Source organism: Salvelinus alpinus, chromosome 1 (genome assembly GCF_045679555.1).
Source record: "Salvelinus alpinus chromosome 1, SLU_Salpinus.1, whole genome shotgun sequence".
Lineage (NCBI taxonomy): Eukaryota > Metazoa > Chordata > Actinopteri > Salmoniformes > Salmonidae > Salvelinus > Salvelinus alpinus.
In genome coordinates, this window is record NC_092086.1 from 93673776 (window position 1) to 93817954 (window position 144179).

The window sequence follows — 144179 nt, forward strand, 5'->3', positions numbered from 1 at the left end:
GGATTGAGAAGGCAGGTAGAAGGCTTAAATTGTGATGTCACTTTCCGGAGCATGTCTGTGTCAACCAGGGGAAATAAATCCATCATGCCTTTGCATGGTAGCTAGGGCGCATATCATCAAACTTCTCATGAGGTCTTACTTGACTGACACCCAGCGTAATGTTGGTTATCTTATCTCTGAAATATGCCGCAAACTCATCACATTTAGAGGTGGAGGAAAGTTCACATAGGTTTGCTGGGGTAGGATTTATCAGGCCATCAATGGTCGACAGAGCACTCTCTAATTATTCTGATTAAGAGTGATCAAGAGAGCCCGTCTGGCATTTCTAATTGTGTAGTGTGCGTTAAGTGTGCGTTAAGACCACCCCTACACTCTTTAAAAAGGGGTTCAAAAAGGGTTATTCGGGTGTCCCTATAGGATAACCCTTTTTGGTTTCAGGTAAAACTATTTTGGGTTCCATGTACAACCCTCTGTGGAAAGGGTTCTACCTGATAACCAAAATGGTTCTACTTGGAACCAAAAGGGTTCCACCTGGAACCAAAGATGGATCTTCAAAGCGTTCTCCTATAGGGACAGCCGAAGAACCATTTAGGTTATAGATATCACCTTTTTTTCTAAGAGTGTAACATACAGATCGCTGAGTGATGTCATGAGGGGGTGAAGGTCGAGAGTCGGCCCTTTTCATGTCACAGGAAGTGGTTATTTTTCGTTCCAGTCGTAGCACAAACATTCATGATATGTATGAGAATTCACAGTGATGGGGAGATCAAACACTCCGTCATACAGGAGAGAGGGGGGAACTACTTTCCTCATGACATTAAAATGCACTTCAGAGTGTCTGCAACATAAACTTCCCCAGAAAAGTAATTTCACTGTGAATTTGAGCACCAGTATGACAGCATAAGCCAGATAATCAGAATTTGTGGGCAGAGTGTTATCTCTGCAGGCAGTGTCAGGAAATTTACCTCTGAAAACATTCAGTGGTAATACATTTGTTGCTTATGGTCATTCCTAAAAGAGTGTTTCTTAATAAAACTGGCCTTCTTTAAACTAGTTGAGGATCTGGAGCATCAGCATTTGTGGGTTCGATTACAGGCTCAAAATGGCAAGAAACAAAGAGCTTTCTTCTGAAACTTATCAGTCTATTCTTGTTCTGAGAAATGAAGGCTATGCCATGTGAGAAATTTCCAAGAAACTGAAGATCTCGTACAAAGCTGTGTACTATTCCCTTCACAGAACAGCGCAAACTGGCTCTAACCAGAATAGAAAGAAGAGTGGGAGACCCCGGTGCACAACTGGGCAAGAGGACAAGTACATTAGAGTGTCTAGTTTGAGAAACAGACGCCTCACAAGTACTCAACTGGCAGCTTCATTAAATAGTTACCGCAAAACACCAGTATCAACGTCATCAGTGAAGAGGCGACTCCGGGATGCAGGCCTTCTATGCAGAGTTGCAAAGAAAAAGCCATATCTCAGACTGGCCAATAAAAATAAAAGATTAAGATGGGCAAAAGAACATAGACACTGGACAGAGGAAGATTGGAAAAAAGTGTTATGGACAGACAAATCTAAGTTTGAGGTGTTCAGATCACAAAGAAGAACATTCGTGAGATGCAGAAAAAATGTAAAGATGCTGGAGGAGTGCTTGACGCCATCATTAAAGCATGGTGGAGGCAATGTGATGGTCTGGGGTGCTTTGGTGGTGGTAAAGTGGGAGATTTGTACAGGGATTTCAAGGGATCTTGAAGAAGGAAGGCTATCACTCCATTTTGCAACGCCATACCCTGTGGACGGCTCTTAAATCGAGCCAATTTCCTCCTAGAAAAGAACAATGACCAAAAGCACAATTCCAAACTATGCAAGAGTTATTTAGGGAAGAAGCAGTCAGCTGGTATTCTGTCTATAATGGAGTGGCCAGCTTGACCGTATGGTATGTAAGAAGTGCCCATCAAGCTAATCCAACTTGTGGAAGGTGCTTCAGGAAGCATGGGGTGAAATCTCTTCAGATTACCTCAACAAATTGACAACTAGAGTGCCAAAGGTCTGCAAGGCTGTAATTGCAGAAAATGGAGGATTCTTTGACGAAAGCAAAGTTTGAAGGACACCATTATTATTTCAATTAAAAATCATTATTTATAACCTTGTTAACGTCTTGAATATATTTCCAAATCATTTTGCAACTCATTTCATGTATATTTTCATGGAAAACACGGACATTTCTAAGTGACCCCAAACTCCTTGCTCTCACACACTTTTTCAGTTCTGCCCACACATTTTCTATAGGATTGAGGTCAGGGCTTTGTGATGGCCACTCCAATACCTTGACTTTGTTATCCTTAAGCCATTTTGCCACAACTTTGGTAGTATGCTTGGGGTCATTGTCCATTTGGAAGACCCATTTGCGACCAAGCTTTAACTTCCTGACTGATGTCTTGAGATGTTGCTTCAATATATCCACATAATTTTCACCCCTCATGATGCCATCTCTTTTGTGAAGAGCACCAGTCCTTCCTGCAGCAAAGCACCCCACAACATGATGCTGCCACCCCAGTGCTTCATGGTTGGGATGGTGTTCTTTGGCTTGCAAGCCTCCATTTTTCCTCCAAAACATAATGATGGTCATTATGGCCAAACAGTTCTATTTTTGTTTTATTAGACCAGAGAACATTTCTCCAAAAAGTACAATCTTTGTCCCCATGTGCAGTTGCAAACCGTAGTCTGGCTTTTTTATGGCTGTTTTGGAGCAGTGACTTCTTCCTTGCTGAGCGGCTTTTCAGGTTATGTCGATATAGGACTCGTTTTACTGTGGATATAGATACGTTTGTACCTGTTTCCTCCAGCATCTTCACAAGGTCCTTTGCTGTTGTTCTGGGATTGATTTGCATTTTCCGCACCAAAGTACGTTCATCTCTAGGAGACAGAACGCGTCTCCTTCCTGAGCGGTATGAAGGCTGTGTGGTCCCATGGTGTTTCTACTTGCGTACTATTGTTTGTACAGATGAACGTGGTACCTTCAGGCCTTTGGAAATTGCTCCCAAGGATGAACCAGACTTGTGGAGGTCTACAAATCTTTTTCGGAGGTCTTGGCTGATTTCTTTTGATTTTCCCATGATGTCAAGCAAAGAGGCACTGAGTTTGAAGTTAGGCCTTGAAATACATCCACAGGTACACCTCCTATTGACTCAAATTATGTCAATTAGCCTATCAGAAGCTTCTAAAGCCATGACATATTTTTCTGGAATTTTCCAAGCTGTTTAAAGGCATAGTCAACTTTGTGTATGTAAACTTCTGACCCAATGGAATTGTGATACAGTGAATTATAAGTAAAATCATCTGTCTGTCAACAATTGTTGGAAAAATTACCTGTTTCATGCACAAAGTAGATGTCCTAACCGACTTGCCAAAACTATAATTTGTTAACAAGAAATTTGTGGAGTGGTTGAAAAACGAGTTTTAATGACTCCAACCTAAGTGTATGTAATCTTTTGACTTCAACTGTATATATTTAAGCAAAAAGGCATAGGGGGGTGTGGTTTATGGCCAATATACCACGGCTAAGGGCTGTTTTTAGGCACAACGCATCGCGCCGTTTCTGGACACAGCCCTTAGCCGTGGTATATTGGCCATATACCACAAATTCCCGAGGTGTCTTATTGCTATTATAAGCTGGTTACCAACATAATTAGAGCAGTAAAAATACATGTTTTGTCATACCTGTGGTATACGATCTGATATACCACAGCTGTTAGCCAATCAGCATTCAGGGCTCTAACCACCCAGTTTCCAAATATGTATATATATATAAATAAAAGTTTTTTCCCGATTGGATCACATTGTTGGTCTTCCTGTGAATCCCTTGGTTGTTGTCTTATTGAGTTTTTCACAGTATTTATTTTCATTTTCAATGACAGCCTAGTAACAGTGCCTTGTTCAGGGGTAGAAGGACAGATTTTTACCTTGTAAGCTTGGGGATTCGATCTTGCAACCTTTCGTTTACAAGTCCAACGCTCTAACAACTAGGCTACCTACCGCCTAGTGTAAGTAAAAGCAGACCAGATTCTCTCAAACGCTAGATAATACATGTCCCTCCTGAGATGTGGCCCTCCTGGATGTGTTTTATAACAGCATAGATCTCTTTATTCTAATTCTCATATTGAAGTGAGGGGTCATGAGAGGTGGAACCCTTTCTCTAATGGGAAGTCTGCTGCCTTACCAGATCACATGGTCCAGCACCACTCTTTAGCTCTGCTGTTCTGTTCCTAGATAAACAAATTAAAGTGTCAGGAAAGAGCGGAAAGTTTCCAAGTTATCAGCGTTAGCATTCACTTTCACTTGAAGGGGTTGCATGAAACGATTTGTCCCTCCAGTTTTCTACACTCCTTAAAGCGCTAAAAGTATATTTTTTAATATTCATGACAAGATATTCGCTGACAGTGGCTCTTATGAAACTTTTGAGACGCCAAAGAAATATGTGCTGAATTTTCACAAACTGAGTGTTAGAAAGAATATGTTTTGGGGGGTGCCTTTGCTGACAACCAGTACCCCTGGTACTGTTTAAGAGGCAATTCAATGCTTCGTACAAACATCTAGCAAACCCTATGAGAGGCAGGATACTATACAATTCAGGTCATATTGTGAAAAGGGAGGAGAAACACTTTTTTTTTTTTCATTCCAATTAATAGCATCAAAAACTTGTGTTTGATTGGATTTCCATTTGAAATGATTATGTTTTAGAATAAAATAATCAGCAATATCTAAATAAATGATCACCTTGGAGAATTTTTTAAAATGCTACCGTATACAGTAGAAATAATTGTTGTGGAAACTGAGGACTTCAGGGAGCTAATAAGGATCACCACAACAACACATGATTTGTTCATTTGGATCAATCTGCAGTTAGGTTGTCAAAAAGCCAGGATTTCAAATGACAGGATGCCTCAGCAGCATAGCTATACATACAGTAGTTAGAGACCAACATGCAAATACACATTCATTACAAGACCTCCTATACTAGCTCCAGCCACGAGAACAATATTTGCTCAATACACGTGTGCTATGCGCTGAAGCTCAGAACAAATGGATAGCATCAACGAAGCAGTTAGTGGAGAGGAAATGTACAATAAAACTCTCTCTTTCACTTTGTCTCTCTCTCATTGGACCTGCGATCAGTGCTGGCTGGAATTGTGTGGAGTACCAGCGTTAGCCTACGTATGCCGGCCAAAGTTCAAAAAGGTTGGAGTAATGGAGAGGACAGTGTTTCGCTATCACAGGTGCGTGATCTTTTAAATCACCAACATTATGTCTACAAGCAATTGTAACTGCAACAGGAAAATAGCTTCAAGAGCTTTGTCCAAATACTGGTGGACTTAAAACTTATTTGGGAACGGGGGGCAGTATTGAGTAGCTTGGATGAATAAGGTGCCCAGAGTAAACTGCCTGTTACTCAGGCCCAGAAGCTAGGATAAGCATATCATTAGTAGATTTGTATAGAAAACACTCTAAAGCTTCCACAACTGTTAAAATAATGTCTGTGAGTATAACAGAACTCATATGGCAGGCAAAAACCTGAGAGAAATCCAACCAGGAAGTGGGAAATCTGAGGCGCATTTGGATTACTGGACTAAACGCGTGAACAAAAAGGAGGAATTTGGACATAAAGATGAACTTTATCGAACAAAACGAACATTTATTGTCTAACATGGAGACCTGGGAGTGCCATCAGATGAAGATCATCAAAGGTAAGTGATTAATTTTAACGCTATTTCTGACTTTTGTGACACCTCCCCTTGGTTGGAAAATGTCTGTATGGTTTTCTGTGGCTAGGCTCTGACCTAGCATGGTGTGCTTTCGCCGTAAAGCTTTTTTGAAATCGGACACAGCGGCTGGATTAACAAGAAGTTTATCTTTAATCCTATGTGTAACACTTGTATCTTTCATCAATGTTTATGATGAGTATTTCTGTAATTTGATGAGGCTCTTTGAAATTTCACCGGATGTTTGTTTGAGACAATGCATTTCTGAACATAACGCGCCAATTTCTAATGAGGTTTTTGGACATAAAGATGAACTTTATCGAACAAACACACATTTATTGTCTAACATGGAGTCCTGGGAGTGCCATCCGGTGAAGATCATCAACAGTTAGTGATTAATTTTAACGCTATTTCTGACTTTTGTGACACCTCTCCTTCTTTGGAAAATGGCTGTATGGTTTTGTATCTTTAAATCTTTAATCTGGTGTATAATACTTGTATGTTTGAGGAATTTTAATTATGAGATTTCTGTTGTTTGAATTTGGCGCACTGCAATTTCACTGGCTGTTGGCGAGGTGGGACGCTAGCGTCCCACATATCCCAGATATGTAACAAAAGAATGGACGATCTGAACAGAGAAGGCCAAGACCTTAGTAACAGTTTGCAGTTCTCCAAGGGAAAGGTGGATGTCATGAAAGAGACTAGCAGCAAGATGGCAAAAAACTGTAAGTCTACATGAGATAACAATAGCACTGTCTGTGAATCATTTTTAGAGATGACTTGTAAAACAGACTAGAGCCCTCAAACTCAACTCTGGACCTCGAAGCCAGTTCCACTGCATTTTTTCATTGTTCCCTTCTAAAAGCATCAGCATGCTTCAGTTCGGCTTGCGGCTAGCCGAGGTCGGCTTGCGGCTAGCCGAGGTCGGCTAGGCGAACATAATGAGTGTTCTCAAATACTCCCTTTAAAGATCTTCACTTGAAAAACGAGAAAAAAGCGGCAATAGTACTGTTTGTCTAGTAGTACTGAGATGCCGTAGCATAGTCAGAATGAATCTAAGATAACTCAAGAAATCTGACATTAATTTTGACATTTCTGCTGAGGAGATCTTAGTCGCTCAATTTTACATCTAACTAAGATGTTTGATGGAGTATTTCTCAATAACAAAATTGCACGAAAATAAGTCTCTCACTGACAACAAAGGCTTTATTGAAGAATCCCTACAGTTGACCAATCACAGGCGAAGGAGCGTAGACTTCGGCCCCCCAACTTTGGCTGGCCTAGAGTAAAAATCTGTGCACGAACAGCCGAAAAAAACTCTTACCAAAGTCAAAAAAACTAACAAAAACGAACAAAATGTTGTCATAATATCTGCATAAACTCTTCCGAACTGTTTCAGCTAGGATGCATGCGGACGCCTTAATCAGGGACTGATTTAGGCCTGGAACACCAGGTGGGTGCAATTAATTATCAGGTAGAATGCAACACCAGCAGGCTCTGGACCCCGTAGGGTAAGAGTTGAATACCCCTGATCTAGAGGGACAATCCAGGAGGAATAACATAATTGTGGATGGCATACCAGAGTCTCCAAATGAGACCTTATGATGGAGATGTCATTCACTGGCCGCAGGTAGCATTTGGTAAGATAACACACCCGCACACACATACTCATCACCCCTCCCTGCTCCATTCAAGTTCACCTAGCGATCTCAGTTCATACATTGCACACATTATTCTTACATCTCTTCAGTAACAGTTTGGTATGGTATAAAGTTCCCAAACCTTTTAGTCCCGTACCCGGTCAAACATTCAACCTCCAGCTGCGTACCCCCTCTAGCACCAGGGTCAGAGCACTCTCAAATGTGTTTTTTTGCCATCATTTTAAGCCTGGCACACACACACTATACGATACATTTATTAAACATAAGAATGAGTGTGAGTTTTTGTCACAACCCGGCTTGTGGGAAGTGATAAAAAGCTCTTATAGGACCAGGGCACAAATAATAATATAATAATAATCAATCATTTTGCTCTTACATATGAAACCTTATTTGTTCATCGACAATTGTGAATAACTCACCACAGGTTAATGAGAAGGGTGTTCTTGAAAGGATGCACATAACTCTGCAATGTTGGGTTGTATTGAAGAGAGGCTCAGTCTTAAATCATTTTCCACACACAGTCTGTGCATGTATTTAGTTTTCATGCTAGCGAGGGCCGAGAATCCACTCTCACATAGGTATGTGGTTGCAAAGGGCATCAGGGTCTTAACAGCGCGATTTGCCAAGGCAAGAAACTCTGAGCGCAGCCCAATCCAGAAATCTGTCAGCTTCTGAATAAATTCAATTTTCACAGAACCGCTTGTTGCAATTTCGATGAGGCTCTCTTCGAAATGCTCTCTCCAGTGCACTTCTGTATGTTGTAAAAGCGTTACATGGTCTCTGCCCATATCATTGCATAGTGCAGAAAATACACGAGAGTTCAGGGGCCTTGCTTTAACAAGTTAACCATTTTCACTGTAGTGTCCAAAACGCCTTTCGAGCTGTCAGGCATTCCCTTGGCAGCAAGAGCCTCTTTGTGGATGCTGCAATGTACGCAAGTGGCGTCGGGAGCAACTGCTTGCACGCGCGTTACCACTCCACTATGTCTCCCTGTCATGGCTTTTGCGCCATCAGTACAGATCCCAACATGAGCAGCAGCTACATTTTGCTGCATACGGACCTTTAGTGGAATTCCCATGAGAGAGTAATGGTTAATTATTTGACTAGGCTACCTGTATTTGACATTGTGTTGTTATTTCACTGAACACTAGATGGTTTAATTGTATTTTTGGCAAAGAAACGAGGCTACTCAAGCGAGAAAGAAACCTCACCCAAATGTATAGCCCCGTTGGAAAATATAAATGGACTGTTTTATAAATTTTTAAAATGTGAATCACATTTTTATTTGGTGTACCCCGAAGGCATTGCTTGTACCCCAGTTGGGGAATACCTGGTATAAAGAATACGCATACAAGCTTTGATGTTTCATTTAGGGATGTTTATTGTACTTATCAATGTTTTGGATGAGCGCTCTGTTTGTTTGTTTCTGTTCCCCTCTCTCCGTCTCTGTAGCTTCCGGGTATGCTGGAATCGGGCTGGCTTTGTAGTGCCTGTCCCTAATTGCTCGTTCATTGTCCACCCTCCCTCCCAAAAGCCCGAGAGGACTGAGAGAGCCAAGCTTCCGGGTCAGTAGCTTCAGCCCAACATCACATATACACACAAAAATACACCAACTGACACTCACAAGCACCTGATTGACTGACTCTATTACTGTAGCTAAACAATGTTTTTATTTGATTTATTCATTTTATATTATGTCTATCTCAGATAAGCTACCCAGGAAAGGGCTAAGAATAACCCATGTTAATATATGTAGCCTAATAAATATGCTTCATAAAATCAATAACTTGCTAACATCGGATAACATTCATATACTGGCCATTTCTAAACTCATTTAGATAATTCCTTTGATAATACAGCAGTAGCAATACAAGGATATAACATCTACAGAAAAGACAGGAATGCCTATGGGGGAGGTGTTGCGGCATACAGCACCTTCAAAAAGTATTCACACCCCTTGACTTTTTTTACATTTTGTGTTAAAGCCTGAATTTAAAATGGATTACATATAAATTGTGTGTCACTGGCCTACAAACAATACCCCATAATGTCAAAGTGGAATTATGTTTTTATAATTTTTTTGAAATTGATAAAAATAAAAAATAAATGTCTTCAACCCCTTTATTATGGCAAGCCTAAATACGTTTAGGAATAAAACAATTCATAAGTCACACAATATGCTGCATGGACTCACTCTGTGTGTAATAATAGTGTTTAACATAATTTTTTTAGGACTACCTCATCTGTCAAGCAGTGAATTTCAGACACAGATTAAACCACAAAGACCAGGGAGGACTTCCAATGGTAACTGGGTAAAAAAAACTGACATTGAATATCCCTTTGAGCATGGTGAAGTTATCAATAACACTTTGGATGGTGCATCAATACACCCAGTCACTATAAAGATACTTCTAACTCAGTTGCCAGAGAGGAAGGAAACCACTCAGGGATTTCACCATGAGGCCAATGGTGACTAAAACAGTTACAGAGTTTAATGGCTGTGATAGGAGAAAATGGAGGACATTGTAGTTACGCCACAATACTAACCTAAATGACAGAATGAAAAGAAGGAAGCCTGTACAGAATACAAATATTTCAATCATTTTGCCACCTGTTCTCTATCATAATCAGTCAAAAGTCACGACTAGGCCGTTAGCATAAAACATGTTTTTTTTTCAAAAATATGTCATTTTTGGGGATTAAAACAGAATTCACAAGAACAACATGTTTTCTAGCCAACCCAATTCATTTAAAATGTTGAAATCATAGTTTAAGTACACTTATCAGATGATAAGAAACATGTTTTGAAATGAGTCATTAGCTAGCTAACAGTTGTTTAGCTGGCTAGCACACCCACAAACTTGTTTTAAACATATTAACCAGCTAGCTAGCACATTATCTTGTCAAACTACTAAATGAGTTGCAAGCCAGGTACATGTGATGTCAAATAACAATATTTAATGTCTTCTACAGTGGGACTTGTGCTGCGACATACAAAATGCAAATGGCGCTGCGCTGAAAACCCAAAAACGTTTAGGGTGATTTTCTCTAAACAGCTCATCAGGGAGACTTCCAATGTAACTAGCTGGCTGCGCTCAATTGTAACAGTTAATACACAAATTATACATCATTTTGAAGCTATGAATCTCCTATTTCCAGTAGTGTATATGACTTCTAATGTGTTTAGGGGTCAATGTGACTGATTATGATAGAGCAAGTCACAAATTATTTGCTACTGGTCTTACACAAAGCTAGAATGACTATGTATCAGATGACTCCACAATCTACATGTCAGCACCCAAAGCCAGTGAGTTTACAGAAATTCTAAATCAGGGAGTTACAGTCAGTATCAGAAAGGGTGATTAATAATAAACTGGTCTAAAACTAAAAGCATTGTATAGTCAGCAAAAAAAGAAATGTTCCTTTCTCAGGACCCTGTCTTTCAAAGATAATTAGTAAAAATCCAAATAACTTCATAGATCTTCATTGTAAATGGTTTAAACACTGTTTCCCATGCTTGATCAATGAACCATAAACAATGAATGAACATGCACCTGTGGAACAGAGGTTAAGACACTAACAGCTTACAGACGGTAGGCAATTAAGGTCACAGTTCTGAAAACTTAGGACACTAAAGAGGCCTTTCTACTGACTCTGAAAAAGACCAAAAGAAAGATGCCCAGGGTCCCTGCTCATCTGCGTGACCGTGTCTTAGGCATGCTGCAAGGAGACATGAGGACTGCAGATGTGGCCAGGGCAATAAATTGCAATGTCCGTACTGTGAGACGCCTAAGACAGCGCTACAGGGAGACAGGACGGACAGCTGATTGTTCTCGCAGTGGCAGACCACGTGTAACAACACCTGCACAGGATCGGTACATCCGAACTAAGACAGGTACAGGATGGCAACAACAACTGCCCGAGTTACACCAGGAACGCACAATCCCTCCATCAGTGCTCAGACTGTCCGCAATAGGCTGAGAGAGGCTGGACTGAGGGCATCACCGGCAACAACGTCGCCTATGGACACAAACCCACCGTCGCCTATGGGCACAAACCCAACGTCGCCGGACCAGAAAAGACTGGGAAAAAGTGTTCTTCACTGACGAGTCGCGGTTTTGTCTCACCAGGGGTGATGGTCAGATTCGCGTTTATCGTCGAAGGAATGAGCGTTACACTGAGGCCTGTACTCTGGAGTGGGATCGATTTGGAGGTGGAGGGTCCTTCATGGTCTGGGGCAGTGTGTCCAGACTCACATTAAGCATCTCCAATCCAAAATTGAATCTAGAATTGGCTTCTTATTTCGCAATAAAGCCTCCTTCACTCATGCTGCCAAACATACCCTCGTAAAACTGACTATCCTACCGATCCTTGACTTCGGCGATGTCATTTACAAAATAGCCTCCAACACTCTACTCAGCAAATTGGATACAGTCTATCACAGTGCCATCCGTTTTGTCACCAAAGCCCCATATACTACCCACCACTGCGACCTGTATGCTCTCGTTGGCTGTTCCTCGCTACATACTCGTCGCCAAACCCACTGGCTCCAGGTCATCTATAAGTCTTTGCTAGGTAAAGCTCCGCCTTATCTCAGCTCACTGGTCACCATAGCAACACCCACCCGTAGCACGCTCTCCAGCAGGTATATTTCACTGGTCATCCCAAAAGCCAACATCTCCTTTGGCCGCCTTTCCCTCCAGTTCTCTGCTGCCAATGACTGGAACGAATTGCAAAAATCAATGAAGTTGGAGACATATCTGTCAGGTTTTGGCCAGGACTGTTTAGGTTTTGTTCACTAGATGTCCCCCTTGCACCTTTTTTGTACCTTTTGTTTTTCTTGCTCCAATTATTGTTTGCACCTGTAAGTCATTCCCTTGTTAGTATTTAAACCCTGTGTGTTCCTTAGTTCCTTGCTCAGTGTTTGTAAGTTAGCACCCAGCCCCAGCCCAAGCCTTGTTTTATATAGACTTTTCTCTTGTTGGATTTTCCAGAGGTTCTCTGGTTTTGTTCTTGTTTATTATTTGAGTAGTCTTTTGAGGTTTGTTTTTCCCTGCTGTTTTTTACCACTTTGTGGATTTTTCGTTGTATTTTGGAGGATATCCATTTTTCATTAAACCACCATCTCTAGTACTGCTGTGTCTGCCTCATCTTCTGGGTTCTGCCAATTATTAAGTGACTGTTTCTCGCACCGGGTCCTGACAGAAACACTGAGCCATTAATATGAACCCAGAGGCAGCCAGTACCCAGGACTTTTTTCCCATGCTGTCCCACCACGAGGGGACTGTCCAACGTCACGAAGCTGCTCTGGTTCAGCAAGAGGCCTTACTGGCTGGACATTCTCAACTTCTGTCGGAGATGATGACTTCCATAAAGCAGATTTCTGATCAACTTTCTCCTGCAACCGCTTCTGCTCCAGTTCATCAGATTCAAGTGCCCGTGGCAGTTAACCCCCTGGCTGAACCTCGTCTGCCGCCTCCCCAACGGTTCTCAGGTGATCCGAGTGTTTGTAAGGGGTTTTTCACCCAATGTTCTCTCTCCTTCGAGCTGCAACCCTCGTCGTTTCCCACCGACCGGTCCAAGATAGCATATATCATCACCCTGCTGTCGGAAAAAGCCCTAGCCTGGGCTACTGCTGTGTGGGATGCCCAAAGTCCCTGCTGTGCCAGCTACTCTACCTTTGCTGAAGAATTCAAGCGAGTGTTTCAAGGTCCTACCAGCGGTCCTGACTCAGCCAAACAGCTCCTGACTCTCCGCCAAGGTCGGCGCAGCGTGACGGACTATGCCATCCAGTTCCACACGGTGGCAGCAGCGAGTGGCTGGAACGACGAGGCGCTCACAGTGTGCTTTTTGAAGGGTCTTTCCGACACCATCCAAGATGAACTGGCCACTCGGGAACCACCAGACAACCTCGAGTCCCTGATCAAGTTGGCTTCACGCATAGACCAGCGTCTGAGAGAGAGAGAGCTCAACCGTAGATCTCTCACCCTAGCTCCTATCGGTCCCAGCTCCGAGTCTCCACCTTTATCCTCGCTGACTCCACCGGAACCCATGCAGGTTGGACGCATCTCCCAGGCTGAGAGAGACCGCCGGATGAGGGAGCGATGCTGTCTATATTGCGGCAAACCGGGCCATTTCCTCTCCACGTGTTCCGGGCTCCAGGGAAAATGCACTCTCCCGTGCAGGCCTGGGAGGACTGTAACGGGAAACATAACCTCCTCCCATCCATCCAACTCCCGCCTGCTCATTCCAGTTACCCTTTCCTGGGACAACCACGAGCTTCCCCTTCAAGCCTTGGTAGACTCTGGAGCCGCAGGGAACTTCATGGATGGTGTCTGGGTGAAGGAGAATGGCGTTCCCTCTGAACCTCTAAGTGACCCCATAAGGGTTACTACGTTGGATGGAAGCCCTTTGGGATCTGGACTTGTCACTCGTGTCACTACCCCCTTGCGACTTTCAGTTTCCCAACACCAGGAAGTGATGAACTTTCATCTGACCTCGTGTTCCGAGTTCCCTCTCGTCCTTGGATACCCCTGGCTTCACAGCCATAACCCTCACATCGACTGGTCTGTGGGCACTATCAAGCAGTGGGGTCCTACGTGCCAAGCCACTTGTATCTTCCCAAGTTCCCCGAGTTCCCCTCCCGAGTCTCTAGAATCCATCGACCTGTCCCGAGTTCCCAAGTGTTACCATGACCTCAAACCGGTATTTAGCAAACAGAGGGCCACCAAACTACCACCCCATAGACCTTACGATTGCCCCATCGACCTGTTTCCGGGCACCTTCCCCCCCAGGGGTCGGATCTTTTCCCTATCTCCTCCCGAACGAGCTGCTATGGATACCTACATCAAGGACTCTCTGGCAGCAGGCCTCATGCGTCCATCCACCTCGCCAGCGGGAGCAGGGTTTTTCTTTGTGGCCAAAAAAGACGGGGGATTACGTCCTTGCATCGACTACCGGGGACTTAATGCCATAACCGTCCGTAACCGCTACCCGCTACCCCTTATGGCCACAGCCTTTGAGCTGCTCCAGGAAGCAGTGGTCTTCACTAAGCTTGACCTGCGGAACGCATACCATCTTGTGCGGATCAAACCCGGTGACGAGTGGAAGACCGCTTTCAACACGCCTACTGGTCACTACGAATACTTGGTGATGCCCTTCGGCCTGACCAACGCCCCGGCTGTGTTCCAAGCGCTCATAAACGATGTGCTTAGGGATATGCTTAACATTTTCGTGTTTGTTTACTTGGATGACATCCTCATCTTTTCGAGCTCCCTTCAAGAACACACCAAGCATGTCAGACAAGTGCTCAAACGCCTCCTAGACAGCCATTTGTACGTTAAGCCGGAAAAGTGTGAATTCCATTCCTCTCGAGTACAATTCCTGGGATTTATAGTGGAACCCGGTCGAGTCCAGATGGACCCCAAGAAAGTAGGGGCGGTAGCGGATTGGCCCACCCCCAAGTCCGTTAAGGAAGTTCAGCGTTTCCTGGGCTTCACCAACTTTTACCGCAAGTTCATCAAGAACTTCAGCTCGGTGGCAGCCCCTCTCTCAGCTGTAACCAAGGGTGGCAACACAAGGTTTCTGTGGGGAAGAGAAGCTGAGACGGCCTTCCAAGGACTCAAGCAGCGCATCCTCTCTGCTCCCATCCTGACACTACCAACGGCGGATGAACCTTTTGTGGTGGAGGTAGACGCATCAGAGGTTGGGGTTGGAGCTGTCCTGTCTCAGAGGGGTGAAGACAAGAAGCTTCATCCTTGCGCCTTCTTCTCTCACCGGCTTACCCCGGCCGAGAGGAATTACGATGTGGGGGATCATGAACTCCTAGCAGTTAAGATGGCATTGAAGGAATGGAGACACTGGCTCGAGGGGGCTTCTCAACCGTTTCAAGTGCTTACGGACCACAAAAATCTGGAGTATATCCAGCAGGCGAAGCGGTTGAACTCCAGACAAGCTCGATGGTCTCTTTTCTTCAGCCGATTTCAGTTTATCCTCACCTATAGACCCGGGTCGAAGAATCTCAAACCGGACGCCTTGTCACGAATCTACTCTCCTGCCATTCGAGAAGATACTGACATGACTGTCCTTCCGGCCGCTAAGATCGTGGCTCCGATCTCGTGGCAAGTGGAGGATACCGTGAAACAAGCTCAAGCCATCGAACCGGGCCCTGGAGGAGGTCCTGCTAATCGGTTGTTTGTTCCCAAGGCAGCAAGATCCCAAGTCCTTCTGTGGGGGCACTCCTCTCGCCTCACCTGTCACCCGGGCGTAGGTCGCACCTTGGAGTTCATTCAGCGTAAGTTCTGGTGGCCCACCATAAAAGAAGACGTTGCCACTTTCGTCAAGGCCTGTCCCGTGTGCTGCCAGGGCAAATCTTCTCACCTCCGCCCTCAAGGACTCCTTCACCCTTTATCTATTCCCCACCGACCCTGGTCCCATATCTCGTTGGACTTTATTACTGGCCTTCCTCCGTCCCATGGTAATACTACTATCCTAGTCATCATCGACAGGTTTTCTAAGGCGGCCAGGTTTGTTCCCTTGACCAAATTACCTTCTGCCAAGGAAACAGCTGAGTTGGTGATTAACCATGTGTTCCGAGTCTTTGGTATCCCGCAAGATATGGTTTCCGACAGAGGTCCCCAGTTCGCCTCAAGGTTTTGGAAGGCCTTCTGCCAACTCATAGGGGCCACGGCCAGTTTATCTTCAGGGTACCATCCGGAGTCCAACGGCCAAACTGAGAGGATGAATCAGGAGCTGGAAACCACCCTCAGATGTATGGTTTCCAACAACCCGTCCACATGGTCATCCTTCATTGTTTGGGCCGAGTACGCGCACAACACCTTGTGCTCCTCCTCCACTGGTATGTCTCCGCATGAGTGTCAGTTTGGCTATGCTCCGCTATTGTTCCCGGACCAGGAGGCAGAAGTCAGAGTGCCTTCAGCCTCGAGGTTCATCAGACGCTGTCGGCTTACGTGGAAGAAGGCCCGTCTTAATCTTCTGCGTTCCTCACAGCAGTACCAGCGACAAGCCAACAGACGTCGCCGTCCCGGTCCTACCCTGTACCCCGGCCAGAGAGTATGGCTCTCAACAAAAGACTTACCGCTAAGGGTGGAGTCTCGCAAGCTGTCCCAGAGATTCATCGGTCCCTTTAAGATTGCCAGGAGAGTCAATCCCGTTACTTTTCGCCTGCACTTACCCAGATCCCTTAAGATCAATCCCACATTTCACATTTCCTTATTAAAACCTGTTGTTTTTTCTCCCCTTATCCCGGCAGGCAGACCTCCCCCTCCGCCCCGTGTCATCGGAGGCCAGTCGGCTTATACCGTCCACCGGATACTGGATTCCCGCCGGGTGCAGCGGTCCTGGCAGTATCTGGTGGACTGGGAAGGCTACGGTCCCGAGGAGCGCTCCTGGGTTCCTGCCAAGGACATACTGGACCCTGACCTCATTCGTCAGTTCAGGGTCCTCCACCCTGAGAAGGCTGGTAGGAACGTCAGGAGCCGTTCCTAGGGGGGGGATTCTGTCAGGTTTTGGCCAGGACTGTTTAGGTTTTGTTCACTAGATGTCCCCCTTGCACCTTTTTTGTACCTTTTGTTTTTCTTGCTCCAATTATTGTTTGCACCTGTAAGTCATTCCCTTGTTAGTATTTAAACCCTGTGTGTTCCTTAGTTCCTTGCTCAGTGTTTGTAAGTTAGCACCCAGCCCCAGCCCAAGCCTTGTTTTATATAGACTTTTCTCTTGTTGGATTTTCCAGAGGTTCTCTGGTTTTGTTCTTGTTTATTATTTGAGTAGTCTTTTGAGGTTTGTTTTTCCCTGCTGTTTTTTACCACTTTGTGGATTTTTCGTTGTATTTTGGAGGATATCCATTTTTCATTAAACCACCATCTCTAGTACTGCTGTGTCTGCCTCATCTTCTGGGTTCTGCCAATTATTAAGTGACTGTTTCTCGCACCGGGTCCTGACAATATCTCCCTCACTAACTTTAAGCATCAGCTGTCAAAACAGCTTACCAATTGCTGCAGCTGTACACAGCCCATCTGTAAATAGCCCATCCAACCAACTACCTACCTCATCCCCATATTTTGTTTTTCTGCTCTTTTGCACACCAGTATCTCTACTTGCACATCCTCATCCGCACATATATCAGTGTAAATTGCTAAATTGTAATTACATTGCCACTAATGGCCTATTTATTGCCTTACCTCCTTACTTCATTTGCACACACTGTATACACATTTTTCTATTGTGTTATTGACTGTACGTTTGTTTATCCCATGTGTAACTCTGTTGTTGTTATTTCTGTCGCACTGCTTTGCTTTATCTTGGCCAGGTCACAGTTGTAAATGAGAGCTTGCTCTCAACTGGCCTACCTGGTTAAATAAAGGTGAAATAAAAATACAATTAAAAACAGCATCATCGGACTGAGCTTGTTGTCATTGCAGGCAATCTCAATGCTGTGCGTTACAGGGAAGACATCCTCCTCCCTCATGTGGTACCCTTCCTGCAGGCTCATTCTGACATGACCCTCCAGCATAACAATGTCACCAGTCATACTGCTCGTTCTGCGCGTGATTTCCTGCAAGACAGGAATGTCAGTGTTCTGCCATGGCCAGCGAAGAGCCTGGATCTCAATCCCATTGAGCACGTCTGGGACCTGTTGGATCGGAGGGTGAGGGCTAGGGCCATTGCCCCCAGAAATGTCTGGGAACTTGCAGGTGCCTTGGTGGAAGAGTGGGGTAACATCTTGCAGCAAGAACTGGCAAATCTGGTGCAGTCCATGAGGAGGAGATGCACTGCAGTACTTAACGCAGATACTGACCGTTACTTTTGACCCCCCCCCCCCCCCCTTAGTTCAGGGACGCATTATTCCATTTCTGTTAGTCACATGTCTGTGGAACTTGTTCAGTTTTTGTCTCAGTTGTTGAATCTTGTTATGTTCCTACAAATATTTACACGTTAGTTTGCTGAAAATAAACGCAGTTGACAGTGAGAGGACATTTCTTTTTTTGCTGAGTTTATTTGGCTCGAAACATTCTCTAAAACCTTAACCTCAATAGGAGTTCTGTATAAAGGGATGAGCAAGTTGAGGAAACTAAACTCCTAGGTATAACACTGGATGGTCAATTATCAAATTCAAATCAAATTGACAAAGTTGTTGTGAAGATGGGAAGGGGTACAGTTGAAGTCGGAAGTTTACATACACCTTAGCCAAATATATGTAAACTCAGTTTTTCACAATTCCTGACATTTAATCCTTGTAATAATTCCCTGTTTTAGGTCATGTAGCATCACCACTTTATTTTAAGAATGTGAAATGTCAGAATAATAGTACAATGATTTATTTCAGCTTTTATTTCTTTCATCACATTCCCAATGGGTAAGAAGTTTACATACACTCAATTAGTATTTGGTAGCATTGCCTTTCAATTGTTTAACTTGGGTCAAACATTTCGTGTAGCCTTCCACAAGTGTCCCACAATAAGTTGGGTAAATTCTGGCCCGTTCCTCCTGACAGAGCTGGAGTAACTGAGTCAGGTTTGTAGGCCTCCTTGCTCGCACATGCTTTTTCAGTTCTGCCCACAAATTTTCTATAGGATTGAGGTCAGGGCTTTGTGATGGCCACTCCAATACCTTGACTTTGTTGTCCTTAAGCCATTTTGCCACAACTTTGTGGCAAGGTCATTGTCCATTTGGAAGACCCATTTGCGACTAAGCTTTAACTTCCTGACTGATGTCTTGAGATGTTGCTTCAATATATCCACATCCTTTTCAACCCTCATGATGCCATCTATTTTGTGAAGTGCACCAGTCTCTCCTGCAGCAAAGCACCCCACAACATGATGCTGCCACCCCAGTGCTTCATGGTTGGGATGGTGTTCTTTGGCTTGCAAGCCTCCCCATTTTTCCTCCAAAACATAATGATGGTCATTATGGCCAAACAGTTCTATTTTTGTTTCATCAGACCAAAAAGTACAACCATGTGCAGTTGCAAACCTTAGTCTGGCTTTTTTATGTCGGTTTTGAAGCAGTGGCTTCTTCCTTGCTGAGCGACCTTTCAGGTTATGTCGATATAGGACTCGTTTTACTGTGGATATAGATACTTTTGTACCTGTTTCCTCCAGCATCTTCACAAGGTACTTTGCTGTTGTTCTGGGATTGATTTGCACTTTTCACACCAAAGTACGTTCATCTCTAGGAGACAGAACGTGTCTCCTTCCTGAGCGGTATGAAGGCTGTCAAGCAAAGAGGCACTGAGTTTGAAGGTAGGCCTTGAAATACATCCACAGGTACACCTCCAATTGACTCAAATTATGTCAATTAGCCTATCAGAAGCTTCTAAAGCCATGACATAATTTTCTGGAATTTTCCAAGCAGTCAACTTAGTGTATGTTAACTTCTGACCCACTAGAATTGTGATACAGTGAATTATAAGTGAAATAATCTGTCTGTCAACAATTGTTGGAAAAATGACTTGTGTCATGCACAAAGTAGATGTCCTAACCGACTGGCCAAAACTATAGTTTGTTATTAACAAGAAATTTGTGAAGTGGTTGAAAAATGAGTTTTAATGACTCCAAACTAAGTGTATGTAAACTTCCGACTTCAACTGTATTTCTGTTATTAAAAGATGTTCTGAGTTTTTTACACAAAAATCAACTGTACTAGTTGACCAGGCTCTGATCTTGTCCCATCTTGATTATTGTCCTGTAATATGGTCAAGTGTAGCAAAGAAAGACCTAGCAAAGCTACAGCTGGCTCAAAACCAAGCAGCACGCCTTGCCCTTAACTGCACATACAGAGCTAACATAAACAACATGCATGCCAGTCTTTCCTGGTTGAGGGTTGAAGAGAGATGAATTGCTTCTGATCTACTTTTTATGAGAAGTATTACTGTAATGAAAATTCCAGATTGTCTGGAATTCATATCCCACAAGACATGCCACCAGGGGCCTCTTCACAGTCCCCAAGTCTAAAACAAATTCATGGCAATACACAGTATTATACAGAGCCACAATCACACGGAACTCCCTTCCACCTCCAATTACTCACGCAAACAGCAAAATTACCTTAAAAAAAGATCCAACAACATCTCATGGAACAGCGGGGACTGTGAGGCGACACACACACAGACACATTAACACACACAATGTTTTGTTGTTTTATTGTTTGTATATAATTATTTATTTATTTTCATATTGTTTGTATATCACGGTATTTAAAGTTTGTTGTACTACCCTTGTCTAACAGTGTATCAGTGTTTAGTTACTTGTCATGTTTTGTGTTTTTTTTGTGGACCGCAGGAAGAATAGATGCTGCCTCTACAAAAGCTAATGGGAATCCAAATAAACAAACTCTCTCTGGGCTTAGTGGCAGATGAGCATATCTTCCCTCAGGCTGTTGCCTATATTGCATTACTCTCAGATAGAGGTTGGGAATCTAATTCCATGCATGCCCTCCAAGTGCCACTCCATGGTTGCAAGATGTCTGGAGTATCTCTCAGAGAACATCCTGAGTTTTTGAATCCCTGGCACAAGGCAAATGACATGCCATATGTGCTTCATATTGGACCCAGTCAAGTATTTACTTAATGTTTTGCATATTAAAGAGGAGAGAAACAGAGGATCTGTGAATCCAGCAGCACTCTCTAAGCCATCTATTTAAAACATAGGCTTCAGATGGAACACCTGTCTTACAGAGACAGATCAAAGTTTTGAATGTAAAATAATGATAAAACAACATTTATTTTGTTCAGCTAAGAAATGTGGCTGTTGAAATATACACTGCATGTACACAATATTAGGAACACCTTCCTAATATTGAGTTGCACCCCCCTTTTCCCTCAGAACAGCCTCAATTCATTAGGGCATGGACTACAAAGTGTTGAAAGCGTTCCACAGGGATGCTGGCCCATGTTGACTCCAATGCTTCCCACAGTTGTGTCAAGTTGGCTGGATGTCCGGTGGGAGATGGACCATTCTTGATACACACAGGAAACTGTTGAGCGTGAAAAACCCAGCAGCATTGCAGTTCTTGACACATTCAAACCAGCACCTACTACCATACCTCGTTCAAAAGCACTTAAATCTTTTGTCTTTCCCACTCACCCTTTGAATGGCACACATACACAATCCATGTCTCAATTGTCTCAAGGCTTAAAAAATAATTCTTTAACATATCTCCTCCTCTTCATCTACACTGATTGAAGTGTATTTAACAGGTGACATCAATAAGGGATCATAGCTTTCACCTGGTCAGTCTGCCAGGTGCTCCTAATGTTTTGTACACACACAGGGGTGCCTTGCGTAAGACACATTCTACTGTGCAGGGTCAATGCACCATATGTTATAGATTTTTTTATAAAAGACGACACCAGATAAATCCATAGGAAAAATTTATTTATCAATATGCAATATCAGGATTTCAAACTTGGCTCATGGAATTTCCATTCCATAGTAACTGGTTATGTTGAACATGGGTGTTGAAGCTGCGTGTGAATGAAAGGCGAAATATATGAACATGGAGCAGACGCAAAAAAACAAATTCACTGGGATTGCATACATGTACATTGAAAATAATACTGAATCATGAACAGAAATAAAACAATGACAATAATGATTTACTGAGGGCAGGGAAAGTGAGCAACCAGTCACACTGAACACGCCATTACTGTTTAAACTGTATTGAGCAGGAAAACCAAACCAAATAATGTAGATATTTTCCTTCTTACTCCTATAGCATGGAGATGGTCACACACTTCAGCTATCAGGTTGCTAAGCACTGCTGTAATATTTTTCAACTATGCGAGTGGCCTGGACACCATACACAGCACAGCAGAGGTGGGCTGAAATTGGCTGTGTGGCTGATAGCTGAGGAAATGTCTGGGGCTTGAGCTGCTTTCTCATTAGAGCGAGCCAGAGATAATATCGTGATAATCTGCGGAGGTCAAGAGAGCGTGTCCATTTCACCTTGAGGGGTGTCGAAGGACTGAGATAGAGCCATGTATGTTGGCCTTATTTATTTCCCAAAGTCGCAAGCTCAGCAGACCTCCTCCAAGCACGATGCTTCTTCTTCACCTTGGACTCTCACGACTAGAGATGGAATTACTGTATCCTTGGTCAGTGAGACCATACAGAGAGTTTAGGGAAACTTGCACGGAAAGATGCCCGGAATAATGTATTGCTCATCTGACTATTTCAGCATGGGTAAAACATTTCATTTTTACCTTTGGAGCATTGTATTATACTCAGACTCATCTTGATCAAAACATCAAGGCATCAAGTATTTACTTGGTTGCTCACCATACCCTGTTTTTAAGATCGCTAACATATCCATGGATTTCAAGAGGTGACTGTGTCACAGAGAAAATCTATCAAATGTATAGGAGAGTATCTGGCCCTTCTCTAGACTCCCAATCCAGTCCCCACCCACCCACAAACAGTCTGTGACAGCAAGAATGTTGTATGTATGTGGTGAACAATGATACAATTTTCTTCTTTCCTTGTAAGGCCTGGCACTTAAAACACCCGCTCTAAGAGATTTGTGTCTATAAAAAAATCAAGATTTATACAAAATGTCTTTCCAGAAACACACCTATTTACAAAATTCTGCATTAAAAAAACACATTTTACGATCATAAATGGGTCTCTATTAAATCTAACTTTAAAATGGTACTTTTTCACATATTTACATTATTTTAGGCCACTGTACTACCAAAAATAAAAAACAAACAATAAACAAGCAGTAAAGGGACATCACATGTTACTTCTAGGACTACAGGGTATTGTGTTACTGTAAATAATTGAAGATCACACAGTGGTGTACACATTATCCTTAAATATTGTGAAGATGATCATTGTGTAATAAACTATACCTTTACCCAATGACAAACAACACACAACAATAAAACAATGCTTGTTCAATATCTAAAGAATTAGGATTCTGTTTGTTACCAGTTGGTCATTGACTTAATTTGAGCTTTATTCTTAACACTTTGATAAAACTTAGATAATTCAGTTCAAAACAAACAAAATATGTTTAAAAAATGTCAAATCATGGTTAGAGTCATATTTGTATATGTTGTAGACATAATTTATTTCTGTAATGTAAGTGATAATGTACAAGACACCGGGAAGGCAAAAGTCAACTTTGAGGCTATTTTTGAGCGAAACAATGTTAATTTATCCAAATAAATCCAGACTGAAAAAAATATATATATAATGTTTCAAAAGAACAGTCAATCTGCTCTAACCCTCAAAGCAAACAAATATGTCAGTCTAGTCACGTCCATCTAAATAACAGTGAATCTGCTCTCTTATCTGAAACAATGCCAACAAACTGGTAGCACATGTCCTGCTCTCGCTGATAAACTTCTTAATAACTTAAAATAATCTCAATGTTATCAACATGAAAAGTATGCCAGAGTAATTCTACTGTAAATACATGACAGTATCTATCTTGTTTCAAAATAAACACACACGACTAGACTATGGGACCCACTTAAGTACATGGAGATAAGATATTGAAACAGAAAACATGTGTGATGATTCATGTTGAAAACAATTTGGTACCAGTGTAATCTTGCCTGGTCTTTGAGGATGCCAGGTGATAGGAATGGTAAGTCATTAGTCCTCCTCCTGAAGACACCAGAGATGTTTTAGCGCCATCCCTTTGCGGTTGTAACAAGGGTAAAACTCTTTAGGAATTAAAAAAACCTTTTTGTGAGTAGGAACAGTTTAAGATAAATATGTACTGTATTGCAATTACGTTTGTACAACAATTTGTAATGTAGCAGAATCATTACTTACTTTAAGTGTCCACTCTGTACCTCTCTTGTCTGCGCTGTGTTTTTTTTTAAAGGTTTGGTTTTCCCATCATCGCACAGTTGAGGAGAATAGGGACTGGAGCTGGTTGCCAAACTCTTTCCATTGTCCTCTAACAAGCTTTTATGGAGATGCACAGCACGTTGGACATTACCTGCATCCCTTCTCATTCTGAGCACACGACTGATCCAGGCACCATGCCTAAGTGGCTATGAATGAATTCAGACTCAAACATGAATGTGGCAAACAATAAAACCATCCTTAGCTACATCCCTAGCATTCCACTGTCTCCGGGCGCAGAACTATCACTACAAATGTCATACCGTTAGGTGAACGCAAATCATTCCCTCCGAAGTCATCCAATTCTTCTGAGAGCACGGCCTTTAGGTGGGAGCAAAAGGCTCTGCTCCTTTGATAACATCTTAATTGCTTCCACACTTTTTTCTGCTCAAACAAATTTGATCTTGTTATTCTTTTTCACAAAGGGGAAAACTCGGAATGAAAACCCTCGAGGCCGCTCAGACACAGAAGTGACCTGTCATTTTGAAACATAACCTTTTCATTTTCTTAAAATGTATTTCAGTCATGATGACCTCTCACCGCAATTGAGTATGAGCTATTTGTCTTTCATTAATTCACATCCAGGGTGAGACATGTTCATTGCTAGTTTTTTCCCACCACAGTTGCATACCTGACTTTGCCTGTTCTGACACGCTTAAAGAAATATAACAGGAGACACATACTGAACACAATTATGGGACCTACATATGTAAGTGTTTTTTTTTATAAACAGAAAGAGTGGACAACCTCAAAATAGCCATTAATGACAGAGATCGTCCTACATGTGACAAAGTATCAGTAAAGGATACATGAAAAATATTAATATTTACCATAATATAGTATGTATTAACTAGATATTCAGTAGAAATATTAATATTTACCATAATATAGCATGTATTAACTAGATATTCAGTAGAAAAGAAACACAATGTTGAAGGAGCAGACACTGGTGAAAAGGAAGCTACTGTAGGTGACTGATAAAAAACAATAGCGCAGGTAAAACACATTTGTTGTGAAAGGGAAGTGTATTTTGCTGTCATCACACTGTGCCTTTTTCTGTCTCTGAGCAAACCATGGAGGCTTCATTACAGGAATGGAGCCCATGAGTGACAGCCCTATTGCAGGGTCCTTTGTTTGTGTAGTATACCCTGTTTGCAACTCGTCTCCATTGTCAGAGTGAAGGCTTCTCTACGCCATAGGCTTTACCATCTTATAGTCTTCTCAGACACACAGCATAGCAAAACTTGGGTGAATTAAAATTTCTAGCTTGAAGCAGGAAGAGAATACGACACAAACTCTTCAAAACCTGCCTTTGGCCTATCCGGAAACATAAAACATGTTTCAACTACTGTGTCCAGGACAACCTTCTTTCATTTCTGTTCTTGTGTCACTATTCTGAACATCAAAAGTGTCTTTCAACATCAGACGGACAAGGTAGTAAAAGGTAGGCCAGAATTCTCCCCTACAGCAAGCATCCTAGACATAGTCGTTGCCTCAGACCTTGTAGTAGATGTTGGCTGGGCTTTGCGCTGGCATCTCTTGGACTATATAAACCGGATGGCCGTATTCCCCGCTCACCTTCTCGTAATGGGGGCAGTAGTTGTTTTCTGTAGTCCGTAGCGGGATGATGATGTCACTGGGTTCGGAGCCGGCGTTCCCAGAGCACTTGGGGCTGGCCAGCGTGCTGAGTGACAGAGCGGTGGTCCGCTGCTGGGTGTGCTTGCGGTTCCTCTTCTTCAGCTTGATCAGCAGGACGATGAGGATGATGATGATCAGGAGGAAGATGACGCATCCCGCCCCGATGACTGCAAACAGCGCTGGCTTGGAGGCAAAGAAACCCTCCGCTGAGTCGGACGAGTCTGACTTGTTGTCCTGGTTCATGGTGTCTGTGGATGGAAGAAAAAAGGAATCAGTTAGCAGCAGGGAAAGAACGAGCAGTGGTCTGCTTGGCAGACTGTCAGACAAAGCTGTACTGTTGCTGATCATGATAGAGGTGGAACCCTGCGAGTGTGCAAATGGGTTCTCAAAGAGAAAAAAGGCTTCTTCCATTATTCCTCTGAATTGAGTGAGTAACTAGGGGCTTCCTGACTGTGTGGCCTTTGTGAGCATGTGGGGGTGTCAGTTTTAGACAGATGATAGCTCATTTCTTCTTGGCATGCATCTTGAGAGCGAGGGGAGGATTAAACTGTGTATGTTTAGCCATATGTTATAACTCCACATGAGGGGGTAAAGGAAGAGAAACTGTTTAAATGTATATTACCGGCTTGAGGGAAAAGAAAACACCAGTCTCTCATTAGACACAGAGGATGAGGACTGAGTCCAATTAGAGTGGCATGCCTATTTCCTGTGTGGTCCTGAAGCCTCCCTCCCTAACCCTCCCTCCCCTTCTTCACTATTTATACTCCGCTGCATCCCAGCTCTGCCTGCCTGGAAGCACAGTTTCCACCGCTGCCTGTCTGTCTGGGAGCATAGCTTCCACTGCTGTCTGGGAGCATCGCTTCCACTGCTGCTTGTCTGCCTGGGAGCATAGCTTCCACTGCTGCCTGTCTGTCTGGGAGCATAGCTTCCACTGCTGCCTGTCTGCCTGGGAACATAGCTTCCACTGCTGCCTGTATGCCTGGGAGCATAGCTTCCACTGCTGCCTGTCTGTCTGGGAGCATAGCTTCCACTGCTGCCTGTCTGCCTGGGAACATAGCTTCCACTGCTGCCTGTATGCCTGGGAGCATAGCTTCCACTGCTGCCTGTCTGCCTGGGAACATAGCTTCCACTGCTGCCTGTCTGCCTGGGAGCATAGCTTCCACTGCTGCCTGTCTGTCTGGGAGCATAGCTTCCACTGCTGCCTGCCTGCCTGGGAGCATCGCTTCCACTGCTGACTGTCTGTCTGGGAGCATAGCTTCCACTGGTGCTTGTATGCCTGGGAGTATAGCTTCCACTGCTGCCTGTCTGTCTAGGAGCATAGCTTCCACTGCTGCCTGCCTGCCTGGGAGCATCGCTTCCACTGCTGCCTGCCTGCCTGGGAGCATCGCTTCCACTGCTGACTGCCTGCCCAATGCTGCTGCCGCACTGTCAAAACGGAGGCTGCTAGCTACAGTGCCTTGCAAAGTATTCATCCCCCTTGCCGTTTTTCCTATTTTGTTGCATTACAACCTGTAATTGAAGTAGATTTTGATTTGGATTTCATGTAATGGACATATACAAAATAGTCCAAATTGGTGAAGTGAAAAAAATTCTAAAAACGACAAGTGGTGCGTGCATATGTATCACTCCCTTTGCTATGAAGCCCCTAAATAAGATCTGGTGCAACCAATTACCCTCAGAAGTCACATAATTAGTTAAATAAAGTCCACCTGTGTGCAATCTAAGTGTCACATGATCTCAGTATATATACAAACCTGTTCCGAAAGGCCCCAGAGTCTGCAACACCACTAAGCAAGGGGCACCACCAAGCAAGCGGAAACATGAAGACCAAGGAGCTCTCCAAACAGGTCAAGGACAAAGTTGTGGAGAAGTACAGATCAGGGTTAGGTTATAAAAAAAATCTGAAACTTTGAACATCCCACGGAGCACCATTAAATCCATTATTAAAAAATTGAAAGAATATAGCACCACAACAAACCTGCCAAGAGAGGGCCGCCACCAAAACTCACGGACCAGGCAAGGAGGGCATTAATCAGAAAGGCAACAAAGAGAACAAAGATAACCCTGAAGGAGCAGCAAAGCTCCACAGCGGAGATTGGAGTATCTGTCCATAGGACCACTTTAAGCCGTACACTCCACAGAGCTGGGCTTTACAGAAGAGTGACCAGAAAAAAGCCATTGCTTAAAGAAAAAAATAATCAAACACGTTTGGTGTTCGCCAAAAGGCATGTGGGAGACTCCACAAACATATGGAAGAAGGTACTCTGGTCAAATGAGACAAAAATGTTGCTTTTTGGCCATCAGGGAAAATACTATGTCTGGCGCAAACCCAACACCTCTCATCACCACGAGAACACCATCCCCACAATGAAGCATGGTGATGGCAGCATCATGCTGTGGGGATGGTTTTTTATCGGCAGGGACTGGGAAACTGGTCAGAAATGAAGGAACGATGGATGGCGCTAAATACAGGGAAATTCTTGAGGGAAACCTGTTTCAGTCTCCCAGAGATTTGCTGGAGGTTCACCTTCCAGCAGGACAATGACCCTAAGCATACTGATAAAGCAACACTTGAGTGGTTTAAGGGGAAACATTTAAATGTCTTGGAATGGCCTAGTCAAAGCCCAGACCTCAATCCAATTGAGAATCTGTGGTATGACTTAAAGATTGCTGTACACCAGAGGAACCCATCCAACTTGAAGGAGCTGGAGCAGTTTTGCCTTAAAGAATGGGCAAAAATCCCAGTGGCTAGATTTGCCAAGCTTATAGAGACATACCCCAAGAGACTTGCAGCTGTAATTGCTGCAAAAGGTGGCTCTACAAAGTATTGACTTTGGGGGGAGGGGGGTGAATTTTTATGCACGCTCAAGTTTTCAGACTTTTTGTTTTATTTCTTGTTTGTTTCACCAAAAAATATTTTGCATCTTCAAAGTGGTAGGCATGTTGTGTAAATCAAATGATACAAACCCCCCCAAAAATCAATTTTAATTCCAGGTTGTAAGGCAACAAAATAGGAAAAATGCCAAGGGGGGTGAATACTTGCGTAAGCCACTGTACGTTTACACTGGGGATGGAGGGATGGATTCCACAGTGAACCAAATCTCAGCTCTTATTATTTGTTCATTTATTTTGCAGGGTAAGATGACCTTGATGAAAGCGGAAGGAAATCCCATTTCAAAGTTGGCAGATGGAAAACAACACACTATTGATCGTACATGAGACCATAGAGCCCAATGTGTGTGTTGAAGGCAATGGAAGTCTGTCGGTCCCCATTGCTTTTATTTTCCTGCTTGTCAAAAATATGTTGAGTGAACAAAAGACAAAAGTTTGTTCTCGCTCACATTAATGAAGACCACCTGCCAGTTAATAAGAGGACGTTATCGTGACACGGAACATTGGCTTTCCTCAAGATCGTCTGAATGATTATGAAACACTAGAATTATTCAAATTACTTCTGGGTGAACAAATTTTCACATTTGCACCTAACTGTAAGCCCATGCCAACACTTCAGAATGTTCTGAATAATTTATAGAAATCTATTCTGGCTATCTCTCTACCCAGTTTAATTTAGATGTTGAGCATGAATGACTGTACAGAACGTGTTATTTATCATGTGTTTTCCTCACATTCTACGGAGACCGCTTCTGCTTCCAAAGAGCTTAATAGCTCAGGAAAAATGTGCATACAAATTAAAGAGGTTTAACCTCTTTGTATTACAGAGAAAACAACATTTTACATTTAAATCGATTGAATGATTGGCAGAAGGAAGCAGTTTCCCTTGTTAAAAGCATTTTTCTGAATGCTTAGTCCCCTCCTGTACTCCCTGTTCACCCACAACTGTGTGGCCGCACACGACTCCAACACCATCCTTAAGTTTGCTGATGACCAGATGGTGGTAGGCCTGATCACCGACGACGATGAGACAGCCTATAGGGAGGAGGTCAGTTACCTGGCAGTGTGGTGCCAGGACAACAACCTCTCCCTCAACGTTAGCAGGGCAAAGGAGCTGATCGTGGACTACAGGAAACGGAGATCAGAGCACGCCCCCATCCACATCAACGGGGCTGTAGTGGAGCGGGTCGAGAGCTTCAAGTTCCTCAGTGTCCACATCATTAAGGAATTAACATGGTCCACACTCACCAACACAGTCGTGGCGGGGCATGACAACGCCTCTACCCCCTCAGGAGGCTGAAAAGATTTGGCATGGGCCCTCAGATCCTCAAAAAGGTGTACAGCTACACCATTGAGAACATCTTGATTGCCTGCATCACCGCTTGGTATGGCAACTGTTTGGCATCTGACCACAAGGCGCTAAAGATGGTGGTGCAGACGGCCCAGTACATCACTAGGGCCGAGCTCCCTGCCGTCCAGGACCTCTATACCAGGCGGTGTCAGAGGAAGGCCCGTAAAATTGTCAAAGACCCCAGCCACCCAAGCCATAGACTGTTCACTCTGCTACAGCACGGCAAGCGGTACCGGAGCGCCAAGTCTGGAACCATAAGTCTGCTGAACATTTAATTAAATGGCCACCGAACTATTACATTGACCCTTTTTTGCAATGACTCTCTTACACTGAATCTATGCACAATCACTGGACTCACACACTCAGACATTATTACACTAACACACACTACATATGCTCACACCCACACACACACACACACACTTTCACACGCTTCACATACACTGCTGCTACTCTGATTATTATCTATCCTGATTGCCTAGTCACTTTTACCCCTACCTACATGTACATATTACCTCAACTACTTCGTACCCCTGCACATTGACTTGTTACATGTACTCCTTGTATAAAGCCTCATTATTTATTACGTTACTATTTCTTACTTTTTAACTGTGCATTGTTGGGAAAGGGCTCGTAAGTAAGCATTTCATGGTAAAGTCTACACCTGTTGTATTTGGTGCATGTGACAAATACAATTTGATTGGAATTACCTATGATATCTGTGCTCCTCTGTCAAACAGGGCGATGCTTCAACACAACAAAGGCAAAGCATTGTAACGAATATCTCACAGTATCTTTTAACTTTATAGCAGAGGGATAAACCTCCCAAAAGTATCCCCAAATGTTTAAATGATGAAGTATTTGTAAGTTGAAACGTATCATTTCGTTCCTGCTGGCAGCTCTGACAATAAACCCATGCATATTGTGTCTGCTGTCCTGATTGGCTTTGGATCAGTTGTGTGCGTTTGGCCGCGTTCAGCTGTGGAGCTGTGCAGACAGGCATGATAAACCATCGACCTTTATTACATTCCTCTTCACCCGAGGTATGAGAGCTCTCGGGTAAGTCAGACTCAACAGGTTGTTATGGCGGCGCTCTTCTTCCTTCTATGCAGTTAAAGGAATAGGACAGAAACAAAAGTTCAAAGAAACACACATCAAGAAAAATGTCTGCCAAACCTTCACATTGAAAGAAAACCGCACTGTGGGAGACTTGGCAGCTGTCCATGATGAGAGGGAAGGCCACTTTTTCCAGAACATCTGATTTTATTTTGTCCTGCAGCAGAGCCAGAACCCTTGGGCCCAAATGACTTTCTAAACCTATATAAACTTCAGCATTTTCTGCTTCCCCGTAAAAAAATACCATTCTGGTGACTGAAACCCTAGCAAAATAAATACAAATGGATCTATCCAATATGCAGAAATCCTGCTCTTTATCTGCAGCTAGATCTCAGCCTAACAGCTAGGATTTTAATTTTTCATTGCCACACTTGAGCACCGTGTCTATCCACATTACTACTCAGCATAATTAAAAAAGTGGATCAGTGTAACTTTCTCAAACCAAAAGGGAAAAATATAATGTGTGTGTGTGTGTGTGTGTGTGTGTGTGTGTGTGTGTGTGTGTGTGTGTGTGTGTGTGTGTGTGTGTGTGTGTGTGTGTGTGTGTGTGTGTGTGTGTGTGTGTGTGTGTGTGTGTGTGTGTGTGTGTGTGTGTGTCCACAAAAATTGTAAACGAACAAAAAATTTGACCAACTGGGGACATTTTGTTAGTCCCCACAAGGTCAAATGCTATTTCTAGTGGGTTTAGGGTTAAGGTTAGAATTAGTGTTAAGCTTAGAATTAGGGTTAGGTGCTAGGGTTAGGTTAAAGGTTAGGGTTAAGGTTAGGTTTTGGGAAAATAGGATTTTGAATGGGACTGAATTGGGTTTCCCAACAAGTTTAGTTATACAATACTGTGTGTGTGTGTGTGTGTGTGTGTGTGTGTGTGTGTGTGTGTGTGTGTGTGTGTGTGTGTGTGTGTGTGTGTGTGTGTGTGTGTGTGTGTGTGTGTGTGTGTGTGTGTGTGTGTGTGTGTGTGTGTGTGTGTGTGTGTGTGTGTGTGGCGGATGTGGGGGAGCATTGTACAGAGAACAATGGTTTCACAGAGTGGGATACAGTATTGGAAGCAAACCATGACCTTTTGGCATTGAAGGTTACAGTCAAATCTTGAACACTGATAATAAGGACTAGAGCACAAAACCGGGAAACAGGGGTCATACTGTGGCAAATACTCCTTTTCCCACAAGTCTGAGCATCCTCACCTTTGTTGCCTGGCTCCACGGCTCCACCCCTGCCCCCCTTATTATTTGGTTTGGTGGTTGTCTCCTTCACAACGTTTTCCTCTTGGCTGGGCTTCTCTGTTATCACTGGGTCCGGTACAACTGTGTTCGGGTCTGCAATTTGGACGAAGAACGTTAACAAAGTTAGATTCCAATGTGAATATTGTAAATGCTGTTGGTCCTTTTAGTATCATTTTCCAATAAAGATTTAAAATGGGGTGCCATAGTAATCAGTTCCTTTGACCCCAATTTTATGTCCTAATTAAAGCCAATGAATATAAAGTCTGAGGCATGCATGACAGTGTCTGCTATAACCTGCCAAATGAAGCTATAAAAAAGGCATTAGTCATTTTTTGCGGTAACACTTTACTTGACACATAGAGTCATAACACGTTATGACACGATCATAACCATGTCATAATATGTCATAATAGCTGACAACCTGTTATAATGTGGTCATAACACTGTCACAACACATATTTAGACCTGTTGTGACATACAGTATATTGTGTTCTTTTATGGCTGGTTATGACGCCTACATAAGAGTGTCAAAACCCCAAAAACCTACCACACAAGGCAAAATATTCCATTACACCATAGCCTACGCGTTAACTGTATAGTTATGTTTGTTTTTTATTGACCATATTAAATTATTATATTAATTGCATACACATTGATGTCAGACACGCACCTACCCCAATGCTCTGTTGCTGATGACTGGGATGAATGCAGGAGCAGATTTCAGGAGCAGGACAAGACACCCTCTTTTTGGCTGATAACTGATATAACGGCATGCACGTGATAGGCCTATCTGGCTTATATGATTATGATGGTCAGAATGCTTCTTGAAAGTGTCATAAAGTGTATTTTCTTAGTCCAAGTAAAGTGACACAGGATGGTCATGTTTTTTGACAGTGTCATAAAGTGTATTTTCTTGGTCCAAATAAAGTGACGAAGGTTGGTCATAATGCTTTATGACAGTGTCATATTTTCTATAAGCTATTTAAAATATGATGGAAAAAAACATGACTGTAAAGAATTCATTACAAACAAAGGATTTTATAAACAAACTTTCAAACAAAAGGAAACTTCTTAGCAGGGAAATCAATTATCTGAACAAATAATTTGAATAAATGTAGGTGTCATAACCAGCCATAAAATAATGTAATATACTGTATGTCATAACAGGTGTAAATATGGGTCATGACAGTGTTATGACCATATTATGACATGTTATGTCAAGTTATGTCAGCTGTTGTGACATATTATGACATGGTTATGAGCGGTGTCAAGTAAAGTGTTACCCTTTTTTCATTGATCCCCTGAGTGTCATCAATGTAGAAGCATAAGGGGAGTAGTCTGAATACACTGGCATTAAGGGAGATTTCATCGACTGGAAAATCATTGAAGTGTACATCAGAGGCTGGTGGTAGGAGTTAAAGGAGGACAGGCTCATTGTAATGGCTGGAATGGAATACATGGAACAGAGTCAATACAATAAATAGAACAGTTTCTATATGCCTGATGTGTTTGATACCGTTCCATTTATTCCATTCTAGTCTTTACAATCAGACTTTACTCCTCCCACCAGCATCCTCTGGTGTACATATGCTGTTTTACTTCCCCTCCTCCCAAGAGAACTATGTGATCTTGGAATTATTTTACTCTAATAGTTTCTAGAAAATATTCTAAACTAAATCAAGGAAACAAGTAGCACTTAAATGTCCAATTGTTCTTTTGTTAGAATGGCATTTTTAAGAGCCCTGCTGGAGGTCTAGCAGGGCCTAAAATAGTGTATAAGAGATCATACAAAAGATTTTGCTGTGACTCATGTGGATGATGTTAAAAATATTTGTTAGTCGGATGTGATTAATAAGGAGCATCCAGATGCTGCACTTGATGAATTTATGAAATTGCTTCTTCCAATTATTGATAAACATGCACCTGTTAAGAAACTGACTGTTAGAACTGTTAAGGCTCCATAGATTGATGAGGAATTGAAAAACTGTATGGTTGAACTGTATGGCTGCACACCTGACTGGCTGACTTACTGCAAATTGATAAATTATGTGACTAAACTCAACAAAAAGAAGAAACTGTATTGTGAAGCCAAGATCAATGATATAAAGAATGATGCAAAAAAAATGGAGTACTTTAAATGAAATTATGGGCAAAAAATGTTTTAATTCCATCTTTCATCGAATCAGATGTCTTATTCATCACAAAACCATTTGATGTTGCTAATTATTTTAATGATTACTTCATTGGGAAAAGTGGAAAAACTTAGGCAGGAAATGCCAACAACAAACTGTGAGCCATCGTACTCACGCATTTATAAAAAAAAAAAAATAATAAATAAATGAAAGAAAAGCATTGCAAGTTTAAATTTGGTAAAGTTAGTGAGGGAGAGGTGGAAAAATTATTGTTATCTAATCAATAATGACAAACCTCCTGGCATTGACAATTTATATGGAAAGCTACAGAGGATGGTAGCTGACTCTAAAGCCACTCCTATCTGTCATATCTTTAATCTGAGCCTAGAGGAAAGTCTTTGTCCTCAAGCCTGGAGGGAAACCAGTCATTCCACTACCCAAGAGTGGTAAAGCGGCCTTTACTGGTTCTAACAGCAGACCTATCAGCTTACTGCCAGATCTAGGCAAACTGTTGGAAAAAATGGTGTTTGACCAAGTACAATGCTATTTCTCTGTAAATAAACGAACAACAGACTTTCAGCATGCTTATAAAAAAGGGCACTCAACATGTACTGCACTGACACAAATGACTCATGATTAGTTGAAAGAAATGAATAAGAAGAAGATTGTGGGAGCTGTACTGTTAGATTTCAGTGCAGTCTTTGATATTATTGATCATAACCTGTTGTTGAGAAAACTTTTGTGTTATGGCTTTTCAACCCCTGCCATATTGTGGATTCAGAGCTATCTATCTAATAGAACTCAGAGGGTTTTCTTTAATGGAAGCTTCTCTAATGTCAAACATGTAAAGTGTGGTGTACCGCAGGGCAGCTCTGTAGGCCATCTACTATTTTTTTAACAAGTTGATGAGACTAAATTACTTGGTGTTACCTTAGATTGTAAACTGTCATGGTCGAAACATATAGATTCAATGGTTGTAAAGGTGGGGAGAGGTTTGTCCATAATAAAGAGATCCTCTGCTTTTTTGACACCACACTCAACAAAGCAAGTCCTGCAGGGCTAATATTAAATACTATGCATGCCAGTCTCTCTTGGCTAAAGGCTAAAAGTTGAGGAAAGACTGACTACGTCACTTCTTGTTTTTATAGAAACATTAATGTGTTGGAAATTCCAAATTGTTTGCATAGTGTCACGACTCCTACCGAAGTTGGCTCCCCTTCCTGTTCGGGTGGCACATATTATGAAATGAAATTATGGGCAAAAAATGTTTTAATTACATCTTTCATCGAATCAGATGTCTTATTCATCACAAAACCATTTGATGTTGCTAATTATTTTAACGATTACTTAATTGGAAAAAGTGAAAAAACTTAGGCAGGAAATGCCAACAACAAACTGTGAGCCATCGTACTCACGCATTTAAAAAAATAAAAATAAAATAAAAAATGAAAGAAAAGCATTGCAAGTTTAAATTTGGTAAAGTTAGTGAGGGAGAGGTGGAAAAATTATTGTTATCTAATCAATAATGACAAACCTCCTGGCATTGACAATTTATATGGAAAGCTACAGAGGATGGTAGCTGACTCTAAAGCCACTCCTATCTGTCATTGTTTTTGTGTACTGTTGTACATGCCTGTAAGTCACGGTTCGTGTACATTGTATTTTCTGAACTGTTTAGTTCCCCTTGTGTGTTGGGGCATTTGTTTTAACTGGGGGAACACTTCTCAGTCACCTCAGGTGAGTAAGCACCAGACTCACCCAGAACCCCCTGTTGGTCACATGTTTGTCTTGATTTCTTTCCTTGATTTTTTCCCCTCTTCCCAGCATAAGGCACTAGTCGACTCAGGTGCAGCTGGGAACTTTATGGATCGCGGACTCGCCATCAAGCTAGGTGTTCCGCTTGTGCCGATAGATTCTCCCTTCCCCGTGCACTCCCTAGATAGCCGGCCATTAGGGTCAGGGTTGGTCAGAGAGGCCACGGTTCCACTGGACATGGTGACGCAGGGGAATCATAGGGAGCGTGTAAGTCTCTACATTATCGATTCGCCTGCGTTTCCAGTGGTGCTGGGGATTCCCTGGCTGACTAGTCACAATCCTAAGATTTCGTGGAAACAGGGGGTTCTCCAGGGGTGGTCAGAGGAGTGTTCTGGAAGGTGTCTGGGAGTTTCCATCGGTGCCACGTCGGTGGAAAGTCCAGACCAGGGTTCCACGGTGCGCATCCCCCCCGAATATGCCGATTTGGCAATCGCTTTCAGTAAAAAGAAAGCGACTAAATTACCACCTCATCGACTGGGAGGGGATTGTGCGATAGATCTCCAGGTAAACGCTGCGCTTCCCAAGAGTCACGTGTACCCATTGTCCCAGGAGGAGACGTTGGCTATGGAGACATATGTCACGGAGTCTCTGGGACAGGGGTACATTCGGCCCTCCATCTCACCCGTCTCCTCGAGTTTCTTTTTTGTAAAGAAAAAGGAGGGAGGTCTACGTCCGTGCATTGATTATAGAGGTCTAAATGCTATCACAGTGGGGTTTAGTTACCCACTACCTCTCATCGCTACGGCGGTGGAAGCCTAGTGGTAGGGTAGCCTAGTGGTTAGAGCGTTGGACTAGTAACCGAAAGGTTGCAAGTTCAAATCCCCGAGCTGACAAGGTACAAATCTGTCGTTCTGCCCCTGAACAGGCAGTTAACTCACTGTTCCTAGGCCGTCATTGAAAATAAGAATTTGTTCTTAACTGACTTGCCTAGTTAAATAAAGGTAAAAAAAAAAAGAAAAAAAAAAAAATTTCACGGAGCACAGTTCTTTACAAAACTGGATCTCAGGAGCGCGTATAGTTTGGTGCGTATTCGGGATGGAGACGAGTGGAAAACCGCGTTTAGTACCACATCGGGCCACTATGAGTACCTCGTCATGCCGTATGGGTTAAAGAATGCTCCAGCCATCTTTCAATCCTTTGTAGACGAGATTCTCAGGGACCTGCACGGGCAGGGCGTGGTGGTTTATATTGATGATATTCTGATCTATTCCGCCACCCGCGACGCGCATGTGTCTCTGGTACGCAAGGTGCTTGGGAGACTGCTGGAGCATGACCTATACGTCAAGGCTGAGAAGTGTGTGTTCTCCAAACGAGCCGTCTCCTTCCGGGGTTATCGCATTTCCACCTCGGGGGTGGTGATGGAGTGTGACCGCATTAAGGCCGTGCGTAATTGGCCGACTCCGACCACGGTGAAGGAGGGTTTGCCAATTACTACCAGAGGTTTATCCGGGGTTTTGGCCAGGTAGCGGCTTCCATTACCTCACTGCTGAAGGGGGGCCCGGTGCGTTTGCGGTGGTCGGCAGGGGCGGACAGAGCCTTCAATAGGTTGAAGGCGCTGTTCACGGATGCACCCGTGTTGGCGCACCCGGACCCCTCTCTAGCATTCATAGTGGAGGTGGACGCGTCCGAGGTTGGGGTGGGTGCCGTGCTATCACAGCGCTCGGGTACGCCACCAAAACTCCGCCCCTGCGCTTTCTTTTCGAGGAAGCTCAGTCCAGCGGAGCGTAACTATGATGTGGGGGACAGGGAGTTGTTAGCGTTGGTCAGGGCTCTGAAGGTGTGGAGACACTGGCTTGAGGGGGCTAAGCACCCTTTTCTCATCTGGACCGACCACCAGAATCTGGAGTATATTCGGGCAGCTAGGAGACTGAATCCATGTCAGGCAAGGTGGGCCACGTTCTTCACCCGATTCCGGTTTACTCTGTCGTATAGACCGGGTTCTCAGAATGTAAAGGCTGACGCACTGTCCCACCTTTATGACATGGAGGATAGGTCCACCGAGCATACTCCCATCCTTCCAGCCTCGAGGCTGATGGCACCAGTGGTATGGGAGGTGGACTCGGACATCGAGCGGGCGTTACGGGCGGAGCCTGCGCCTCCTCAGTGTCCGGCTGGGCGGAAGCACGTGCCGCTTGGTGTTCGGGACCAACTGATTCGGTGGGCTCACACCCTACCCTCCTCGGGTCACCCTGGGGTGGCGAGGACAGTGCGGGGCCACCGGGAGAAGTATTGGTGGCCCACCTTGGCTAGGGATGTTAGGGTTTATGTCTCTTCCTGTTCAGTGTGCGTCCAGAGTAAGGATCCTAGGCACCTTCCTAGAGGGAAGTTACAACCCCTCCCCGTTCCACAACGGCCATGGTCTCACCTATCCGTAGATTTCCTGACCGATCTTCCCCCGTCTCAGGGGAACACTACGGTTTTGGTGATTGTGGATCGGTTCTCTAAGTCCTGCCGTCTCCTCCCATTGCCTGGTCTCCCTACAGCCCTACAGACTGCGGAGGCGTTATTCACCCACGTCTTCCGGCACTACGGGGTGCCGGAGGACATCGTCTCTGATCGGGGTCCCCAGTTCACGTCCCGGGTATGGAGAGCGTTCATGGAGCGTCTGGGGGTCTCGGTCAGCCTGACGTCCGGTTATCACCCCGAGAGTAATGGGCAGGTGGAGAGAGTGAACCAGGAGGTGGGTAGGTTTCTGCGGTCGTATTGCCAGGACCGGCCCAGCGAGTGGGCTAGGTACGTCCCATGGGCGGAGTTGGCCCAAAATTCACTCCGTCACTCCTCGACTAACCTATCTCCGTTCCAGTGTGTGTTGGGCTACCAGCCGGTCCTGGCACCGTGGCATCCGAGTGGGTGCAGCGCTTCAAGGAGACCTGGAGGGCCGTCCAGGAATCCCTCAAACAAGCCAGTGGATGGCAGAAGAGGAGCGCTGACCACCACCGCAGTGAGGCCCCCGTGTTTGTACCGGGGGACAGGGTCTGGCTCTCGACCCGAAACCTACCCCTTCGCTTGCCCTGCCGGAAACTGGGGCCGCAGTGTGTAGGGCCCTTCAAAGTCCTGAGGAGAATAAACGAGGTGTGTTATCGATTACAACTCCCTTCCTATTATCGTATTAACCCCTCGTTTCATGTGTCTCTCCTCAGGCCGGTGGTAGCTGGTCCCCTGCAGGACGGTGAGGTGCCGGAGGTCCCTCTTCCCCCTCTGGACATCGAGGGGTCCCCGGCGTACACGATACGGGCCATTCTGGACTCGAGACGCCGGGTGAGGGGCCTGCAGTACCTCGTGGACTGGGAAGGGTACGGTCCGGAGGAGAGGTGCTGGGTACCGGTGGGGGACATTTTGAATCCGTCAATGTTGAGGGATTTCCATCGCCTCCATCCGGATCGCCCTGCGCCTCGCCCTCCGGGTCGCCCTCGAGGCCGGTGTCGGCGCGCTGCGGGAGCCGCGTGTCAGGGGGGGCGGGTACTGTCACGACTCCTACCGAAGGTGACTCACCTTCCTGTTCGGGTGGCGCACGGCGGTCGTCGTCACCGGCCTACTAGCTGCCACTGATTTTTTCCTCCCCCTCCTTGTTTGTTTATTGGTTACACCTGTTTGTAATTAGGTTGATGAGTTGGGCTTTATTACCCAGCCGGCCCGCCTGCTGGGTGTGCGGGATTGTTTTTGTGTACTGTTGTACATGCCTGTAAGTCACGGTTCGTGTACGTTGTATTTTCGGAACTGTTTAGTTCCCCTTGTGTGTTGGGGCATTTGTTTTAAGTGGCGTCGTTTTCACCTAGGTGGTGATTAAAGTTACGCTACTCTGAACTCTCTGTCTCCTGCGTCTGACTCCTTCCTCCACTACACCCCGGGCATTACACATAGTCAACTTACATTCAGCATTGACACACACACTTACCCCGCCAGACATGCCACCAGGGTTATTTTCACATTCTCCAGGTCCATAACAAATTCAAGGAAACGTACAGTACTATACAGAGCCATGAGTGCATGGAACTTCCTTCTATCTTATATAGCACAAGTGAAAAGCAAACCTGGTTTCAAAAAACAAATATAGCAACACCTCATGGCACAACGCCTCTGCCCCATGTGACCAATTTGTTGTGTGTATGTACCAACATGTATGTGTAATTGATAGATTCACACACACACACTACATGTTACCCCGCATGTAGGTTGGTCCTGCCGTACATACCTACACGTACGCTACGGTCACAAGACGCAGGCCTCCTAATTGTCCCTAGAATTTCTAAGCAAACAGCTGGAGGCAGGGCTTTCTCCTATAGATCTCCATTTTTATGGAATGGTCTGCCTACCCATGTGAGAGACGCAGACTTGGTCTCAACCTTTAAGTCTTTACTGAAGACTTATCTCTTCAGTAGGTCATATGATTGAGTGTAGTCTGGCCCAGGAGTGTGAAGGTGAACGGAAAGGCTCTGGAGCAACGAACCGCCCTTGCTGTCTCTGCCTGGCCGGTTCCCCTCTCTCCACTGGGATTCTCTGCCTCTAACCCTATTACAGGGGCTGAGTCACTGGCTTACTGGTGCTCTTTCATGCCGTCCCTAGGAGGGGTGCGTCACTTGAGTGGGTTGAGTCACTGACGTGATCTTCCTGTCTGGGTTGGCGCCCCCCCTTGGTTTGTGCCGTGGCGGAGATCTTTGTGGGTTATACTCAGCCTTGTCTCATGATTGTAAGTTGGTGGTTGAAGATATCCCTCAAGTGGTGCGGGGGCTGTGCTTTGGCAGAGTGGGTGGGGTTATATCCTTCCTGTTTGGCCCTGTCCGGGGGTATCATCGGATGGGGCCACAGTGTCTCCTGACCCCCCCTGTCTCAGCCTCCAGTGTTTATGCTGCAGTAGTTTATGTGTCGGGGGGCTAGGGTCAGTTTGTTATATCTGGAGTACTTCTCCTGTCTTATCCGGTGTCTTGTGTGAATTTAAGTATGCTCTCTCTAATTCTCTCCTTCTCTCTTTCTTTCTCTCTCTCTCTCGGAGGACCTGAGCCCTAGGACCATGCGTCAGGACTACCGGGCATGATGACTCCTTGCTGTCCCCAGTCCACCTGGCCTTGCTGCTGTTCCAGTTTCAACTGTTCTGCCTGCGGCTATGGAACCCTGACCTGTCCACCGGACGTGCTACCTGTCCCAGACCTGCTGTTTTCAACACTCTAGAGACCGCAGGAGCGGTAGAGATACTCTTAATGATCGGCTATGATAAGCCAACTGACATTTACTCCTGAGGTGCTGACTTGCTACACCCTCGATAACTTCTGTGATTATTATTATTTGACCATGCTGGTCATTTATGAACATTTGAACATCTTGGCCATGTTCTGTTATAATCTCCACCCGGCACAGCCAGAAGAGGACTGGCCACCCCTCATAGCCTGGTTCCTCTCTAGGTTTCTTCCTAGGTTTTGACCTTTCTAGGGAGTTTTTCCTAGCCACCGTGCTTCTACACCTGCATTGCTTGCTGTTTGGGGTTTTAGGCTGGGTTTCTGTACAGCACTTCGAGATATTAGCTGATGTACGAAGGGCTATATAAAATAAATTTGATTTGATGATTTGATGTTCTAGTTTTTAAATGTATGTAAAATGTAAAGTCTTTTGTCTCTAATGTCTTTTTCGTTATGTGTCGGACGCTAGTAAGATTAACTGTCACCATTGGTGTCGGCTAATGGGGATCCTAATAAATTTTAATATAAAAAAGTATATTTAAATGCAAGATGTTCACATTTATTTAACTAGGCAAGTCAGTTAAGAACAAATTCTTATTTACAATGATGGCCTATTTTTTATTTATTTAACTAGGTAAGTCTACTGGGGAACAGTGGGTTAACCGCCTTGTTCAGGGGCAGAACGACAGATTTTACCTTGTCAGCTCGGGGATTCGATCCAGCAATCTTTCCGTTACTGGCCCAATGCTCTAACCACTAGGCTACCTGCTGCCCCAAATTGGTGTGGCACCGTATCTCCACCCCCAAAACAATATCACACATCTTAACATGACAGCCTGTTTAAAAAATAAATGTCACATCCATAGCTATAAATATGACCATAAGGTTGTGTGCCTCTTTGGATGTTAACACAATATTTAAAAAGGCATACTGATATTCATTTAAACAGCTCATTTTAAACCAGTTCATATTGCTGCTACAGTGTGCTATGTTCTCAACTGGTTTTGCCTTGGGACCCAACTTGAACCAGGTTGTCTCAGTCGCAATCCAATATTTGTAGCACCATTTTTTTTCCTAAAATGTAATCTGGAAAACAATTTTTTATACTATATTGATAGTAAATGTACCAATTATATGACAAGGGAACAACAGTCCCAACTTTTTCATTGTCAATAATTCCATTTTGCCCATATTCTTGATGAAGAATGTTAAGCTCTCTGGCTTGAGACCACAAAAATCAACCAAATCTGCGAAATAGCGCTGCTAATAACTATATTGAAAATACTGTGATTGAAGAAAAATTGTTCAGAGGTTAAATTATAAACAAATATAGGTTAATTATAATTTCTACACACTTTCTACCTGGTTTTAGTCGCTACCCATTCAAAACCTAATTTGGGTCGATACCCACCAGTTGCGAATCACTGATCGAAATGGCACCCTCAGTTTTCTCAGTTTGATTACAGTTAAGAGAACTATTGTGCCAGAAGCATTAGTGGTGTGATGTCTGCTACTGCTACTGCTGACTGCTGGTTCCTAATGTGCAGCACAACATATGGGGCTGTCAACAACAACTGAAGAATCTCCACCCCCAAAACAATTTCACACATCTTAAAATGACAGCCTGTTTAAAAAATACATTTCACATACGTAGCTATAAATATCAAAGTGGTCAATTCAGCAGTTTCAAACATCGACAGGCCTTGCTCTTGCTCATTATACTAACATTGTAAAAGTTTTGGTTAGAGATGAGAGAGAGGCCATCAAAGCCATCAGCCTCCATTTAAACTAACCAGCACACGGTGCCACACCATCTAATTTCATGGGTTAATTGTCATCTGATAATTACATAAAATGCAATGTTCATACACAAATCAATAAATTAAATCTCAGTGTGCAGTAATACAAGAGTGACTCAGTATGAGGAAGTGCATCAGCTGATTCTGACACAGTCTGTTGTTACATGGAAAAGTCTAAACGGGATGCTTGAGACATCCCAACTCTGAAGTCATCCCATTGAAGTTGACATTGCAAATGGTTAAGGTAAGGGTTAAAGTTAGGGTTAGGTAAGATATATGGTTAGGGTTAAGGTTAGGTTTATGGTTAGGGTAGGGACGTCTCAAGGATTCCGGATAGCACTAACTGTCGTTACATATTCAGATATTTATTTTTACCAAGGGATTAGTACTGTGCTGTATATCATCTTCTAATAATATGTTGTGTTGTGTTGTTCATTGTTTTGTGTGTTGTTTACAATCATACTTTAGTGACCGTTGTCCTGGATGAGTCAGTGTAATAAAAACAAAGGAACGATACTATTTCCTCATTACTTCATTGTATGTGATTTGTTTCTCTGTGTCCACATTATTTGTGGCAATAGAGTTTCTATGACTCACTGGTTGAAAATAAGACGCGATCCTTCAGCAAACACACAGCTGAATGTACTATGACCTAGCGTCAGTAACGTCATTGCTCCAAATCATAAAGAAATAAACTGTTGCATTCCAACCGTAACAGCCTGCACAAGAAAGCAATGTTAATGGCATAGCCTATATAATCTTTTGACTGTTTCCTAGCTCCTATCATAGTGGTTACCGTGTATTAAACACAGCCTTATGCAAACAAGTCTTGAGAAAGACAAAAGGAATGTCAAGCCAATGATAATAATTATTATCTCAAGTCAGCTATAAAAATAATCCCCAGCCTATGCGGTAACAGCCCATATGTGTAGAATCAGAGTCTTATCGGCCGACCCTCTCTTTGTGGTTTGTTTGTTTTGGATGTGACGGGGACCAGGGCAGGGTCCGACCTTGACACTCCTAGCTTGACGCCAGACCCAGATGAGTGGGCCAATATACCAGTGAGGGGTTAAGGAGAGGGAGAGTGCACGTGATGATTGATGGTATCTATATGGAGACCTCAGTTTTTTCCCCAATTGGTCTCATCTGTTTTACACGGCTGATAGTGCATGCGGTATATGTCTTTATTCCTTCATCACATTGATTTCTGCTGAAATGGTTTGTGTTGGCCTCGTAATCCACTGTCAGCGTGGTAATTTATTGAGACAAATGCGTATACATGTTGCACAGTGTTATTTCTAAAAGCTAGTGGGGGCATGCCATGGCAGATTAGACAGCCCACATCACATCAATGTAGAATGCCTGGGAACTCTTGCCCCACTTATCTCAATGCATTGACATTCTGTTAAGGAGCACTCGGAGACTGCTGCCTCATTTGGATAACAATGTCAACACTTATTTGAGTTTGTGACACTGTGTGAGAGACGAGGTTTGAATAGGTTAAAGAGAGTGACAGTGTGTGAGAAACCTGGACTCTTCAGGCAAAGCAATCTCATTCATGTTAGACCGACAGGCTGTCTAAGTAATAGGACAACAGGTAGCCTGTAACATGCTCTCCGAGAATGTCCTGAATATTTTCCACAGCTTTCATTTTCTCATTGTGTGAGTGAGTTCTTTTGGTATGTGTGAGAAAGTGTTCAGTGTGTCTCTGTCTGTATTTGCACAAGAGCTTTTCTTTTTTTTCATCTTTCCCTTCTCAAAAAGAAAAGTAAAGAATGGAGTGAAATGTGATGTCTGAGGCCCTTATTTTATGAGAGATGAAGTCACTAGACGACTCTCCACACACTGTGAGTAGCGGAGTGGAGTATCCCACTGTAAAAACCAATGCCTGGTTGTCTGACTATATGAACAATAGTTAATGAAATGCTCCTCGTAATGACATTCCCCGTACAAAGCTTTCATTATCATTCATCCATAGTTATATCCTGCCTGGCTCTATTGTGACTGCCTTTTACTGTTTTTCTGGTGTTCCAGCCAGTGCACATAGGCGCTTACTTACCCTGGCCCACTTTCATGACGATCTTCATAGAGAGGGTGTTGCAGACCCCTCCTTCCCTGTTCTCCAGGCCCTCCAGGGTCCCATTGGAAGTGGCTGTGATGAGAGACAGGAAACAGCATTGGAACATAAATAATAATTACAGACACTCAGAATTAATGTACGGCTTGATTGTTCATTCATGAAGAGATCTCTATAAATCTATATATGTGGCTATATCACCGCACACTGATGGATGCAATTATTTAATAGATAATTCAGAAAACTACACAAAGGTTGCTGTCCATGCCTCATAAGATATCATCTAACCACTTGTGCCGAGAAAACACTTTTCTAACCCATAATGTACATACAGGTATAAACCTGTTGATGCTTACAACAGGTTTTCATCTTTTAACTGCACACTGGTAATGTCCGCTCGGGTTGTAGTTTGAGCACCACATAAATACAAGGCTCTTTATACATTCTTCTTGTGTGCGCTGCGTATATCTGTACACGAGGAAGGAAATGGATGATGAAAATGGATGATGAAAAGCCCTTGAGTGGGCTCTCCTCTTACTAAGACATGGCTGTGATAGTAATCTGATCCCAGGGGAATGTGGTGCTTTCAAAACACTGCTGAAATCATACATGTGGAGAGAGGAAGGTGTACACACTGCACAGTCCAACATTTTTATGTGTGGTAATCACATTTTACCCACCTTCCCCCCCTGACTCTCTACCCCTCCTCGCCAAAGCTTAAAGAGGTTTTTGTTCTTTCCTTTTTGCTGAATAAATGTACCAAACATTTGGCAAGGCAAGTTATGCCAGAAGCAATTATGGCGAGCTGCAAATGCCAGGGGCTTAGCTTTCTCTTTCGGCATGCCCTGTAATTAGAGACTGGGTGGCACAGTGGCCTGCAGCCCTTATCTCTGAGGGGCTTTCCTTCAAATCAATACCCACTGAGGGGAGCTGAGGAGGCCAGGGGAAAGGGGAAGCCAATAGGGTCTCTGTCTCCCTGTGTTGCTCCTGTCAGCTCTGCTTCCCAAGGACTTAAGTCACAGAAACGGGGCGCAATTGGAACTCTCTAGTCTAAGTTGGGACAGAAAAGACCAAGGAGTGTGAATATGGATTGGGTTCTGGATAATTCTCTCAGCCCATAGATACAAGGGGGGCGGTTTCCATGCCAGTGAAAGCCGGTGCCCCGCCCTGCCCCGTTTGATTCTTTTCAGACCTGCTCCGTGGGTATTTTCACCTCCAGAAACCTCCGCTTTTTTCTCCATCTGCTCCATTCTCCTCCTCACAAGGCACTAAAGGAACGGCCACCTTATTAGCTGGTCCAGATTCCCCCCTCATTAAGAGTCATGAATGAGTTGCCATGTAGGAGAGTGTTTGACTAATAAGGTCCCTCTCCAGGAGAATCAAAGCCCCTCTCAGTGGAGCCCAGTCACAATGGCGGTGGGCCGGTGAGAATGGGGCATGTGGCGCTGCTCCAGCAGAGGTATCCCACCACACCACTGGCTCAAATCACCAACTGCTCAACAACACAGAATGGGAGGCCTGTGAACCCGATTTCTCTCTTTCTTTCCCACATTTAGTTTTCCATTCTTCAAGGATGCAATTAGAAGACAGAGGACAAACCAAACTGGGTTCATTACAAACATTTTGGATTAGCAAATCATTCTTATGGCGTAGCCAGATAGAACAAAAGGAGAATGAGTTATTTTGTTTTACAGGCAAAGCTTAAAAGGGGCTTACATTGACGCCAATGTACTAATGAGACCCTGAATATATTGGCAGAAACATTATAATGGAAACTGATTCATTAAGGTATGGAGCTTGAGAGGTATAGTGAGAAGACAATCTCATTGACTATTGGCCCATGCAGGGATTAAACGTGGAACCTAGCCTTATCAATCTACAAGCCTTGACCTTAGCTGATTACATTACCTGTCTGTCTCCTTCACATTTCATGCTCTATCATGCAGGGTAATTTCTGTTACTCTCTTTCACTACTACTACCAATTGAGACCTCTCCATCAGCCGAGAGAGGCCCCAGCAAACTAATGTTGGCTTTAAATAAAAGTGACAAGCTAACCTTGAATGGTTTGATGGAGCAAGGGAAGAAAAACCCTAGACAATTCATTAGTCTTTTCTGATTGCATTGACCACGAAGTAGACTCAGCATGTTTCTCAGAAACCAACTGTTTCAGACATCCTATAGTTGTCCTGTATTCCACAAATAGAACCCTTCACTTGATAGATCAACTTTTAAATAAGGTTCAATGGGAATTCTGTCATCGAACATGTGGGACTGTCTTATTAGGTTTAGAGCACTCATGAAGTGAGAACGGATGCGTTAAAAACAGGAGCAATCAATAGCTTACAGCACTTAACCCGAAAAACAAATTGTGTTTTAGTTTACAGAATGGATCCTTAACACTCTGTTAGTGGAAGGTTGAGGCGGTGAGTGGAAGAGAGCCCTGCTGCCTTGAATGATGTCACAACTATTAAGATGCATAGGCCTGGGAGAGGTGCCAGGCTCCGACCGAGTCATCATGCACAGTGTGAGCATGCCACCGTGCCCGCGAGAAGCAGGGCAGAGAGACAGACAACTCTATCCAACAAGGCCTCCAAATATGGCCCACTCTGCTGCCCATCAGAGAAACACTTTGTTAGATTCTAGGAAAGGAAATCACAGCATCACTGAGGAAGGATAAGGGAATTATATAACATGCATTGCAGTAGTCTGCTATTGTTGCAAACACTGTATACTGTTGTTCACCATTGCAATGAGGAAACAATTAGTTGGTTCAAGGACTGTCAAGGCCAACCTTTGAACTGGGAAAACATCATTTAACACAGGATATGAAGCAGGGTGTGGGGACGAGGTCATCAGCAGTCCCATCTCTTCCACAGCTGCTAAAACTGACTTCTGTTTTCAAGTGAACTAGGGGTCACGTTTCAAAACTTATGGGGCTCTGAGATGTTGGAAAGATATCTCTGTCTTGCAACAACACCGGTCTCTATCATTCACCTTCAACAAAGCTACTGCACTCGTGCAATGAAACAGAGTCTGGAAAAATAGTAATAGTCATAAAATAAAAATTCAAGGACAATACTCAAACTCTTCCGTTTTGGGGGTACTAGGAAAATGTCGTTGTTTGTCCCTAACTGTATTGTAGTGTACCAAAAAAATATTGAGGACATCTTGAGATGAAAAGATTAGTTTAGGGACTGGGGACACGTCTTGCCTGACAGCCTGTAGACAAAAAGTTCCCTTCTCATCCAATAGATCAATGGTTTAAGTTTATAAAAACACCTCTTCTCCGTTATCTGTAACATTACTAAATTATTGGTATTTTACCATCTCAAATTATCAGGACAAATGTTTATTTATATGCAAAAAATGTGGATCAAATAGTGCATAGTCCAGATCTGATAATTATTTTAATTCTACTATTATAGCTTGTTCAATTCCATTGAGTGAGCTAATGCAAGAGTACAAAAAAGACAGAAACACCTTTGGTTAGTGAAACTGAAAATAGCATTTGTATTGTATCAGAATGTAAATGTATGTTTATATGACTGAGATGGGACCCTTCGTTAATATATGGCACTGAAGATAAAAAATGAGTTAGGAAAGGGTGGGGTAAACTGAGCCATTGTTTTACATTCAGCATCACTCTGTCAAGGGAAATATAGCATTATTTGGCGAGAGAAAAAAATATCCAAATATATTTCAGGATGTTGTGTATCCCTTGAAATAATCAGAATTCATGTAAATATTACAGTTTTGAAAACAAAGCTTGTCCCAAAAAAATTGCTCTTTTGGCACAACTTACCCTGAGTTAAGCCACCTACAAATGTCTGCACTGAATAAAATATTACCACTACCTTTTAAAAACCATGTCTATCTTTATTTCCCGAACGCAGATCAACACAATCACATTTGCATAGTTAATTGTTGAATCAATTTCACTAATGAATTATCATTTACACACTGTGTCACTTCTTCTTTTGTCTTAGTATGTCTCTATTTTGAAAAAAAATACAACTTTTCCATGACAATAATTATTACTCTCCTCTGACTGAGCATTTTTGCCCGTTGTCACTTTCACCACTAGAGGGCGATCTGTCAATTTCTAGGGTTCTGTACTCCTGAAGTTGTTGTCTGTTTTTGTGATCGCCAGGTACTGTAGCTAGCAGTTCTCTGCTGTTAGCAACCAATGGCTAGCAGTGTCTTACTGGCGATAAAAACGGATGATCGCAATCATTTTTGTTGAGTCATTACTGAATTTTTTATGTAACAAATCAAATATTAAACCTCGTCAACAATTAATGGCAATTCATAGTAACGTCATAACCAATTAATTTAGACGCAGCGTTTATTTGAAAGAGATGTTTATTTGCTGAAATGTGTGCCATTGCCCAGCTATTAAAAGTGACAGGCGTCTATTTGAGACTGGGTTTAATTGTTTTACGGTATATTAGGCCACACAGCTACAAGGATGCACTTTCATGCTAGGTTTAGGACCTCATATTGAAGCTTATAGAGACCCCAACTGATGGATAACACAATCTTAAAATGATCTACTTTGGTTTAGATAGAAGCATCATGAAACCTCTACCACAACAACTTGGTGAAATCAGTTTTTTGGACCCAACTTCCTCACCACTTTTTCCATGTGGTTTCTTCCTTCACAGACTCAATGAAATGATGACCTCTTCCCCACTCTCCCTACTGTATAGCTACCACAAGATAAGGACACAAATTATTAAAAAAATACCCTTCTGTTTGAATCATAGCATGGTTGGCTCCTTACCACTGGGGGATGGAAGCAACTGGCATTAGCACATAATTAATTTGCCAAGAATATGCTCTATATGCTTAAGTGTGTTGCTCCGAGGTAGGCTTCTGTCATGACTGTAAAATAAATGGTGTGCCGTTCTAGGTTTTTTCCTTTAGCACCTCTAATTAACTCCAACATGTTTCCTCTTGAATTATGATTTCTGTCTTCGCTCCGAGGACAAAAAGTCCCAGACAAGCATGCATCATCTAGCAGGCTATCATACAGTACTTGTATGCAACTGCAACAGCACGGATACTGTGCTGCTTGTTTAAACGTAAGCCAATCTGAAGGGAGACTTGTTTACTCATTGTAAGACTGTGGGTGAGGTTATGAAGCAAGACAGTTTGTTATACGGTTGACATTCTCTGTGGTTTATCCTCATTTAGCCAACAAACAACATACTGAGATATCTCCAAGCTTAACTGTCATTTCAGTTTGTATGGATGTTCCTCTGAGTCCAGCCAATACCACATCACCACATATACACCAATGCACGTAATCTTTAGAAGCAAACACGATACGTCCAAAAATGGATCTTCTGTGTGTACTTAGATCAAATAACACCATCCAAAAACAAATAATCATGCAATCCATTTTGAATTCTCAATGTGCTCTGTAGCATGCTTCTATAAAATGCTTAGACAGGCACCTGTACAAGGTCCTGTACAAGTGTTCACTGAGCAAGAACATGTACTCATGCATGCATGAATCAACATGTGGCATACAAGGTCCATCTGTAATGTAATTATTATACATTTGCAAAAATGTAAAAAAATTCTCAATAAACAATGTTTTATTACATATTAATTTAGGGGTATTACATAACTCTCCTGTATACAGGACCACATGCCCATAATGTTTAGGCCACAGCTTCTGTATTATTTCCTGTAACTACTAGTGGCATCTTTGCCCCAAACACCATCTGAGATGTTTGAGCTCTACCCCATCTGACAGAAACACAGTTAATCTGTTCCAGTGGTGACAGGACCTTCACTGACCCACTGCTTTAAAACCTTGGGACAAACGGCCAGGAAAGGCACAGAGAAAACAAAGCAAGCAAACAGTGCAAAGCACCTTTAAAAAGCCTTGATGAGTGATAGGCTTAGTGGATAGAATGGGTCGTTGTAAAGTCAACTCCCAGATGAGCACTGACAACTGTGTTCCAAGGACTACGCCAGGCAGCCACCCTGACAGAAACTGGAGTGGGATTCAGCATTCTGAGACAAGGACACAGCTACTCTGACCCACATCATACAGACACACAGGGGACACTGGAAACATTGGCAGCTAGCTACTCTGTCCATATAGAAAAACATATGAAAATCTGGAAAAGTAAGAAACTGTGGTATGTTATGCAGATTATAATTATAATTATATGCTTGTGAAATGTTGAGAACATTTTGGGCTCACTCTATCTTTAGGGAGAAGCTTGGTTTTGGCCGTGTTTACGGTCAGTAAGATATTAAGATGCTAAAGATTTGGGTTAGGACTGGAAGCAGTTATTTTAGGGCTTCAATGGAGAGTGGCTATTGCCTAAGGCTGTCCCATTAGATCAGGCACAGTTGACCAGCCTGCTGCCAAATTAAGCTGAGGGTCTGGAGGGGAGATTTCAGCGCTGTTGCGAGATTACAGCACACTCAGCTCCGCCAATGATATTAAGGACGACCTTTAAATCCCGGGTGCCAGCTGCACCATGGGAGCTGGGAGTCCCAGACCAGGAAGGGGGAAGAGGGGGAGATCAGCTCCGCCGCCACCACCGTCTCCCTGCCTCACATCAGAATGCGAACACAGGCTCACTACTAGAGATCAGAACCAAAGCAGAGCTTTGAAATAAATTAAGGGAGACACATTTTTTATTTCTCCCGCTGAACCTGTCAGCAGGATCTGTGAGGGTCCCCATGGCTGCTAAGATGGCTGTAGGTGCATAGAGGGCGCCTAAGAGGGTGCCTGTGTTTGAACAGACATTTAATTGTGGGTTATGAGTGTTGTCTTTCAAGCACATCCGGGAGAGACATGTGCTCAATATTTCCACAACAAGGTTCTGTATGGCTATAAACACTCCAGCAAGGTAGCAATAATGAAAAGCCCTCAGATGTGTCTTTTTTCATTTTGACAGCAGTCAAGTGTAAATTGAAAAGTCAACATTTACTTCGGTTCCATGTGACTTCATTTATGTATTGGGTTGGTTGTCTGAGCTTGACAGGGACCAGGGAATGACTAGTTTTGCCCAAATCCCCAGTTTAACGGGCATAGCTGTAATTACACACAGAGCACAGATCAAAGCTGTAACCCATGTTTAAAGATGATGCACAGGCATTGTAATTGTTTACCGTTGGTGAGGCAGCGTTTTTGACAGAAATAGTGAGTTGGAGAGACCCCAAAAGACTTGTTCTGGGTAACTCTCTACCACTGTTCACTGAAACCCGAACTCGGGTGCTGCAGAGTGACAGAGGAGACGATGCCTCGAAGGCTCTTCCTGCAAACTGGGATTATTTGATTTAGCTCGAAGGAAACTACAGAGATAATATACAAGCCTTCAAGAGAAACCAGAAGGGATTCATTTGAAAACTACTGAAAACAAAAATTTGATACTGCTGAATACAGCTTTCAAAGATCCTTTATTCTCAAGGTCATACTAAAATAGGGATTTTACAAGGTTTACAATGGTTGAGAGGGGATGTCATTTTTCATTCTTGTCCAAACTGATTCACGTAGAGTGGGATCAAATAGAATGGGATCAAAACAGTTTCAGAATGCAATTAAAACATAAATCGTGGCGTGAAAAGTAGAACGTAATGGCAACATGTTTACTTAACCTATTATTTTCTGTGCACAGAAAATGCTGCATACTTCCAAACATGATGAAATCCCTCAAATGAAAAATTCAACAAAATATTTTCTTTAAGTAGGCAGAATTTAGGTACACACAAGAACCTTTGACTCGGGTTGTGTTCTCTAGGGACAAAGTTAGATCTTTCTTTCTTTTCTTTTCCTACAGAAATCTTGGCGCAATGTAGGGATGGAAATTGCATATTACTTGAATGGTGTAGCCTCACATATCGCTTTTCTTCCAGTAGAGAGAAGCCTGCCAGCATTTTAACACTGGAACTGAAGTGCTTTAGCGTCTATTCACTCCCTCTCCAACACGCAGATGTGATATTTAGTGTACTGTGGGACTTTGTAGCTAATTTAGTAGAGCATTGCTAGAGCACTGTGCTTGTAACGCCAGGGTTGTGAGTTTGATTCCCGGGACAACCCTTATATAAAATGTATGCTTGCATAACTGTAAGTAGCTTTGGATAAAAGCATCTGCTAAATGCCATATATTATACCTCCAGATGGACTATACACTCTCCGAACTCTTTTTCCATGGGACAACTCAAATATGGGGACAACCCCCATCCTACTGTATATACAGCATAATTGTAGCGCCATGCTTCACCACATCACATCCTGTGAACATACTGCAGTTCATCTTCAGTATAACAGGTGAGACAAACATAAAAAAGCCTTCAGATTTGTGTAGCTTTATGGTACACGTATATAACTTGGTACTACCTCAGTCTAGAACACCTACAATATTTCATATCACACACGCACACAAACACATTTGTTTTACTATCCTTATGGAGACCAAAAGATTGATTCCCATAAAAAATCATATTTTCCATAACCTCTAACCCTAACCTAAACCCTAGCCCCAAACCTAACCCTAATTCTAACCCCAGCCCTAAACCTAAACCCTAAGCCTAAAATAGCCTTTTTCCTTGTGGGGACATTGCAAAATGTCCCCACTTGTCCGAATTTTCCTTGTTTTACTATCCTTGTGAGGATTTCAGGGATATCCGATTGAGTTAAATAAAGGTTCAATAAAATAAATAAAATAAAAAATTCTGGTCGCCACAAGGATAGTAAACCACCCCAAAAACACACTGCTATCCACCGATATGTGGGTTCTTCAAACATGTGTCCTCACTCCTCCTCAACTACTGTGCTGCAGAGTGTTTGTCATTTGATATTTGAACTCAAGCATTGTCTATGATAGGAAACACATAAAAGTGTCATGCAGTCCCCCACCCGGCAGGAGGTTCATTGAATCAAGACTCCACTAATTTCCATAGACAAATCACAGCCTCCCAGGACTGTGGTCCTGACTATATCCTTATCTTTTATTTATGTTAAAGTGATGGATGTTTAAATGAGAAAAATGGCATCTTAACTTGCTCCCTGTAAAGTCGCACCATCCATTCTGTACAGGATTGACAGCCCTGGGACTAAACAGCCCCCTACAATCCAATAGATGTCAGGAGCATTTATGAATCGGTGCAAATGGTGCAATGAGATAGCAGTGGGACAAACCTTATCAGACCCTTATACACTGGACAAGATGGAGCTGCTCCCAAACTGGTATAAGGAATACATGGGGTAGAACTTAGGACATATTACATAGTTTGGTGGTGTGTATATGTACTTGGTTGTGCTTGTTGGGTGGGCGTGGTAGATATGTTTTGTTTCTCTCATTGGGCTTCTCTACTTTTCTTGATGTTTTCTATTTCTAATAAAACAAATGGTCTTTTAAAGGACAAAGTACTTACCACACAAGAGACACTGTAAAAGCAGCTCAACGTGTATTCCCACAGCAGTCTGTACCAGGTCTCTGGATGCAGAAATACCACTTAATATTGATTGTCTAACTGTGTGGGTGGTATACAAGCCACTCCCTATCATACAGCCTGAGAAGCCAGGAAACCTGACATGGCTGGTTTTCCAGCACACAGAACACACAAGGAAATTCATGATGAAGCATATTTTCACAATTATCTCATAGTTATTCTTGTCTGAGTGACTCTGAGGTCTGAGTAAACATATCTCAAATATCTTCTCCAAGGACACGCTATCATCTACTCTACAGGGATATCTAACACTTTGCATTACTGTTCCAAGAGGGACTCCAGTATATTATGATAACGTCAATAGAAACTTCAACTTAAGAAGTTTTACTCATATCAATGATATACAAAACAAATCATGGCTCTTAGCACCAAGTAGTTTTTAAAATATTTCAGTAAAAATGTTTTCTAAACAACTCTGAGAAGTAGATTCATAGAATGAAAGGTGGAATGCCCACTGAGTGTTTGCTTACAGTTCTATCTCAGATGTAATGAGAAAGGAAGACAACATTAATACTTGTAAGGACCTGTGGAGAGGTGTTGGACATTTTCAAATTGAGAGCGACTAGCAATATCCATGTTAGCACATCTATTTGTTTTAGAGCATCAATAGAGAGTTTGCTGAGACATCAAAGACTGGGAGGAAGGCTAGTTAGGAAGATGTTTTGCTTCCACACTCTATTGTTGCTCATAAACAAAGACAAATGACAGTAGATTGGGGCGTGCCTAGTTTTCCTCAATGTGCTCCCTGTCTATGATGGATCTGACAGCACCAGCACTGACCTTTTCATAGTGCCCTTCTGATTTCATCGATTGATGGTTAAAGTCAACAGTGACTTGTGAAACCCTAACACATGAAATACTTTCCACAACAACCGATCCTTTGGCCAGGACTGAGATGGATGGTTTAAAAAGAGGAATTTCACATCCAGCTAGAAATCCCATTAGCAGCAACACTTTTCTCTGATTATGATTGCTCTCATTTATCTTAATGATATATAAGTGAACACAACTACTGCAGTCATTTTCAAATTTCAGATCGTAATGGACTATTATTCAAAATTACATTGTTCCAAAATAGTGAACTGTAGCCTACCATTTATAATCGCGGTGCGTGTTCTAAGGCTTCTCCAAGCAATTTTATTTAAATGTTTTAAAAAATATATCCAGGATTTTTTGACAGTTTGTTGGAACTCTGCAAGCTTGATCTTACACTGTGATCTTTCTGAAAGAGCATTGACTTAATACCCTCTCTCCTCAGCTCCCTAAAAGCAGGAATTGGTGTTAAATTAGCCTTAGTTTTAGCTGTGTATGCACAGGGAGCAGGGGGCGCACTCATTACCCTACATAACACGCATCATCACTACGTCCCATCATGCCTCACTCTATGGCCCCCAAAGGCCAAGGTGACTACCTTAGGGACATCGCTATGGCAACAGGTAGAGGATCTGATCCATGTGGAGGCGCAGATGGTTCAGTGTTTTGAAGAAGCAGAGACTGACCAATAACTGAAAAAACAGCTACTCTCTGAAGAAGCAAAGGTCAACTTTAATCATCTCCACAGCTCCACACAGGAATCTCATAAAAAGCTAAACAAAGCTAGTTCATTCTCATCTATACCCCTACACAAGTGAAATAAGAGAAGAGAGTAAAAGTCTTTCTAAAACAGAACTGCTCTACAGACTAGTAATGTCGAAAGTAGTTTGCTGATTGGGCCCCTTTTAAGAAATTCAAGCTTTCAATGAGGTCAGTTCATAAAAAATAAAAATGATCTAAGATTGGATGTATAGCATGAAAGCAGAGGCTTCTGGAAACAAAAGGAAAGCTTGGCTTATGATCTAGACAGCGCCTATGTTTGCAATTAGATAAAAAATCGAAAGCATATGCTTTGTTGGAACTCCAAAGCCTGCGATCAAATGTGTTGTCTGGAGAGCGAACGATAAATATGCTTCTTCTAACCAAAACGCCCATTACATTCACATCAAGAGAGTAAACAAGTCAAGAACAGGGAAGTGGATAAACCAAAAAAATGCAGATCCGGTAGATATACGTTTCTATTTAACACACAGGATCACACTATTTTATGGGACAACTGACTCCTTTACATTTCATGTGACTGACAACTCTATGACTGATTTCTATTTTCAGTTTAAAAAAAGGTTATTCACTGCACACTGCTTCTGTCTGATATAACTCAAGCCTTTGACACTGTGGGTCACACAGAGATTTAGGAGTTTAGTTACCACCTCTAATCATTTGAATAAACCTCTGAATAGGATGTTCTCAACACTACAACAGCGACCACTATGGAAAGACCCTTGGTTCCCACCTCAGGGAAACTTGACCCCTCTCTCATGGCAGCCACTGTAAAAGAAAACGAACCCGGTAATTCTCATTCTTCATCTGTGGCATATGAAAAATGTTGGCTCGGGCCAGCTCCAAAAGCTGTGGCTGCATAGCGGTACATCAAAGCCAGGGTTATGTCCTCAAAATCAGAATCATCTGTTCTTTATTCCAAAGTGACCGGCTATTCAACTTCCTTATGCATCCCAGTCAGCTTCAGAAGGGCTCTGATCTCACCCTCAAGGTGCAGTCTAGGCCTGCGATAACTATCAATAAATAATCAGAGGCTCTTTTAGAATAAACCAGGCCCTAGATAATTAAACCCTGAGCAAAAGTCCTACACTCCAGCGCCATTGTTGTGACATGTGCAACACAATACACTTAGGCCTTACATTTTTCATTACGCCTACATTTGGATGTATTCCTGATTTTAAAAAAACATTAGGAGTATCCAGGGACCAGTTGAACTAGTGATAAAAAGAGAACCTTTCAAATGTAAATTTCCTGTTCTTCATTTTTCAGTCTTTTCCAGCTTAATACTTCTCTAGAGAGCATGACATTAATGTTTCCAGGATCATGCTTTTCACATTATCTTCTCTCTTAGACAATACCAGACCCTTTTTTTCTCTTTTATTTTTTCTCACATTTACACCTTTCAAAAGTCAAGGGAAAGCCAATTTCATTTGATGCCAAATGACAGTAATTACACTGTATAAGACATGACAATTAACTCCCAAGTTTCGCAAGGAGACATGCATATTCTCCCATGGCCTACAACCTGCACTGCATACATATGAAGAATAAGGGCCCAGTTGTGTATCTCTCGTTGTATCTTGGCCCGTGTGCGATGAGAGACTGTCACTTTAAGGTCTTAAACAGACTGGTAGACAGTGGAGATGTCATGGTGTGTCAGAGGTAAGATGGAGCGCAGCAGATGACATCATTCCTGGGGCTGGGCTGAAGATTAGAGTCAGCTGTCTGAGGGAGCCTCCATGACAAATCTCCCCCTTCCCCTCCTGCATCCACAGTGCTCAGGGGGGAATGGTGCTATATCTGGCCCAATTACACTGTGATTCCCTCTAACTCAGTGACAAGGCTCATGCAGCTCTCTGGCTGCTTCCTGACTAAACTGCTATGAAGGACACCTCCAGAGGGGGTTTACGCCAGGAATGGAAGACCAAGAGGAATCAGGACAATAGACACGAGGCAACATGGGGAATATATGATCGGTGCAGTCTGTCATAAAAATTGAGTAATGCCTGAGCAGCTGTTTTGCTATGTTTATGTTTCACATCCATTTAAATTCCTAGAGGAAGGCTTTTGAGTCAAGCTCAGTTAGCGAGCTGGACCAGTAACAGAGACCAGTTAACTGGATACACAAGTAACATGGCCTTGTGATAGAAACCAGTTCACCAAGCAGCAAGCCACTGAGTCAAATTAACAAGAGACTAGTCAGCCTGTTGAACCAATGACTAAGCATCAGTGATGTTCTGCTTGAATAGCTCATTTCTGTCATCTTTTTCTTGATAGACAGATTTTTTGTGTGTAACGCATTCTAATGCTACAGGTACTATAATCAAGGTTCCCAGTGAGTGTAACATTTTAGAGAAGTTATGTCAGCGAGAGATGACGCTAGCGGAACATGATGAAAGAGTTTAATTGTAATCGGGCCCAGGATTGAAGATCTTCAAAGCTACTGTGAATTCAACAGACACAGAGCTTTATGAACTGAATCGAGAAGAGGCAGATTATGGGAGAAGCAAATGCACTACACATGGTGTGAGAGCCATGGAAGTAACAGGTCCAGAAAGACGCTGCCTCTGAAGGCTTTGTTGTGTTTTTCTGGAACAGCAGGGGCCATATCAAATGACTCGGGAGACATAATGGGGACAACTAGTCTCATTTTAATGTTGAAAATCATTCAAATGGTTTGTTTGCTTGAAATTGTACTCATTCTATTTATGTACTGGTTCAAATCTATGGTTCTCTGAGGAGCTTCAAGCATTTATTTCACAATACCTCTCTTATAAGTGTACTATAGTGCATAAGGTCTTGTTTTTCTTATCTTGTAACATCTCCCTACTCAGCTTTTCTTGCACACATGTCCTCTTCTGCCCCTACAATGCACTGGATGGAAATTCAGGCTGTGGTGCCAATCAGCTCAGTTTCCAGAGACATTTAGTAGATTATGGCCATGTCCTGCCAACAGCCCACCATCCCACCCAGTACACACACACACACTCTCCCACTTACACACACAATTACATATGCACACACGTACGCATGCAGACTCACGTACTATATGTGCACATCCCCACACACACTCACACAAACAACACCACGCACATCTCGGTTTCTCTTTCTCAAACCCACTCATGGGCCTCCAATCCCCCAGCCCAACTGGAGTGGCAGCTGTCACAATGCGTCACCATCAGCCGTGGCGGGTAACAGGGAATCAATCAGTGTGCAGATTAGAAAATAGGTTCTCCCAACAAAAAACCTCCATAGACATACACATTGTTCAAAGTAGGGGATGTGTTGTCTTTTGAAAAGAGCATGAGATGATTAGCATGGAAGAACTCCATGCTAAAATGGATTTTTGTTTGGGGGATTGTTTTTTTCTATCTGGGAGTATAATCACTTCAGTATGTCTGTTTCTTTCTACTGCAGCCCTGTGGTCTGGCCGACTGGCCCTGCTGCCAAATGGTGGTCAGGCTGGAGTTGACATCAGTGGGTTATCACTGACACCCCTCCTGCTGAGACTCGCTGACCCTCTGCACAGGGGCACACAGGGAAAGACCCACCACCACAGGGGGGGAGGGGGGTAGGTGACCACCACAGGCCCATACGGATCATGTCGTATGTTTACTGTGGGGATGAACTATGTGGTGCAGCCAGTGCAAGAACTGACTCCCAACGCACGGCATATGAGAAAGCTATACCAGTGTGCATACAGTCAACAAAGATAATCCTCTCCATGTCTGTGTACACAATGTGAGGGAACTATACCAAAGAGCATATCTTTTCATTCTGAGGTGAGAGTGAGATAAAAAGTTTATGCTAGCCTCCTCCGTGTGCTGCACCCCCCCCCCCATCATTGGAGTAAATTAGAGGCATTATCTCTGGTGTAATGATGTTTACAGAGGAGTATAAAACAATGTGATGAAGCATTATGGCTACTCTGCCACAGAGCCATAACAAGTATGTCATAGAGCAACAGTTATTCTGAGCGACATAGAGTTAAAGTACACACAGAGCTGTAGCAGCTGGGTCACATTGCCTTGAGACATTTATATAAAAGTGCCAAGGAAGTTTAATCTTATCAGCAGAGTGATACCTAATAGAAAAATCGTTATCCCAGAGTTAGATTGAGACGTTTTGGCATACCAATTGAATATAGTGTATGATGAATCTGTTCTGTCTGAGGAGTTTTCATGGTCAGCTGTTTTGAGTCAAAGGAAACAAAGATCTGACCTCAATAGGGAAACTCTTCAAGGTACCTTATTTTCCCTAACGTCATAAGAACTACTTGGGCCCATAAAACAGCTTTATATGCCCTTGGTACAGTCTAAATGTAACCCCTAAGATATCTCACAATTTTCTGGTGAAAGAAAATGCCGATATTTTTCACATTTTTGACTCAATGGTATTTGACAGTATTTTATGTTTTTAAATAATACAAGTTTTCAATATGCATTATGACTAGTAAATTACCCTAGGGTGGCAACAAATACAGTATAAGTGATTTCAATGGGGCCTTCTCTATTCTGACTGTTCTATACTGATCAATCCAACTTAAAGTTTTCATAAATGTCAGCATTTCCTGCACTTTTGTTATCCTTTCCAAACGCAGGGCTCCATGATATGGGAAAACAAATCTAGGCATAGTTAACTGGTGAACTGCTGGAATCATGGAAATAAAATTATTATTCAAATTCTTTAGTTGGAATTAGGGTTGCAAAGCCACCCGTAATTTACCAAAGTTACCAGAATCTTCAGTAATTAACAGACAATCTATGGCAAGCTATCGTAACTTTGGTCATTTATACTTGAATAACTTTTAAAAAATGTATTCATATATACTTTTATTTGTTATATATGTGTCCATATTGTCCGTGAGTTTGTAGTAGATAGACCACATGGTTAAAGAGAAAATAGCCTAATTAATGAAAAAAAGCATCTAATCAACAACAGGATTATTTTCTATTAACTCTTCCAAATATTGACTTTTCTTCACAACTGCCACCAGTTTGACACCAAAACATTGACAAAAAATACATATTGACATAGTAAAATAAATGTGTGTAAACAAAAGGAATGCTGAAACCCTCATATTAAACACTAATTGTATTCACTAAATAGATGGTTTATATTTAGGATAATGTTTTACAGCTTTGTCATTAAATATTTTGTAATTCTCCTCAAAAAATGTATCATCTTACTTAATTATTTTATATATTTTACATGTGATAAGGCCACACAGAGGACCTGAGATATTTAGACAACTGTGATAATCTGAAGCCACTAGATGTCTTGTTATAGATTACATAAAATCCTTAAAAGTAGCAAAATGCTGGTAGTGTACTGATAACTTTGAAAGTTTCCAGTAATATATCCTCCCTTTGTAACCCTAGTTGGAATGTAGTGGGCCGCGCCTTGAATACACTGAGTATGTTTACATGCACACTAATAATTCGATATTAAACTGATTATACCAGTAGGCAAAGTATCATAATAGTAATGTAAACACCTTACTCTGCTTATTTGTTTAACCTTCATTCTATTTTATTTCACATATGAGCCCTGAATACATTAACTACAGAAGATACACACATCAAAATATAAATACAAAATGCAAGCAGAAAGAAAAACATTGTCATAAAAAACAAACACATTCTTCAGTAATAAGGTCCTCAATCAGCTTTCTGAATTGCCCTAGAGGCACCAGAGCATCAAATTTAAGAACATTTTGAAGATTGTTCCACAAATAAGGTGCAAGAAAACTAAAAGCTGATTTACCTAACTCAGTAGAGACCAAAGGAATTTCCAGAGTTAGCCATCCCTGAGACCGGGCTTTTTAAATGAAAACATGGCAATGTATCAACCCACGTGACATCAAAGAGGGACAACCAACTTTCTGCTAGAGAATGCAGTGATGAGTACTAAAATTGTCTCCCGTAATAAAGCGCAATGTGCTATGATAAACTGCATCTAACGGCTTTAATGAAGTGGCAGCTGTGTTCATATACAGTAGATGATGTTGCCATAGTCTAGGACCGTAAACGGAATGATCTGCGTTCTACTATTTAGCGAGAGGCAGGACATATTTCTATAGAAGAAACCCATTTTTATTCTCAGCTTCTTAACTAACTCATCAATATGCTTTTTTAAAGACAGCTTCCATCTATCCAGATGCCCAGATATTTGTAAGCAGCGACACGATCAATATGGACACCATCCAAAGTACACATGCTTAAATCATCATACTTATATTTACATATACTTAGGTTTACCTGCATTCAGAACTAATTTCAGGTCAATAAAGTTTTACTGTAATACAATTATCTTAATCGGTGTAAGGTCAAAGTAAGCACTCGCCAATTAAAACACTTGGTTTTCTGAGCAATCTTTCAAATTATTAGGACATGTAAACTGCTTAATCGGCGTTCCAATGGTGTATTTGATCTGCTCATGTGCAAGCACCGGTAGCGCAAAACTCTCTCTCATGCGCAAGTGAAGTGGGTTTGGATAAACTGAAAGAAATAGAAATAGTTATCCAAACACAAAATCAAATAGGCTTTGCAAAAATAACATGGTCACTGTGGTAGAACGTTTATTTTGATTGGTGATTTTCTACATTTATTTAAGTCCCATCAGGTGGCCTGATTTCAGATATGTCCATGTAAACAGGATTATTAGGAAAATCGTTCTTCTCGCAAAGCATGCAAACATTTTAAACTAAACATTATATTAATCTGACTATCCACAATAATCATATTATTGTGTGCATGTAACCGGGCTCATTGTTGTTTGACATAACAACATAACAACCAAAATTTTTGCCAGTGTTTCCAGGTGACACTAATTAGATGTTACATTAGACGTTTTCTTACCTCATGTAGCTAGCTAACATATACATGCTTCGCCTATTCCTCTCTGATTTAGAAGATACTGCCACAGATAGAACAACGAGACAGATTTTTCTGTCTCGTGTATAAATGTGAAGCATCTGGTTGGCGTTTCCACTCACTACCAAACTAGGTGATGAGAGGAAGCCCAGTGGCCCTTAGTGGGAGAAGATGGAGTGAGATGGATTTTGGCCGACATTCTTCTAATTTTCTCATCGATGAAACATTTGATTTCCATACAGTTTTCTGTTTCCAAAACTATAATCTGTAACAAACAGAGTGGACTGCATTTTTGTAGACTTTACCCGTTGCCAAAGTTTACAAAAACGGTGTTGTTTAGAAGGAGTGCAAAGGCAAATTGAGTTATTGCACACGCGTACTTCACAGAGTAGTGATGGGTCGTTCACGAACGAGTCGGCTCTAAGAGCCAGCTCTTGTAGGTGAACGTTGGAAGCCGGCTCGCATATCAGAAGAGCCGAATATATTTATACAAATATTTTTTAAATTAAGATATGAATAATCAAAAGATTTAAATGAATAGAATTAACTAATTCAAAGAACAAAAAAAGAAATAAAATAATATAGGCCTAAATGCTCAAGCGCACACATTCGTTCAGACTGTCTGCTCAGACTAACAGCCTCACCTGTTGTTCCTGTCAATCAGACACGCAGTGTCAACCAATGAACCAAAGATGCGTGAGGGAGGGCCGAGCCAACTCACTCACAGTCACACACTTAGCAACCGAGGAGAGAGATGAAGGACAGCTGTGAAAACAACAGCTGGAAAATGAGTCGGAAGCACAGTAGCATTTGGATGCATTTTAAGAAAGTAGACAATGTTAGAGCACAGTGTAGAATTTGCCAAAACAAAATCTCATATAAAGCCGGTTCAACGCACAACCTACACCGGCATATGTGAACTGTGCACCCAACTGTGAAGCTAGCTGTAGCGGAGCTTCGAGAAACTAGCGGGCCTGCTAGTGATAGTGGTGGAGCCAGCACCTCCACACGTGGAGATGTATCCACTCAGTCAAGTAGGCCTATTCCGCGACCCACAGCAACACAGTCTTCTATGGACCAGTTTATGCCAAGGTCTATGTCTGTAGCAAAACAAGGCCAAATTGATATTGCATTGGCTTAAAATGATTGCCACCGATTTCCAGCCATTTTCGATCGTGGAGGACAGAGGTTTTAGAATTTATAGCAATAGTCTAAATCCAATGTACATAATTCCAAGCAGGAAAACCAAGCAGAGAGCACACAGGTTTCAGTGCGGGAAAGAGTCCAAAAAGTTGCAGTTTGCCTTACCACTGACTGCTGGACATCAAGGGTAACCACTTCTTACATGTTGGTTACATGTCACTTCATTGAAGATTTTTCGATGGCTAGCTGTCTTCTGGACTGCTTTGAGTTCATCGATAGACACAACTCAGAGAACTTGACAGAGGAACTGTTGAGAGTGGCAAGTAGATGGAAAAGTGTTCTGTTGTGTTAGCGACAATGCAGCTAACATAACCAAAGCCATGAACATTTTAAAATGGACCCATCATCCATGTCTTGCCCACACAATCAGCCTGATTGTAAGAGATGCTCTGAAGGCCACTGTGGACAAAGTGAAAGCAGTTGTGGAATACTTCCACAGGAGCACAGTAGGTGCTGAAAAACTAAAGTCTACACAACGCCAGATGGGGATGCCTGAGCTGAGGCCTAAACAATGGACAATGGTGGAATTCAGCATTTTATATGTTGAAGCGGTTTCTTGAGTCAAAGGATGCCATCATCTCTACCCGGGACATTGGCAATCCACCTGTTGATGCTCTGACCCAAGAGGAATGGGAGGTGGTGGAGGAGGTGTGCAGAGTCCTGGAACCCTTTGAGCAGGTCACTGTGGAGATCAGTGGAGAGAGGTACAGTAAGCAGTTATTACTACATCATTATTTAATCCAGTATTATATATGTAGATGAGCGGTAGATGAGAATGTAGTATCAGTCGACAAAACATGAACCTGAACTAATAAGTTACTGATCTCTCTTTTCAGCTATGCAACAGCTTCAAAAATGATACTCCTGTGTAAGGGTCTGCAGAGAATCAGAGCCAGCCACCAAAGAGAAGCAAATGTAACCACAGGACATGTGACAGAGTTGATGGACACCCTATGTTCATCAATGGACAGAAAGATCCACAGAATGGAATATAATCACGTGCTATCAGAAACCGCTGCACTTGACCCCAGGTTTAAGAAGTTAGCCTTCAGTGATGCCAGAGCGATTGATGAGGCTCTTCAAAGAATAACCTCAGCAGCAGGGAGGGAGAGCCCCAGCAGTCAGCTGGCTCAGGCACCAGGGCAACAGGAAGAAGAGGGATCAGATGGAGCAGAAGCACCAGCAGTAGTGCCACAAACGTCTGCTGTTTGGATGCTGTTTGACGAGAGAGCAACTGGAGATGCAGCACGAAGGGATGCCTCAGCAGATGCCACAATGGAGGTCCGATCCTATTTGGAGGAGCTATTTGGATCTGCAGATCCTCTGAGCTGGTGGAAGAACAAGGCCTCTGTCTACCCATGGCTTACTAAAGTCATGACAGGGAGACTCTGCATAGTGGCCACATCTGTTCACTCTGAGAGGGTCTTCTCGAAAACGGGACAAATAATTACTGAGTGAAGAAACCGCGTCAGCCCCTCGAAAGTGAGGCAGTTTGCATTTCTGAATGCAAATCTCTCATAAAAGCTAAATATGGTCAGCATTTCTGTGTGCTGCTGGTTATAACATAAATAATAAAGAAGAGAGAGAAAAGAGGGACCAGTTTAATGTTTTAAGTTGGATGCTGCAGTTTTACACATTGTTATTTATTTTTCTTTCTGAAATGGTGCAATATTCTATTATTATGTTGTTCAGATTGTATTTGTTTTGAATTGTTACATTTATATGCACTTTGTTTATATACATTACAAAAGTTATACTTCATATGCACATGTGTAATAGCATCCTTCGTTTTTACATTTCAATTTATGGGATGCTGCAGTTTTGCAAATTGTTATTTATTTTTGTTTGATATGGTGCAATATTCTATTATGCTGTTCAGATTGTATTCGTTTTGAATGGTAAGATTTATATGCACTTTGTTTATATACATTAAAAAGTAATATTTTAAATGCAAATGTTTAATAGCATTCTTTTTCATAACAAACCAATGCATTTTTAAATACATTGTGGTTAAGATAGAGTATGATTTCATTTAATAATTTAATTAGAATTGCATTAACACCAATCATAGTCAAACTATCGCAAACTGTTTGACTTGAAAAAATACAAAACATATATTTTTTTAAGAGCCGTTTGGGAACCAAAAGAGTCGGCTCTTTTTGGTGAGCTGAGCCGAACGAGCGGGCTCATTGATAAGAGCTGGAATACCCATCACTATCACAGAGTAGGCGCTCCCTAACGGAAATGTGCAAATAAATTCTAGAACGCACCAATAGGATCTCACTAGCTCGTGCTTGGCTCTGCCCATCTCCTTGCTTGTTTTGCCCACTATGATTAATTTGCTCCCATTGAAAATGGCAGGCTCTGGTCTATCTTGGGTTAGTTATACAAATATTTGATACCGTTGCACAAACAACATACTTATCTATAGTATGCATACACCATTACTGGTACCATGCTGTATTAGATAGCTATGTTTGCTCTGACTCTTACTACATTTAGCAAGCTAGCTAGCCAGCTTACTAGAAGCTAAAGATATTTATTTGAGCCACAACTTGCTATGAAAAGACAAACTAGCAGACAGTAGTTTGCAGACAGTAAGATACACTAACTAATAGTATAATAGTGGAAAGCAGCGTGTCACCAACATCTTGTTGCATCTATCTGACCATGCAGGCTGCAGAATGAACAGCAAGAAAGTGGTTGTGACTCCGTGGTCGAGCGACTGCTCTCCTCGAGTGACAGGGAGCAGGGCTTGGTGTGGGAAGTAGCATGCAACAGGATAGAGAGAAAGACGATTCAAGTAGAAAACGGAGTAAACTATAAAAACAGACATTACACGCACCTTTGCATTTCAAATGTAACAAACCAAACATTGAAATACTGTTACAGAGGGTAAAGTAAGGACCGAGTTTTGGAAACCCTGGATTAGATCAAAGACAAAGTCAGTCAGATCTCAGAGAGATATTCTCACAGACAGCAGCACTCTTGGCAATGGAAGTTGTGCGTTTTATCAAACATCACTTTGATTTATGAAGAAACAAGTGAATCAGCAGTGTAGAGTGCACTGTGCTTTGCCTCTCATTTTCATCACTAATCCACCAATACTCAGAGAGCTGCAGAGTTCACTAATTAAACAAGCGCTTGAGCTTATTTCCCCTTTAACAAGAGTCACTGTTTATCAAGAGATGTCAAAAGAATACCGGATACCTTATCCAACGTTCTGTACGTGTGTGGCTGGGACTGCTCTTACACATTCAGTGTGCACACATGTTTTGATAAATGTGGCCCATTTACTCCTGCAACCACATCATAAATTGTTCTTTTTGGAACAGGAATAAAGAACATGAGGAAAATATACAGACTACTTTCAAGGATAATCAGAAATGTAATCAGTTTGTGGCAAAGACACAATATGTTTGGTTTCCTATTAGAGAAGTATCAAAGCTGGAAGCGCTTTTTCATGCTTCACCAGTCATTCAGTGTGTTTTTATGGGACATCCACGTTGGGTTGAAGACCAGTTATCAGTGAGACTGGACATTATGGTGTCATTGATGTTCTGATGCTAGATCTGTGAGAGGATAGGACAATAGCAGAGCTCCTTCCCCAGCCAGCCACCAGTGATGATCTAAAGACATACCATGTGGATCAAAGGGTTAAAGAAAAGAAGCCTTGGGCCTGTGGACCTGTGGAGTCGGGTGAAGTCGATTATGTGCTGGTGTTAGGGTGTCAGAGCCAATGGGCTCGGCTCAGCGATGTGTAACAGAACAAATCAGGCCTGCTTGACTGGAGCTGACCCCTCTGCCAGAGTTTAAGTGTTATTGCAACTGACCGGATCTGACAGAAACGATTTTGCCTCAGAAAATTCAGAGACCCCTCTACGCTTAGAGTCGCACTGAGCAGGGAGAACTAGGCTAGTAGTGGCTGCACTTAAAAACAACGGGTCAAAAGATACTCAAGGACGCTCAGGCATTCCCGAACAAGGACTACCTGATAAGATTTTCATTCAACATACATTATAGTCAGATGACCTTAAGAAAATGTTCATGTTGTGCTGAGGGAGTTTAATGTGAGCTGTAACGATTTCAGGCTCAGCAGAAGGATAATCAATTCAGTTGTACTAGACAGGTCTCTTTCAGATCACAGCAAATATTTCAGAAGCCTTGTATTCCAAGAAAAAGAGCCAGTATCTATATGTGGCATACTAAGGAATGTTTAAGGGATACTTCGGGTTTTTGGCAATGAAGCCCTTTATCTACTTCTCCAGAATCAGATGAACTCATGAATACCATTTTTATGTCTCTGCATCCAGTATGAAGGAAGTTAGAGGTAGTTTCGCAAGCCAATGCTAACTAGTGTTAGCGTAATAGCTGGAAGTCTATGGCATCTACTAGCCTGTTAGCAGTTACCATAGACTTCCAGTCATTGCGCTAACACTAGTTAGCAATTGCGCTAATTCTAGTTAGCAACTTCCTTCAAACTGCACGCAGAGACATACAAATGGTATCCCACGACTCACGAGTTCATCTTACTCTGGGGAAGTAGACAAATGGCTTCATTGCCAAAATCATGAAGTATCCCTTTAAGCCCACGGAAAATACAACTGTTTGATCTTATCGCAGCACTGCAATACCCGTTTCTAAATGATAGATTAAGGAAAAGCCTTGTGAATTGTTTGCAATTCTATTCCATGTCGGGGCTGTATTAAACTATGAATAATCTAGGAACAATCGTGTTGTAATTTCTAAGCATCAATACAAAGTTTATAGATGGTATAAAATAAGATGCATCGGCGTGGTTAAATACCAGATACTCACATGTGATGTAGTAATTGATGTTCTTTTTGAACTCCAGGCCCATGTAGTTTGGACTGAACTCCTGAAACTTGATTGTGAATTTGATGTCCTTCTCAGGCTTGTTGCAGTTGACCAACACATTGGGGTCCATGACTGTGCTGCATTGGTCTGCCTGCTCCTTCTTCACCAGGTAGAGTTTGTAAAACTCATACGGCCGCCCCATGTCTGCCTTTGGGCAGATAATGTCCAGCTTATCTCCTATCTCTGGATACATCACCAAGCCCTTCCCATACTGAAATCTGAAACAGACAAAATATGACAGAGAAAGGTAAGAATATCAAATACTCAAATAACAGCAATACATATAAGGTCTGGACATACATCACATTCACTGCATAACAGTGTGTTATAACTCTCTATAAAATGTGATTCTTCTCTACCCAATACAATAGGGTTGTCCGTGTCTGGCTGGCAGTTGCTTGAGCAACAGTGACTAATTTAAAGTAAATTGTTTGTTATTTCACTTCACTTAAAGCAGGTGCAAAACAAATCATGAGTGAATTAATTGTAAGGAACATGTTAAGGGAAGCGGGGGCGGGTGTTTACAACGCCACATAAACATGGCCGACCGTCGAGGACAGCTTTGGGACATGCTTTTACATCTGGGGTTGATAACATCAAACACACAGATAACAACCAAGAGCTCAAGCTGTTATAATGTAAACACTTGCATTCATTTACATCAATGCCCATTGATTTAAAACACTGCAAACAAAGCAGACATCCCCTATCTTTACCTCAGCAAACATACAGCACAATACCAGGGCAGATGTCAATAGGAAATCAGTTTGACAGAGGGCTGCCCAGGCCCTGATTGAGCTTAATCTGCGGCAAGTGAGGAGAGAGTACAGATAAACACAAAGCGCTGATGGACAGATGGCATGCATGCCTTATCTAGATGCTCCACACCTTATCTTTCACAAATTCATTTTGATATCTTCTCTCTCTAACTCAAAGCAACAGGCCCTGCTGAATTCTATTTGAGGATTTAGACCTGCTGATTGCCTTTGATGCATCATACTTCTCAAGTGGTTTCTTTTTCTTTTTTTGATAAGAACCCTTAGGTCTGCTGACATGCTTAATCCAAAATGAGAGAAGAGCTGATGTTGTCAGTTTTTGATCTGGTCCTGTAGAAGTCAAACAAATCGGTATTGTGATGAATGTGTTTTTGTTCAGCTTAAAGTCCAAACAACCTTGTCCTAGTTACCAGAGAGATGCTGCTCAGTTTGATGATGATGATGTGTTTGGTTGCGATGGAGACGGAAATGTACAACTTGATCCTTATTTACATTTAATTTGCATACACACTGTTCCCAACCACTTTCAACATGGTTTAATAGACAAGACACCAGCTTTCATGACTCATTCATCTTAAGGCCCTGGTGGATAGGAGGCCGACTAATTCTCCCAATACTAAAATGAATCAACAGTAAGCAATGTCTGTCTGTATGTCAGTCAGTCTGCCTGTCTGTGGGAAACCTTAGTAACTAAGGTATGCTAGTATGATATCTTAGACAAAAGTATGTGCCCTGGTTCCACTATGTCAATCCGTCATGGCTCGTTTAGTATCCAGTCTGCAACGACCCTGTCTCTCTACTTGCTGTATTCACTCACTAGTAATTAGTCTCTCCTTCTCTCGTCCCTTCGTCATGACGTTCTATGTGGTATTACAGATCTTTGCCATGCATGATGGGACTCATGATTTGTAAAATAAAAAGGGTCCCTTGCGTTCGCTAACAGCTTAGGAGATGTGCTGATGCATTATTATTCCCTATATACTGAAGCGGAACTGGACAACAGCATACTATTACTGTACATAAACACGAAGCAGAGTGCACAGCCTGGAGTGAGCACAGCTTGCCTGGCCCTGCGGTTAGATTGGTGTTGTCTTTGTCTCTCAGACACTGGGTCCTCTGTTTGCTTCCCAAACCTGTTTGATTTGCCCTTATCCTCAGGCTTCTTCAGAGACTGATCAGGTGTCTGGCTTTAGTTTCCGTCTCCAAAGTGTTTCTGAGCCAATGGAAATGCATTCTTCAAAGTGTGTATATAATGTAGCTCTGTTAGCAAACTTTCTCAAACTAACACTCAATCCTCCACAAAGCAGCGATAATCTCTCTGTTATAATCCTCTGTATTTACGGTCATGGGATCCTCAGAGGATAAGGTAATCGGCCAGGGGCCAGCATAAAGTCATGCACCTAACAAAGGATTCACTGCATTTGAGGTAGCTGCCGACTAGCAGTATATAAAAAAGAAATAAAAACCAACTGTATTTTAAACTAAAGTGAGCAACACATAACTCATGGCTGTCTGCAACACCGACACTGACTGTCTCATTCTGTTGTCTCTCAGTAGCCCCCTCTTCAGTTCACAGTTATGGTCTGACACAAGCACCTCAAAATGGAGTACATCAATAGAACAATATGACAAAAGCCATGTTAGGTATTTCTCTATAAACTGTGTCAGAGCAACTTGTGTTGATGGTTGCCTGCCGTACCCTGTGTGGTCCAACAAAAATAGAGAATAATACACCTACAAAAACACAACCCTGACTAAATGCACAACAACAATAATCGAGTAGCTATAGATGTCAGAGAAGGATATAAGACAAGGATACCTTAAAAATCACACAATACCCTGTCTACTGCTCCTCTGTGCTGATTAGGATGTCTCAGGTTTTGTAAAGCTTTGACTGCCTATTACTACTCCATCTACCAATTCCATCTACCAATTCCTACTCCATCTACCAAAGGGATGCCCAAACAGATCCTCCATTCCCTTTGTGCTGATCAAACAGGACTGCTGCTCTGTTGAGCTAAGAAGCAAAGCAAAGACAGTGTTCAAATTCCAGACTGAACACTGGAAATTACAGGTCATCTTCACGATTAGGGCTTTGAGCTCTGAATATCCTCCCACCACTTTCCATAGGAAATGCGGTTTAAAGAGTGACAATTTGACATGGCAGGCAAGAGTTTTTTCGTTTTCATCACTATTATTTTCAGGGACAGAAATCAGCAGACACAGTGGGGTATTATGTGAGTTTTAAAGCGTAATGAATATTAATGAGAGTGATTAGCATATTCATCCAGGTGCTAAATGATTGCCATTTCATTCAGTTTGCCATCTTACAAATCCTTTCAATGGTCATTTTTCATCAGAGAAAGAATGGTATTATTACTGCTTTCTCCACGGTCAGTAGGGTTTTAAAGTGATGTTACATGCAGCTAGCACACCAGGATCTTTTTGTAATACATAAACATTCAGTTTAGGATGCATGGTGATCCTCAAATAAAATGCATTATATATCATATGGTTACAAGCCTGTTCGAATCACCATAACTCATTGTTACAACAAGTAACCTGCATTTAGATAATAAACAATCACAGACAATAGTGGGGGAAACAGTGAGTGGTCAGTCCTTTACTGGATAGTGATACAATGACGGCGAGCACAATAACTAGCAAGTATAACATCTGCAACTATTGACTGGAAATTACATTTTCAGGGTCTTCCAGGGCAAGGACAAATAGCAATATTGCACTGAGTGCATTTGTGAAAACAGATTTTTTTTAAATAACAGTGGATTTGATTTCAATATTGAGCTAATCCTCCATCACCATGTTGCCTCATCTCCTGCCATAAATTGCCACCCTGGACCTGACAGGCCTGATGCTGCCTCCACTCCAAGGCCCCTGGGATACTATTTAACATAATTAGGTACCAGGCCAACACCTTATCTCAGCCTCACATGCTAAATCAAATTCACTGGGGTCCAACAGAGACACAGTCCCAAAGACATATTGTGACTGCTGCTCTCAATCTCAAGACACAGCCCCTCAAAGTCTATAATCTAGCAATCATTAGAAAAACACCCTTTTAAGCTTTGGGGAATGATTACTTATAGATAAGGGGACGCCGGATTAATCCAGCTTCTGTTATCGTTATACAGCATTGTTATCTTAATGTTTCATCATTATAAAAACATTGAGTGAGTGATAAACCAAATTAACCAACCTTTACGGCCTTATTCTGCAAGAAAACAAATGAAGACAATATTTTATTCAAATCTTAAATTGATGGTTTAGGAGTCAACATATTTGCATTAAAATCAGCTTCCTAAGGTTACAACCTCTGGCGGACATTTGGCTCCATTATACCAGGAAGCTAACGTGGTCAAACACTGAATCAGAGACATTCATTCAGCCTGTCAATGAAGACATCAACTTCTGTGAACCGTCACTGATGCACGTTTTTGCTTGAACAAACCAAGTAGGCATAAAAATTAAATAAAATGCAAATGTCCCAGTATCTTTCCCACTGCTAGGAAAACGACAATCAAATATGTGTCAAATATACCAGGTGCAAGGGGACAAGCTCAAGCAATATGGGAAAACTTGAAGAACCAAACTCATCTCCATTGTCTGCGCTGCTCATTATCAACTGTGAAAGACTGAAAAAATAGCCCTCCTTTGTTCTTCACTCATTTGGGCCTCCTACACACTTAGAGCCTGGGCAGTTCCTTTCAGGCTTTGGAGGAGACAAGGCCTCATTCTCTCGCCAATCGGATTTACAAGATGCACCAGTCGGGCATAAACAAGTTTCCATAGAAACGTTATGATTTCTGTGCAAATTTTCCCTCTTCCTCTCTCTCTTTCCCACATTCTCTCCCTCCACCCATCATCTCTGATTAAAAATGATTACATAGTCTACAGGGAGAGGAGAGCAAATGTTTTCTAATCTTATTCAAAATCTGTGAATAAAACTAAAGTATATTTATTCAAAGCCAGGAAAATAATATAAAGTGTAAGTTTTAATTTGCATTGTAGTCACACACAATTATTTTCAGTTGCATTTGTAATTGATTATATTTATTAATCAACAGCACTGTAATTCATGTGATTGAATGGAACCCCCCCATCCCCACTTATAGAGTGAGCTCAGAATCGCCCCTCCCCAAGGCGTGCTCAGACGAACGATAAACTTCACAGTGCATCATTATCACAGCTTTCTGCTTTCCTCATTTTAACATTACGCACATGACTTAAACTCTCTCCCTGCCTCTCTCTATCTCTCTCTCTCTCTCTCTCTCTCTCTCTCTCTCTCTCTCTCTCTCTCTCTCTCTCTCTCTCTCTCTCTCTCTCTCTCTCTCTCTCTCTCTCTCTCTCTCTCTCTCTCTCACACACACACACACACACACACACACACACACACACACACACACACACACACACACACACACACACACACAAACACACAGACATTTTTAAACAACTGAACACAGACTTAAGACTGGCTTGAATGCAACCAATTAAAGAGCTGCTATACGTAGTCCATGCAAATGAAGGTTATTCATTCACATGCTCTCACAATGCTACTGAGATCTTCACACAGCCAAGGGGGGAAAAGATCTCTCATGAGTGGCATGGCCACACTCTCCCCACCCCACCTCCCCTTCACACATTCCAAGGGGGAATTCAAGCACATGACTTGGCAGACCCTTCTATCCCACAATGCCCCGTTGCTGGAGGATTTAGGCTATCCAATGGAATATCAGAGAGGGGTGCAACTAGTCTGGGACTCTAAAGCCGTCACCATTCATACAACTTCATCAATAGGCCTCAGGCTAGCTAGAGGGCAGGATACACTCTAAACATTCAAACGTGCACGTTGAATACTTAGTTATTTAACATTTACAATTATGAGTCAATTCCAGTTGAAGTCAAAATTGACAAATGCAAACTTGCGCATCATTTTTTGCAGTTGAAGGATCTTGGGCTCTTTGAATAATATCTGTTGTTTATTTCACCAGAAGTAGTTTTCCTGTGGTCCTAGTTTTTAAGGTTGGACAAAAATGGAGATTGGCAGGTATTATTTTCCTTCAAGCCTACAAATCATTAACTAACAGAAAAACATATTCTTGCTTTGACAGTAATTTGAGGGTAAGGTAACCGCAACCCAAACAAGCTGTTATGCAGTGAGAGAAGAAAAATAAATGCCTGAAAAAGGAAAATCAACACCTTCTAAACATTGCATCCAATCTTTAAAACTTTTCCTACAAGTCTGTGATTGTGTTAAAATACAATATTTTATATTTTACAATATGATATGGATGTTGCATCCCTGTCCAAAAGACAGACAACTGCAGCTGAAACTGTTGGTACTGGTCAATAAATTATTACTGTAGCGTTATTAAACGATTGCCATATTGTACACATTTTTATTTTTATATTTTCATTTTTTTGTGTTTGAACTTCATATAATTGCCAAAAATAACATAACTTCTTTATATCTTTAACAGCAAATACACATTAACACGGGTACATTTACGTCCATTAATGGGGTACAGTATAAAAAATACCTGTGATAGCGTTCACACCAAACCAATTCCTTGGTTAATGTTGCTCAAATACAGACTGGTCATTGTTTAGTGAGTTCAGTGTAGAATAATGGCTTTTGTGTCAATGAGCTACAGTCTGGTTTACAGAGGCACTCAAGGCACGTGCATCACAGTGCTTTGCTGTAAGTATCATAGCAATTTCAATGTACCAATACATTTTACCTTCAACCCGGCTTTGAAAAGCAAATGGGCAGTTAGTGTCTGGTAGTACGTAGGCAGAGGATCAGGCACACTTAAACAGTTAGAAGGGTGTTAATGTGTTATCTTAAAGTTGCAATACCCTCACAGAAATGTTCAATTACATATCGAAGGAGAAACGGCGACTCGGCGAGCCCAGGGGCAACAGCGACAGATGCCCCCTACAGTTAGAGAGAAATAATCACCCTCCTTACTAAATCCATTACATCTGCTTTGCTTTGACGTCTATTTTGGTCTCCAGTGCATGGAGCTGCCTGAGATTACCAGGGATACAGTAATTGGCAACAAGGCTGTGACTCCTCCAAATCAAGAGCCCAGTTTGGAGTATATCAGTTCTCAGTTCTCGTGGGCTGGAGACTGCAGCCCAGGGCTGGCTGTGTGAATGATCTCATTATCCCAATTACCTTCAAACAGGCTGAGGATTCTGTGGCAGTATGAAGTGTTGTGTCACTGTGACTGAGGTTTGGTTCACTGTAGCAACATTTTACTACATATCGAAAAGTGACCAATGGCTAACCTAATAACTCACTGGATAATTATTAGTCACATCATAGAAGTGCACTGCAGACTATAGTTGAATACGGAGAAATCATATCATAGTCTACTACACAGTGCTTACACACTAATAAACTTGCAGAAAACACTAGCTATAGGGAATCAGCCACAGAAGCAGTAAAGTACTGTATCTGCAGCATGACTAATTTAGACACTCCCTTTTCAACTGGAAATTTTCCACACATCCTTCCTGCTGCCTGTATGACTAAATATGTCTCAGCCTACGCTGTAAAATACCAACAAGATTGCTAAATTATGAATTCGGCCTAGGAATGAGGGTGGGATTCATCACAAAAAAATGTACCACCGTAAAAATGCAACTTGGCAAGCGAAGCCAGCATGAGCATCAATGGACTGTTAGGGCCTACATCTGAGTGTTGGCAACTCTTAACTATGCCACTTTGACCACAAAGACCTCATACGGAACATTTTGTTTGAATATTTTTTGCTGAGATGAGAAAATACTGATCGTTACCTACACTGCTCAATTTAGATGTACAAATTTGTACCATAAATCAATCAAATCTAGGTCCATTCTAAGTTGGCTGGAGACAGAGACATACCAGGGTCACTGTGGTTCTGAGAGACACGTTTCCGGTCCTGGATGAAGCCCAACCCCAGATGGACTCAGCTGAGGAAACCCACTACAGACCCAGGGGGCTAGTGGCAGCCCAGCCAGCCCAGCCGACCAGGCCTGATCTGAACGGTGGCCAAAACACACCGAGTGATAGAAGAGCGCTCCGTACCAGGAGGTCCTCAGGGAAGGATGCTCCTTAAATGGGTTTAATTTGGGCGTCTGCCTCTGACTGTAATACCGTATGTGCTTCTAATGAGGATATATCAGTGTGGCCTCATGGAGATGGGGATGAGATGATGAGACATTCTGTGATATAAGGTTCAGAAGGAAGCAGGCTATTACCTGGGATTGGAGATAAAGGTGTGGATGGAGGGTGTAAATTAAGACTAGTGCTACATTTATCTGACATCCCCTTCTACTCGATAAGAGGGGGAGTTTTTCTGTTCAGTATCAAAAGGGCTTTAACAACATTTCTCTGTAATGTGTTTCTGAGGCAGGTGCCCTGAAGAACATACCACGTATATATTTGGCTGCATGGCACATGGAAATAAATGTATCACAAATTTACCAGAGGAAATACTAGCTAGCACTAGTTATGGACAGAAATTTGAATCAGGGGCATATAAGAAATGTTCAACCACTCAGTGTTCATTGTTTGGGTTTATCTGTGATATCAAAGAGGGCAAAACGAAAGACAACCTAATATTTTCAATATACTCCTACACAGTGGCTGCCATTCAACAGAAATGCTCAACTAAAACCGCCATAAAGATGTTCTGATTGTGTCTCTTCTGCTGTTACATCCCTTCAAGGCCACTAGGAAAAAAGCGAATTGAAAAAGAAAATGATACAAACCAATGGTACACATAAGCAGTGGTGGAAAAAGTACCCAAAATCATACTTGAGAAAAAATAAAGATACCTTAATAGAAATTTACTCAAGTAAAAGTGAAAGTCACCCAGCAAAATACTATTTGAGTAAAAGTCTAAAAGTATTTGGTTTTAAATATACTTAAGTATCAAAAGTAAATGTAATTGTTAAAATATACTTAAGTCTCAAAAATAAAAGTATCAAAAAGTACCAAAAATAAGTATAAAAAATACAATAAAATAATTTCAAATTGCTTATACATTTTCTTGTTTTTCTTTTTATTTACTGATAGCCAGGGGTACACTCCAACACTCAGACATCATTTACAAAGAAAGCATGTGTTCAGTGAGTCCACCAGATCAGAGGCTGTAGGGATGACCAGGTTTGTTCTCTTGATAAGTGCATGAATTGGACCATTTTCCTTTCCTGCCAAGCATTCAAAATGTAACGAGTACTTTTGGATGTCAGGGAAAATGTATGGAGCAAAAAGTACATTATTTTCTTTAGGAATGTAGTGAAGCAAAAGTAAAAGTTGTCAAAAATATAAATAGTGAAGTACATATACCAAAAAAATCAACTTAAGTAGTACTTTCAAGTATTTTACCTTAAGTACGTTACACCACTGCATATAAGAGACAAAACTTGTGTTTTTCTTTTACTAAACTTCTTTTTAAAAGTCACCTCCTCAACACTGCTTTCAGCTCATGGGGAAGATAATTAGCTACTTCGACTCCAGCAAGGCAGCATAATTTGTCTTGCTCACGCCCGGCAGCACAGAAGCAAGTCCTTGCCGGTAATAAGTCTAAAGAACACATATGACCTTAGGACAGTTCCCATATGCAAAAGGATGGCAACAGTAGTTCAGGACAAAACCTGACAAGGAGACAAGATTTATGATCCAACTGAACAAACTATGGGAGGTATAATGGTTTTTATTTATTCTCTACCCCCTTGTAACAGTGTTCAATATTTATCGTTCTTTGTTAGGAAATGAACCATCACAACTATTGTTCAAGACTCAATTGGACAAGCGGAGCATTCCTGGGGCAGGTTCCCCAGATACGTCCATGACTTCTGCCCACATTCCCATCGCTTTGGTTAGGAGGAAAGAATGCCACAGGTCAGAGGAATGAGACGATGAGGCTGGCTCCTTCCATCCCCCTTTAGCGTTGACATGGAATGCGTGATTGGCAGCTCTCTTTATGTTTCTGACTGGGGGGAAAGTCTCTCAATAATACAATCTGACTCGGCCCACTGACAACAGGTTACTTACTCCTATAAACTCCTAGAACCTTGAGACTCATAAGAACATTTTCCAAATGATTTTGAGCTAATACATTAGCAATGTACATACTCCTTTAATTAAGCTGCATTTGTCAACAAATAATATTATTCATGGTATTTCTCAATGCTATACTCTATATTTCCTATCTGAGAGACTGCAGTCTCGCTCGAGGGGAAAACAAACCTTGCAGTGAATGTAGAATATTGTTCACTGACATTCTCAGGCAGAATTTGATGTGATTGATGGTGATCTGAAATCAGCGGGAATTCCCATAGACTGTACTGTTACAGGAAGGACTTAATGAGGATCTGGCACCGCAATGGTGTTGCTGATCAGGTTACACACTGAGAACTGATTACCCTCTGCCCAACAACCAGCAAATAAACAGGTTTTACTCAGCAAACTGGAAGAATGCATAACCTGAGTAGCCTGAGAGACCCATGTCAATAATTGTAATATAACTTCCATTAACGTGAATAAAAAGAAATGGCCCAGAAATGTCCCGTGCCTTGGATTTAAAACAGATGGAAAATGTGATTAGTTGATTCGCTCAGTGGGCTGCATTGGCATGAATAGTGTCTTCTATCCTACAAGAGGAATCAGTAGCACTAATTCACCATTACAGTAGACAGAACTAATTAATTTGGCAGTAAGAGCTGATATCGAAGCTGCCGTCTCCATGCTAACCCTATGTAGACAAGTAAGAATGTAACTAGTCTGTCTAGCTAACACCGGTCCCAGGAAAAAAGCTGTGTATGCTCACAAAATACCTGGCTCAGTGCAAGTTCAAACATCTATGACACAACAACCATTTCATTGTCAAGACTTGTCCCAGGAGCATAGTAAGACTGCATTAATCAAAAACAGATCATTTTCTAGAGGAGCATTACACCACTTCACACGTTGAGCCCTGCACAACCGAGAAGTCATTTCTAATGGGTTTAACCAAAACCCACTAAACGCACACATAAATCAAAATAAGTGCATGTCTTGGCCTGACCAGATTTGCATCTGACTGCCCCCTACTCCCTTTTATTAACTACCACACCAAAGAGACTCCTTTCAGAGTCAAGTCGGGATGAGAAAAGAACACGGTGTAATAGTAGGCGAGGGGAACAAAAGGGATCGAATGACAGCCTGTCATTGGGAAAGACAACTCAATCTCATATTGTTTAATTGAGAGTAGCACAATGTAACAATTCCACTGCTGGTGATCACAGTATTTCTGATTAGAGGGCATAGTCTGTGATGTATTATATCAACATATCACACCACTGGTCTGTCTTGAAAAACCTGTTGACCGCAACAATGTCGGTTAACAAGAGAGATAGAGCCAGCCACATCAATATAAATAGAATCTCCACCCAACACATCTTGGGGGGGGGGGGTTTACCTTTATTTAAATAGGCAAGTCAGTTAAGAACAAATTCCTATTTTCGATGACAGCCTAGGAACAGTGGGTTAACTGCTTTGTTCAGGGGCAGAACCACAGATTTTACCTTGTCAGCTCAGGGATTTGATCTTGCAACCTTTCAGTTACTAGTCCAACACTCTAACCACTAGGCTACCTGCCACCCCAAAATAATGGGAACCTTCTGTTTACTGTCAAGAGGAAACAAGGATAAAACAACTTATTGAACTTGGACCTTTTCAACACTTTGTGTGATTCCTTGTCATGCTGGTTGGAAACAAGTTTGGCCCCAAAGCAATAAAATACACTTGCCGTCTATTTGCCTATTAACAGTGATATAGGAGGAACTTTACAGAAACAGCCGACCACAGAACAATGCTAAATAAGGGTGAATAATCTCAATATTAACAACTCACTCAAAGGAAAGGTCAACCAGTAAACTAAAATATACACTGAGTGTACAAAACATTAAGAACATGTTCTTTCCATCACATAGACTGACCAGGTGGATCCAGGTGAAAGCTATGATCCCTTATTGATGTCACTTGTTAACTCCACTTCAATCATTGTAGATGAAGGGGAGGAGACAGGTTAAATAACGATTGTTAAGCCTTGAGAAATTGAATTGAAACATGGGTTGTGTATGTGTGTCATTCAGAAGATGAATGGGCAAGACAAAATATTTAAGTGCCTTTAAATTGGGTATGGTAGTAGGTACCAGGCGTACCGGTTTGTGTCAAGAACTCCAACGCTGCTGGGTTTTACATACTCAACAGTTTCCTGTGTGTACCAAGAATGGTCCACAACCCAAAGGACATCCAGACAGCTTGACACAACTGTGGGAAGAATTAGAGTCAACATGGGCCAGCATCCCTGTGGAATGCCCTTGACACCTTGTAGAGTCCATGCCCCGACGAATTAAGGCTCTTCTGAAGGCAAAAGGGGGGTGCCACTCAACATTAGGAAGGTGTTCCTAATGTTTTGTACACTCAGTGTAGGTTAAAACTAGACATACAGACTATTTGTATGGAACATACTAAACCTGCTGCTGCTGATGCATTTCATTTAAATAGCTAATTGCAAAAAGGCAAATCTCTCTCTTGTGAAACCAGAGTTTCAACAACAGTTGACAGGAGCAACAAGAAACAGGAGAAATCCAAACAAAGCTGTTGTGATAAGGTTGGAACAGGTCTGTTTTAGTGCCTGGGGCATGTATTACAGCTCTGGTCTGACAGACAGAAAGATGACAGTCCAGTTATTCAGTTTTTTGCCTTTGTTTCAGAAGGGTTATTTCCTTTTTAATTATAGTCTTCTCAAGACACCATTTGGTTTTGCTTTTGAGGAACAGCTGGCTAATAGCTTAAGACAGCAGGGGGAAAGACACGCTATTAGGGAAGCTATATTATCACCAAGCTATATTACTACCATCTGCAACAGATACTGGCCCTTAATCTCACTGAGTTTGGCCACACTGACACCGGAGCCTCTCTCTACCCAACAAGTCTTCCCTTTTGTGGAGACAGCTGCAACCTTGCCTCGCAATGTGACTGTGGACACGCACTGTTCATCTAGCACTTGACCAGAACACAGATAGAAAGTGGTTGATGTGCTTGAGCAGACACAATGCTAAATGGAGAAGACCACCACAGCCATATTGTCCAATCACAGCAAGTTTCCTCTTTGGCAACTTTTTCTTCCCAGGAAACAAAGTCTTAATGGAATATTGCATAAGACTAGTTCATTCTCTTTATTGGAATTTAGAAATTAAACTATTCTAACCATGTGATATTTTCTACATTTGATTCTTGATGACTTGATTCTTCCCTGGTTCTGTTTCCTTCCCACAGAGAATAAGAAACACATTAAAAATCCTGAATAGACTTTCTGGGTGCTAAGCCAGGCTATTTTTCAAACCTCACTCTGAGGGGATAAATGCTGACACACTATAATAACACTTGTCACGCAGCTGGCAACCTTAATGCCAACACAATGCACCAGAGGACTGCTGTTTTCAGAGCTTCCTCCTACCTCTTCTTTCAGCAGATTATTCAGACCGACTAAATTTGGGAACACTGGAATCATCGGAATCGAGCACAGCAGCTCCCCTGATATGTCAGAGAGAAGTCTAATGCTTGGATATTGTTGCCTGTATTAAATAACTATTAGGATTTGGGTATTGCATGTTGGATGCTTTAGTATGGCAGATGTTGAGCTGAAGGAGCTGTTTGAAGTGTCAAGTGCTCCAACTCCCCCCTCCCATCGAGCTCCTTGCCATTGCCTTAGATTTACAATACATCTGTTAGTTTACATAATCACGTTTAATTTCCCCTACAGCTACGTATGGGCACCAGCCAGCACTCATGACAAATGCTCCAAGACGAATTGCTTTAAGACAGTTTTAGTGTGGAGAAAATTCAAACTCAAATATTAGGTTAAATCAGTCACTGGAGTATACATTTCATTATACAGAATCTAAACTCAGTAAATCAGTGTCCCACTATTCCTATAACAGTGGCTGTCAAGCGATCAAGTTCCAGCCAATACAGTCACATGATAACAATGACCACCCTATTGAAAAAATTGCTTGAAAAATCTGAATCAAAACATTTGTCTCTTATTACTGTTTTAGCAAGAGGCATTACTGAGGCAAGATGATAACAGGTGCATATATTTTGATGCTTTTATGAAAAACAAGCTTCAGAGATGCATAGCCTGGGGTTTCTCAGTCCTATTTTACTTCAGAGTGCCTTTAAAGTTTTTAAGCTGCCAGATCCATAAAGGCCATTCCGGTGGGAAGAAGCGGTGGCTTATGTCACAGCCTCATCATCAGTCAGAGCCTCAGCGGGGTGACCTGCGGCCACACTGTAACCTCACTGCAGGCAGACAATGGCCCAGTCCCCCGGAGGAGTACCTGGTCTCCAAACAATGTCATTTATTTTAATGTGAAAGGCCACACTGGGAGGAATTTCAATTTGGACTTCATTGTCCTCTTTTCTCTCTGAAACTTTAACCTGACAGCTCACCGCCTCTTTTCAAAACAAATGCTTTTGTCTGCAGGATTAATCCTCTATTGGTATGCCTGCATTGTCTTCAATATTCTCCATATCCCTGACTGTCAGGTAAAATAATTACATCAGGGTCATAAAAAGAGAAAATGTGCACGAAATCTGTGACTATCTGACTTAATCCATCAAACCAGCAATCAAAACAATGCATTAATAGACCTAAAATCCCACTAGCTTTAAGCTGCTGTGGATTTAACTGCAGCCTAACAGAAGGTTTATAAAGATCAAAACCACTATTCTCAGAAACTCTAAAAAGAAAAACGATGTATTTTTATATTTACAAATAAATCCACATGGTAAAAAGTTATATGCACAACAAATTATCTACTATGGGCTGTCTATAGTTTGCCTAAACTCTGTCAGAAATGGGAGAAAAGGGGGTTGTTTTTTCCCCTCTGTGTATGCGCAGATTCCTTAGCAGCCTCCTGTAAAGAGCGGGAGAGAATGCTTCCCGGCGTGGGGCTTTTGAGCTGGCCTCTCCAGCTGCCAGGGCACTCGGCGGTTTGAGGGTCCGCCAATCCTTGGGAGCTGTGCCGTTAACAGCGTGACTTTTAATCCACCCCCCTCCTCCCCCCAAACTCTGTGCAGTGGACTAGGGAATCCTTTCATGCTGGTCATTCACATAGCAACGCCTCGAGAGGGCCTTCAAGGAGCCCCAGTAGAATGGGTTAAAGGTGGCATGGAGAAAGCCCTGGTTTACAGACACATTGGATCACTAGCCTTCATAGAGCTGGACGGCCAGACAAAGGACAGAGGAAAACCTCAGCAAATCTCAAGGCGGCTACCATCTGACGTGCACCCTCAGAGAGGGAGAAAAATCATGTTCATAAAATTTGAAAGGTGGCTGTTATCTATTTGTCACAGTCAGGGTCTATATGGTTATAATCACTCTGTCTGTGTTATGCCATTTCTGCTGTGTGATTTCTTTCATGATGCACGGTACAAATTAAAGGGTCTGTTTCATAATTAATAATAAAATGTATTCTAGCAAAGAGTCCATCTGGCGCAGTGACACACTTACGGAAGACTCGGCCTATCAGGCTCACGGCATCAGCCATTTAGTTGAATCTATTCTGAAACGCCAGTTCTAATGGGCTTTGGAATGGCTGTCACATCCATCCGTTCCAGAGCCAGGAACTAGATTTGGAATGCAGAGAGACACAAGGGTTTCCCTACTGCTGTCCTCTCCATGAAGAAGATCAAACCAACTGCTTCCCTGTTTGGGATCCTGCTCAATACATAGGTGTAACTAATGGAGTCAGATCCGATCAGAGTGTGTGTGTGTGTGTGTGTGTGTGTGTGTGTGTGTGTGTGTGTGTGTGTGTGTGTGTGTGTGTGTGTGTGTGTGTGTGTGTGTGTGTGTGTGTGTGTGTGTGTGTGTGTGTGTGTGTGTGTGTGTGTGTGTGTGTGTGAATATAACAACATTGATTTTAAGATACAAGATAATACAAGAAGAGACATAGCATGTCTATACATGACCGCACCTTTAGCCGTCCTTACCATTAAAACAAAACGATTCAAAACAACTTTAAGAAAACCTGTGCATACTATTAACACAGACCACCATAAGTTAAATAAGTTCTGCAACAAACTGTGAATGCAAAAACGATTATATTGTTGAAGACCTCAAAAACAAAGAGCACTATGTTAGGGGAACCATATGCATTTGTGGAAAGCAATATCTGTATCCAAATCTCACAGTTGGTTGGGGCGATGTGTGTGCTGAGTTCCAAAGTGAGAGTGTTTGGTGGAATACCCTTTGTGTGATCTGTGCCTCTGATATCTAACATCTGCTCTTCTCCCCTTGTGCTACACAATCCCCATTCTGTACAGTAACCTCTCTGACATTTTTGTGCAAGCATGAGCTAGGCATGTAGAACTGACACCCCCCAACCGCATTATCCCAAGCCCTTGATTGTTTAGTAGAATTAAATGAATGTTGTAGTTAACTTAGGAATGGTCATGGATCGAGTGTGCCAAACAATGCCGTTCTTGTGGCGCTCAACAATGACTCAGCCTACTCTGCCAATAAATATGAACTCAATGGTTTTCAGTCAACTGTATGTAACGGCTGTGACGAGAGATGGAAAAACACATGCATCCATTTTCTCATGCAACTTTATACAAAATGTCGGTAATGAAAATATAACCTTTCTGAACCACACACCACTGGCTATTTTATAAAATGTTCTATAGGACTACCACTAATGTACTACGCTTCTGAATGTGCCTTTCAAATATATCCAGAAACTTGAAATAACTGATTTCTGCTTCTCAGCTTCCTTTGTCTACATATGAGCGCCTTTGTAACGGTAACTGCTTTGGGGTCCAATCTAATGACACATGTTCAACAATCAGACATTAACAGACAACATTAATTATTAGTTGCCCCTTAAGCATTTGGGTATCTTTCATTGCATTAGAGAGCTCACTATTTCATTTAAGAGGGCTGTGAATGCATGAGTCAGTGCTAAGGAACTTCAAATCCAGACTGTCAACAGATTCATAAAAGGTCCTGCATATACTAGTCGTCACATTAAAAAAATTGTAACAGCTAGAAAATACATATGTTACTGCAAGAGATTTGGGTCGTCCATTAACAGTGCATTAACAGTGCATTAACAGTGCATTAACAGTGCATTACCAGTGCATTAACAGTGCATTAACAGTGCATTAACATTGCATTAACAGTGCATTAACAGTGCATTAACAGTGCATTAACAGTGCATTAACAGTGCATTAACAGTGCATTAACAGTGCATTAACAGTGCATTAACAGTGCATTAACAGTGCATTTGGGTGGAAAGCTCACTCCCCAGAGTAGCCCTGAGAAAACATGCTGTAAAACATTCCCCTGAATATTCCCTTTTCATGTATTGATTTAAATAAGTAACGAAAAGGTAAAGGCCACTTAGAGTGACCTTATCAGTCAGTTACAGAGCACTCAGAAATGAGAATGTGGCCCACATGAGAATGGAGAAACATCAATATTTTCATAGACATAAGATGAGGTGACAGTTCTCAAGTCTTCATCTCAAAATGTCTAATCTCTCATGGACAGAAAACATACACACAAATGGACATGAACCTTCTTATGATGGGATAAATGTCAGCCACTTTGGTCAGGGAGTTGGTCAATCATGGTTTTCCAGTTATGTGATAAGATATTATGTAAAATAATTAATTGTAATAATTGCAATATTAGAATTTTTGCAACCAGGAAATGGCCGAGCGATTTCTGCATAGTGCACCTTTAACTGCCAATATGTCACCATTACATTCAAACAATAGTACCGATCGGTATTAAATAGAATGCCCACCTGTTGGGAAAACAACCGGCATAAAAAAGCCAGCCTACGGTTTGCAACTGCACATGGGGACAAAGATCGTACTTTTTGGAGAAATGTCCTTTGGTCTGATGGAACAAAATAGAACTGTTTGGCCATAATGGGGGAGGAAAAAGGGGGAAGCTTGCAAGCCGAAGAACACCATCCTAACGTGAAGCACGGGGGTCATGTTGTCAATGTTGTGGGGTTCTTTGCTGCAGGAGGGACTGGTGCACTTCACAAAATAGATGGCATCATGAGGTAGGACAATTATATGGATATATTGAAGCAACACCTCAAGACATCAGTCAGGAAGTTAAAGCTTGGTCGCAAATGGGTCTTCCAAATGGACAATGACCCCAAGCATACTTCCAAAGTTGTGGCAAAATGGCTTAAGGACAACAAGGTCAAGGTATTGGAGTGGCAATCACAAAGCCCTGACCTCAATCCTATAGAGAATTTGTGGGCAGAACTGAAAAAGCGTTTGTCAACAAGGAGGCCTACAAACCTGACTCAGTTACACTAGCTCTGTCAGGAGGAATGGGCCTAAATTCACCCAACTTATTGTGGGAAGCTTGTGGAAGGCTACACGAAACATTTGACCCAAGTTAAGCAATTTAAAGGCAATGCTACCAAATACTAATTGAGTGTATGTAAACTTCTGACCCACTGGGAATGTGATGAAAGAAATAAAAGCTGAAATAAACCATTCTCTGTACTATTATTCTGACATTTCACATTCTTAAAATAAAGTGGTTATCCTAACTGACCTAAGACAGGGAATTTGTACTTGGATTAAATGTCAGGAATTTTGAAAAACTGAGTTTAAATGTATTTGGCTAAGGTGTATGTAAACTTCCGACTTCAAATGTATGTACCCAGAACTTAATTGAGTATCTAACCAATTACGCAAGACTTTAGTTCTGAGTTAACCAAGATAATAAAATGTCTAAAACCATGCCTTGGAGATCTCACAATGGTATGTACGTACAATGGCCTTCCTCAGGTGCTCAGTTGATCAGAATCAAGCCATTAATGGCTGAAAAAGGTAGACTCAGGCAACTGTCTGGAATAGTAGCTCCACTACTTTCTGAAAGTGGAATATTAGAGTGCCTAATGACACAATGACTGCTTTTACTTTCCTTTCATTTTTGTGCTAAGCCGTCCTGAGGTGGCTCTAAGTCTCTCCTCTTTGTGATGGGGTCTGGGTTTCTGTGAAACGTTATCAGAACCAGCATGAAGGGATGAGGGCAGGAAGAGAACAAAACCACTCCTGTGACACTTCTCAAAGGAATCTCTTTCTTGTGTAAACTACGGCTGAAACCTAGGGAGCAGGGGCATGGGTGGGTTTATTAAAGGCTAGAGGGTTGGCACAGCCTATTTAAACAGTGACAGAGTTAATCTCTAGACTGTCACTTTTAATCACAGGCGCATTGATCATGATGGCACAGTCAGGCAAAGCTTGAGCTACTCCACTTGGCTCTAATGTATTAAACACACAGGACACTCGATATCTTCTCCATTTATCATACGCTGCTGAATCTCCGGACCAAACTATATCCGTAAATGTCTACATGTGACTTTGTGAGAATAATTAAAACACAAATCAAATGCAATGTTTTCTCCCATTTTACAACATCATGTCGAACTGTTGACATAACCATAGACCAGTCACTGAAGACAGATAGTCTCTCGTATTGGTCTTCACAGTGTGAGATTTCAGAGGTTTCACTCCCTAATTGATAACGTTAATAATACACTAACTGGATAGTTAAAACATTAACCTTTGGTGTCTCCTTTCTCTTTTTCACTTGTTTCTGACTGAGGATTTAATATGGGATTAGTTAAATTACTTAGTTAGAGGGTCTGATTTCAAGATAGCGCACTGAGCATAGACGAAAATAATACTCCCTGGCTTTAAAAGTCAAAGATAATTTCTGAATCATTGACTACAGTATAATTATGGTATGAAGTGCACCATCAAATGGAATGATACTGCATTCAAACTTTTTTTCTTCTTAACAGCCAGTCTCCTGTTGTCCTATCATAACCTCCGTGAGGAGACCTTAACAATATTATGAAACTATTATTGTTAGTGTGTAAATGCAAGTTGTCTAAAAGCTTGCCATTGCCTGTATTTCACATGCATCAATGGTTAAAAACAGCAAATCTAGTCTCTTGAAGACATACAGTAGGACTAAGTGGCCACCACCTGCTTGGCTCTATCTGACACATAACCCATAATCTTGGGAAATACAGTACAGGATTACATTGCTATTGTTCTCACAAGGGAGAGAGATGGCAGGGTGAATTTATGAGGTCTAGCAGTGATGGGTCTCAAAAGCAGAACAGCATCCTACATGTAGTACAGTGCCTATCATACGTATTCACCCTGCTTGGATTTCTTCACATTTTATTGTGTTACAAAGTTACAAAATCAATGATCACATCTATACTGACCACATCTACAATGTATAGACAAATTGATATGGTACGTCTATGGAATAGACTGATAAATATGCCAGAACACAGAATCAAAAAAACAAATTGGACTGGGACCTTACTCATAACTATCCATGGGCTAGATAATTATCTATTTGTTGTGAAACTGAAATACAGTTTCACCAAAAATATGGTAATTTCAGGAACAAATTTCCATGTGGTGTTAACCAAATCAAGGACAAGCCTTTTCTGATCCAAAAGGAAAATTGGGCAGCTGATATTTGGTTTAAACCTAAACTTAGAATGTACACTCTCATCAAAGAGAACTACATCACTGAACCATATGTCCACCTGAACCAAACAGAAAGCCAAAGGTCAGTTAGCGCACAACTCAGATCCGGCACCCTCCCTCTGGTTATAAAGACGTGTAGATCTAACAGAGTGCCTGAAGATATTTTTTAGAACATGCCTACTGTGTGATCTTGAAGAAATCGAAAATCAATGTAGTGTTTTATAGCCCTCTGTATGACGATCTGAGACATGTTCTTTTTTGTAACATTGTGGTGATAACCCTGAAGTATTCTGCTTACGGGACGAGCAGAGGCTTGAATTTTGTTTCAGACAGGGCGTGTTTGAGATTGCTCAGATTGTTCACAATGCCTGGAGGAGAAGGAGAAATGCACTGTTTGTGTAGTGTGGCTAGATGGTAGCTGTACTGGCCATGATTATTGTATGCATATAATTTGTAAAATGTTATTTTGTTTTGAGTACAAGAAAAATGGTACTGTGTTTAGTAGTGACTTGTAAGCCCATGTGGGCTGGGCACCAGTAGGTGTATGACACTTAAATAAATCATATCAATCACTCAATCAACAATAACAAAAAAGATCTACACACAATACTATGTAATGTCAGTGGAAGATTAAGATTAATGAAAAATAAAACACTAACATATCTTGATTAGATGAGAATTCACCCCTGTGAGTCTTATTAGATAAATCTATTAAAAATATTTTCCCATAATTGTTTTCAAAATTCTTCAAGTTCGGTCAATGTGTTAGGGATCACGGCCATTTTCAAGTCTTGCCATAGATTTTCAAGCAGATTAAAGTCAAAACTGAAACTTGGACACTCAGGAACATTCACTGTCTTCCAGGTAAACAACTCCAGTGTAGATTTGACCTTGTGTTGTAGATTTGGCCTGCTGAAAAGTGAACTCCTCTCCCAGTGTCTGCTGTAAAGCAGACTGAAACAGGTTTTCCTCTAGGATTTTGTCTGTGCTTAGCTCCATCCCGTTTCTTTTTATCCTGAAAACCTCCCCAGTCATTGCTAGTGTCTAGCATACCCATGCTATGATGCAGCCACCACCATGCTTGAAAATAAAGAGGCAGTTACTCAGTGACGTGAGGTGTTGGATTCGCCCCAAACATGAGGCTTTGCATTTAGGCCAAAAAGTATATTCCTTTGCAGTGTTTTTTTGCAGTATTGCTTTAGTGCCTTGTTGCATACATGTGCATGTTCTGGATTCTGTTTATTTGTATTCTTCTTTTTACTCTGTCATTTAGGTCATTATTGTGGAGTCACTACAATGTTGTTGGTCCATCCTCAGTTTTCTCACATCACAGCCATTGAAATCATTTCTAAAATAATAGCCTCATGGTGACATCCCTGAGCAGTTTCCTACCTGTCCTGCAGCTCAGTTCAGAAGGACGACTGTATCTTTGATGTGTCTGGTTGGTTTAATACATAATCCACAGCCTAATTATTAACTTGACCATGCTTAAAGAGATACTCAATGTCTGATTTGTTATTGTTACCCATCTACTAATCACTGCCCTTCTTTATGAGGCTTTCAAAAAGTTTGGTCTTTGTAGTTGAATCTGTGCTTGAAATTCAAAACTCGACTGAGGGATATTACAGATTACAGTTTGGGGGACAGAATAAAGGGTAGTCATTAAAAAAATAATGTCAACTGCTATTATTTCACACAGAGTGAGTCCAAATAACTTATTATGTGATTTGTTACTCCTGAATTAATTTAGGTTTGCCTAAACAAAGGGGGTAAATACTTATGCAATGACTACATTTTAGTTATTGAATTTGCATTCATTTGTAAAAATGTGTAGAATTCTTTTTCACTTTGGCATGTTGTGTAGATCAATGACAAAAAAAGCACAATTAAATCTATTTCAATCCCACTTTGTAATGCAACAAAATGTGAAAAACATGTATGATAACCACTGTCAATCTAGGTGACAAACTACTATATTCTTTCTCAATGTTTGTGTGGGATATCAGTGAGCCCAACATGGAAATTGCTACAACACACTACATTTTAAGATGACAAATATGACATGAAGTATTTTTTCTACAGCTAGAAGAAGATGCTCTTATAACAAAATAAAGAAAGGTTTGTCATAATATATTTGATTGTACTTTGAACAAAATATTCTCTATCTTTTTCATGGTAGATCTACAATATAGTAAATGCAGGTAAACGTATCTCAAGTTGCTAGTGAGCTCACTTCTCAGAGGAACTTAGAGAAATCTCCTTTGTTAATGAAAGACAGATTTTCAATTACCTACTCTTTTTATTCCCTCCTGAGAAATTTGAAAGAAACAGGTTTGTTCAATATCAATAAATCCAATTACCAACTATATCCCCTTCTTTTTCTTAGGTAGAAAAAAATGTATTGGAAAATATTATCTATGCTTATGTAACAGTATAGCTTCCGTCAGTCTCCTCGCCCCAACCTGGGCTCGAACCAGGGACCCTCTGCACACATCAACAACTGACACCCACGAAGCATCGTTACCCATCGCGCCACAAAATCCACGGTCCTTGCAGAGCAAGGGGAACAACTACTTCTAGGTCTCAGAGCGAGTGACATCACCGATTGAAACACTCTTAGCGCGGACCACCGCTAACTAGCTAGCCATTTCACATCGGTTACACTCACACCCCTTTTGACCTCCTCCTTTTCCGCAGCAACCAGTGATCCCGGTCAACAGCATCAATGTAACAGTTTAGCTTCCGTCTCCTCGCCCCTACCTGGGCTCAAACCAGGGAACCTCTGCACACATCAACAACTGCCTCCCACGAAGCATCGTTACCCATCGCTCCACAAAAGCCACGGCCCTTGCAGAGCAAGGGGAACAACTACTTCTAGGTCTCAGAGCGAGTGACGTCACCGATTGAAACACTATTAGCGCGCACCACCGCTAACTAGCTAGCCATTTCACATCGGTTACACTCATCCATCCCTCTTGTAAAAAAACAAAAACAATACTCCTACAGTAATATCACAGAAGAAAAATACAAATCTACCGGTTGTAATAGTAAATATTTGTAAATATATGCCTGAAATAGTATTTGGAATACCTTTATCTATTGTGGATTTGAACGTATAAATTAGAAGTCTGCAAGAAACAACTTTTCCAAAATGTTAACAATATTTTAAAATGTTGGCTTGTGATCAAAGAACAACTGCATTTATATGCATTAATCTTTGTATTGTGTCTAGAGTTTACACTCTTGCGCATTCTGTGAAGTTCCCTGGTCTACCACAAGCTGTTCCTCATGTACCCAATCACTAGATCTGCTTTTCAATGCTGTATGAGTTTGATCTCTGTATCACAGTAGGCCTATCTACGTGTTAGAGTGTGACTTCATGTGATTACATGAATGGAGTGCTTTTCTTAAGTGTATAGCTGTAAAATGAGTGTGGGCTACCCACGCCAGTGGTCTGGTACTGGGGAGGAATCAGCAGACAGTGTGTCTGAAGTGCATATGACTCGATGTGGTGGGCCGGCTACATCATTTTAATAAGGGCAAATAATAAAGAGTGGAGAAGGGAATAGTAGCAACCCTAAAGCTTTCCTCACTCATAGAGTCTGTTACTTTGAACAACAGAAATACTGAGTGCCAAAATAAAAGTCCCAACACAGTACGTCTCAGCTAAGTTTAGCGTTGACCCATCAATATTGGCTATGTGTCCTATTTGAAACTGTATGCAGACAATTTGAGTCAACATTGACAGAGACGTCAAGTATCGTATTGAGAAAAAATTGGAAATCACAGAATCGTAAATGATATTTAACATGTAATAAGAAGTGCTGTCGAACATGCACAACTAACAGACAAAAAATTGTATACCAGGGGCCTTTGCGTAAATGTGTCTTTAAAAAATTGGTGAGTCGATCTGCCTGGAATTACTGTGGAAAGCCCTGTAAGCTGCTTTACAGAGTGATTTGCCAGCGCTTGCATGGGGGTAGTGTTATTCCATATGTCCGAGTTAGACATCTATTAAGCCTATTTCTGGGCCATCACCTCGAGTCATAAAATCATTACAGCCAACAAGAACTCAAACAATGTTTATTTAGCGTCCCTGAAAAGACTTGCTTTGGCCTGTTTTATTATAAGGCAATATTAAACACATGAGACAATGTCTTCTTCGAAATACATTACTTATGTTGACATTTTGTGTGGTCTCTGATCATTTGGGAACTGAAGTTTGAGTTTACATCCACACTGAACACACAATGAAACTCATCCGAACTACTGACAAATGTGTTTCACATACAATGTCTTGATACAAAATGGCTGCTGAATTCCAATTCTAAAACCACAGGTGCAGTTGGAGCAAACTTAGTCTGCACCAATTCAACAAAATAAACAAAATAAACGTGCCTCAGCTCTGAATAAAATGAACAGTTTTAGTTTATATATTGGAAAGAAAATATATCTATTATGTTTTGAAGTTAGCTTCTCTGGAGGTGCAATCATCAATATTTTTTGTGTGAATTCAATTTATAACATATCAATTCACTTATTTTGATGCCTGTATGAACATCATCAAGTCTTCATGTCCTCATGGCCCAATAGATCTGTAATCAGCTTTTAAGTGGCTGGCTGCACTCTGGACGACCTAGCTACCAGCATTGTAGGCAAAGCAAAGCAATACCACTCGGTGGATAAGTAAACAAACATTAACTTACTTGAGAAAACAGCCACCAACTGTTGTAAAACAAAACAGCCCGTTTTTTAACAACTGCTCAACTGCAATTAAAGACTTGTCTCTGTCAGCACTTTTACGTTGTTCCGTGTCGTGACTTATTTTAAACTGTGTACTGTTGAGTGAACAAGCTCAGGACTAGGCCACTTCACTTGACTCCATCCAATTCTGGTGTTTAAATCCTGAATACCGAGGCCCTCGGTTATTGCTTTCAAGAATAATGGAGATGTGTTCTCAATATTTCAGATTTTTAAGTTAATTATAAAAAGGTGTGATTCACCTTATCAGCTTAATTGGATGCTTGGATAATATAATTAATATATTTTATAAAAAATATATGCAAGAGACATCACTCTCTGCTACCTTGTGGTACCACTTCAATTTGTTCCCTTATATTACTTTAATCTTTACTGATTGAAGAGATTTTGCCCAAGGGTTATATATATACACACACATATATATATATATATATATATTGTTATTGTTATTTTATACACTATAGCATTATTAAAGACAGACAGGCCTCAACAGCCAGAAACTACCCATAGAATCTATTGGAGACTCGGTATTGCAGGATCAGAAATGATTCCAGGAATAACTTGGATTGAAATACATATGAAACATATAGATGTTTGATATGTCTTCATCTAGATCAAATAACAAAATACCACTAAAGGCCTATATATTCTAAAAATCCCTGTTACGCTCTGAGGACTGAAGTATGTTGAGTGGGGATGTTATATTAGGCAATGTATCTATCCTCAAAGCCAGAAAGATATGGATTAAACTTGGAAAACACATTTATAAATGTGTCAATCCATCCAGAGAGCACCTGAAAACACACACACACACACACACACACACACACACACACACACACACACACACACACACACACACACACACACACACACCAGGAGCAGTTGCTGCCTCTCACTTGATTATAGAGACCACTCTGCTACAGTAGAGATGTAGGCTTCCCTAACAGTAAATGATGGGGCCTGGATGATTCTAGGTGAATTTGGCACCTCATAAATGTTGGTTGGAAGTTGAATAATGACAAACACGAGTTAATGAATCCTATCCAAATAACGAACATAGCTTGAATGAAATACATTTACCATAACATATAGAAATCCATGAATGACTCACTAGGCAGAACTGAACTAGGCTTATTATTGATGGTTTAAAATATGCCCTTTATGATGTATAGGCTATCAAACCATGTCTGGCTTTCCCCATGACTCCACTTCATATTGTTTTACAGTAGGCCTATGCTTTTCCATTCAACACTGTGTGAGGCATCAGAGCCAGCACATTACAGAGATCTGAATGTCATTCAGCGCAAATAGTAGTTGGAAACATGTCCAGGCGCCTATGCATATGTATTGACCATTAGCATCTTTACGCATGCTAATAGAATAGCATGAGCGTTGTGTTGTGTTCTATTCAATGCATGGTAATACAGATATAGGCTATATGTCTAATATATCCTAGATTAGCACATTTAACACTTACTTGGGGTTTTGTGAGTTCCAAACCACCGATTCCAACGTTTTGGCCACGGGCAACAGCGACCTGCACAAGACTGTCAAAAACCAAAGGTAGTACTTCCAATTGGAACCGGAGCCTGCCATTTCCACGCGTATTCAGTGATGCAAATTAATCAACCGCACGATGAAATCATAAAACAAAAATGGATACAGTGTAAATCTTGCACAATTCTAGATCCCATTCGCTAGTGTCGCATGTAGATCATGCGTAAAATCACGTTTAAAATGACAAATGATAACCATCACTGAATAGATATCATGAAATCCTGTTTCCTGTTCCGTGCAGGCTATGCACGCAGAACAAGAGTATATTGCAGGTAAAACAATGTTCTGGATTCTTTATCGCATCACCTTACCAGTGTCGAATAGATATGTAAGGTATGCGTACGTTTAAACTCCTTGATATAACAAGTTTCAAAATGTCACTGGTCAGAAAATAATGTTGAGTCGGTTAACAAGTGGAGTCTTCGCCCGCGAACCCGTGCGCTGGAGTGCGTTTTACAGTTGTTGATGCACATTTAACAATCCGATACTGTAAATGTGACCCCTTTGTCCTTGCTTCAGGAAAGATCTCTGGCACGTCTGTTTTCTTATACTCTTCTTTGTATGGTGAACCCGTTGTCTATAGATAAGTCAATTTCATTGTATCGTCTATAATAACGCTCTAACAGAAAACATTTTGCGTATCTCCAAAATAGCCTACTCCATATGTGTAGTAGCAGACTCCAAAACACTCGAGATAAAATGCGCAAAATCCTTATTTCAGGTGGAAGTTAATCTCCTGTGCATTGAAATTCCAATCCACTTGAGATGTTACAGTCTGCCTGTATATTGGAGACACCAACTCATGTTCGAAGTCCGTTCTGAACTGCTTCATCCAAAGTGTATGAATCACGACATTGATAGGCTACGGGTGAATAATCCAGTTTAGAATCTATTTTTTTAAAGAAAACAGCTGGGAAATAAAGTGAAATCTTGTGCCTATTTAACTTGAACTCGCAATGAGTTTTTCCAGTGATAGTTCCAGCGTACAGTGCACACTCCAAACTGGCATACGATACTCCTTCGCACACACTGCTGCGTACGTAATGCAACGCTTGGATAGCCCTGACCTCCCAACCAATCAAGGCAGCTTGGCGGAGTCCTCTCATTATTCAGTTGTTCATCATTCCCTTGACCGAAGGGACTCGGCATAGTACAGTCTGGGCCATTTACAGTGAATACATGGCAATTAAGAGATACTTATCATTTTCAACATATGTGCGGACTATTTGTATAAATATGCGTTGATTAGACATGGTGAATATGTTGGCCTGCACCAGGAATGTCTCCACAATCAACAGAGGTAATACATTTAGCCTTTATAAGGTTTAATATAGCAGCGCATGATACATTTATTATAGGATGTTGCTCACTACATGGACTACTTATAAGGTGTTTGATATAGTCAAAAACATATATTTTTGATGAGTCTCACATTAATTCAAGATGGTAGTCTGTGACTCTAGTAGGTCTAATATGGCTCGTATTACTATTGACAATGTTGCCCTCTATCGGAATGGGTGGAAACGTTGTGGGAAAACAGAAAGCATTATCACGAGTGGATCTTGCTGCATCTACTCTTATTTTATTAATTTCTATTCTAGGCTATTATCTTCTATCCTAAAACGTTTCTCTGCCAGTAATATATGTGATGCATTTGAGTCAAATGATGTATATTATCAAAGTTATGGCAGCCCATTGCAAAGCCATTATTGGTCAGGCTTGCTCTTACAAATCAAAAATCTAATTTTATTAGTCACAAGCGCCGAATACAACAGGTTTAGACCTTACAGTGAAATGCTTACTTACAAGCCCCTAACCAACAATGCAGTTTAAAATAAATAAATAAAATACGGATAAGAATAAGAAATAAAAGTAACAAGTAATTAAAGAGCAAAACAGATGTTTCCAAGTGTGTTGCCTTTTAGGAACTCGTTATTGATTAACATCTCGATATGGTTCAAATGTAAACTATTTCTTCTTATATCTAATTTCAACACAAGCCTGAACACTCGGAATAAAAAGCAATACTAATGGATGTCTTTTGCACACCATCATTTATGATGGAGATAGTAAAAAAAAAATGCATTAAATGTAGGCTATTATGGAGATAAACATTAATAGAAATATACTGATCATTTCCTGCTTTAAATCAAATTACAGGTAAAACTATCTTCCTTTGGCCTTTGGCCTTCCTTGGCCCCTTGGGATCTCTTTATGAACGTGCCAATGTAGGGGTGGACTGGGACCTAAAATGTCCCTGGCATTTATAACAAACTGGCCCGTTTTTTCCCCTTGAGGTCCCTACACCTGCCCATTTCTTTCCTCGAGGCCCCCATACCAGCCCATTTTTTCCCTTAAGGCCCCCATTATTAGGCAGATAATTATAATTTTGTGCTAAAAACCCATGTTAGACAGGCCCACTGGGCTAAAAATGTACTAGCCGAAATGCCAGATGGCCAATCCACTCCTGCTTGAATGGCAGAAAAGTGCTGAAATATTTCTGTATATAGCCAAGCGTAATATAGAAAAATAAATAAATGTATCTCCGTTTCCCTTTGCCTCTTAACCAAAGCTACCTAGTAAGATTGTGCTTATACACCAAAAAACTAACTAATACAAAAAATTGTGAGTAAAAGCACAGCTGTTTTCGTAGTTGTGTTTCATGCCATGGTTGGCGTTCAATGCATCTCTGCAAAGTCAGGAATATGTGACCTTTTCATATTGCTGTGGCTTCATCCAAGGAAGTTCTCTAAAAATAGCTCCTCGCTCTAAACTAGATGTTTGATTTATTTGTGACCTACTTAGGATAGACACATAATAGCAACTTTACATTGCAGTTTGCTTATTTGATCTAACCTGATATCATATTGTGACTGTAGACTATGTAGAATATTCTTTAACCTCCTTAACAAAGCATGTATGTCAACATTTGTAATAAGGGAGGAAAATACAAAAAGGTCTTCATTTGAATATGACACTCATTGAAAATACCATTCAGGCATATAGTGAAATGCTCAGGGGATCCAGTGGTAAAATGGAGTAGCAATGGAGGATGGGCATGTGGCCAGAGGGTGTGCAGGTTTAATTCCCAGGTGTAGACACTGCTGTTTTGCCCTTGAGAAAGGCACAGCTTCACTGAATATAATCAGCTGTATAATTCTGTGTCAAGTGGAAAATGTGGAGTTACTCTCAGATTGCAATTGCCATCACATAACTAGACACATATTGTAAATTATTGTTTGTATGCTGATCAGTTCAAGCCATTTTTGCCATCCAGTAAGAGGTAGACGGATACAGCGGACAGCACTGGCAACATGGAATGGAATGTCCGTAAATTAGTTTGCTGCTAAAGGATGGACTATTTTCAGTTACTAAGAAGCCATTTTTAGACAGTCCTATCGTACAGCTGACTGTTTAGACTGACGGTTCCAAATCCATATCCAATGAAAGCCAGCCACTGTGACTAGATATTTTCATTTGGATTATTCTTGGCTGTAGATTTCCCCTTTATTTTTGCTGGTTATCGATGCACAGCCAGATGACCTCAACAACTGGCTGAGGTGGTAGATGAATACTGTAATAAATGGTCTAATAGAAAGCATCGTTTCTAAGCATTTTAACCATTTGTGTGGCAATCCTGTATCTGCTGGTGTCATACTGTGCCCTTTCTGTAAAGGTACTAAATGACACCGGCATCACATTCTTACATTCCCCTAAAAAGCCCCTTACAATGCTGCCTCGCTGTACCAATTTAGACTATCAAAAAAGTGTTGTTGATGTTAGAAAGGATAGTGTGTGAATCAGCTTTATCTATAATTCAGTAACTATTTAAAGTTGCTGTGGGAAGGAATAAAAAAATATAGCCTTTTTCTCTCACCATATCAGCAGAGGGTGTATTGATTATCAAATGATTGCATATGTTTGGCCTCATAACTCAGTTATGAAACTGAATGGCTCCCACTTGGTTTTAGAATGTGGCGGTGAGTCTACTGGAAAGATATCAGAAGTTGTTGTTTTCCCTCAGAATGTGAGCCAGTGAGTTTAGTCAAAACACAAACCTGTCCAAATATAAGCAGTGACCGCATTTGCAAAACACTCAGAGAGAGGGAGAGAGGGAGAGAAAGAGCTAAAGCAACATCACACAGGTGACTTATGACCCTGATGTTAGCAGCTCTTTAGAGACGCTGAAAGCCATGGATGTGCCTCTGATGTCATTAGAGAACTCTCCTACTGGAAATTAGCCTTTGGTGCAGTCAACTCTGATGAATAATTTATGATACAATCTACAACTTAGATAACTGAAAGAGAATGCAGAGATATAATTTGTGTCTACAGCTTTCATTTAGTTTTAATTCATTGAGTGGTTTTGTGTCTATCCAAATTAATAAGGGGTTCTATCTGGGAAAAGATATGATTCCAAAGAGCAATCATAAACCACATTACTCAAGAAGAGCACATAACTCGGGTTTTGTCTGAGCAAAGGAATGAGTGGTGTTGTTTTGGATAGGAGTTTAAGTGAGTAAAACTAAAGGGCTTACTGAAGTGTGTCGTTCCAGCTTAGGGCCTGTGTAATTATAGGGTCTAAAATGTGTCATCAATTATTTATAAAACTGTAAGAATTAGCAATTTGCTTGTCATCCAATATTTAAAATGTTGCTTCAAAGGGAGCCATTGTGTCCCACTAATGCTTGGCTTTCAGGAAGATTGAACAATACCACGACATCGGCATTATAGAATCAATGACAGGATGTTTTAATGGGATTTTTATGGAACTAGAGGCACAATTATGTTTGCTTTTGTGTTTATCTGCTATGACAGTAAAGGCGAGCACTCCTCTCAAGGAGAGAGCTTATTGCTGAATATGCATAACCCACAATAGGAGAGAGAGAACAAGAGGACCCCCTCCCTCCTGAGTGCTCTCAGGGCTGTGAGAATGGAACAATAATAACTTAAGAAAGCTTCATTTAAACTACTCTCCAGAAACTACTCTGCCTTGAAATATCATAAATCAGCCATGGCTAGATGAGACAGGGGAAACGGCTATCGACTCACAGGAGAGAATAAGTCAATTTAATTAAGACTGTTGCACCATGAGAAATATTGTGTTTTTCTAGTCCATAAGGGCAGGTTTCCTCTAACCTTTTGTAAAGCAATTGTCTTGCCGTTTTGACTTGCCTCAGCAAAGGTTTGATTTTCCCACTAAAATAAAGTTGCAGGAGTTGATAATATGATTATATCTAGGTCACACACTTCTAGGAATGTATTTAGATGATTCTTTGAGATTCTCCGTCATTGCGTTCAGCTACCTTGTCGTGGTCTGACTCTGATCTCTGATTAACACTTATCATTTCATGATATGCCAGACACATTCTGTGGGGATTCAGCAAGCTTGTAAAAACCTCCAATAAAAAGCAGCTGCTCCTGGTGCAGCTGCTGCATGAGGCATGTGGGCATGTGGATCGCTGCAACCTGGTCTCAGAGCATTTCGTATTATTCTGTATGTAAATACGGGACACTCCATTTAGTATGATATGTAACATTTGGTATGGTATGTATTAATTTGTGGATGTCCATCACCTATTTCATATGATATTTTACGAATTACAATTCGTATTATATGTTACGAATTGGCAAACGTACAATATTGTCACGCCCTGACCTGAGATATCTCTGTTTTCTTTATATTTTGGTTAGGTCAGGGTGTGACTAGGGTGGGTACGTTAGTTTTTGTATTGTCTAGGGGTTTTTGTAAGTCTAGGGTTTTTGTAAGTCTAGGTATTTGTATGTCTATGGTGGCCTGATATGGTTCCCAATCAGAGGCAGCTGTTTATCGTTGTCTCTGATTGGGGATCATATTTAGGTAGACATTTTCCTTTTGGTGTTCGTGGGTTCTTGTCTATGTGTAGTTGCCTGTCAGCACTCGATTTGTATAGCTTCACGTGTCGTTTTGTTATTTTGGTTCGTTTGTTCAGTGTTCATTCTTATTAAAGTAAAGAATGTACGCATACCACGCTGCGCCTTGGTCCGATTCATATGACGAACGTGACAAATATGTTATGAATTTGCCAAACGCAGAATATGTTACGAATTTGCAGGTGGCTAATGTTAGCTAGGCTAGGGATTAGGGTTAGGGGTTAAGGTTAGGGTTACATTTAGGAGTTAGCTAAAAGTGTTACGGTTAGGGTTAGGGGAACTGTTAGCTAACATGCTAAGTAGTTGCCAAGTGACTAAAGTAGTTGAAAAGTTGCTAATTAGCTAAAATGCTAAAGTTGGCCATGGTTAGATTCAAACTCGCAACCTTTGGGTTGCTAGACGTTTGCGTTATACACCTACCCATCCACCCCACTTTCGTTTTTGCCTTAAGTAACCATCTGTCTTGAGTATCAACACCAAACCTAACATATCATACTAATTTGAATGTCCTGTATTTACCTTTACTATGTTACGTCTGGTCTATGAGACCAGGCTGGGATCGCATGACCCTCATGAATTTCATATGCAGTACATAGGCAACAGTACAGTATGATTTCTATGGGAAAGTGGTAAAGCTGATAGAATGTCAGACAAGGCATGTGAGCATGTACAGCACTTTTCTCCACCACATAAAAAGCAGCACAAACAATGCCACGTATAGCATAGTACTGACCAAAGTCGATTTAAAAGTTTAACACTTAAGATGAACTAATCGGTGCCTTCATACCTGTCATGCATACAGAAACTGATAAGCCACAGCAATACAGACTAGGTTACATCAGGTTATGTTTGTATCAAACCCATAATGCGGTTTCGTAGCCTCATGTTGAATATCTCAATCTGTTGCTTGTAGCTTTCACATTATCTCTTCCTAGCTAAACTAAACTAGCTATTAGTCTCAATGCATTTTTGCTTCAACTTCTCGATTGATACAAATTCTGAGTTTCAATCCCTTTGTTTATTTCAATTTCAAATCTCACATGGATGTAGCGTCTTTTCTCAGACGAGTACAGTATCTCAAATGAGTTCAATGTATCCTTAAAGCACCACATGTCTTCAAGACCTTTTGACAGACTTGCAGAACATAACAGGCATTCAAAACATGGCTCATGTGATTCAGTGTGAGCTGTTGGGGGTGGTTTAAAAATAAAGAATAAGAGGAAGCTCTCTGTCATTTATCTTCACCTTGCAGGCCCTTACATCAGTTTGCCTTCCGTATGTGTAATTGTGAGCCCACGACCCCTGCGCTGGTGTGCCGGTGTGTAACAATGCTTTCAAGTTTCCTCCCTGATTAGACATTTCCCCGCTTGTGTTGAGGTTGGGCATGGTCCAACATGGGCAAAAGCCATCCAACAATTCAGACCTAAAATAGCAAATTTCGGTATACAGTTGAAGTCAGAAGTTAACATCCACTTAGGTTGGAGTCATTAAAACTCGTTTTTCAACCACCCCACAAATGTCTTGTTAACAAACTATAGTTTTGGCAAGTCGGTTAGGACATCTACTTTGTGCATGACACAAGTAATATTTACAACAATTGTTTACAGACAGATCATTTCATTTAAAATTCACTGTATCACAAATCCAGTGGGTCAGAAGTTTACATACACTAAATTGACTGTGCCTTTAAACAGCTTGTAAAATTCCAGAAAATGATGGCATGGCTTTAGAAGCTTCTGATAGGCTAATTGACATAATTTGAGTCAATTGGAGGTGTACATGTGGATGTATTTCAAGGCCTACCTTCAAACTCAGTGCCTCTTTGCTTAACATCATGGGAAAATCAAAAGAAATCAGCCAAGACCTCAGAAAAAAAATTGTAGACCTCCACAAGTCTGGTTCATCCTTGGGAACAATTTCCAAAGGCCTGAAGGTACCACGTTCATCTGTACAAACAATAGTACGCAAGTATAAACACCAAGGGACCATGCAGCCGTCATACCGCTCAGGAAGGAGACGCGTTCTGTCTTCTAGAGATGAACGTACTTTGCTGCCAAAAGTGCAAATCTATCCCAGAACAACAGCAAAGGACCGTGTGAAGATGCTGGAGGAAACAGGTACAAAAGTATCTATATCCACAGTAAAACGAGTCCTATATCGACATAACCTGAAAGGCGGCTCAGCAGGAAAGAAGCCACTGCTCCAAAACCGTCATAAAAAAGCCAGCCTACGGTCTGCAACGGCACATGGGGACAAAAATTTAACTTTTTGGCGATGTCCTCTGGTCTGATGAAACAGAAATAGAACTGTTTGGCCATAATGACCATCGTTATGTTTGGAGGAAAAAGGGGGATGCTTGCAAGCTAAAGAACACCATCCCAACGTGAAGCACGGGGGTGGCAGCATCATGTTGTGGGGGTGCTTTTCTGCAGGAGGGACTGGTGCACTTCACAAAATAGATGGCATCATGAGGGGTGAAAATTATGTGGATATATTGAAGCAACATCTCAAGACATCAGTCAGGAAGTTAAAGCTTGGTCGCAAATGGATCTTCCAAATGGACAATGACCCCAAGCATACTTCCAAAGTTGTGGCAAAATGGCTTAAGGACAACAAAGTCAAAGTATTGGAGTGGCCATCACAAAGCCCTGACCTCAATCCCATAAAAAATTTGTGGGCAGAACTGAAAAAGCGTGTGCGAGCAAGGTGGCCTACAAAACCTGCCTCAGTTACACCACCTCTGTCAGGAGGAATGGCCAAAATTCACCCAACTTATTGTGGGAAGCTTGTGGAAGGCTACCGAAACGTTTGACCCAAGTTAAACAATTTAAAGGCAATGCTACCAAATACTAGTTGAGTGTATGTAAACTTCTGACCCACTGAGAATGTGATGAAAGAAATAAAAGCTGAAAGAAATAATTCTCTCTGCTATTATTCTGACATTTCACATTCTTAAAATAAAGTGGTGATCCTAACTGACCTAAAACAGGGAATATTTATTCGGATTAAATGTCAGGACTTGTGGAAAACTGAGTTTAAATGTATTTGGCTAAGGTGTATGTAAACTTCCGACTTCAACTGTACATGTAAAGAGATAACTTTTGGGAAAGGGCTAAACCATTGAGCAAGAAGACTTGAGTCGTAAGAGACTGTGTTTAATTAACATGTTTATTCTCTGTGATGTGTTGTTTATTTAATCTGCTACCCAGTAATTATCTCTGGGAATTTACAGTCCATTGAGGCCATTGTCAAGGCAGTGGATCCCATGAAGAATGACTTATTCATAGTTTGTGTGGAAAAACATCAAAGCGCGAGAGCCTTTTGTGTTTAGTGTTAGTTTATTGGTTTTATTCGATTCAATCAGAAAAATGTGTTCCCTGATTGTGAGTTAAAAAATATATTATTTTTTTTACATAAGAGTCCTCAGCTAATAAATTTAAAAAATTGGTCTCTGGTGAAAACTTTGTGTCTGAAAGGTGTACGTCTCAGCACTTCAGACTTTGTTTAATGATGGGGAACAGGTCATCTAGTATTAATAGACTTCGAAAAGTTGAAATCACTTCCTTTCTCAGGACACCTCTCTGGGCTGTGAGGAGGACAGCTTTGGGACGAAGGGTGACACAGGGGTATTCATGGTTAATGGACAAATTTCACACCTCCACCTCTAAGATCCATTTAGAGCTTAACCCCTTTCCTCTGAGATTATTATTTTTGCGAACATGAATATGAGTCCCCAAAGTCCCAGCAGTGAACGCCCTGAAAAACATCATTCAGAAGGGAGTGCTGAGCACCTTAGCCACCTCTCCACATGAAGGACTCTTTCTTCCTCTTTCTCTATCACTCTCTTTGTCACTTCAGTCCCACTGCTTCTCACTGGAAAGATAGAAAGTACACATCAAATACAAAAAATACAAGAAAAAAAGTATTAAGTAAAATGTGACTATTTCACCTAATTACACTGTTTCCCAACTCCTTCAGTACCCCAAACAGTACACATTATTATTGTATCCCCAGACAAGCACACCTGATTCCACTTTTCAGCTAATCATCAAGCCCTTGATGAGTTGAATGAAGCATGTTTGTCCAGGGCTACAACGGAAATGTGCAGCGTTGGGGGTACTTGAGGACCGAAGTTAGGAACACTGGCCTAATAAACTGATGCATCTCCGTCAACCTAAGACGATACAGACCCGACTCCACGAAGTACAGAATTAGTTCATCTGGAGCATCAGTCATGTCAGCTCACGCAGCGAGAGGGACCCTCTACCACGTCACTCTGCATGTTATATTCCCTGACTTATTTCAGCTCTTGTCCTGGGATCATGCCTCCTTTTTGAAGTTGAGCATGCATTTCCCCTGGGCATGCAGCGGGAGCGCAGCCACGAGCAAATCATTCTTTTCCACTGTGAAATGGGGACTCGGGAGAGAATTAGGATCTTTGTTGTCAGCCCAAGCGGTGGCTGATGGTGATGTGGGACGATGGGGGTCCAGTACAGTATCCAGCCCTTATGTTGATAGATGAGGTTTCACTGTCATATCATCATAGTTATGTAATAGCTCTACAATACAGCATGAAGTGAAAAGGAACTAGACACTGAACACTGGTGTAAAGAGCTTTCCTCAACAAAACAGTATTTGATTTAACGATTAAAAAGTCCATTAGCACTGACATACGGATGTTCAAACAACTAATTAGGTGAAATGTTGCGCTAAATTTGAGTCCCCTGCCAGAATTGTTATTGCTCTCCTTTCAATGATTGCCGATTTACACTCTGAGAATTGAAATCAAGGCTCTTAGGCCAGCATGTGTCACGATCGTTTGTAGAATTAACGGACCAAGGCGCAGCGTACGTAGAGTTCCACATGTTTATTCAGATGAAGCTCACAAAAACAATAAACAGCAAACGAACCGTGCAGCAAATGCAGTGCTCACAGGCAACTAAACAAAAACAAGATCCCACAAAAACCCAGTGGGAAAAGGCTGCCTAAATATGATCCCCAATCAGAGACAACGATAAACAGCTGCCTCTGATTTGGAACCATACCAGGCCAACATAGACATATAATAACCTAGATAACCCACCCTAGTCACACCCCGACCTAACAGTTGTCAAGAAAGATTTGTTGGAAGCAGCTGATAGATATTTTAAAAGAAATCAAAAACATACAATGTGATGAATACAGTGTCAAACACTGAGAATGCTAAACAAGCAGACAAGGGATATATTAATATTGAAAGTTTCGTTTTTCTGGGTTCTCACTGGGTTATTATTACTGCAATTAGTTACTGTTAGCAATGAACTACAGTATATTTTTACTTGATCGAAGAGGTGACTATGTGTACTTTCCAAGTTTCATTCCCACTAGAAGCAATTGCCTGTTTGCCCCATGTTTACTTATTTTCTATTTTTTTATTTCACCTTTATTTAACCAGGTAGGCCAGTTGAGAACAAGTTCTCAATTACAACTGCGACCTGGCCAAGATAAAGCAAAGCAGTGCACAAAAAAACAGAGAGTTACACATAAACAAACATACAGTCAATAACACAACAGAAAAATATATGTACAGTGTGTGCAAATGTAGAAGAGTAGGGAGGTAAGGCAATAAATAAGCCATAGAGGCAAAATAATTCGAAATTTAGCATTAACACTGGAGTGATAGATGTGCAGATGATGATGTGCAAGTAGAGATACTGGGGTGCAAAAGAGCAAGAGGGTAAGTAATACTATGGGGATGCGGTAGTTGGGTGTGCTAGTTGGGTGTGACTCTTTTCTCTGCATACATCAATGATGTCGCTCTTGCTGCTTGTGATTCTCTGATCCACCTCTACGCAGACGACACCATTCTGTATACTTCTGGATCTTCTTTGGACACTGTGTTAACAAACCTCCAGACGAGCTTCAATGCCATACAACACTCCTTCCGTGGCCTCCAACTGCTCTTAAATGCAAGCAAAACTAAATGCATGCTCTTCAACCGATCGCTGTCCGCACCCGCCCGCCCATCTAGCATCACTACTCTGGACACTTCTGACTTAGAATATGTGGACAACTACAAATACAAATAGGTGTCTGGTTAGACTGTAAACACTCCTTCCAGACTCACATTAAGCATCTCCAATCCAAAATTAAACGGCTCCAAAATTAAATTAAATTAAACGGTACAGTGATCGGTTAGCTGCTCTGACAGCTGATGCTTAAAGTTAGAGAGGGAGATATAAGACTCCAGCTTCAGTGATTTTTGCAATTCATTCGTCATTGGCAGCAGAGAACTGGAAGGAAAGGCGGGGCTTTACCTAGCAAAGACTTATAGATGACCTGGAGCCAGTGGGTTTGGCGACGAATATGAAGCGATGGCCAGCCAACGAGGGCATACAGGTCGCAGTGGTGGGTAGTATATGGGGCTTTGGTGACAAAACGGATGGCAATGTGATAGACTACATTCAGTTTACTGAGTAGAGTGTTGGAGACTATTTTGTAAATGACATCGCTGAAGTCAAGGATCGGTAGGATAGTCAGTTTTACGAGGGTATGTTTGGCAGCATGAGTGTAGGAGGCTTTGTTGCGAAATAGGAAGCCGATTCTAGATTTAATTTTGGATTGGAGATGCTTAATGTGAGTCTGGAAGGAGAGTTTACAGTCTAACCAGAAACCTAGGTATTTGTAGTTGTAATTAAAAGTTGCTGTTTTTAACACTTCTATTGAATGGGAACTGACAAAGTGATTAGTATTTTGTGAGGGTTAAGTGTGAATAGCAGAGTGATTGACAGAGGAGGGCTGAAAGTCCAGAGTAGGGGGACTGAGAACAGCAAGGATAAAGATGTTGCCTTTACAGTGCATGAGTGGAGACTGAAGTGTTTAACTGGTGGCAAGGGACAATGGAGATGGAATGACTCTTTAGTTCAGTGATCATATGTATTTGTATGACAGACTATAAGGAGGAGGTGAGAGCCCTGGCGGAGTGGTGCCAGGAAAATAACCTCTCCCTCAACGTCAACAAAACAAAGGAGCTGATCGTGGACTACAGAAGACAGCAGAGCGAGCACTCCCCCAATCAACATCGACGATGCCGAGGTGGAGAGTGTCAAAAGCTTCAAGTTCCTCGGCGTGCACATCACTGACGACCTGAAATGGCCCCTTCACACAAAGGGCTTGGGGGCACACTGCCTGCCCTCCAGGAGATCTACAGCACCTGGTGTCACAGGAAGGCCAAGAAGATCATCAAGTACCTCAGCCACCTTAGCCACGGCCTGTTCACTCCGCTACCATCTAGAAGGCGGAGACAGTACAGGTGCATCAAAGCTGGGACCGTGAGACTGAGAAACAGCTTTTATCTCCATGCCATCAGACTGTTAAACAGGCACCACTAGCCGGCCTCTGCCCTGAACCTTAGTCACTGTTACTAGCCAGCTACCACCCGATACTCTACCCTGCACTTTAGAGACTGATGCCTTATGTACATAGAGTCATTGAACACTGGTCACTTTAATAATGTTTAGTACTGTTTTACTCACTTTATATGTATATACTGTATTCTAGTCATGGTTCATCCTATATAACAACTGATGTACACACTTTTTCTATTCCTCTACTGTCTTTACACACCATTATATATGTGTGTATACATTCAGCGGCATGTTTATTAGGTACACCCATCTAGTACCAGGTCTAACGTTGGCAGTCAACACCTCCAATATAGCATGAACAAATCTGAGAGAAATTGCATTGCAGAAATATTTATGCACAATCATTGAACTCTGGCCTCATTGTGTAACCATGAGTGTGAGTTGATGAAGTTGGATAAGCATAGTTCAGGAACAGTTGTCAAGAAAGATTTGTTGGAAGCAGCTGATAGATATTTTGAAAGAAAACAAAAACATACAATGTGATGAATACAGTGTCAAACACTGAGAATGCTAAACAAACAGACAAGGGATACAACAATATTGAAAGTTTATTTTTTCAATGTTCTCACTGGGTTATTATTACTTCAATTAGTTATTGTTAGCAATGAACTACAGTATATATTTACTTGATTCAAGAGGTGAATATGTGTATTTTTCAAGTTTCATTCCCATGAGAATCAATTGCCTATTTGCCCCATGTAAATAAAAGTTGCTATTTTTAACACTTCTTTTGAATGGGAAGTGACAAAGTGATTAGTATTTTGTGAGGATTACGTGTAATTGGCAGAGTGATTGACAGAGGAGTGCTGACAGTCCAGAGTAGGGGGACTGAGAACTGGAAGGTTAAGGATGTTGACTTTACAGTGCATGAGTGGAGACTGAAGTGTTTAACTGGTGGCAAGGAACAAGGGAGATGGAATGACTCTTTAGTTCAGTGATCATATGTATTTGTATGACAGACTATAAGGAGGTGAGAGCCCTGGTGGAGTGGTGCCAGGAAAATAACCTCTCCCTCAACGTCAACAAAACGAAGGATCTGATCTTGTACTACAGAAGACACCAGAGAGAGCACTCCCCCATCAACATTGACGGGGCCGCAGTGGAGAGTGTCAAAAGCTTCAAGTTCCTCGTAGTGCACATCACTGACGACATGAAATGGCCCCTTCACACAAAGGGCTTGGGGGCACACTGCCTGCCCTCCAGGAGATCTACAGCACCTGGTGTCGCAGGAAGGCCAAGAAGATCATCAAGGACCTCGCTAGCTAAGCGCTAGCCAGTCAGTGGTGCTGACAGATTGAAACTGGTATGAACAACATGTGTTTCACTCTATCTCATAAAACAAAAACATGCTAACTAGTCATCAATTAGCTAAAAAAATTTAAAGTTCATTAGGAAGTTTAATTAATAAGTTAGACACTCACCGGACAACTTTTGTAGGTAGCTAGCTAGATAGCTTGGTTTCCATTTTCCAACAGATTTTTCTAATCTCACTGATTGGTCATCAACAGTCACTGGTTTTAGAACTAATGTGTTCACCAGACACGGCTAATGGTAAACTTTGTTACTATGGGCAATAAATATTGTTGCCACAGGTTTGCCACAGATTCACCACTAGTGGCAAACATTTTCAAACTTCTGGCAACATTTTATGGCACACTATTTAGTTTGCAGCAAATTTGTCACAAAGTTGCGAGAAACTTGCCGCGAAACTCATTTTGGAATGGCTAGCATTTTGGAATGGCTAGCATTTTGGAATGGCTAGCAATAAAAATAGAAAAAATATCAAAATGAGCAATGTCATAGACTGGAATATTAATAAATATACATATAATGTATATAAATATACACTGAGTGTACAAAACATTAGGAACACCTTCCTAATATTGACTTACACCCCCTTTTGCCCTCATAATGCTTCCCACAGTTGTGTCAAGTTTGCTGGATATCCTTTGGGTGGTGGACCATTCTTGATACACACCGGAAACTGTTGAGCATGAAAGACCCAGCAGAGTTGCAGTTCTTGACACACTCAAACCGGTGTGCCTGGCATCTACTACCATACCCTGTTCAAAGACATTTAAATATTTTCTATTGCCCATTTACACTCTAAATGGCACACATACACAATCCATGTCTCAAAGCTTAAATATCCTTCCTTAACATGTCTCCTCCCCTTCATCTACACTGATTGAAGTAGATTTAACAGTTGACATCAACAAGGGATCATAGCTTTTAGCTGGATTCACCTGGTCAATCTATGTCATGGAAAGAGCAATGTTTTGTACACTCAGTGTATGTACACATAATGGTGTGTATAGATAGTATGGACAGTATAGGAATATAAAAGGTGTGTACATCAGTATTTATATAGGATGAGCTTTGACTAGAATACAGTATATACATATGAAGTGAGTAAAACAGTATGTAAACATGATTAAAGTGATGAGTATTCAATAGCAACAGTGACTAAGGTTTAGGGCAGGGTACTGGTTGGAGGCCGGCTAGTGGTGACTGTCAGATGGCCTGGAGCTAGAAGCCTGCTTCTCAGTCTCTCGGTCCCAGCTTTGATGCACCTGTACTGTTTCTGCCTTCTAGATGGTAGCTGGGTGAACAGGTCTTGGCTTGGGTGCTAGCTAGCTAACGTTAGCTACAGTATCATATTTTTGCACAATTCATGTGATAACTAGCTAGCAAACTAATGATTTGCCTAAACACTTATATTTTTAGGTGAATACATTGCTGTCTTTTAATACCAATATGCATGTCAATATGCTAGTGTTACTATTCAGTAGCATGTTAGCTAGCCCCACAGCTTAGGCAGCAACAATATGAGCTGACTTGACATCAAAGCAAAACCTCATATTTGCAGATGGATACCCTTCCCCTACCCATGGTGTTGGAAGAGGCTGTATTGGGAAGAGGATGCATCAACACGCTGGAAAGATTAACTGCATCAACACCCTCGACTAACTGGTGCCCCCGCACATTGACTCTGTACCGGTACCCCCTGTATATAGCCTCGCTATTGTTATTTTACTGCTGCTCTTTAATTTAATTTAAATTAATTTAATTTAATTATTTGTTACTATTTTTTTTTTTTAAGGTATTTTTCTTAAAACTGCATTGCTGGTTCAGGGCTTGTAAGTAAGCATTTCACTCTAAGGTCTACACCTGTTGTATTCGGCGCATATATAACATTTGATTTTATGTTTGTGGTGCACTCACTCAACACATTTTTGAGTGATAAATGAGAGTATATCGTCTTCGAGCTTAATAAGGTAAGCAAATGCTTCTATTCTCATAAATGTAGCCCATATGTACAGTCGTGGCCAAAAGTTTTGAGAATGACACAAATACTAATTTTCACAAAGTTTGCTGCCTCAGTGTCTTTAAATATTTTTGTCAGATGTTACTATGGAATACTGAAGTATAATTACAAGCATTTCATAAGTGTCAAAGGCTTTTATTGACAATTACATGAAGTTGATGCAAAGAGTCAATATTTGCAGTGTTGACCCTTATTTTTCAAGACCTCTGCAATCCGCCCTGGCATGCTGTCAATTAACTTCTGGGCCACATCCTGACTGATGGCAGCCCATTCTTGCATAATCAATGCTTGGAGTTTGTCAGAATTTGTGGGTTTTTATTTCTACACCCGCCTCTTGAGGATTGACCACAAGTTCTCAATGGGATTAAGGTCTGGGGAGTTTCCTGGCCATGGACCCAAAATATCGATGTTTTGTTCCCCGAGCCACTTAGTTATCACTTTTTCCTTATGGCAAGGTGCTCCATCATGCTGGAAAAGGCATAGTTTGTCACCAAACTGTTCCTGGATGGTTGGGAGAAGTTGCTCTTGGAGGATGTGTTGGTACCATTCTTTATTCATGGGTGTGTTCTTAGGCAAAATTGTGAGTGAGCCCACTCCCTTGACTGAGAAGCAACCCCACACATGAATGGTCTCAGGATGCTTTACTGTTGGCATGACACAGACAGAACTGATGGTAGCGCTCACCTTGTCTTCTCCGGACAAGCTTTTTTCCGGATGCCCCAAACAATCGGAAAGGGGAATCATCAGAGAAAATGACTTTACCCCAGTCCTCAGCAGTCCAATCCCTGTACCTTTTGCAGAATATCAGTTTGTCCCTGATGTTTTTCCTGGAGAGAAGTGGCTTCTTTGCAGCCCTTCTTGACACCAGGCCGTCCTCCAAAAGTCTTCGCCTCATTGTGCGTGCAGATGCACTCACACCTGCCTGCTGCCATTCCTGAGCAAGCTCTGTACTGGTGGTGCCCCGATCCCGCAGCTGAAACAACTTTAGGAGACGGTCCTGGCGCTTGCTGGACTTTCTTGGGCGCCCTGAAGCCTTCTTCACAACAATTGAACCGCTCTCCTCGAAGTTCTTGATGATCCAATAAATTGTTGATTTAGGTGCAATCTTACTGGCAGCAATATCCTTGCCTGTGAAGCCCATTTTGTGCAAAGCAATGATGATGGCACGTGTTTCCTTGCAGGTAACCATGGATGACAGAGGAAGAACAATGATTCCAAGCACCACCCTCCTTTTGAAGCTTCCAGTCTGTTATTCGAACTCAATCAGCATGACAGAGTGATCTCCAACCTTGTCCTTGTCAACACTCACACCTGTGTTAACGAGAGAATCACTGACATGATGTCAGCTGGTCCTTTTGTGGCAGGGCTGAAATGCAGTGGAAATATTTTGTGGGGATTCAGTTCATTTGCATGGCAAAGAGGGACTTTGCAATTAATTGCAATTCATCTGATCACTCTTCATAACATTCTGGAGTATATGCAGATTGCCATCACACAAACTGAGGCAGCAGACTTTGTGAAAATTAATATTTGTGTCATTCTCAAAACTTTTGGCCATGACTGTACATTCATATTCTTTTAACAATTAGATATTTCATTGCTTTAAACTAGTACCTAGCTCATCTTGATCATGTCTTGTTCTTCTCTCTTTCTAGAAGAAATTTGTTACATGCAAAAAGACAGATTGAGGCCTTCAATCAAACTGAGGACAGAGAAGTATGTGTCTATCAGGTCAAGGCTTCTTGCATGCATGGCTTTGAGATGTAAGTTAACAATAATTCATTTTGGAAAAATAATATGAATTGCCATATTAGGCATTATGTTGCTTTTCTTCCACCCAAGCCTTATACACCTGAGTCAGGAAGAAGAGACCACTAGTAGACAACTGTCTCTTAATGATGAAGTCCCCAGTCTAGATTGAATATCATAATTAGTTAATTAGTTTGAATCAAATTAGTTGAGGCTTGGCTAGAGAAAAATCTTGTATACTGTGGATCTCTAGGAACAGTTGGCCACACATTTAAAGTTAGATTTAGAAGGCCTAAGTCCCAGTTTATGATAGCTACATCATTTGTTTATATATAATATATACAAGGTTAGAAACATTGTTTCCTTGCTTAAAAATATATAGAATGCCAGTTTCAGTGAGAACCATAGCAGCATCAAGGCACCTTTGTAACAGCTGACCCTGTTTCTCCAAAGCCATTAGCTTAGCCTATGTCTACCTTTTAAGATGCCAAAATAGAAAATGTTTTCAGTTCCCTCATTTTGTTTTTGTTTTGTGTATTCTGATTGTTTCAATGAATGCTCTCAACAAGCGTTGGACAAAGGACTTCCACATCTCCAAAGTTCACTCAAAAAGGTAATAGTTCTGAACGGGGTTTGATTTCGTTTTTGTTCTTTTAATTATTACAATTTTGTTAATTATCTTTTAAACTTTCATCGGTGGAAAGCTATTGCTTAGTTATCACTTGGCTCAGGTAAATTCTGTAGTTGCTCCTTTAAACATCCTACGGTGAACATCCTCATAATGTTCACATTTCTCTCATGTAAATGTTGTAGCTACATCATTTTTTTAAATAAACAATGTATTTGGGAAATATCCAGTATTTGCTCTTTTCTTTATTAGCATGCTGATGATTTGATGATGGATTTATTTGTATCTGTTAAGACATTAAATGCATGTTGTTTAGTATATGTAGAACATGTATTACATGTTCGGAAAGTATTCAGACCCCTTGACTTTTTCCACATTTTGTTTACATTACAGCCTTTTTCTAAAATGGATTAAATATAAAAACAATCTCAGCAATCTACACACAATACCCCATACTGACAAAGGAAAACAGTTTTATTTTTAAACAGTAATTCCTTATTTACATAAGTATTCAGACCCACTTCTATGAGACTCGAAATTGAGCTCAGGTGCATCCTGTTTCAATTGACCATCCTTGAGATGTTTCTACAACTTGATTGGGGCCCACCTGTGGTAAATTCAATTGATTGGACATGATTTGGAAAGCCACACGCCTGTCTACATAAGGTCCCACAGTTTACAGTGCATGTCAGAGCAAAAACCAAGCCATGAGGTCAAAGGAATTGTCCGTAGAGCTCGGAGAGAGGATTGCTACAGCATTGAAGGTCCCCAAGAACACAGTGGCCTAAAATCATTCTTAAATGAAATAAGTTTGGAAGCAACAAGACACTTCCTAGAGCTGGCTGCCTGGCCAAACTGAGCAATCGGGGGAGAAGGGCCATGGTCAAGGAGGTGACAGAGCTCTGACAGAGCTCTAGAGTTCCTCTGTGGAGATGGGAGAACCTTCCAGAAGGACAACCATCTCTGCAGCACTCCACCAATCAGGCCTTTATGGTAGAGTGGCCAGACGGAAGCCACTCCTCAGTAAAAGGCGCATGACAGCCCACTTGAAGTTTGCCAAAAGGCACCTAAAGACTCTCAGACCATGAGAAACAAGATCCTCTGGTCTGATGAAACCAAGATTGAACTCTTTGGCCTGAATGCCAAGCGCCATGTCTGTTTTTTAGCGTCAGGGACTGGGAGACTAGTCTTGATCGAGGCAAAGATGAACGGAGCACAGTACAGAGAGATCCTTTATGAAAACCAGCTCCAGACCTCAGACTGGGGCGAAGGTTCCCCTTCTAACAGGACAACAACCCTAAGCACACAGCCAAGACAACGCAGGAGTGGCTTCAGGACAAATCTCTGAATGTCCTTGAGTGGCCCAGCCAGAGCCCGGACTTAAACCCGATCCAACAATTCAACAATTCTGGAGAGACCTGAAAATAGCTGTGCAGCAACGCTCCCCATCCAACCTGACAGAGCTTGAGAGGATCTGCAAAGAAGAATGGAAGAAACTCCCCAAATACAGGTGTTCCAAGCTTGTAGCGTCATACCCAAGAAGACTCGATGCTGTAATCACTGCCAAAGGTGCTTCAACAAAGTACTGAGTAAAGGGTCTAAATACTTATGTAAATGTGATATTTCCGTTTTTTTTTATACATTTGCAAAAAATTCTAAAAACCTGTTTTTGCTTTGTCATTATGGGGGTATTTATGGAAACACAAGCATTTCGCTGCACCTGTGGTAACGTCTGAAAATCTGTACGCGACCAATAACCTTTGATTTGATGTTGTTCTGTGAACAATAGGCCTACATCAAATTAATGTCTATTTTACTATAAATTATAATGTTCTAAATTGTTGTCTCTGTGTTGCCTAGTGTTGCTTCTGTCTCTGGGTCTCATGTAATAGTTGAATTGCTATAGGCCTACCTTTCTTGAAGAAAAAAGTATTCAAGCATGTATTCATTGGAAGTTAGATCCAAATTCCAGACCCCTTACAGGAAACCTTCCCTATTTAGTTACCAGCAGCTGTGTTGGAAAAGACACAGAAACTTGAAAACACCTCATACTACATTCTGCATCCTGTCTTCATCCTCATTTATATGGTCCATCGTAAAGTTACAAAGTAATACATAATGCAAGGCCTGGGTTGCTTGTTCTGTATATTGACTACCATAAGGAATTCCTCAATTTAAAGATTTTCCTATTCTTCTTCTTGGCACGAAAGATGGAGCTCTCGCCTCACTGGGAATTGAGAGGAATTTTTCTCCTGTGGGCGAAAAAAGGCTCCATTGTATGTTGTCCTGCAGAACACACGTGAATGAATTGTAAGTAGCTCTGCTTTTTGTCATTATAACTGGAAAATAACCACTTTAGTCACAGTCAGCTGAGACTTACTCAGTCTAGTTTTGGAATCGTCTACTTTCCATTATGGAATGGCAAACTAATTATAGAAACATTGTTGAAAGTTATACTAGACATACCATATAGGGCAAAACAAATGTCATAAAGCTTAGCTGTTGAAGTTAACTATTTGCTAGGTGGGCATCCATCTTACTCTGGCACATAGAAAGCGCTTTCAGTACTCTGTAAATTTGAACTTTCCGCAGGAACCAGCAGTCATTTGATACTCTCCTGGCTGTAATGTCAATAAAAGTGCAGGCGAAGCCTTCAGAGCCACTGCATGACTAGGTAGGCAGCCTACTGTATAATCACCACAAACTCCCTGTTGAGTGTCTATATGTCTGAACAGGAACAGTTTGAGAGGCCTCTCTGGCTCTCTCCGCCTCCAGCAACATTTTGTCTATGTTCAAACTGGAACTCCCTCTAGCCTAGCCCATTCTAAGAAAATACCACTGAGAAGTCTTTTTATAGATGTAGCTTGGCGTTATGTGCCTGCTTCGTGCTTTCTATGTGAGAATGCAGCGCTGTCCCTGTAGAGGCACAAGAGTTGTAAATATTTATGTCAATAGTGACTCTTTAATATCTCTGTCACTTTAAAGTTATTTTGTTCCATTCAGCATGCATGGTAGAAAACTATTTATGTTTTCTGTTGTTTGTTTTACTGACAAATAAACAATTACCACAGGTTATCTGCATGTAGACCGTCAAGCACAATGATTCTTCTTCTACTGCATACAGTATGACTGCCAGCCAATGATAGCCAATGTCTTTTCAATGACAGAGTCACAGCTAATCATCAAGTGCTTGTGGAGTTGTCTGTAACATTCCTACTAGAACACACTTGGGTGCAGTAACTGTAACTGTCCCTGACCAGTGCAGGTGCTTCAGAAATGCCCCTGGTCTGTAACCTGAACTGACTGACTGTCCCATTTTTTTTCAGCAGCTGTCACTCAAACAGGACTTGGTTGAGTAATGTGAACCTGTCAGCTCTGCAAACCCTTAAAATCAACCATCCTAACACTGATGACTTACAGGACAGCGTAGAAGTCACATAGCCTGTAAAAACACTGTCACATTCCTCACTCAACACTCAATCACAATAGTGCAAAGCGGTCTGTAATATGTCAGCACTTGACCCAATACAGAATAGTAACATATGGAAAAAAGAATGTACAGCAAAGTATGTTTTGATTGTGTGTTGTTAGGTTTATATTGGCACTCTTTGTTGTCATAAAGACAAAAACATGTAACATTTAAATGCTGTAACAACATTTCCTCAAATAGTATATTTTTAACATACCTTAGACTTAGAGAGACTCCATTCAGCCTCTTCCATGTTTCTAGTATTTACATAAGTTCTGAGAACAGCCTAGAGGGGACTTAGTCTTCATTAACCTACTTCGAAGTTCATTTGGGCATGTATTGACCCACTTCTAAGTGATGGTGATATGAGTAAATGACACTAGACAGACTGTAGGCCAGAGTCCAAGGTCTGTTAGTAGAGACGCAGTCTGATAATTGGCTTGCTGGTTGGCTGTATCTGAACTGTAGAGTGATGCTTCCAAGGAGGAACGTTAATGTGCTGAAAGGGAGACCATTTACCAGACACAAGCAAGAAGTACAATAGAAGTTTGAGAACGAAAAGAAGGCTCTCACAGTCATCCAGGGAAACATGGCTGAGGGCTTGAATCAGTCTGAAAGATGATGGGGTGTCCTAACCACTGTGTTCATGTATAGTCTCAATCATGAGAGATATGTTGAGCTTATTCCAGAGCATGAATACAATGATTTAATATGTTGCTCTTTCTCTGAATAACTGCAGGGCAGATGTCACTGAGTCTCCAGACTAGAGCGACCTCCCATGGCTCCCCCTGCTTTTCCCCTCTGCTATCAAAAACCAGGGAGTGGAGTGGTGGAGTGGTGTGGTTCTGCACTCATCAATCATCCTGAGGGGAGTGGAGTGACAGCAGAGGGCGGGGCCACCATTGTCTACACTTGTAATGTCACTGGTAGGACATAGCAAGACCATTATACAGATAAAGACACTTTTATCTTGCCTGGCTGGCCTGGCATGTCCAGAGGTGGGGGAAGGGGTGCTAAAACATTACGTACTGACCGCAAAGTTTCAACTAGAGTCATTACACTCATAAGATTGGGGTCTAACATTTCTATATCTGCTCTATTCCCTCATCTCGCTTTACATCATTTATGAGAAGACACAATCGTTTCAGGATTTCTTGCCCTACATTCCAGGTTAATGTTGTAGATTATTTATCTTCATGGACTCAAGTGTGCTTCTTAGCACAAAGCACCGTACAGTTGCTTAACAAGGTCCTCCTCAATTTCTGAGAGAACAGCTCATGTATAAGAGCAGCAGTATAATTATTTGGAGACATAGAACACATGATATACTCTGTTAACTCTAGATGGATGAGATAAAGTATCTTAAGACAAATTAACAAATGGCAGGCGGAGAGTGGTCATGCTCCAGGGGGCAGAGAGGAAGAGTCTAATGCGTACAGTGTTCTGTGTGTGGAGGACAATTACCAGGTCTTTATCATCCCTGCATGCAGACACTTGTTTCCCAGGCCTCCCCTACATTTGAGTGCACTGGAGTGCAACAGCATATGGCCAACAACAGCATAAGTGATCTGTAGCTATGTTCAATTAGACCCCTGTCACCACTGGCTCTGGCTCTTGGGAAGAGAGAACGGCCACGTTTGAGTGTGCAGAGCCCACTTCAGTCTCTCATCCATGCTTTATATCTATCGCCTTCACTATCCCAGCTAGCCAAGTGCTGCTGGGGCATATCAATTTTTACAACTTATAGGAACGGACCCATAATTCTCCGTACAATAATGTTATCCAACCAACAGGTTGAGTTTGGCAGAAAATGGGAGGTGAATGTAGGAAAATGGGGAGTGAATGGACGCTGACTTTAGAAAAGGAGATAATGTTTCTCTGGGCCATGACACTGTAATGCCTCAGAGCACACCAAGGATGGGTTTCTGTTGGGAGGAAAAAGACAAGGAGAGAGGAGGACTTAGGAGGGACGGGGCGGTCATGCGGAAATTATTGCCTGCAGGATAGCAAAAGTAATTTCATGCAATGAACATTTTGTGACCTTCAAAATCAAATTTATCATCACCTATTTTTTATGTGAATTAATATGTCTGCAATTTGGATAGCAACCATTTTGAATTACTTGTCACATGCCTGTGCAGTGTGCTAACAAGGAAAACATTTCCAATGACAGAAGAGTGTTGCAGACAACCATTTTGGATTACTCATCACATACGGTACCTGTCGGAATCAGAATGAGAATCACCTTTACAGATGTAGGATCTCAATTTGATCACTCTTTTGTTGATGATAATTTTCCTGCACGGCAGGAAATACTAACTTGTAGTGTATTTGAGTTTTAAAAAGATTTCTAAAGTTTGTAATTTCCACTTGATTTCCAGACTTGATTTGCCCTAATGAAAAATGTATCACCCCCTACAAAAATGTCCATTAATTATAATCCACATAATAATTCACATTGGTATTGGTGCTGCTCGCAATAGACAATATACAGACAGAATTACACATAATTTACACATAATCTACATACAATAAATACAAGTGGATATAATAAACATAGAACAATTACACATGAAGGAGAGTATGGCAAATTTACAGTTGAGAATATACTGGGAATATACTGAGATGAACTGAATATACAATTTAGAATGTACAGGGGAAATGTATACTATTTATATTGCAAAGGGAATGCAGTCAATAGGTGTACAGTTAAAATTCAGTTCAAGTGTGCGGTTCAGTTCAAGTTCAGTTCACACTGTGTATGCTATGACAGAAGATGTGAAACATGGGAGTGTAACAAACAACTATTTTGGATTACTCTTCACATACCGCTTAAGTGTGCTAACAAGGAAAATATTACTAATGACAGAAGGGAGTGTAGCAGCTTTGAGAAGTATATCATATTTCTCATGGAAATTGAAGTTAATATACTTTTTCCCAGAACATGAATTCCACAAATTAATGGTGCTGTATAGCAAATAGCTCATGGTTTATGTGATGCGTAGTAAGAGAGGCTTTAGTTTGACTCATGATCCTTATAACCGTAACCACATAATCTTTCTAGCACCTAGGATTGTCCCTCTGTGGTGCCTTGGTTAAGTTATTTCTCAGGAATGTCTCATGACTGACATTATGATTTGATTTTACAAGCATCAGTGGTGAAAGAACCTACATTTCTTCCTCTGGCATTTTAAAAGGAAACCACCTGTATGCAAAGGATTTACGATGAAAGACTAAGCGGTAAACATAAAAACAGACATTTATTTTTGTCCATTCTTATCTTTATTTGTATCATATACTAGTTATGCGTGTAATCTCAATACCTGCTAAACCTGAAAATACCATAATGAGTCATAAAGCGACCAAAGATTTCAGATAAAGTCAATAAAGAGAAGTAATAGAGAAATACCATACATCGGGCTGCTTTTGTAAAATAGATGGACTTTTCGATCAATTCTTTATCTCTGCCTCACCTAGACATACAGGCTCCCTTCCTCATCATTGCTTTGTTAGAAAAGCACATCCTAGTGGTCTCTCACCTCTTTGAGATCGTGGGAAGGTCGAGGAAGGGACAAGTACAATACTAGGAAGGCAAGATAAGTGGACAGAATCGATCAGAGAACAGAATGTGCTTTCTTTACAGACTTTTAGGAAATCAGCACTGTTGGTTTGATTTGTATTGCTTTTACTGTGAACTGTGTGGTATGTAGACAGGTGATGATCACAGACAGCAGATGAGGACAGCAGTGGAGTTAGCTGTCTGAAGGGGAGCAGCATATGTGTGTGACATGAATAAGAGATACTGTGGAGTAGAGGAGCTGAGTGCCTCTCACACTGAGACTATGTGCCTGCCGTTATGATCCATCTGAATCTGCCTTAATTAAATCTGCAGGGTCTGAAATTGCCCAGATCTGACACTGGTTTGGGAACAGCCCTTGTGACTTCTAATCCTGAGTCACTTACGGGACAAATGTATAACCAAATAAACTTTGTTAGACTATGATTTCATGCAGCTGTTAAGACGAATTGTGTTAACAGTCCTCATTGCAGCTGCCAGCACATATCACTGGAGGGGTCAGTCCCAAGAGAATTAGACACATTGGTATTCAAAACATTCATTACAATCAGTCATACTATATGTCTGGTTGTTTTTAGCTGATGTTTTGCACTGAGACACTTGACATAATATAAGCTACTGTATCAGTAGGATCAGCGCGTGAAAATTAAGGAATTTACTGTGAAATGTGTCTGGGGCTTTGGCTCTCCCATAAGCTTCCATCACCTGAGTTCCCACTTGTGGACAGAGGATGGTGGACTACACAGTGTGTGTATCGCATGAGTGGTCAACTTGTATATCAATACACGCGGTCAACTTGTCTGTCAAATTTGCAAATAGACACCTCTCTCACTACAAGCCGCATGTCTCTTCTCTTGCAGGCCAGGACAAGGCCCATCTGAAAGGGGGGATTAAAAACAAACAGAAATTCAAACCTTAATCCTGTTTAATTACAGGTCCATTTGTTTAATGGCTGATTGACAGCATCTATGCAAATACAGCCTCTCTTGAAGACCACGCCGCTCTTTGTGTGAATGCTAACTAGAGTGGTGCTTAAGAGCAGTAGCCCTGTGGTTGCAGAGAGCCCAATAACACCAGGGTGAGGAGAAAGAGAATGTCTTCACACTCCTGGAGGGAGGTGTTATCACTATCGTGGGGGAGCCGTGAATGGACGGGCCTTCAATGGCCACTGAGAGCATTCCTCTTGAGAGGAGGAGGCACCTAGCCAGCCCCAAAGCCAGCCCCACCATTCAACAGGGTCAGCACAGCATGGTCTGGCTCACTAGTCGTGCCACTAATGAAGAGTCATAAATTATTCTAAAATAACTCAACCTGTCAACTATGTCCAGGTGATGTCGTTACTGATTTGATTTAAACTTTGACATTCTTTAGTCTTGAATGTTTGCGAAGATTTAGCAATTTTACATGTTTAACTTTAAAAATATATATAAGATAGCATAACTTTAATGATAAAAGCTGAATTCAGGACAGCTGACATCTTGGTTGATGTATCTCCAGTTACTTCTAGATTACCATCAACCTTTACAGCCCTTCTTATATATTGTGCAAGTAGATTCCTGATTTTAAAATTCACATTAGTTAGTGGCTCAGAGCCAATGGAAATGCCTGCAGAGAAAAGGTGGAAGTGATGACTTGATATTCAACATCATCCTGTATCCTGCTTATTGAACAAAGAACAGAGATCTGGAAAAGCCATCACTGATGACGCTGGTGGTACTCCGTAAAAGCCCACTCACTGTTGCTTCAGTGTACATAAGGACATGAGGTGATGTTAATAGAGTCAGAGAGACAATCACCAAGCCCAAACTTCCTACTCATTCAGTAGCCATGCTCTGCGTCATCAGTGATGATGACATCCAAACAGAGAGGATTGCTTCCAGTCTGTTATGTCTGGCACAGGTTGGCTGGCTCTCTAATCGAGTCTACCATCTGCAGTGACAGATCACTCATTTCTCCCATTATTTATTTATACAGTGGATGATAGAGTAGACTAAATATTGTACAAGCTGGACATTTTTTGTATGGAAGGGTCAGATTGGTCTAAATTATGTGATATAAAATCAAACTAAACTGTTTGTCTTGTCCCTTTTGTGATGGCAAGCATTAATTGTACTGTGTTTGTAAAACAACTACAGTATAATGGAATGGGATAACATACCTTGTGAACAGTGCCTGGTTTGGGGAGAGGAAGGATGAGGTCCAAGTCTGGCGCTGTGTCAAAGATGTGCTGCTGTGTTATTCTTGTTCTATTGTAACTTGTGGCTAGCATTCATATGGAATCTAAATGTTTAGCTCTATGCTTGAAGAGTCGTAGATTGCTTTGTTGCTGATCTTGTCCTGCTTCCAGGGCTCTTCCTCTTATTGGTTGTAGTATTTATTGCTGTGAAAGTAGTGTTACTCTCATACTGCCCCCAATAAGTCAGGTATAACACAACTTTGACCCATGTAAATCCATAGATGTCTCTTAATTTCACACTTTAAACCAGGGAAAGCTAGCCTGGCAGAATCTGGCAGATATGGCAATCTGAAAATATGTTTGGTATCTCAGATTGTTCTCGCAATTCTCACATAGAAATTTAATTGGGAGAAAGGGTGTTTGTATGCTTTTTACATTTGTATCACAAACCATTTTGGAGAAAATCATGATGAAAGTGGCCATTTCAGGCCCTTTTTAGACCTATACATGCCTCCTGTAAGACCCTGTGATCCGTGAATTGCACATGACGCAGAGTTAAATTATTATTACTATTTTTTATAAATAGTAACACAAGAAGAATAAAATACAAGGATGAAGGATGAAGCTATATAGCAGATTGCTGTTTATTGTCTTACGTCTTGTACTGGAGGCAGAACTGAGCGATTTCCCCTTAGATGGCCCAGCTGCAACGTCATAATTGGCAATATTGAAAAAATATATGAACACAAAAACATGCTTTTTGGTCTTTATTTAAGGTTATGGTTAGACATTATGGTTAGCAGTGTGGTTAAGGTTAAGGTTATGGTTAGGTTTAAAATCAGATTCTATCACTTTTTGGCTGTGCCAGCTAGTGACCACTCCTCAAAGCTGCCTCCAAAACAAGATTCATGATGAAAAATGCTAACCTGCGCTATATACAGGGAGTACCAGCACCAGATCAATGTGCAGGTGTTAGAGGTATTTGAGGTAGATATGTACATAAAGGCAGGGTAAAATGAATAGGCATCAGGATAGATAATAATACATGAAAAATAAAGAACAGAGTAGCAGCAGCATATGACATACACACACACTTTCACACTCATCATATGGTGCTGCTACTTTATTTTCCTCTTATTATTATCTATCCTGATTCCTAGTCATTTTACCCTGTCTTTATGTACATACAGTGCATTCGGAAAGTATTCAGACCCCTTGACTTTTTCACATTTTGTTACGTTTACAATTCTAAAATGTATGAAATTATTGTTTTCCTCGTCAATCTACACACAATACCCAAGAATGACAAAGGGAAAACAGGTTTTTAGACATTTTTGAAAATGTATTAAAAACAAAAAACATAGATACCTTATCTATATACAGAACCAGTCAAAAGTTGGGACACACCTACTCATTCCAGGGTTTTTCTTTATTTGTACAATTTTCTACATTGTAGAATAACAGTGAAGACATCAAAACTATGAATTAACACACATGGAATCATGTAGTAACTAAAAAAGAGTAAAACAAATCCAAATATATTTTATTTTTGAGATGGTTCGAAGTAGCCACCCTTTGCCTTGATGACAGCTTTGCACACTCTTGGCATTCTCTCAAGCAACTTCATGAGGTATTCACCTGGAATGCATTTCAATTAACAGGTGTGCCTTGTTAAAAGTTAATTTGTGGAATTTCTTTCCTTCTCAATGCGTTTGAGCCAATTGTGTTGTGTTGTGTTGTGACAAGGTAGGGGTGGTATACAGAAGAAAACCCTATTTGGTAAAAGACCAAGTCCATATTATGGCAAGATCAGCGCAAATAAGCAAAGAGAAACGACAGTCCATCATAACTTTAAAATATGAAGGTCAGTCAATCCGGAAAATGTCAAAAACTTTTAAAGTTAGTTCAAGTGCAGTCGCAAAAACCATCAAGCGCTATGATGAAACTGGCTCTCATGAGGACCGTCACAAGATTAGGAAGATCCAAAGTTACCTTCATTAGAGTTACCAGCCTCAGAAATTGCAGCCCAAATAAATGCTTCACAAAGTTCAAGGAACAGACACATGTCAACATCAACTGTTCAGAAGAAACTGCATGAATCAGGCCTTCATGGTGGAATTGCTGCAAAGAAACCACTACTAAAAGACACCAATAAGAAGAAGAGACTTGCTTGGGCCAAGAAACACGAGCAATGGACATTAGATCGGTGGAAATTTGTCCTTTGGTCTGATGAATCTAAATTTGAGATTTTTGGTTACAACCACCGTGTCTTTGTGAGATGCATAGTAGGTGAACGGATGATCTCCGCTTGTGTGGTTCCCACCGTGAAGCATGGAGGAGGATTTGTGATGGTGTGGAGGTGCTTTGCTGGTAACACTCATTGATTTATTTAGAATTCAAGGAACACTTAACCAGCATGGCTACCACAGCATTCTGCACTTAGTGGGACTAGCATTTGTTTTCAACAGGACAATGACCCAACACACCTCCAGGCTGTGTAAGGGCTATTTGACCAAGAATGAGATTGATGGAGTGCTGCATCAGATGACCTGGACTCCACAATCACCCAACCTCAACCTAATTGAGATAGTTTGGGATGAGTTGGACCGCAGATTGAAGGAAAAGCAGCCAACAAGTGCTCAGCATATGTGGGAACTCCTTCAAGACTGTTGGAAAGCATTCCAGATGAATCTAGTTGAGAGAATGCCATGAGTGTCTAAAGCTGTCATCAAGGCAAAGGACGGCCACATTGAAGAATCTCAAATGTAAAATATAAAACTTTTTTGGTTACTACATGATTCCATATGTGTTATTTCATAGTGTTGATGTCTTCACTATTATTCTACAATGTAGAAAATAGTAAAAATAAAGAAAAACCCTTGAATAAGTAGCTGTGTCCAAACTTTTGACTGGTACTGTAAGTATTCAGACCCTTTGCCGTGAGACTCAAAATTGAGCTCAGGTGCATCCTGTTTCAATTGATCATACTTTAAATGTTTTTACAAATTGATTGGAATCCACCTGTGGTAAATTCAATTGATTGGACATGATTTGGAAAATGCACACACCTGTCTATATAAGGTGCCACAGTTGACAATGCATGTCAGAGCAGAAACAAAGCCATGAGGTCGAATGAATTGTCCGTAGAGCTCAGAGACAGGATTGTGTCGAGGCACAGATCTGGGGAAAGGTACCTAACAGTTTCTACATAACTGAAGGTCCCCAAGAACACAGTGGCCTCCATAATTCTTACATTAAATAAGTTTGGAAGCACCAGGACTCTTCCTTGAGCTGGCCGCCCGGTCAAAGTGAGCAATCAGGGGAGAAGGGCTTCGGTCAGGGAGGTGACAAAGAACCCGATGGTCACTCTGACAGAGCTCCAGAGTTCCTCTGTGGAGATGGGAGAACCTTCCAGAAGGACAACCATCTCTGCAGCACTCCACCAATCAGGCTTTTATGGTAGAGTGGCCAGACGGAAGCCACTCCTCAGTAAAAGGCGCATGACAGCCCTCTTGGAGTTTGCCAAAAGGCACCTAAAGGACTCTCAGACCATGAGAAACAAGATTCTCTGGTCTGTTGAAACCAAGATTGAACTCGTTGGCCTGAATGCCAAACGTCACCTCTGGCGGAAACCTGGCACCATCCCTACAGTGAAGCATGGTGTTGTTAACATCATGCTGTGGGAATGTTTGTCAGCGGCAGGGACTGGGAGTACAGAGATCCTTGCTGAAAACCAGCTTCATAGCACTCAGGACCTCAGACTGTGGCTAAGGTTGACCTTCCAACAGGACAACGACCCTAAGCACACAGCCAAGATAATGCAGGAGTGGCTTTGGGACAAGTCTCTGAATGTCCTTGAGTGGCCCAGCCAGAGCTGGAGAGACCTGAAAATAGCTGTACCACATCTCTCCCCATCCAACCTGACAGCGTTTGAGAGGATCTGCAGAGAAGAATGGGAGAAACTCCCCAAATACAGGTTTGCCAAGCTTGTAGCGTCATAGCCAAGAAGACTTGAGGCTATAATTGCTGCCAAAGGCACATCAACAAAGTACTGAGTAAAAGCTAAATGTAATTTTCTAAGATGTCTAAAAAACTGTTTTTTCTTTGTCATTATAGAGTATTGTGTGTAAATTAATGAGGGGGGGAAACTATTTAATCAATTTTAGAATAAGGCTGTAATGTAACAATGTGGAAAAGTCAAGGGTCTGAATACTTTCCGAATGCACTGTATCTTACCTAAAATACATCGTACCGCTGCACATTGATCTGGTACTGGTACTTCCTGTATACAGATTCAACCTTGTGTATTTTATTCCTCTTGTGTTACTATTTTGTATTTGTATTGTATTATTATTTTTTGACTCTAATTGTTGGAAATGGCTTCTAAGCAAGCATTTCCAGGTAAAGTCTACACCTGTTGTATTCGGCGCATGTGACAGATACTATTTTATTTTATTTGACTCCTTATACGGTCCTCTAAAATATGGAGTATGTCTAGATTCTGAAGTAAAATTCAGACAAATGTATTCAACATTAAAAATATTAATATCAATAATAATGAATATCTCAAAAGTACCCTTTTTGATTTAGCTTATTTTTAGACATATTGTTTGGAACAATGTACTCTTCAAACACGTCAAATTTCCAGAGTGGGTGCTATGTTACTTTTGAAAATATGACCCATTTTATACATAAAAACGGACATTATAGGTCATTAACCAATCACATTCAGCAAAGCACCAGCAGAGGGAGTTCCCTTTGAATCCATTTTCCTGTTCACTGTGTAGGTTGTGCTCATAAAATGTATCATAACTTCAAAAGTAGCAGAGCACCCGCTCTGGGCATTTGATGTACATGTAGAGTATGTAGTTTAAAACAATACGTTTATAAATGAACAAAATCAAAAAGGGTACTTTTGAGATATTCATGTTAATATTTGTTATGTATAATAAATACATGTGAAAATGTGTATTTCAGAATCTAAACATACTCCATATGTTAGAGCACACTATAAAGAATATAATGACACCAAGATGTTGTCTGTGTTATTTACGGTTCACAGATCATAGGTGTCACGCCCTGACCTTAGATATCTCTGTTTTTCTATATATTTTGGTTAGGTCAGGGTGTGACTAGGGTGGGTACGCTAGTTTTTGTATGTCTAGGGTTTTGGTATGTCTATGTTGGCCTGATATGGTTCCCAATCAGAGACAGCTGTTTATCGTTGTCTCTGATTGGGGATCATATTTAGGTAGCCATTTTCCTCCTTTGTGTTGTGGGATCTTGTTTTTGTATAGATGCCTTGTGCACTGCAATACTGCACGTGTGTTATATTCTTTGTTGTTTTTGTTGTAAGTTTCACTATTAAAGAATGTGGAACTCTACGCACGCTGCGCCTTGGTCCGATCCTTTCAATGAACGTGACAATAGGTTCCTACAGGAGGGCCTAAAATGGCCACTTTCATCATGATTTTTTTTTAAATGGTTTGTGATACAAATGTAAAAAGCATATCAAATGTCCTTCCTCCCATTGAAGTTTCTATGTGAGAATTGCCAGAACAATCTGAGATACCAAAAATATTTTCAGGCCATCCCAGCGGGGAATCGCCCATATCAAGAATTTAATGAGGAACTTTTAAACAAGATCAAACTCACAATTTCAGTGATGATTGCACAGGAATAATCATTGTCAGTCAAAATAGTACCTGTCCTAAGGAATTAGATAATTGCACCTCCTAAATCGATTCTCTTCAAAGAGATACTGTATTATTGATCTTGCTACAGTAGTCCATTACTGTCAAGTGCAGGTGTAGCCCTTGACAGTTTTAGCAGTCTTTGAATACAGAAAGCAGGTGTCTTCTTTCCCTGGGACAATAGATTTGTCTGCTGTGTGACAGTAGAGGTTTCCAGTGTTATTTTAAGGCCTCATTAGTGGGATTCTTGTTTTAGCTTCTCAGCTGTATTTACCACCTGGTATGGGACTGATTTATGACATAAGGAACCCTGTCTGAAAACCAGCTGAAACGGGCTGCGCTTTAGAACGCTCTTATATTTATCTTGGAGGTTTTATCTCAAACAATGTGCACACTTCAAAGCCAACTCACAGGAAAAAAACATTCATTAGACCCTCAGCTTAAAGATTGTCCAGTTTCCTGTGTCGGTTTGGACTGAGTTTTCTCAGACAGTAACATTGAGGGATACACTGGAGGTTATCTCAATGACCAGCCACGGATATACATTCGGCACCGGACAAAGATACCTGCTAAATGACAGAAATAGAAAATAGTTTGTAAAGTACATTTCTCTAAGGAAACCAAGCATTTGGACCAAAGCTATTGACAGTTTTACTGGAAGCCTCCCAAGGTGGTTTGTGTCCCTGTTTCTGTGTCACAGAGTGATATTTGTGGCTAGTAGGACAGTGCTGATGACTTCCTAGACTGTACCTCTACTCTTAATGTTTTAAGGTGAGCCATATAATGCAGCAGGTGTGATTAGGTGCCACTCAAAGTTCATCCAAGATCTGAACAGCACAACTCAGCAAAGCTATATGACTTTTAACGGCTAGAGGGTAAGTGTCAGAAAGCAGGTTTCTTAATCGTGCTACGACATCTTTAGCACCTTATAGAGTGAGCCTGAGAAGGAGGTGGGTATTGATGTGGCTGTGAAGGACAGTCCCTGCTGGATCCGGGGACAACGTGTGTGACAAGACAGCACTCTATTAACCCAGCAGCTGTCTTCACAGGGGTCCATGTCATTCTGGGGGTATAGGGGTGAGGTCTCTGCTCACCCCAGCATCCCCTCAATAAGAATCTGATACTCTGACTGCCTGCCTGCCTGCCTGACTGCCACAGAAGGACATAAATCAATAACACAATCATTCAAACTACGTACAAAGGCATATTGTAAGAAAGGGACACCCCCTGTGATGTTGAATATCAGACACATTTGTTCATCTGGTAGTCAGCAGAAATCTCAGGCAGGTCACCTGTGCTTCAAGTCAGTATTCGACGTCCATCCATGTCTGAGGGCATCAGGACATGACTTGGAAACCGGCCACTAGAGGCAACAGTGAGTGCTGTTATCTTTAAGTAGGTTTCGGTTTTGCTGTGGAATTGTGGATGGGTTCTAAAGGCTGCATGTTCGAATCCAGCAATAGAAAGTTGTTTTTTATATTTTTGTTTTAAGCCTATCCCAAACCTTAACCCTTGCCTTAACCATTTGGAGTTAAAGCCTAACCTTAAGAATTTATAGTTAATGCCTAAACTGAACCCTAACCTTAAAAATTCAGAGTTAATGCCTAAACTTAACCTTAAACACTTTGAAATTTAACGTTTGGAACAACTTAGAAATTTGACGTTTGGAACAACTTAGAAATTTGACGTTTGAGAAACATGGATGAGTGTCTAATTCTGACGTGAGACTGGGAGAGCTTGTAGGAAATCTTGTCTGTATGAGTCTTTTATTGGGCAAAATCATTTCATGCTGATACAACCTGGTTGTAAAATGTATAGATCAAAACAATTTCCCGAAACAGTAACCAGGCCCCATGGCATTTTGTTATGATGTTATGTTCCATAAATACATAATATTTTAGAAAAGTTCCTGAGCGTAAATTGCATATGTGCCATACTCGCACTCTGGGTCATACCTCCCTGCCATGCTAGTGCTTCTCTCTGTTGACATACCAGCTGTCAATCACCACAAAGATCAGTGCCTCTGTCTGTCACCCCCTCCTGATGCACTCCTCCCCTTGGTGAGTCCTGGATTCCTCCCAGCATCCAGCATCCTTTGGGGGCTCCTTTTCTGCTCTCCTCTTATTTCTTCCTTCTTCCTATTCATGTGAGCAGAGATGTTCTTTACTGCTTTTGTTTGGAGAAGCTGGGCTGACCTGTTGTGGTGGAGGACCACCTGCCGCCACACATTCTCATGTTTCCAGAGCTCCCAGTGACGATGGCAGGGGGCAGGGAGGGGCAGAGGAGGGGTGGAGGACAAACCTGTCCCAGGGTGACCCCCCCCCCACACACACACACATCCATCACTCTGATGGCCAGAGCTGTTATTCCTCCTTTACCCCCATGTAGTACATCAGCCTGGTTTCATCCTCAGCTCATTTTTCACACCCCACAGAGCTGGGGAGGTGTTGGGGAGGTGTTGGGGAGGTGCGGGCGATGAGTTTGTGAATGGAGTGCCTTCACTGGATGAGTGGCTGTCGTCAGCTGCTCCTGGCTAGAGGTCGCTTCCCCGGCCTCATTTCTGAGTGGCTGACTGATCTTTACTTGAGGAGTAACAAAGAGAGGCTGGCTTTAATGAACTCTCAGACATGGCCTCCCAAATGCATGAGGTCAGTGGAAACATCAAAGCCCCTCTAATAGGCTTCAGAACCACCACTGGAACATATACCATGAGAGTCAGTCCATGATCATCTACAGTTGACTTTATTCATGGTTCACTATTATAAACTGTTATGAATTCTGTGACCGAACTAAATGATGAGGAAAATATATATTTTTCTTCCACAAAAGCAATTCACTTTGAGTCGCTCAGACACTCTTCTTGTCCATGGATACTAAAGGCTTAAATGCATTGCATTGCACAGGTCATGGAATTTGACAGAATGTCTTTTATTTACATTTACATTTACATTTAAGTCATTTAGCAGACGCTCTTATCCAGAGCGACTTACAAATTGGTGCATTCACCTTATGATATCCAGTGGAACAACCACTTTACAATAGTGCATCTAACTCTTTTAAGGGGGGGGGGGGTTAGAAGGATTACTTTATCCTATCCTAGGTATTCCTTAAAGAGGTGGGGTTTCAGGTGTCTCCGGAAGGTGGTGATTGACTCCGCTGACCTGGCGTCGTGAGGGAGTTTGTTCCACCATTGGGGTGCCAGAGCAGCGAACAGTTTTGACTGGGCTGAGCGGGAACTGTACTTCCTCAGAGGTAGGGAGGCGAGCAGGCCAGAGGTGGATGAACGCAGTGCCCTTGTTTGGGTGTAGGGCCTGATCAGAGCCTGAAGGTACGGAGGTGCCGTTCCCCTCACAGCTCCGTAGGCAAGCACCATGGTCTTGTAGCGGATGCGAGCTTCAACTGGAAGCCAGTGGAGAGAGCGGAGGAGCGGGGTGACGTGAGAGAACTTGGGAAAGTTGAACACCAGACGGGCTGCGGCGTTCTGGATGAGTTGTAGGGGTTTAATGGCACAGGCAGGGAGCCCAGCCAACAGCGAGTTGCAGTAATCCAGACGGGAGATGACAAGTGCCTGGATTAGGACCTGCGCCGCTTCCTGCGTGAGGCAGGGTCGTACTCTGCGAATGTTGTAGAGCATGAACCTACAGGAACGGGTCACCGCCTTGATGTTAGTTGAGAACGACAGGGTGTTGTCCAGGATCACGCCAAGGTTCTTAGCACTCTGGGAGGAGGACACAATGGAGTTGTCAACCGTGATGGCGAGATCATGGAACGGGCAGTCCTTCCCCGGGAGGAAGAGCAGCTCCGTCTTGCCGAGGTTCAGCTTGAGGTGGTGATCCGTCATCCACACTGATATGTCTGCCAGACATGCAGAGATGCGATTCACCACCTGGTTATCAGAGGGGGGAAAGGAGAAGATTAATTGTGTGTCGTCTGCATAGCAATGATAGGAGAGACCATGTGAGGATATGACAGAGCCAAGTGACTTGGTGTATAGCGAGAATAGGAGAGGGCCTAGAACAGAGCCCTGGGGGACACCAGTGGTGAGAGCACGTGGTGCGGAGACAGATTCTCGCCACGCCACCTGGTAGGAGCGACCTGTCAGGTAGGACGCAATCCAAGCGTGGGCCGCGCCGGAGATGCCCAGCTCGGAGAGGGTGGAGAGGAGGATCTGATGGTTCACAGTATCAAAGGCAGCCGATAGGTCTAGAAGGATGAGAGCAGAGGAGAGAGAGTTAGCTTTAGCAGTGCGGAGCGCCTCCGTGACACAGAGAAGAGCAGTCTCAGTTGAATGACTAGTCTTGAAACCTGACTGATTTGGATCAAGAAGGTCATTCTGAGAGAGATAGCAGGAGAGCTGGCCAAGGACGGCACGTTCAAGAGTTTTGGAGAGAAAAGAAAGAAGGGATACTGGTCTGTAGTTGTTGACATCGGAGGGATCGAGTGTAGGTTTTTTCAGAAGGGGTGCAACTCTCGCTCTCTTGAAGACGGAAGGGACGTAGCCAGCGGTCAAGGATGAGTTGATGAGCGAGGTGAGGTAAGGGAGAAGGTCTCCGGAAATGGTCTGGAGAAGAGAGGAGGGGATAGGGTCAAGCGGGCAGGTTGTTGGGCGGCCGGCCGTCACAAGACGCGAGATTTCATCTGGAGAGAGAGGGGAGAAAGAGGTCAAAGCACAGGGTAGGGCAGTGTGAGCAGAACCAGCGGTGTCGTTTGACTTAGCAAACGAGGATCGGATGTCGTCGACCTTCTTTTCAAAATGGTTGACGAAGTCATCAGCAGAGAGGGAGGAGGGGGGAGGAGGGGGAGGAGGATTCAGGAGGGAGGAGAAGGTGGCAAAGAGCTTCCTAGGGTTAGAGGCAGATGCTTGGAATTTAGAGTGGTAGAAATTGGCTTTAGCAGCAGAGACAGAAGAGGAGAATGTAGAGAGGAGGGAGTGAAAGGATGCCAGGTCCGCAGGGAGGCGAGTTTTCCTCCATTTCCGCTCGGCTGCCCGGAGCCCTGTTCTGTGAGCTCGCAATGAGTCGTCGAGCCACGGAGCAGGAGGGGAGGACCGAGCCGGCCTGGAGGATAGGGGACATAGAGAGTCAAAGGATGCAGAAAGGGAGGAGAGGAGGGTTGAGGAGGCAGAATCAGGAGATAGGTTGGAGAAGGTTTGAGCAGAGGGAAGAGATGATAGGATGGAAGAGGAGAGAGTAGCGGGGGAGAGAGAGCGAAGGTTGGGACGGCGCGATACCATCCGAGTAGGGGCAGTGTGGGAAGTGTTGGATGAGAGCGAGAGGGAAAAAGATACAAGGTAGTGGTCGGAGACTTGGAGGGGAGTTGCAATGAGATTAGTGGAAGAACAGCATCTAGTAAAGATGAGGTCAAGCGTATTGCCTGCCTTGTGAGTAGGGGGGGAAGGTGAGAGGGTGAGGTCAAAAGAGGAGAGGAGTGGAAAGAAGGAGGCAGAGAGGAATGAGTCAAAGGTAGACGTGGGGAGGTTAAAGTCACCCAGAACTGTGAGAGGTGAGCCATCCTCAGGAAAGGAACTTATCAGGGCGTCAAGCTCATTGATGAACTCTCCAAGGGAACCTGGAGGGCGATAAATGATAAGGATGTTAAGCTTGAAAGGGCTGGTAACTGTGACAGCATGGAATTCAAAGGAGGCGATAGACAGATGGGTCAGGGGAGAAAGAGAGAATGTCCACTTGGGAGAGATGAGGATCCCAGTGCCACCACCCCGCTGACCAGAAGCTCTCGGGGTGTGCGAGAACACGTGGGCAGACGAGGAGAGAGCAGTAGGAGTAGCAGTGTTATCAGTGGTAATCCATGTTTCCGTCAGTGCCAAGAAGTCGAGGGACTGGAGGGAAGCATAGGCTGAGATGAACTCTGCCTTGTTGGCCGCAGATCGGCAGTTCCAGAGGCTGCCTGAGACCTGGAACTCCACGTGGGTCGTGCGCGCTGGGACCACCAGGTTAGAGTAGCAGCGGCCACGCGGTGTGAAGCGTTTGTATGGTCTGTGCAGAGAGGAGAGAACAGGGATAGACAGACACATAGTTGACAGGCTACAGAAGAGGCTACGCTAATGCAAAGGAGATTGGAATGACAAGTGGACTACACGTCTCGAATGTTCAGAAAGTTAAGCTTACGTTGCAAAAAATCTTATTGACTAAAATGATATAGTACTGCTGGCTGGTGAAATAGGCTAGCTAGCAGTGGCTGCGTTGTTGACTTTGTTTGAAAGTGTAGCTGGCTAGGTAACCTCTAACTGGCTAGGTAACCTCGACAATTACTCTAGACTACACAATTATCTTGGATACAAAGACGGCTATGTAGCCAGCTAAGATCAAACAAATCAAACTGTTGTACTGTAATGAAATGAAATGTAATACTACCTGTAATACTACCTGTGGAGCAAAGCGGAATGCAACTACTCGCTCCAAACCAAACCGGAAGTGCGTATCGTAGAGGGAGAGGCAATAGAAGTGTTGTTTCTTGTATTATTGTCTTTTGTGTCTTTAGAGGACTGCTTCACCTTAATGTCCCCTTTCCCTTTTCTTCTGTCCTTATTTTGTCCCACTTTGTCCCTTCTTTGTCCCTTCTTCTCTTCTGCCAACTAGACACTCCTTGTTAGCTAGCTAGCTTCTTTCAGGAATGAAATTTTATTGTATACCAGTATATATATAATATATAATACCAGTGTAACAGATGTATAGTGTACTCTCCATGCGTTGTGTTTTAAAATAATAAATCACTTCGGCCAGTGGTCCCAGTTGAGCATCATTTATTTCTGTGATTAAATGGGAAACAGCACGTTAGTTGTGCAGGACTTAACAGTGATGATGGCTGTCGATGGCAAAATCCCTCGCATCACATTTTCATACTGGGCGAACAAAATACAAAAATACAATACAAAATATAACATGTGTAAATACCTGTGATTAAATGGGAAACAGCACGTTAGTTGTGCAGGACTTAACAGTGATGATGGCTGTCGATGGCAAAATCTGTAGCATGAAGACAACTGTGTTAGCCGTGGCTTATGTGACCATGACATCGGTGTATGCTAGCTAACACAATTATTTACAGCAATCATATGCCAAAGCACATCCCAGAAAGCCCCTCAATCCCTAACAGGTACCATATAACCACACATGTATAAAATCAGTAACGTACAGCAAATTTGTACACATTGTAAAATAGAAAATAGAAAACAGTATTCAGAACGTGACCTACCCCTCGCATCACATTTTCATACTGGGAAGACCTGACGTTCGCGATCTCCCCCTATCTGCAAGCGGGGCCAATCACAACACCCCTTATTGTCACCAGTGTAACAGATGTATAGTGTACTCTCCATGCGTTGTGTTTTAAAATAATAAATCACTTCGGCCAGTGGTCCCAGTTGAGCATCATTTATTTCTGTTGTTAAATTGGAAACAGCACGTTAGTTGTGCAGGGCTTAACAGTGTTGATGGCTGTCGATGGCAAAATCCCTTGCATCACATTTTCATACCCTGCCCTGGCTGGCTGTATCTCCTTAACTATTACATCCTCTACCTTGGCCTGAGAATCGCTCACTCTTTTCTTTTCTCTCTCATGCTGCTTTTCTGGTCACTTCTATCTCCATCTGTGTCTCATCTCTCATCTAACCCAATGGGTTTGCCTTACCAGTCCCGATCTCCTTTATTTTATTGCCAATGTCTCTATCCTTCACCCTGTAATCCAAGTTTGATATTAAATTAATCCACTACACTGTATGTGACAATCAATTGTAATTCATGTTTTAACTAACAAAGCCTACATTTATGGAGGATGAAATATCCATTGGATGAAAGATTAATTCATCAAATTGTATGGTTCAAAGAACTGGCTGCCATGTGTGAAAAACTGTTTCACGCTGAATAAAGTCCAGAAAATATCACATTTGGATTTAAGTGTTCTTTCCAGCTATTGAAAATGACAGTGACAGAGTAAAGCAAGCAGAGAGAAAATGATCTGACACCAGGTCAGTGGACGACCCTTACTGGATGTGGTATGCATTCAGATCATTAAACTCCCTGACTGGCATTTCTCTAGGTGAACTCTCGGACACCAAACCTTCAGGCCTCTCACTCCATCAGCCACCATATACCCCCCCCCCCCCCCCTCCCCACACACAACCAAAAACCCCTTGCTAAAGCCTTTAAGCACCAACCATTTTAATAAAGTAGAGGGTTGTCAATAGACTGCCTCCTTTTTAGGATATATGAATGGACAAACATCTGGGTCTTATTATGGTGACGGAGAACAAGCCTCGCCACAGTGCCGAGTTGGGGAGTTTTCATACAGTATATCACCAGGCTATCTCCACTCAGCTCTCCTCTGCAAAAACCAAACAGGCCTCTCAACCACACAGATTTATTACTCATTTTTGCAGTGTGTGGGGAGTGGAGCTGTAGATGGTGCACACCAGTTAACAAATGGCCAGAATGAAGAATGGGCACTTGACACCAGCCTCAGTGTATTAGTCAGCCCGGCTAATTGTGCCAACCTCCTGCCACCCAAGACTGTCTCCATCTGGTCTCTAACATCCTCTCTCTACAGGAGTCTACCCTGCCCTGGCTGGCTGTATCTCCTTAACTATTACATCCTCTCTCTACAGGAGTCTACCCTGCCCTGGCTGGCTGTATCTCCTTAACTATTACATCCTCTCTCTACATGAGTCTACCCTGCCCTGGCTGGATCTCCTTAACTATTACATCCTCTCTCTACAGGAGTCTACCCTGCCCCGGCTGGCTGTATCTCCTTAACTATTACATCCTCTCTCTACAGGAGTCTACCCTGCCCTGGCTGGCTGTATCTCCTTAACTATTACATCCTCTCTCTACAGGAGTCTACCCTGCCCTGGCTGGCTGTATCTCCTTAACTATTACATCCTCTCTCTACAGGAGTCTACCCTGCCCTGGCTGGCTGTATCTCCTTAACCAGTACATCCTCTCTCTACAGGAGTCTACCCTGCCCCGGCTGGCTGTATCTCCTTAACTATTACATCCTCTCTCTACAGGAGTCTACCCTGCCCCGGCTGGCTGTATCTCCTTAACTATTACATCCTCTCTCTACAGGAGTCTACCCTGCCCTGGCTGGCTGTATCTCCTTAACTATTACATCCTCTCTCTACAGGAGTCTACCCTGCCCCGGCTGGCTGTATCTCCTTAACTATTACATCCTCTCTCTACAGGAGTCTACCCTGCCTTGGCTGGCTGTATCTCCTTAACTATTACATCCTCTCTCTACAGGAGTCTACCCTGCCCCGGCTGGCTGTATCTCCTTAACTATTACATCCTCTCTCTACAGGAGTCTACCCTGCCCCGGCTGGCTGTATCTCCTTAACTATTACATCCTCTCTCTACAGGAGTCTACCCTGCCCTGGCTGGCTGTATCTCCTTAACTATTACATCCTCTCTCTACAGGAGTCTACCCTGCCCTGGCTGGATCTCCTTAACTATTACATCCTCTCTCTACAGGAGTCTACCCTGCCCCGGCTGGCTGTATCTCCTTAACTATTACATCCTCTCTCTACAGGAGTCTACCCTGCCCTGGCTGGCTGTATCTCCTTAACTATTACATCCTCTCTCTACAGGAGTCTACCCTGCCCTGGCTGGCTGTATCTCCTTAACTATTACATCCTCTCTCTACAGGAGTCTACCCTGCCCTGGCTGGCTGTATCTCCTTAACCAGTACATCCTCTCTCTACAGGAGTCTACCCTGCCCCGGCTGGCTGTATCTCCTTAACTATTACATCCTCTCTCTACAGGAGTCTACCCTGCCCCGGCTGGCTGTATCTCCTTAACTATTACATCCTCTCTCTACAGGAGTCTACCCTGCCCTGGCTGGCTGTATCTCCTTAACTATTACATCCTCTCTCTACAGGAGTCTACCCTGCCCTGGCTGGCTGTATCTCCTTAACTATTACATCCTCTCTCTACAGGAGTCTACCCTGCCCTGGCTGGATCTCCTTAACTATTACATCCTCTCTCTACAGGAGTCTACCCTGCCCCGGCTGGCTGTATCTCCTTAACTATTACATCCTCTCTCTACAGGAGTCTACCCTGCCCTGGCTGGCTGTATCTCCTTAACTATTACATCCTCTCTCTACAGGAGTCTACCCTGCCCTGGCTGGCTGTATCTCCTTAACTATTACATCCTCTCTCTACAGGAGTCTACCCTGCCCTGGCTGGCTGTATCTCCTTAACCAGTACATCCTCTCTCTACAGGAGTCTACCCTGCCCCGGCTGGCTGTATCTCCTTAACTATTACATCCTCTCTCTACAGGAGTCTACCCTGCCCCGGCTGGCTGTATCTCCTTAACTATTACATCCTCTCTCTACAGGAGTCTACCCTGCCCTGGCTGGCTGTATCTCCTTAACTATTACATCCTCTCTCTACAGGAGTCTACCCTGCCCCGGCTGGCTGTATCTCCTTAACTATTACATCCTCTCTCTACAGGAGTCTACCCTGCCTTGGCTGGCTGTATCTCCTTAACTATTACATCCTCTCTCTACAGGAGTCTACCCTGCCCCGGCTGGCTGTATCTCCTTAACTATTACATCCTCTCTCTACAGGAGTCTACCCTGCCCCGGCTGGCTGTATCTCCTTAACTATTACATCCTCTCTCTACAGGAGTCTACCCTGCCCCGGCTGGCTGTATCTCCTTAACTATTACATCCTCTCTCTACAGGAGTCTACCCTGCCTTGGCTGGCTGTATCTCCTTAACTATTACATCCTCTCTCTACAGGAGTCTACCCTGCCCTGGCTGGCTGTATCTCCTTAACTATTACATCCTCTCTCTATAGGAGTCTACCCTGCCTTGGCTGGCTGTATCTCCTTAACTATTACATCCTCTCTCTACAGGAGTCTTCCCTGCCCCGGCTGGCTGTATCTCCTTAACTATTACATCCTCTCTCTACAGGAGTCTACCCTGCCCCGGCTGGCTGTATCTCCTTAACTATTACATCCTCTCTCTACAGGAGTCTACCCTGCCCTGGCTGGCTGTATCTCCTTAACTATTACATCCTCTCTCTACAGGAGTCTACCCTGCCCTGGCTGGCTGTATCTCCTTAACTATTACATCCTCTCTCTACAGGAGTCTACCCTGCCCCGGCTGGCTGTATCTCCTTAACTATTACATCCTCTCTCTACAGGAATCTACCCTGCCCTGGCTGGCTGTATCTCCTTAACTATTACATCCTCTCTCTACAGGAGTCTACCCTGCCCTGGCTGGCTGTATCTCCTTAACTATTACATCCTCTCTCTACAGGAGTCTACCCTGCCCCGGCTGGCTGTATCTCCTTAACTATTACATCCTCTCTCTACAGGAGTCTACCCTGCCTTGGCTGGCTGTATCTCCTTAACTATTACATCCTCTCTCTACAGGAGTCTACCCTGCCCTGGCTGGCTGTATCTCCTTAACTATTACATCCTCTCTCTATAGGAGTCTACCCTGCCTTGGCTGGCTGTATCTCCTTAACTATTACATCCTCTCTCTACAGGAGTCTACCCTGCCCCGGCTGGCTGTATCTCCTTAACTATTACATCCTCTCTCTACAGGAGTCTACCCTGCCCCGGCTGGCTGTATCTCCTTAACTATTACATCCTCTCTCTACAGGAGTCTACCCTGCCCTGGCTGGCTGTATCTCCTTAACTATTACATCCTCTCTCTACAGGAGTCTACCCTGCCCTGGCTGGCTGTATCTCCTTAACTATTACATCCTCTCTCTACAGGAGTCTACCCTGCCCCGGCTGGCTGTATCTCCTTAACTATTACATCCTCTCTCTACAGGAATCTACCCTGCCCTGGCTGGCTGTATCTCCTTAACTATTACTTCCTCTCTCTACAGGAGTCTACCCTGCCCTGGCTGGCTGTATCTCCTTAACTATTACATCCTCTACCTTGGCCTGAGAATCGCTCACTCTTTTCTTTTCTCTCTCATGCTGCTTTTCTGGTCACTTCTATCTCCATCTGTGTCTCATCTCTCATCTAACCCAATGGGTTTGCCTTACCAGTCCCGATCTTTCTGATTCTAGCACTGGCTATTTCTGTCTCCAACCGATGGAGGAGGACATGCATCATTAACTTCCTGAAGAATAGTATTGATTTATATATGGATATAAATATAATAATGAAAACTTGGATGTTGATGAAAGGAGATCCTGGATGTGAATGAGGGACTCAATGTCTTTGTAAAAATTCAAACAGTATGTCGCCCTAACTAAAAATAAAATATGCGTTGGGAGGAATGTTTTGCAAACCTTAATTTTCATGTTGAAACTTATTAATAAGCTATACGTTACCTTCATCTCTGTTCAGGCAGGTTCAGTCTGATCCTGACTCACCTAACATTTCTCCTTCCATTGGAAATGTAATTCAAACACACACACACACACACACACACACACACACACACACACACACACACACACACACACACACACACACACACACACACACACACACACACACACACACACACACACACACACACACACACACACACACACACACACACACACACGCGCGCTCCACACTCACCTCAGCTATTCTATCCAATCATTGGACATTTTCATTAGATTTAAAGTAAATCATTGACAGAACAAATGTGGATTATTGCCTAGTCATTTTGTTTAATGTTATGATTGTTACCTTAGGCGATAATCATTGCAATTGTTTTGACCAATACTGTACGTTAATCCATAGCTTTAAGAGTGGGGCTACATGTACCCAACAGGTTATCTACAATATTTGGATGGAATGGACTGTAGGCCTACTGTATCTACTGAGACAGAGATAGTGATGGAAAGCTCATCTACTGGAAGTATGTGTAACTGTTCCCTTAGGGATGGACCAACTGAAACAGCAATTACCCTGCACACACTGGGCTTGGTTATCTGGTGGAATACTACACTAGGAGGAGTGGTTATCTGGTGGAATACTACACTAGGAGGAGTGGTTATCTGGTGGAAGACTATACTAGGAGGAGTGGTTATCTGGTGGAAGACTATACTAGGAGGAGTGGTTATCTGGTGGAAGACTATACTAGGAGGAGTGGTTATCTGGTGGAAGACTATACTAGGAGGAGTGGTTATCTGGTGGAAGACTATACTAGGAGGAGTGGTTATCTGGTGGAAGACTATACTAGGAAGAGTGGTTATCTGGTGGAAGACTATACTAGGAGGAGTGGTTATCTGGTGGAAGACTATACTAGGAGGAGTGGTTATCTGGTGGAAGACTATACTAGGAGGAGTGGTTATCTGGTGGAAGACTATACTAGGAGGAGTGGTTATCTGGTGGAAGACTATACTGGGAGGAGTGGTTATCTGGTGGAAGACTATACTAGGAGGAGTGGTTATCTGGTGGAAGACTATACTGGGAGGAGTGGTTATCTGGTGGAAGACTATACTAGGAGGAGTGGTTATCTGGTGGAAGACTATACTAGGAGGAGTGGTTATCTGGTGGAAGACTATACTAGGAGGAGTGGTTATCTGGTGGAAGACTACACTAGGAGGAGTGGTTATCTGGTGGAAGACTATACTAGGACGAGTGGTTATCTGGTGGAAGACTATACTAGGAGGAGTGGTTATCTAGTGGAAGACTACACTAGGAGGAGTGGTTATCTGGTGGAAGACTATACTAGGAGGAGTGGTTATCTGGTGGAAGACTATACTAGGAGGAGTGGTTATCTGGTGGAAGACTATACTAGGAGGAGTGGTTATCTAGTGGAAGACTACACTAGGAGGAGTGGTTATCTGGTGGAAGACTATACTAGGAGGAGTGGTTATCTGGTGGAAGACTATACTAGGAGGAGTGGTTATCTGGTGGAAGACTATACTAGGAGGAGTGGTTATCTGGTGGAAGACTATACTAGGAGGAGTGGTTATCTGGTGGAAGACTATACTAGGAGGAGTGGTTATCTGGTGGAAGACTATACTAGGAGGAGTGGTTATCTGGTGGAAGACTATAAGGAGGAGTGG

At 42.0% G+C, this 144179-nt stretch overlaps 1 protein-coding gene across 1 annotated transcript; it reads right to left on the reverse strand.

The window, feature by feature from the left end:
• Positions 1–24993: 24993 nt before the first annotated feature.
• On the reverse strand, positions 24994–97284 carry LOC139534878 (ephrin-B1-like). Its single transcript, XM_071334399.1, has 5 exons — positions 96174–97284; positions 69476–69753; positions 45485–45577; positions 32470–32601; positions 24994–26177 (listed from the first exon to the last, which is right to left on the reverse strand). The coding sequence occupies exons 1-5, from the start codon at positions 96290–96292 to the stop codon at positions 25786–25788; spliced, it is 1014 nt and encodes a 337-aa protein (XP_071190500.1). The 5' UTR covers positions 96293–97284; the 3' UTR covers positions 24994–25785.
• Between the last annotated feature and the right edge of the window lie 46895 nt (positions 97285–144179).

Excerpts from the sequence above, each read along its gene's own strand:
- LOC139534878 (XM_071334399.1), bottom strand. The coding sequence starts at position 96,292 with ATGGCAGGCTCCGGTTCCAATTGGAAGTACTACCTTTGGTTTTTGACA. Across the intron at positions 45,578-69,475 it reads CATCAATTACTACATCACAT|CCACTTCCAATGGGACCCTG; the intron begins GTGAGTATCTGG and ends CTCTCATCACAG. Across the intron at positions 32,602-45,484 it reads CGTCATGAAAGTGGGCCAGG|ACCCGAACACAGTTGTACCG; the intron begins GTAAGTAAGCGC and ends TCCAAATTGCAG.